The following is a 144,179-nucleotide window of genomic DNA, read 5'->3' on the forward strand; positions in this document are numbered from 1 at the left end:
TTTTCCCACTCTCAAGTAGTTTGATAATCTAACGAGAGTGATGATACAGTTCTTGCTTCCTCTAGAGCCGAGGTTTCCAAACTTTCTTATTGCATACCCACTTCCAGATTTACCGGCTGCCCGTGTACAACTACCAGCATACATTTTATATTTTAACCCCCTTAAATGCCAATTATTATTGTAATGAAAATTAAATCTGCCCTTACACAGGAGAAATTGTGTACCCTTCCAGGGGTACACGTACCACAGTTTGGGAACCCCTGCTCTAGAGTCACTAATACATGAGAAGCATGAAATGGATGATCAGAGGTTAACCCCCCTCCTTCCAATCCATTGCCACAAGGAAGGACCAGACAGTCTAGTTTAGTGCACCCATTTGAGAAAACAGTGACTACGGACCTAGGGCTGAGCACAGAGCTAAAACCACATTTACTGTAGACTGAAAAATCAGGACAGTGGTCATTAAAAGGCATTAAAGTCCAGGTTAAAACTAAAAGGAAAACATGCCTCATGAATAGATATCTAAAGAACCAAAAATTCTTGGCACGCAGTGATGTCTTTTGTCCAAAATAGAACAACTTGGATGCTGAGCTAGGAAACCATTGTACCCATCTCTGTACCTGCTGTACTTTAAAGCTAATTTGTTTTGCTTATGGAGCCCTGTTAAGTGGTGATTAATTATTAGACAGGAAGGAGGTTCTCCCTCTCTCCAATATTGGCTTGCTTAGATAGGAGATGTATTCTAAACTTTATGTAGGTAACAGTTTTTTCTCAGATTATGAGCCAGTCAGTGTTTTACAAAAAAATTGATGCTGAGATTAGTGTAGATGTTTCGAAAGACACAGTCTCACCACACAAGCCACTTATAGTCATTTTATTTGTCTTCATGCCTTTGGGTTCACTACACTTGTTTACAATACAAATACACTATTTGATACAAAATACTCAATGACCATATATTAGTATTTACCTTTGATCATATCCCTGAAGTGCATAGGCCCTTCTCCTTTTACAAACAGTCTTGCATAAGCTACTGTACAGATGAGAGACATACCTAGCGAGGCTGTTACAAAATGAAGAAGCCAGATGCAGACAATTTGGCCACTTCTTGTTGAACGGTGTAAGTTTGGGGCAGGCAATAATATGTGATGTCTTAGCAGTGGTGAAAGGATATTTTATGCCATTCTCTTCTCTGAGTTCTTGTCACCAAGATGGTGGGCTTAGCTATAGGGGCAGCCTTGCAAAATTAAACACATCATGGCATTCAACAGGCTAGCCTTGCCATGCATTGCAAAAATGAGACCATTGCTGAGGCTACACTCACACTGAATCACCTTTAGCAGACACACAGGGGTGGGGAGGGAAGGGAAAGCCTGTGATACTACATTAGGCTGCCTAGCATTGACTGCAGTGGGTTAATGATACACACCATTTTTTAATGACTATATTCTTGAATACCCTGACACAAGGACCTCAGATAAACTGACTTCACTCCCACAGCTTCTCCAGGGAGTGCAACACCACCCTCGTTGCTTCCACGATCAAAGGTGACTGTCTCTTCCTCCTCTGCGAGAGCCTCTTCCAGGCTCCCTGTAACTTCATCTTGCTACTACCTTAACCTGAGTGATCAGGCACGTGAGGAGAAACCAGAGTCCACTGGAAGAAAGGATGTTTGTGGCAGTGGAGAAGACAAATCAGGAATTGTCCTATCCTACCCTGCTCCCAGCAGCAAAAGCCATCACAAGCACAGCAACTATTAGGCCCTACCTAGGCTATAGGGAAACAGCTACTTCATAGCTGCTACTCATGGACCTGGCCGTGTTCAGTAGTCAGGGTTTTCTATGCACTCTTGTCATACTGCAGGCTATGGTTCTGATTATATTTCATGCTGTAGCAAGGAAATAGCTACATGTAGCTAAAGGAAGACATTTATAATGGGTTTGCTAACTAGGCCCATGGCATAGTCAACCCAGACAATGCACACTTTCCACCACCCACTGCAAAAATATTATTCACCATACAATCTAAACACAATGCAAGAATTTTTTGGTTTTTAATCAGCCGATATCAGTTTGTACCCTTTTTTCCCTATCAAATACCACCCCCCGCCAAAAACAAAACAAAAAAAACCCAACCTCCCCCCCCACCCCCAATGGGCTTGTTTCATTACTGGGACAAAAATTTGTTTTAGATTCTGGTTTAACTATAAAATAACTTCATTGTGTTCAGTGGAATTACAATAATAGCAGAACTAGGTTTATGAATCTTGAATCTCTTCTGCTCCACTAAGGGAAACAATAATAACCAGAAAAGGCACCTTTTAAGGACCTTTCACTGATAATCAGTACAAGACAGTCGCAAAACAAAAGCACTAGGGGGTGGTGCCTTACCCTGCTGCCGGTCTGCTTAATGCAGACCAGCTCTTGTGCTTTCACTTGAAAGAGACAAGCCTTCAAATACAAGCAGCTGTTTTGTTTCCTTTCCTGCTCTGCCCCATAGCTTGGCCTGTCTTCAGGCAAGAACTTCATATTCATGTCTCACTGCATCTCTTATTTTTTATTCCTTATCTGCAATGATTCCTGCAGCTCATTCTATGAACCATGGCAGTGACGATTGAAGCCTTCAGTCTGTTACATCAAGTGTAGCAGGGTTATTACCACAGCTTCTTTCAACCCTTTGAACAAGGCTACTATTGTTTAAAATTTGAAATGACTAGGCAATGAGCAATACTGGAGTGTTAAGTGCTATTTTATTCCTAGAGCAAACTGACAGCAGCCACAGAAACCTTCCTTTATGTCCCATGGATCTACTTGTCTTATAACTGCACCTATGTCATCCATAGGGGACAAGCTTACGTAAGTAATAGTCTTGAGAGCAAGTAGTCAGCTGTTTTTTGGGGCTACAGGTATGGAGTAGGGGGAAGAATATGGATCTGAAAGTTCTAAGCGAGGGCTCGGAGATGATTGCGAGTGCCTACGATGCTGGGCTTCAGGGTGGTGTAGGGATCACTGGTGGTGGAACAATTAGTCTGTGGCTGAGATCTGTTGTGCTAGGAATAAGCCCAAAGTAGATTCTCTGAACTCCAGGGGCACCTATGCATGTGCTGCACATCTGCTCTGATTAACGGAGTCTGCTGGTGCGTGCTAATTAATGTGCTCAAGCAATCGCATCTATTCAGAATCCCTAAGCTTCAAAATGGCAGTAGGGGCTCTTGAACTAAAGCTTGTCAAATGAGCTTTAGTTCAAGCGCCCCGCCACTGTTTTGAAGTGCAGGATGCTGAATACACATGGTGCTGTGGGCGCTTTAATTAGAGCAGCTCTTGGAGCTCCTTCCCCATCACCCTGGAGCATGTGTATAGATGGCTCGGGAGGAGTTGAAGAGTGGGTTTGAATCTACATTCAGACTTCCTCCTTCTGGTTCCATTTCTGCACTGGATCCAAAACCAAAAAGCACTTACTTGGTTACAGTTTGAATGCGTCTGAAGCACTGCAAGGTGGCAGAATTTACATGAGAAGGCTTGAATCTACCGTTTGGGATGATGTTACTCAAGAACAGCTTGCTCAATGCCATTCAGCCACAATTCTAGACCTAGCTCTTCAACAAACCAGTTCTTTCCAGATCTGAACACCTCTTCCTAAGCCCAAAGCGCTTCATACACAAGAGTGCTGAGAACATTTCTTTAAAAAAACAACCACCCAAAGGTTTTGGATGTACTCTTCCCCACTGTGGAAGTTTTCATGGAAAAAAAATCCTAGAAATATATATATATTTTTAAAACCGAGTAGACAAAAATACCTTCTGAGAATGTGAATTTGAGTCCACCAATTTCAACTCAGCAGGACATGCTAATCATTTAAAACATGGTAATAAAAGCTTTTAAGTCATCCATCTCTTTCTGTTTTCCTTGTGAGCATGGCACACCTAACTGAACTTGTATATACACACAGAGATACACAAACACGCACACCACAAATAAGAGTACAGAAATTAGTCTACATCCCTGCTATTGTCATGAATGGGGAGGAAATTGATGCTGTGACTTGCATATCTTCCTTTGCTCATAGCTAGGGGTCTTGCAGTTTTTGTGGAAAGATGGCCAGGAAATATCGCATTGGCTGTTTTTTCCTGCAAAATCAACCTAATCCCCCCGCCCCCCATAGCTTATTATTCATATAATGCGCTGTTTTAAAATGTCCCATGCTTACGCAATACAAAAACAATGTAACAATCTTGGCAGCCATAGATCATGTGATTGAGAGTTACTGTCTGCTCATGACGTAGACTATGTGAAGGTGCCAGTCAGTAAAGTGAAAAGATTTCAGCACCACCTTTTACAAAATTAAATGCAATGCCAATACCCCTCCACCAATCAGCAATGAGGGGTGGGGCTGCTGGGAAATACCCGTGAAATTGGTTCTTTGTGCTGCAACCAAGCTGTGAAAATTATTTTATCTCGCGGCAAGTTAAGTAGACCCCTACTCATAGCCTAGAGGCTTTTTTCAAAATGTTCCTGTTACCAAAAGTAATAGGAAAACTCAATATCTGGGGAATCTGAAGAGGGAGCAGGCCCTGTGGATGTTGTCTATAGGATCCTAGGATCTGTTAGTCCTAGGCTAGTGGGAATGTTTTAGTGTCTGCAAGTGAATCACTTGCTAGTGGCTGGTCCATGAAAAGGACTGTAAGCTGTAACACTGGCACAGCTTGTAGATTATCGTTTCAGCTCAAGTAAAAGAGGATGTGAGGTCTAGGCCTCGTTACATCCATGAAATCTGTACAGCTGTGATATATATACCATACCAGCAGCAGGTGATCAAGAAGACCTAAGCAACCACCAAATTATTATATTGTATAGTATAAACCTGCTCAACATAGAGTATAAATCTAATTTTAAAAAGATGTGGCATAATTTCAACATAAACTTCCACAAACTTTTAGTGCCATATTCCACCAGGAGGGGAGGAAGAGGAGAGTGGTGGAGGAGAGTTTAATCCTACTTCTAGTTCGGCGACGATGGCCTAGACCATCCTTATCAAATATGGTTCTTCATTTTTGAGGCCCCAAAACCAAACTGGATGTTCTGGCTTGTTTCATTTTTGAAGAAAGGGGACTCACCTCACTGCCTGGATCCAGAACCAAAATTTGAACTGCTCCTTTATGGTGATAGATCAGGAAACCAGTCCCACATCTTCCCTGTTGTTTGCTGCTGCTCAATAGACCCACTTCTATGGAAATAGACAGCCACTTATTTTTTAGACAGCAATGCTGCATAAACAGCCCCTTGTGAGTACACTGTAAATTATTAATGCACATCTTTACACATGAATTCATTTCCTATGCCTATATTTGACAATACACTTACTGGGATATATTTCATGCATAAGGTGTTCAAAATGCATCAGTGGAGCTTTGTGTTTTAAATTATCATACAAATACTGTGTTATGGAAACAAGAGTTGTAACCCCTTGGAATACAAATGGTATCTGGAATCCAGATTGGGACACAACATCCTATCTTCGGCCTTTATTTTAGTTTAGGGTATTTTAAACCTTTGAGCAGTACTGGTGACTTCTCATTGTCAGGCCTTGTTACACATCTCTCTCAACTAAGCCTGACCCATTCAAATTCCACTGAACAACAAATTCTTGTAGAAAAAGGTGCTCTGATTTTTTTGGATGGAAGGAATTTTAAATGGCCAGTACCTTATAAGTTTTGGGTTCTGGAAAAAAAAATTGCCAACTTTTTTTTTGCATTTCATCCCTTTCCCTTATAATTAAGCTAGCTTCCCACCTCCCTTACAAACAAACCATCCAGTATGGCTGGCAACTTTCCTCTGCCTTGCCAGTGATACTGCAAATACTGCATATTCAGGGACTTTTGAAGACTGTGCTCTAGCTGTAATGCAACTTGGGAATGTACTGTTGTGTTCCCATCCAGAGTTGCTTTGTCCAATTTGTTTCAAATGAGTGACGCTTGTCCCAGCCCTCCTCGCATCTCTGCCATCTGGAGGAGATTTCCAAACGTCCCATTCCATAGCAATTACCAGTCTGGCAAGCAAAGCTCCAAACATGAAACACTCAAGCAGTGAGTCATGACTTTACATTTAAGCAGAGCACACACAATTGAGAAGAAGCTCACGGGAAAGGGCACGACAACAATCATGCGAATGAGTTGATGCAACTGAAAGCTGGGCCTTGCAGTGAACATTTATTATCCGTTCTCCTTGGTTTTTTTTTGTAGCTTGGGCTCTTGTGATTTGAAGCCCCTTGGTTTATTGGAAAACACGGCTTCCAAAGGTGGCACTTTAGAGCCAGTTGGCACAATATGGGAAGTAACACTGTCTGCTCTTTTGCTTGCAGTGTGTGGGTAACACGGATAACCTCTTCAAGGCTCACAGGCCGTGTGGGATGAAAGTCAAGAGCTCTGGGGTGCTCTCAAGGCCCTTGATGGGCTACATGACCCTTGTTTCTAAGGACAGAGTCCTCGTAGTTGCTAGCACAAGGCGGTGCTGATGCCTCCAAGGGCAAGTCCTGCTGTTGGTATCCATAGTTGACATTCCCACAGGGGAAGTGGCGGAGCCTAAAGAGAGGCACTTCCTTAATACTAGCTGTTAGTGAGGATGGTTCTAAGAGCAGGGAGGAGCCTGGTAGCCTGCCAGTCACCACACTGGGCCCCACTGTACAGTTTCCTTCATGCCCCAAATTCTCCCTCTCAGACACCTCTTTCTCCAGCAAGGAATTATTTTTGATGCCCGTCTTCCCTGCAAACCAGGAGCCATAGGTTGGATTCCAGAGGTTGGTGGGCTTGTTTCGGGACCCTCTGCCTTTGTGAAGCTCAGAAGCTGGGTTGGACTGTGTATAGGCCACACTGATATGGCCCCCTTCCAGGCCTGGGCGCACTTTAGCAGGGATGGGTGGCTCAGAGGCTGCCACCTTCAGCAAAGGCTTTCCAGGAGCAACAGTGGCGGGCAGAGGGGGTGGAGAAGGCAGGGCCTGCTTGTCATCCTTCCTTTCTTGGCGTGGGGAGACCAGCAGAGGAGGGATTCCTTCAGGGTCTTCTGGGCGCATTGGGACTTTTTCCTCCTCCTCTATGCATGGGCCATATTCCACAGGCAAAGCAGTGTTGATGACATCAGGGTCCTGCAGGAGAGAACAATCAAACTGGTACCACTACTGATGTTCGAGCATTGCTATCATTCTGCAATCATGCAGGATGGGGTGCCTCTCCAGACTCCAAACTTTTTATACAAGGGGCATCTATGAAATACAGCTAGCTCTGGAGCGGAACATGACAGTTATATTATACAATAGTTTAGAGCAAAAGCGAGGAAGAATTTTGGAGTCAAGCTGGAACTGGAAGGAGAACATTGGGATGAAATATAGATTCCAAAACAAAGCACTCTTATAGATCAAACATTGGGATCAAATATAGATTCCAAAACTCAGAGCACTCTTTGGTATTGCTGAATCAGTCACAGCTATGGAAACACAGGAACATGGTGGTGCAGGAGAAGGTGAGGTCAGGGGTTATACAGGGCAACACTTGAAGAAGCACCTCAGTTACTTTGGACCTGAGGGGCCTCAAAGGGTCTAGGTCCCCCAAGCCTTTTGGGTGCTTTTGCAAACGTTCCACAGAGAGCTGTCTCATGGCTAGAAACTGGTCGACTGCTGACGGGCAATGCTGGACATTTTGGATTTAACACCTCCTACCCTAAGAACTAAAAATGCATCTGAAATATGAAGAGGTTAAGCCTGTTAATCATCCCTAATTTACAGATGGGGGAAATGAAGCCTGGAGAAGGAAAATGGGGTGAACAAGGCCTCTCAGCCAGTCTGTATCCAAGTTGGCAATGGAATAATCCCCTAGCTGATTCATTTGCTACATCATGCTGTCTCAACTGGGCCAGTTGGGCTAATCAGTTGTGTCCTACATGGGATGGTAAAGAAGACGCAGTCCTGGAGAGTTCACCCAATCTCTCCCTCCTCCGCCTGACTAGCACCCCAGCTGCAATAGTCCAAAGTTGGCTGGTCCTAATGGCATCAAATGCCTGAGATAAGGAAATTCAGCTGAATCTAGAGAGAAAATCCTCAGAGGTTAAGGGGGTCTGCTAAAACTGGCATTCTGGGTGGGGACCACCTCAGGTCAGTACTTGCTAGACTGAAGAGAGGCTGTTATCTGGCTATGCCTGTGCAACAGTCAGAGAAACAAAGAACACAAGTGCAAGAAAACATCTGATGGATTGATTCAGGCCTCTGGCCTCCTGGAAAACTCTAAGCAGAAGCAGCAGTCACAGAGCTGCTACTCCTCTTGGCCTGTGGCAGGGCATGTGTATAGTCAGTGAGAACCCCTCCCTCTTTGGCCAGGGAGATGCAGACATATGTATTTGAAGGGCAGGCAGGATCCAGCACCTCCCAGTTTACTGCTCGACACTGATTTCAGTCTAACACAATGCACATCTTCGCAGCCTAGTGCAGTGCTACCTTCTAAGTGCCCTGCACTCTGGTTTGCTCAGACTGTTTCTTTGGTGGGAGGTTCCTCTTCCCCTTTCTGCCTTTTATCAAATGAAGGAAGAAATGAACACTGATACCTGAGTGCAGTATTCAATCCTCTCCAATATTATGGCAAAATTTGGTCGATCTTCAGGCTGGTGCTGCCAGCACTGGGTCATGATACGATACCTACAAGAACAGCCAGACAGAAGATGAGGAGTGGCAGGAAGGAAAAAGGCAGATCACTTTGGTCAATAAAGACCATCACTTCACTGCAACCCAGAGATGATCAGGGCCCACCAGCCAACCAAGTATTCAGTATGCTGCAGTGGCCAATTAGAAATCCATTCCCATGCAGGTTCAAGTGGGAAGCCCTGTACCCACCCCGCTGTCTGCGTGCAGATACCAATGTAGGTAAAAAGCCAGATATGTCTGTATGTGCTGCTGTTGGAGACATGCCATGAAGATTCACACAACTGATGAAAAACAAAAAAAATCTTCCCTTAGGTGGATTAGGGGGTCAATCTAAGGCTGTAGCTATTTCCATCTAATTCCTGCCTCCCTTCTCACCCATTCTGAACACTCTGTTTGCAACTGAGGAAAAACCCCGTTGTGCAAAGGGGTCTTCTAGCCAGGAAGAACAGGCAACAAATACCTTGCCCAGACCTTTTGTTCTCCTATGCATCAGTTGTATGTTCCATCTGAACAAGGATGATCCCACCCTGCCATCACTGATCATCAGACAGGCTGTTCAGATGGAGGCAGGCTTCTATACCCTGCCAGCATACACTATCCTTTGGGAGCTGGTGAGGGAAGTGTTACCTTGGGAAACTAAACTGTACAGTGCAATTCTAATGACAATAATAGCAGGCTTATACTGCCTGCTACCTTTTGCTTCGAAGTCTCTCAAAGACTCAGTCTATTGGACTGATTTTCAAAGGCACCAAGGACCTACAGCTCCCTCTGATTTCCAGTGAATTTTCAGGTGCCTAAGTGCACGTAAAAGGCAGGCCATACTACAGAGGTACCATTGCAATGCAACCCCCAGTGAGGGTGGAATCCAGCAACAAAATAACCTATCTATCTGAAACTATACAGGGAGTCTCTGCAGGCATGCTTCGATATAATAATCAGCGCAAAAGTTGCCTTCTAAAAAAGCCCACAAGGCATCTTTGATAGAGATAAATGGCTTGGAGTTTCTGCTTTACACCAAATCTGAAGGATAAAATACTGACCTAACTTAACTCATGACCCATACTAAGTACTCCCAAAGGGCACTGACTGACAACCGAAAAGAAAAAGTCTTACACTTGATTTCACAAAGAAAAGGTTCATTAGGATATTCAGTAACTACATGATAATAAAGTCAATAATTTTCTGACCAGAGCAAAGAATTCAAAACACAGAATGAATTATACTTATTGTATTTCTTAAAGTCTCGTACACAGGGCCAGGGCAATTTTTGGGTGGATCCATTCTTCCTCCATTTGTTACGAACTCAAGTACCTCCTGGTTACTTTTGCTAGGATAGGGCATGTATCCAAGAGAGAATATTTCCCACAGCAATACCCCAAAAGACCTGGATACAGAATGAAAAGACAGAAGGATAAGGATACGTGCAAAAATTAGTGTAATTAGAGGGCTATGAACTTAAATTCAGTAAAATCAGTATTGCTTTGTGCAACCCACAATCAGTCAACCTCTGGAATTCAATGCTGAAGAATACTGGAAAAAGCAGCTAGGTTAAAAGGAAAAAATAGGTTATTTTATGAATATCTATGACATTGATTGTTAAGTAAGCCAGGACTGTGATAAAGGTAATTAAATCTGATGCTTCTGACTGCGGGTCAGCTGATGAGTAGTCAAGTAATCACTGCAGGAAGTAATAATCACTCCACCCTCGTATCCAGTTGAACAGCGCAGGGAGGAATTGTGTACCTTTGAGCTCTCAAGTATCAGCCACTGCTGGAGGTAGGCAAGTGAGTCTTAGTAGACCCAGTACCTCAAGCCCTTTATAAGAATCCCTGCAGTCCTAAATAAACAGTGGCTCATTATGTGTTTGTAAGGATGACATGAGTGAGCCCCTTGCTGGGTCTGGATCCTAAATATTGCAGGAAACTGGAATAAGAACGTTCCCCTGATTACATCATAATTCTTCATCTGGAGTGTGGAGTGGCCTTGGCAGGACCCTCTGAGGCAGTAATCTGGCTGGTGGCTTGGAAAATGACAGCTGTTTGAAAGTTGCAGCTGCTGTGTGATTGGGAACAGAATACAGCAGTCCAGACTCAGCCCTCTGGCACTGACAGCAAATAATCCTGCTGCATTCTTAGGACTCAACGTGACCCATCAGCTGGGAAATGGGCTCTTGCTCACTCCAAACTCCAGGAATGGAGCTGGTGTTTGTCAATACTGATAGCTTCACAATCTCCTCCTCCCTCCCAATCACACTGTCTTGCACTCCTGGCTTCCTGACTCACATTTGCTTAAGCATCTCTTTCCCATCCCTCAGAAGTCCAGCTTTTTCAACAGTGGCTTCTCACTCCCTGACACAGGTGGCTGTCAGCCAGGGTAAATATAGGGTGCAACACAAACAGCTTCAGTGACTGCTTAAGACTTTGCACTTTTGGTCAAACCCTTCCCAGCCCCTTGCTGACTCTGGTTTGCAAGCCAGCCCCATTTCCTTCTCTCTCCTCTGGCATGAGGAAAGTCGTTGCTTACCCAACAATGTACAATCATTCTGCTGGTACCAGAAGTACAGGTCCTTCTGCTGAAAGGTGCCTGGCTCTGACTGATATCAGCCTCCTTTCATGAGTAGAGACCTGGCACCTTCCTTTCAGTTAATAACCGATATGGCATTTTAACCACACCCACCGCACCCCTCCAAAGAGAACGCCTTCGATTTGCAAGTGGATAGCGAATAATTGGTACAACAGCTAAGAAGAAAAAGGCCCACCATGTGTCTGTTTTTGATGTAAATACTCCTTCCATAAAAGCCTCTGGCGGCATCCACTTGACTGGCAGCATTGCACAGCCTCCCTTTCGATAATAGCTGGCCCTGCAGAGGAAAGATAAAAGCGGACAGTCAGCCAAGGATTCAGAATGAAAATGGCCTTAATGTAGTACTTTTCCAATCAAAGGATTATAGTTAGCAGCCTGGGGCTTGGCTCATTTGGTAATGGGCTTAAATGGGGGCTTTTCTTAAAGACGAGCAGCATGGCAGGGATGATGCAGAAGAGATCTTTCTGTATTCATAGACACAGATGCTACAGGCTGCATGCTTTCCTCACTCTGTGCATAGGTAAACCTTACCCATAAGGACAGTCCCACTGACTTACATCCCCTCAAAACCGATAAAAGCCTGCAATAAACAAATCCACTCGACTGACCAATTAGCAACAAAATGCTCCAGAGGAGAGGAATGAACAGGTCTTTGCTGTTGCAGTTGGTTGAAAAGAAAGGTGCCCAGACATTATGGTGACAGGGACATCAACGGTAAGTAATGATCCCTTTGTCAACTGAAAGTGAAGCCCATCAATATCTAAGCTCTGACAGTGGCAGGCACAGACTGCTGCCCTATCAGATCTCAAGCTAAGCAGAGCTGGGCCGGCTAGGCACTTCCACAGGAGAGCCCCAACTCTCTGCAAGAAGTTGCGCTGCTGAGCCAGTAAGTGGCATTTGGGCTTTGGGAGTCATAATGGAGCCTATTCTGCAGCCTAATGGTAGGAGGTGCTGTGCTGCTGAAAGGCCTGCCTTGCAGATGAGCTGTCTACTTGAGGTCCTGACCATTTGTGGTCATTAAAGATTTCCTGACCCTTCTTGCAAGTCATTTATTCTAGTGGCTTGGCTAAATTCCAGTTTGCGTAATTACATTCTCCTGACCCTTCCCCCACCTCTTTTATATGCAGTACATTGAAAAGACTTGGGACACAAAATGAAAGACACAGGGTGAGTGCCAAAGAGGAAGGAGATTAAACTCAGCATGATTTGGGGTCATAGAACAAAAGGGCAGATTCATGGTTTACACCACTTCGTGGTCAGAAAGCAAAGGGAAGAACTTAGGGACAGACTGCAAGAGAAGGGAGAAGGGAGAGGACCAGGGAGTAGCCTTCAAAGCACTGTCAAATCAGCACCTAGAAGCAAATTCTAAACACAGCATCGGGGCCATAGGGAAATCATTCCTGCAGTATTTCTTTTACATGGACTACAGCATGCGATGATGCTTTACCAGGCAAAATACCTCCCCCACTCTGGTAAGTTTGTGTCTCATAGCACGCTGGACTCAGTTCTGTTACCTGTATATGTCTCGGGCCATTCCAAAGTCTCCAATTTTAGCTACTCTCCCAGCCCCTTGGCAAGTAAGGAGACAGTTCCTGGCAGCAATATCCCTGCAACACAGAGGGAGAAAAAGAAAAGGAAAGGGGAGAAAGAAAAGATAATAATCATTTAACCTTTCAGCTATTTTGCAAAACCAAAGGACATCACAAGAATAAAGTTGGCCTAATTTGCTGGCAGAGGTGTGAACACCCACAAACCCCAGAGTAGTCAAGACGGGTGAATAACAAACCCCAGTTTATTTATTTTCTTTTTTTATAGAAACTCTTCAGGTACTTGCATATTGCTATCTGTAATCATTCTTTAAGACCTTTCATCTGTGCAGATGATTTCCTCACCACAACAATGGGCCATCTGCAAACACCCCTTCCTCATGAGAGCTGTCAAAACTGTAGAAATTTGGAAGCAAAAGATTTGACTTGGACAATTAATCTCTTCCAACTACCTGCTGCCTTAGGTCATAAGCTCCTGCCTCTGGGCCTAATATGTCTTTGTTGTACATGTCACAGGCAAATAGAGCAGCTGTTACTCTGTGGAGAATGCTCAAATCTGCCTTTCAGAAGGTAGATGTGCACCTGAACCAAAGCTTGCATCTATGTCTTCCCTTTTCTAATGGGCTGAACTATCCTCCCCTGACTATCCTGGACTCAGGGGTGGTTGCAGCAATGTGACTTAGTCTCATGTCTGTCAGAATAAGTAAGCCTGGTAAACTGACCTCAGAAGAGTGAACTAAAAAAAATGGCAAGGAGTTCATGGTGCTCTTGCAGTGCCAAGCAGCTCTGCTCCATGTGACAGCTGGACTTTTCCAGTGATGCTATGGTTGCCACAAGCATTCCCATGTACATAGAGTGGTGAAAGATAAAGTGCAGATAAAGGAAGATCAGGATCATCTCTGTGTCCCATAATGCCTCTGTCCTTGTAGCTGGATAGACCACAGATGTAGCTAACAGCTATGCTGAAACGTGCTAGATACTACCTAACTATATTAGGTACTATCTAACTGCCTCCCTAAACCAGAATTTCTCCTCATATACAAAAGGAGCTAGGAAGGTGTAAAGAATGTGACAGATACCTGTAACTACTTCTCTGAATACAATTTGTAACCATGTGTTTGTACATTATGGGGGAAGAGGTTAAAATGGAGTACTGCATCCAATTCCAATTCTGGGTGCCACAATTCAAGAAGGATGTGAAGAAGCTTGAGAGAGTCCAGAGGAGGGCCATGTGCATGATCAGAGGGCAAGAGAACAGGCCTTATGAAGAGAGGCTGAGAGCCATGGGACTCTTCAGCCTGGAAAAGTGCAGGCTCAGGGGGGACCTGGTGACTGTCTATAAGTACATAAGGGGTGTGCATCAGGATCTGGGGGAACATCTGTTCACCAGAGCACCCCATGGGATAACAAGGACCAACGGCCATAAATTCTTCCATGACCATTTTAGGCTGGACATAAGGAAAAACTTCTTTACTGTCCGAGCCCCCAAGACCTGGAACAGACTCCTCCAGAAGTGGTGCAGGCACCTACTCTGGACTCATTCAAGAAACATTTGGATGTTTATCTTGCTGGGATCCTGTGACCCCTGCTGACTTCCTGCCCCTGGGGCAGGGGCCTGGACTTGATGATCTTCAAGGTCCCTTCCAGCCCTAATGTCAATGAAATCTATGTCTATGAAAATGGAGCCCAGCCTGGCCACCACCCCCACGTGGATCCCCAGAGGACCTGGAACCGCACAGGGGAGACCTGCCCTGCTCTGGGAAGTGCTAGAAAAGAGGTAGCACAGGGGTCGGCAATCCCTGACATGCATGCCACAGCATGGCATGCCAGGCCATTTCGCTCGGCATGCCACATCCAGCCTGGGCTCTGGGCAGCTGCTGCCAGCCATGGAGCCCGGGCTACTCACAGTGGGCAGCCAGGAGGCTGCAAGCCCTGCTGCAACCAGCCTGGGCTCCGTGGCAGGCAGCAGCTGCCCACAGCCTGGGCCAACTGTGGCAGGTAGCTGGGAGGCCGCAAACAGCTTTGCTGGGGTCTAAAGCACTGGCTCTGTGGCAGTGGCAGCTGAATGTGCGCCTCAGGACAAATGGCAGGGAAGGAACTGGGAAGACTACAGAGGAAAAAGACTCTCACTGGTTGCTAAAGAAGCACCAAAGCAAGGACCTGTGGGCACTGGAGAACTTCCTGTGGCTTTGATGGAGCTTCCTCTGCCCTGTGCCAGCTGGCTGGTTGCTTGCACCATCCCCTTCCTTCATTTTCTTTACCTCAGCTCTGACTCCACATCTGCTCCTCTTATCTACTTCTTCCCTGTCCTCAGCTTCTTCCTTTCAGTGTCTCCTTTTCCTCTCCTTTCCATTATGTGATCCCTCCCTAAGTAAATCTTCCTCTTTCTCCTCCAAATCATGGACTTAATATGAAGCTTGCTGCCATCATACTGTGCTCTCTGCCTGTCTTGTCTGTTTTGATTGTAAGTTCTTGGGGATGGGTCACGTTGCCCATGAGCAGCACCTTTCATGATGGGGCCTTGTCCCTAGCTTGCCTAACACTGTCATAATAAACATGATTAACAACAAGGATGTGTGGTTTGCTCTATAAAAAATTTAGTGTTAATTCAGCAGAGAGGAGCACAGAGATGACTAACTGATTGCTAGTACTTACTAATCAATGGGAGATAAGTCATCAATGTAATGCCATCACAAGAAAGGGGATGTATTTTTGGCTGCATCAGCAGGAGCACTGGGCATATGCAATGGGAGGGGAGGCAAGTACTACTGTACTTGGTACTGGTTAGGTAGACCTCACCTTGAATATTACACTGGGCTCCACATTTTAAGAAAGATATGGAAAAGTAAGAGAGGGTCAAGACGCAAGGAACAAAAATGATATAGGGTTGAAGGGAAGCTGTACGAGGAGAGGTTGAGAGCACTAAGCATGTTTAGCTCGGTGAAAAAGAGATTAAGGTGGAGGCCATGACAACAGTTTTCAAATATTTGAAAGGTTGCCACAAAGAAGAGGGAGAACAACTGTTTTCCCTTGAAGAGAAGGCACGAAAAGAAACAGTTGTTTTAAATTGTGGCAAAATAGATTTAGATTAGACCTCTCAGGAAAACAATGAGCTTCTCATTACTGTTAAAATAATGAGCTAGCAGAATGGACTGCCCAGGGACGCTGTGGTATCTTTAAGTGGACACCAGACTGCCACTGGGAGCAGGGGAGGATACAATGAAGAGCTGATACAGAAGCAGAGATTGCAGAAAGTACCATCTGCCAGCCTAACTCTGGTGATGAGTAGATCTAGGCACAAGCATGACAAATGTCAACTTGCAAAAACAGACAAAGATCTACTGTATTTTCCCACTGGTAGAAGTCACCAAAGAAAGTCTGAAGCAGGGGCCAAACTCAATTGGACTGGCTGAGGGCTCATGCCTAGTGACCAGGGGTGCTGGACCTGGGGACTCAGTCTAAAAGTAGGGGTTAAGTGAGGGATTCCCCCCTTACAGAAGCATAGGTATGGGCCTTCTTGCTTAGAAGGGCAGCCCACAAGGAACAAGGGTCAAAGGCACAGCTCACCCCTGGAAATGTAACAGGGAAGATTAGAATTAATCCTCTTGGAAAGAGAAATCCTGGTGCTGAGGAGTCCTTTAAATAAATCCTTTTTGGAAAAGGTGGAGAGAATACTAATGGGCATGCCAGATCTCTGAGGCCTACATGGAAACAACTCCTGGCGAGAAGAGGTACAGGGCTGATGTCTTTACAGCCTTGCCTGATTCTCTGGACAGAACTGGCTACATCTCAAACATCGTTCGGATTGTGTAAGGCTGTCTGCAGTCTCGTGGTACCATTCACAGCACTGTATCTGAAAAGAATCCTACTTTAATCTGCACGTCTGGGGAGAAGACAGAAGAAAAAAAACCCAAGGCAATAATTTGGAGAGAAGAGCAGCAAACTACTGTAACAAGTGGAGTCTCTGTTAAGAGTTTCAAGGAGTTGGGCTTTTATGTCACATCCTTTGAAAGCACCTCATTGCTGGAATGAAATAGGGCATAAACATACTGATGGAAAGCATTACTTTTGCGCATATGACATTATGCACCCACTCCTGGAAAGGCCAATAATGAAAGGTCCTAAAAGCAAATGGTCTTACTCACCTGTGAATGAAATGGTTTTCTTCCAGATACTGACAGCCACAAGCAATATCACGAGCCACATGTAGCAAGTCCAGCATGCAAAGGGAAGAGGGCTGGGTCTGTCAAAAGACAAGAAGAAAGGTATGGTTAGGAACAGGACCATCACGTGGCTTGTCTTCTCTAGTTACCACCAAGCCAGGAAATCAGTTGAGTCACCACTGGGTTAGGAGGAACTTGGATCAAATACTAAACACACATATAAATATGATGAAAAATACCTCAGACCTATCTTTTATCTGGCACATACGGTTCCTTTCCAGGTAGGTTAAGAAAAGAAGATACTGGCACCTAATTACACAGAATCAGTAGCTCTAACATCCTATTGCCACAGAACACCTAATTAAGGCTTCACAGGGAACAGGACCTTTCCTATAGTCTCCTTCGCTGCTTTGTGCAGATTAATTTCAGATGGGCTTCCATCACTTCCCCTGGGAGGTGAGTCCAGTGTTATAATGTTGCAGTGATATTTAACCTGACTTTGACTTCACTCAGTTTCATCCTACTCTTCTACTGAATAATCCTGATAGCTGAAGCCATCCTCTGATATGCCCATTACCAACCATAATATCTGAGTGCCTAAGTCCCATCATGGTGTTAACCCCTACACATATGTGAAAGGTGTCATCATTCACTCCCTTAGTTATTTGGCTAAACCAGGCCTATTACATTCTACTGTTCTTTCGGGTTCCTCATGCAGGCTTTTCATGTATGAGTGCAGGAAGCAGACATCTTGTCTGGGGAAGGAAAGGGAGGATGTATTTGTACAGAGCTAGATGATATATTTGGAGAACAAGCATTGCTTATACGGGACATGGCTTGTGGGCAGGAATGCTAGCACTCTGTATGCTGATCATGGGGCTCATCTACATGGCACCTACTTAAGAGAGGGATCTTGACAACTCTTCCCCTTTGCCCTGCCCTTCTCCCACATCCTCAGGTACTGTTCCTTCAGCAGCAGGGACTCTAGATTCCTCTATCACTACCCTGTCACTGCTCTACATCCAGGTTATGCTATTCCTATTTCGCTCCTGCTCTAAATCACAATGGAATTTGGCCTAACCAACTAACTGGAACTGGGGGCAAGGCCCAAGCTCCAGTGCCTATTGCAGTACATGCAGCTGAATGGAAAAGTATAAGCACTAGCTCACTCAATCAAGGTCTTAATTCATCCTGGAAAGGTTGGGGAAAACCCAATTTTAAGGTGCCTTTGAATATATTACCAAAGAATTGCCAATCACCCAGTGTCACCTGTTGCCTAAGATGGGTCTTGGGCTTATCTGCACTGCACCTCATGCAAAAAAAAGCAGAATGGACAAGACGTATCTGTACACTGTCCTGATGTCACTATAAGGTGCTGACAGAAGTGAAGTTTTGTCACGTGACTGGCTACTAAAAGTGCTCTACAGCTGTCCGCTAACAGAAGTGCATGGCTGCAGAGTGCTTTAAAAAGTGCCTGATTGTACAACAAATGAACCTGCATTACATGAGGGTTCAGATGAAGGTGCAGCAAAGCAGAGCACCTTCATTAACTTCTGTTAGTGTATGCCGGGAGCATGGCTGGGCTGACGCAGCCCAACCCCGCTCCTGGCACTGTGTTCAGAATGGGAGGGGGGGAAAGAGGGGAGGGAGTTCCCTCTGGGATTTGCCCAGTCTGCACTGGAGGGTGGGACAGGTGGATTGGAGCCCCCACCATTTGCCCTCCCCTCCCAGAGCAGGCTGGGCAAACCCCAAAACATACCTCCCTCCCCTGCCTTTTCCCCCTCCCATTCCAAGACAGCACAGGAGTTGGGAGAGGTGGGGTAGGGCTAGGGGAGAGAGGCTGGATCAGCTCCAAAGTGGAGCCCAATCCCCCATCCTCCCAACTCAACAGCAAAAGACTGTTGGGTTGGAAGGGGCAGCTTAACTCATGAAGCTAGAGCGCCACAGGGAGCTGCATGTCTGTCAGCAGCCACAGACACAGCAAATCTAACATGCATGGGCATTACAGACATGTTCTAACACAGGAAAAAAGTGTGAGTTTTTTTTTTATTTTGCTTTGTTTTGCAGTGTCAGTTGCAGAAGCTTTTGCATGAGAAAAATTTTTGTGGGGAAGAATCTTTTTCAGTCTCACTGTCCCAATTAGCAAGTGATCCACCAGAACTGAGCTTATGGGTGAAATGATTGAAACCAAAAGGGATGCTGACAGTTAACCCTCTTTTCTTAGGGATGAGAGCAGGGGTTTCTACAATCCATCCATCCCTTCTCCCTCTAATCAAGATTCAGAACAAAGGAGCCAACTCCAGAGACGCAGTGAATAAAAAAACGTCTAATTCTTCAGGGTTGATCCACTGGGCTGAACTGAGCTAAGATGCAAAGCTGGTAAAAAGAGGAAGACACAAGCTGTTTCAAACTGCAAAGCTTTTTCTTCCTTGGACAGACTCCTTCGACTTTTTATTTTGGCTACATGGAAACAGATGTGACTTCTCAACCAAGGACAATTTTGGCTGAGTAATTTGTTAGAAAGACAAACTTTTCAGATCCATTTTGTCCAGGGAGCAGCCTTGAGACATTAGGCAATTCACTTTACGGCTTTTTTTTCAGCTTTTGCTATCTAGATGAATGGACAAAGTCAGCTGGAAACTTCATGGTCAGTGTTTTGAGTGAAGGGCACACTCGAAGCACGAAGGGAACATCTCCCCTAGATGGGTCAACCCTGCTAAAGGTGACACAAAACTAACTATTGTTCAGTATGATTACTGTGATCTCTGCAACATGCTGGAAAATACAAAGGAAGGGAAATTGCTACTTATCTTCCAAAGCCATCCTTTGATTGAGCCTTTTCTCACAAAGAAAAGCAAACAGAGAATTTTGAGCTCCACAGAAAGGGGAACTGTGCAATTTGCTAACACATCAAGGTTGCCATTGCAAGGATCTGAGTAGTTAAATACCTCCGACTCAGTCAAGATTGTCTCAGTGCAGAGGAGGAAGGTAACACTCTAAAATAGACAGGGCTCTGTACTAGAGATGAGGCAGAACAAATGCTCCAGGGCCAAGCACCTGTGAACTTTGGAGAGGGTTTGGTGCTGAAGCTTGTGGCTTCACCCTGATCTTAATGGGCCAGCTAGTGCTATGCTGTTTTCCCCCAGGTGATTATTTGCACCATAAATGTGAGGTTATATTTCTTATTCAGAAAGTAGAAGAATCATCATTTTTCCAGCACAGTTGAATGCTTCCTTTATATGTATGTAGTGCCTGGACATGATGGGGATAGGTGAGCTATGACGAAATTAAGGGGAGGTAGGGAAAGAGGGTTAGGAATACAAAGCAAAAGGAATAAGGAGGAGAGGTAACAGTAGTACAAGAATGGCAACAATATGGGGCAGGCCTGTAATATGCAGAACAGGCATACTATGGTGTCTGCCAAGGCTGATTTCTCTTTATAATTCATCTACCTCCAGAAGCAAAGCTCCACCCTCTCCAACTCCTCAGTAGGATTCCTTGCTTTTTCAAACAGTCTTGCCTGGCTGAGCCTGAATGGGTTTGTGAAACCAGAAGTCCATATAACCAACAATGGTCCCTGAGTGCCACGCCAATCCCCTTCCTCTGCTCAATATGCTGCTCTGCTCTCCACTTCCAGCCCTCTTTGCTGCCCTGCTCTGTGCTTCCTGCCCTGTGCTCCCTGCCCAACTGCTGCTCTGCTTTCTGCCCTATTTATCTACTGTTGTGTTCCCTGCTCCCTCCAGGATCTGCCGCATGCCGCACACAGAGGCTGTCCATGCTACTTGTGGCACGTGTGCCATAGGTTGGCCACCCCTGACACAGACAAACTTTCCAAAGCCCTCTGTGGTCCCTCACCTGGGTGTTTATTGCCTGCTTGAACTTGACGCTTGCTGTCAGAGAGGCTGAACAAAGCTGCAGTTGATATGGGGAGATGAAAGTCCTGACATGTGAAGTATTTTTTGTAAGTGGCAGAAGGGCAAAGAAAGAAGAAACCCTGAAATCAGAGAGCAGCAGTGATTCCATCTTGTGATGATACAGGGTATTTTATGATCAGAAGTGACTGGCTTATTTTACTGCAAGAACCAGGTCAGAATGCTTGTAGTTCAGGGCTAATGTACTTGGTGTCTTCTCTACAAGGCTAGTCATTACTGCTTTGGCTTGTCTCTCTCATTTAATGAGCTGAAACAAACATACCACCAGGCAGCAGAAGTGACTGCAACCCCAAAGTGTCTGCTTCATCTTAACAACATTATATTAACAACTTTTTACAGAAGCAGGACACTGGCTACCGTGGTTCCCCTACTTTATCTGTGACAGGTTAGGGTGCTCTATTTTGTGTCAGGGTTGACAGTAGTTTTACTAAGAGGTTAGATTATGAATTCGTATGGGATGGTTTGGCTAGGGATGATCCTGGCTCAAGCTGGGGGCTGGACTAGATGACCCCTGTGGTCTCTTTCAGCCCTACTTCTCCATGATCTGTCAAGCAGCACCTCCAGCAGGCAGGTGGAGCACTGGCTCCATACTGCATCAGAGGCCCTGCTGTTTTACTAACACCACTTTCCATGGTATTAAGTGGAGAACAGGCCTCTCATCATAACATTCAAGATCTGGATTTAGCCTCATATCTGACCTTTCTCAGATATTAGACCCTGCTTAGTCTTGGACACTAGACAGGATCACAGCAAAAAATGCTGCTAAAAAAAAGAGCAACCCCCATTTGCAATCTAGAGATCACTTGCATGGGTATGGACTGCAAGACCTCAAGTTCTGGATACTGTATTTGAATCTGTAGCACAATCAATAGCCCACTGGCGATGCATAGGGGTTGCATGTGCACCCTCTGAGATTGGCAGTGCTCCCCCTGCAAAAAGCACCACTGACGCTGTTGGCAGTGCCTGTGGGTGGTCGCCGCTCGCCACCCTGCCCTCCCTCACCGCTGACACTGCCGGTGGCATCTGCAGGTGGTCCCTGATTGCCCCTGGCTGCTGCCTACATTGCTGACGGTGTCTGTAGGTGGTCACTGACCCCTGGTAAGCGCTTGCCACCCTCCCCCCTGCCACCAACACCACCATGGCCGCCTCTGGGAGCTCCCCGCTCAGCCTGCCCCTGCCACCGACACCGCTGAGGCTGCCTGTGGGAGCCCCCTGCTCACACCCATCATGCCCCCGCTGCCAACACTGCTGCTGCCTGCAGGCAGTCGCCGTGCCTCCCCAGGCTCTGGGGGCATGTGACTTTCATGCAGTAGTTATTTTCAATTCAGACTAAGACTTAAAAGAGGTGTCATGTAGACACACTAGGCATGTCAGGCTATGTTTGGTCAGCCTGAAAGCTGGAAAGCAAAGAAGAAATACAGGGATATTCTGTATCTAGTAGCCTCATTGAAGAAATTCTTTGATCTGTGTCACAGCCAAGTCCTTTCTCTTCTTTAATTCAAGGGGCATCATGGGCTCTGGGCTTTCATGCAGGGCCAGAAGATACAGACAAGCTGCCAAATTTGGCTCTGCTGTCAGCGTGCTGTTCTGACCTGCTGCTTGGGACTGGACTCTAATCTCTTTTGTTTAAATACCAATTACCCTTAGCAGGAGATATCAATTTCTCAGGCCTTTTCAGTTATTCATGGTACAACATGTCCTGGTAACCCTGATGTCCCTGGGAAAGGCTCCAAGGGTATAGGGCATTCTAAGTGAAGAGCCAGGTTCTCTTGCTCTATAATGCAGGGTCAGAATCTCCTCTTCCTTACACCAGGTTTATGGTGTGACCATACAGACACAATGGTGTTGCTCCTGATTTACACCACTGCATGCAAGGGGAGAATCTCAACTCAGCTCACCATTTTCCTTCTTCCTGAGTGGGCAGAAGATTTAACCTTATTTTTCCCAACTTCTTCTTCAGACCACCACTTAATCTGCTCCTTTCCCAGAAACAACCCAATGGCTCCATGACTTATTCAGATGCCATCCCAAGTATGTTTTGTTCTTTATTGTTGCTGTTTCCAGTACTTTAAAAAGGGATAAAACCCAGTGGAAGAATTCTGGGTGAAACCACGAACTCTTGCCACACCAGCCACTGAACTGAGATCTAGGGGCCTTGTTGCATGGGACACTTAGCACATATTTTATATAGATCACAGTAAGCACTACTATGAGTTGGAACTTGTTCTGACTGTCGGAGATCAGAGCAGTGCCGGCAGCTGCTTTCTGACCCCCCCCACCGGAGCAGTAAAACTTTTACCTGACAGGCGGGTAGTGATGGATGGGGTGAAATTAACCAGGCACAGACGTGTGTTGGTTACAGGAGATTGTTTACTTACATCGCCCAGATAGTGACGTGAGACGCAGACTGAGCCTTTGTTTCTGTTACAGTTGCTCTGGTTACAGCGATTATAATCAAGCATATGGTTTCAGGTTACAGCTAACGATGACGGACGTGGCGCCGGGAATGAGCTATCGTGCCCACAGGGCTTTGATATGTCAAGATTTACGGTGACGGGGAGTATTGACAGCTCATCAGACCGTCAATTTACTCTGGTGATGGACTCAGGTCTCTCCTCAGAGATTTCTCTGGGGTTCTCCGCCTTGGGCGGAAACTGCTAAACTATTTATAGACAGACGTGTCTGACGGAGATACCCAATGATGAACCGTTATGTGGAATCTTTAATTTTCTGGCAAGCAGCAGTTCTTTGTACTCTCAGGTTGCTATCAGGTTACAAGGTAGTGGGTTAGGTTTTCTGCCTGTTACGTATGAGGTTATGATGAGGGGTTTACGCTTGTTTCTTGACCAATTGCAGGGATTTATGGCAGGGCTATCCCCTTTCACCCTGACCAGTCTTAAGTTTTGTTTCTTGTTTGTGACATGGGCATAAATTATATACAGCTCTCTGCCAGGATTTTGTTTCAGGAGTTTTTTTGCAAGGATTTCTTTTAACCCTTAGTTGACTACTTGAATGGTATCTCTTGCTAGTGGCATGGGCACTGATTAACTGGGTTGTGACACTGACCAGTTGCTTACTAACACTTACTACAATCAGGACAGGGCTGGAGCCAGTTTTGTGGTTGACAAACAGCTGCTTGTTGGCCCCAGGCCCTGCACCTCACTGGAGCCAGTGAGGATTGCTCATATTACCTCTATGGAGCAGTCCCACGACAGAAGAACACATGTTAAAGACCTCTGAAGATACTCCTTAGCAGAAAAGTCCTAACTTTGCTATGAGGTGTTGGCATTTAGCATATGTTTTACTGCTTGAACATGTAGACATTGGCATTTTAAGTGCAGTTAACACATCCTTAGTGTAAAAGTAGGACAAAGCCTTTAAACTGTAAACTCTTTGGGAGAGGGACTATCTGTGTGTGTACAGCAGCTTGTACAATAGGGTCCTACCCTATGACTGCAGTTTTGAGGTACAACTAGAATACAAACCCTGCCACCATTGCTTTTCAGTTCCTCCCAGGCTGTATTGGAACTGGCAACTTTTAGCAAGGGGCTGTCATGTGATAAATGTTAGGCACTTAAAAAAAAAAAAAAAAGCAAAAGCAAACCACACAGTTTGCTTATCTTCCCCCTCTCCTCCCAGCTGTACTGTTCCTCCCTGTGGTCAGGCTTCCCTCCTTCTCTGCTCTGTCACCTGGCTTCTTTTTTCCTTGACTCTCCCCCTCCCCCCATATTATCTGATTTGCTTTGTCCCCATCTTCCCTGCATGATTCTCTCCTGGAGCTGTTTGGTACCTCTGGATGTCCGGATGGCTGAAGTTCCTGAGGGTGGCTTCTATTTTCCTCCCCTTATTTAGCAGTGGGCTTTAGGAGCATCAGCTGTGCCAGCTTTCTTAATCCTCAGGGAACTTGCAAATTGGTAGAAACAGCTGGCAACCAGGATGAATATCCCACCCTATGTGACCAGTCATCCTCCTCCTTGCAGGCCACCAGCAAGTGATCTGCAGAATGCATGTGGCCTATGGACTGACCACAGGTGGCAAACCACTACTCTAAAACCTCCAGTCACTCATTAAATAAATGGGTTATCATAGTGGGGAGGCACCGGCACTTGCTCCAGTATCTGGGGTCTTCTCAGTAATTATTAAGTCAGGCAGTATTATTTTTGATGTGACCTTTTTTTTTGGTCTAGTAGCTATTTCTAATAATTGGAAATAGCTTGGCAAATAAGCTGTGGAGAATGGTAAAACAGAATGGTTAGAAAAAGATGGGCTGGCTCGGAGGAGAAAAAAGAGGCTGCAATACTAGCAGAGAGAAATTGGGTCCCCTTCCCTCCCTCTCCCAACTGCTTACCGGTCTGGGCCGTGTCTCCCTTAGGAAGGATTTCAGGTCCCCTCCAGCCATGAGCTCCAGCAGGATGAAGCGGGGCAATGCCTGCAAGCTCACCCCAATACAGCGCACAATGTTCTGGTGGTTGAACTTGCTGCAGAAACAGAGACGCTAAACTAGAGAACAGCTCTGAACAGAGTTACATTAACCATGACCTGTACCTGTATCACCACTGGCAGATCCCATGGCCAACACTGGGACTACAGGCAGCAGCCTTGATTCTCTATTATGTTGTCTTTGTGTTGGTGCAGGAGTAAAGGTTGGAGAGGGAGGCTTTCTATTATCTTTGTGGTCCTCTTTTTTTGGGTCCATTTGGGAGTTGGCACAATCTAGGGACCCTTGGATGCCGAAAACAGGCAGAGTACACTTATTACCCTTTCTTCAGTGCCTCTCTCCCAGCTCCCTGTCCTCCATGCCTGGGGCTGGGAGCAGGAGTGACACACAGTGTTGAATGTTGACATGGGAACTTACTTATGCAGGGGAAATTCTCACAGGTCCTCATTCTTTTTAAGGCCTTTTGGTGCTTTCAGGTCTCTGTGGAATTGAAATTTGGCCCTCTGGGTTCTGTGACTGTGCCACTGACCCACTTTGTGGGCTGCAGAGGGCAATATTGTCAGGTTCATCTATTGATTTTGGCTGTCTAACCTAAGAAACATAGGGTTTGATTTTTCTCATGTGCCAAGATCTAAATGAAGTCAGTGGGAGCAGCAATGATGTTTGAAAACTGTGCTATGAGTGTTTGAATCTAGGCACACTGAATTTGAGGCACTTAAATTCAGTGAAATCTTCTGCCCTTTACATTTCTGTATTTTACATTTCTCAATTTTATCATCAGTAATAAAAACAAATCAAACCTTAAAAGGGGAATAATGCCACATACCACTGTGAAACATTGAGATCTATAAGGGATAAACACACTCAGCAAGTGTATTGTACTGACACTATCCCACGTTATACCTTTCATTCTTTCATGGGCACTGCCATGCCCTTTGCCTACACAAACTCTTGGTTTTATACACACACCTAATAATTAGAGCTTCCATGAGGAAATCCAGCTCATCTTGCTCCGAGCACACCTCTGGCAATGTCTGGAGAAAAAAGTACAAAAAAAGAGGTGAGGGGGAGGGTTACTGCAGGACCTATCTTCCACTGAAAGCACTAACACAATCTGTTGTGATTCATGCCTCCAAACCAAACCAAGCATATTGCTGTTGTTAGACTGGGTTGTGAAACCTGTTGGCAGGCACAGGGGATTTGCTATTAGCCAACTGTCCTTCCAGCAACACCCTGTACTGAGATACTTCACAGAAACAGCCCTAAGTGCAAACAATTAATTGGGTGATGCATCATGCACTGGGGGTGGGCAACAGACTCCACTGGGTAGACCATGATTCAAGGTGAGGACAGATTTCTTCCTGGCCACTGCATTCTGCAGCCATTATGCTGGAAATAAGCATCTGTTCACCAGCTGAAGGTTTTCTCAGAGGGTATAACCCCTTAAGTACTAACATTATAATGGACAGGAAGCCTTTCACTCAGTACTGAATTCTCTTCCTTCAAAGTGAGAAGAATGATGGTGGCTGGGACTGATGGATGTTTGTTCAGCCTTCTCTGGTGAGCAGATGATGGCTATGCAGCAACAACTTCAGGGTGGGGATAGAGTTCAGAGAGCAGATGAGAGGGGATATAGTGGGTTCTCACAGAGGTAGAAATGAGCCCTGGAAGAAAGAGGGCAAAGAAGAGGAGACAACCACCCATTGCCATATGCATGTGGACCACCACTGGGCTGAGCTAAGATGGAGAAGACATGGATGCCCATCACTACATCCACAGATCAGCTCATCATTAACACAAAAACACAGAAGGTTGGCTTCCCACACAGACAAGATGCAAATCACCACAGCTCATTAACAGCTTTTTATACATTTTAACAGCTTGATGGTTATGGAATCAGCTACCCAGGGCCTTCAAGTACTTCCTGATTCTCAGGGCTCATCCTTCCCAGCCGTGTGTGAGTCAGCTTTGCTTACAGGAACATCAGATAGGTGACACTTGACAAAAGAGGCAAACCCATCATGTGGAAATAAGGGGCTGTGTCATGGAATTTCCTAAGTGGGTAAAGTCAACTAAGCTGGATTAATTTCTTGACCAAAAATAAAAAAGAATCTTATTATGGATGAACTTGGTGCCTACTGCAGGAGGAAAGCAGACTTGGTGGTTCGGATAAAGGACTGAGAAGAAGGCAACATATTTCATGGCTAAGGCAGGGACAGTGGTGGTGTCAATACTGAAGATCGGGGTGTGGAAGAGAACTATCTGAGCTACCTTAGGTATCTGTGGCAGCCCAGAGCAGACACATATACCATGCTGAGAAGGGGCCCTACCTTACCTCAGCTAGACTACTTCTGGTACCTTTCTGTGCCCAAGTTTTTCTCACTGCAGCAGTGAGGACAATGACACTTTCTGCCAATTGCAATGGATCTTTACATCTCTGGAGGGAAAGCTCTGTGGAAGAGTAAGGTATTATTATCCGGTCTAAATGACTCTGGGGAAATCATGCCACTCACTTTTGGCTTCCATCTCTAAAACAGGGATAACATGCCCCTCTCTTCCAGCGGTGTTGGGAAACTCAACTGTGTTTATACCACCTCATAAACAGTGGGCACTCACGCATAAACAGTGGGCAAAATGTTACCACCATGATTTTTCACGTGCCACTTACTTTCACAGCCACCTGCAAGGGACTAGGGTCGCTGGGCATCCCAATCACCTGGCCTTCATATACCTCGCCAAAGGCTCCATGGCCCAAACCCCTGGACAAACCAGAAAGACAAAGATATTTTAATGCAGAGCAGGCACATTGCAACACTGTGATGGAATATGCTCATTCATAGCTATGTCAACAATAAGAAATCTCAGAAAAAAAATTCCCAACTGTAAGTATAATAGGACAAGTGAAAAAGCTGCCTAGCAAAGTTGTAGAATCTCCTTCATTGGAGGTTTTTAGGAAGAGGCTCACTTAGTTCCTTCAAGAGTATGTTTGCACTGGTTTTGTGGGACTACAGCCACATATGGAACCAGAGCTTGGTTTATGATCTTGATCTAGTCCTTCCTTAACCCACAATGTATTTAATTGCGAGGGGCAGTTGCTCTCAAAAGTAACAACTCATGGATCCTTACCCACTGAAGCCAATCTACTAGAGTTAAAGTTGGCATTACTATGTAACACACAAAGTACCAGAGTGCTTGCTATTAGTGGCAATGTTTATCGTCGCTTTATAACATAACATTGGGCTAATAAATGTGGGCCTATTGGAGATGGACTTTTTGGGTTACAGCCACACAGTTAATAGTTCCTCATGCATTCAAGAAAGTGAACAAGAGGTTATGCGGTGCAGTGGAAAAATCAGTCTTGAAGCTGTGCAGTAGGTTGAAAGACCTGCCCCACTTACCCCTGCCCCACTTACCCTCCAGTTTCTTCCAACCCTACAGTGCTATGATTCTGATGTATATCAAGAGACTTGAATGCTGACCTGGTTCTAGCCGTGACTCATTTTGTAACTGGGTGAATCACTGAACCACCCTGAGCCTCAAGTTCCCCCATCAATAAAATGGGAATAACAATAGTATGTAAAACACTCTACTCCATGGGCAGACAATTATCTTACGTGAGGGCCGCTTAATGAATTTTGGTGAGCTGTGGAGGGCTGTATGGGTAGCTCTGCCCTTTGACAGTTGTCCCAACCCCTGGTCACCATCTTCAGACTGGAAGTCCCATCCCCTAACCCCTGACCTTTGCCAATGGGAGTCCTTCCCCTCGCCTCCAGGAAATACTCCTTTTGGGAATAGGGGGTTACTATCTTGGAACCAGAAAAAACAAAAACAAAGCATACACGAAAAGTTGAACACCTACTATAACATATTTTAATTTTATTACAAAAAATATTTTTGTTATGATTTGTGTTTGCATTCTGTATACAGAAGTGATTGCATGATAACTTAAAATCAATTCTTAGTTTTGTATATTGTGGGGGGAGAGTGTTTGCGTGTGGTGCGCGCATGGTTTGCGTATGGTATGTGTGGCGTGTGTGTGTGGGGGGGTATGTGTATGTGGTATATGTGGTGTGTGCATTTGTGGTGTGTGTGTGTATGGTGGATGTGTATGGTGGGGTATGGGAGTTTGGGGGGGTTGGAAGGGGGTGCGGCTATGTGTGTGGGTCATATGGTATGCTGGGGGGTTGTGTATATGTGGGGGGTTGTGGGGGTAGGGTGTGGGTATGAGGGAGGTTGGGGGGGTGTGGGGACCCCTTCACACTACCCCCATGGTGCAGCAGCAGGCAGGGTGTGCAGGGCGCAAGTGCCAAGCAGGGCACGGCTCTGGCCAGTGCTGCACATTGCAGCAAGGGGTGCAGCCTCTGTGCGGCTGCCTGTATCGCCGGGGCTTCCCTCCACTCACATGCAGCCCCTGCACTCACCCAACAGGGAGGAAAGCCCCACGTGCTGGAGTCAGGTGCCTTCCTTGCCAGGGCTGTGCAGCACTGGAGAGAAGCCTCAGGTGCTGGAGCCGGCTGTCTTCCCCACAGGGACTGCGCTGCAGGGGAGGGCAGCCCCAGGCAGGGAAGGCAGCTAGCTCCAGAGCCATCCAGATGTGGCTCACAGGCCATATTTTGCCAGCCCCTGCTCTACTCCCTGAATGAAAAGTGCTATGCAAACACACAGACTGGTTACTTTAGATCAGGGGTTGTCAGCCAGAAGTACGCGTATCCCTGGGGGTACTTGAGAAGGCCCTAGGGGGTACATGCAGGTGGGCAGGGATGGAGCGCCGCCACACACTGCTCTGCACTGCCATGCAGGCGCTGCCCGCCCGGACATGGGGGGTGACGGAAGCTTATATGCGGTGGTTACCGCCCATCCGGTCACACGCTACCTCCCCCCCGCACTCAGTGGCCAGGGGTACACTGCTTTGCATCTGGCTGCCTGGGGGTACAATGATTGAAGAAGGTTGAAAACCCTTGTTTTATTTGATAATATATTACAAAAGAAGGCTTTAAGGCTCCTGACAGAAGAATACAGAAAGAAAAGAAATCATACATCCTGTTAATACAGATTCTCTCCTATGTGCTTCACATATAATCTTGTGTCACTGCTTATTCTGGCCTTCAGGCAATTAACTTTAAAGTGATCTGTGCAGTAATAGCCACATCATGTTGTGGGCTCAGGTTTCCAGTACAGTGACATAGTCAAGCAATATAAGGGAATCCCCTTTTATTCACAGATGGATACACTTTAAGTTCCAGCAGTGCAAATCTCCTGCTGATGCTTCTGTCCTTCAACACTGATCCAGAGCACACTTACTCTATGGGCTCATCCCTACACTCACACAGCAGGGGGGCTGAGCCCTTCATGGTGGTCCTTCAAAGACAGAGTTAAGGCACATTCCATGAGGGCTCTGTGGGAAGTCCACATGCTGTACCAATGGTTTTACTCCTGGCCAGGGGAAAAAGTGTTGCTTTCTCTGCTTGTCAGACCACAGTCTAGGAAGTGGAGCCACAATGCAGAGTCAAATCACCCATGGCTTGACTGCAGCTATAAATTACTGCAGAAAATGTCAGCCTGAAACATTGTTCTCTGCAATGCTGACCCACCCTTTGTGAAATAGGGATATAAAACAGATCTCCACGGCTCATAATCTTCTCTTCTTCTCCCCATCAATTCCTAGCTGTCTCCTTTACTCTGTGGCTTGAGTCACATTCAGTGATCCTCTCACAGCTCAAAGACAACATCAAAACACTCTATGTTGTATCAGGAAGTCCTAACTGCTGCTTGGTGAGCTGAAGGCATATTAGACATGATAGCAGAGCACTACTCTGCTCCATCAGAAATCCAGTTAGATACTGGAGCCAGCAATATAATGTGGAATGGATTGGATGCTGTGGACTTCATCTTCAAATAAAAACTCCTGACTATCCCAAGCTCTCCTGCTTCTGAATCTTTTCTTCTTGGCTTTGTACATGAGACAACATGACATAAATGTAGTGTCATATATACCCTCTGGTTGGTGAATAGGGGCATGTCTTTCAGAGACCTGCCCTGCTGCCATCCCAAACTCCCACAGACCACGTAGAATATGGTACGTGGCCTTCCCTGTTGCTGGCTTCTCTAGTTCTAACTCTATGGTCTGGCCTCTCATCACCCACTGGTGCTGTTGCCACTGATGATGTCACTCTCATTGCCAGAAATTCAGTCAGACACTTTTAAAGAACCTTCTGTAAGCTTCATGCCTCCCTGTATTTCCTCAGTTACTATCTGGCATAAAACAGAGGAGAAGCAAGAATTTCTATGGATGACATCTTTTACTGGACCAACTGCAAAGAAGCCATTCCACAGGGGTAATCAAGAGCCTGGAAGGAAGTTGCTGGACTCGCTGGGCTTTAAAACAACAGCTTTTCAATTCCTCTGACAAAGCAGAAGATGAAGGTTGTACCTGTGAAAGGATAAAATAATCCAGCCAAAGTCTAGCCCTACAGTGGTCATGCAGTAACCCTGGAATATCTCCTTAACTGCCATCATGCTTTTGAGAGCTTGAAAATAGGAATGGATATAAGAATGAGTGGGTGCTTCTGTGCATGTGATAGACAGTGCACGCACTGTAAGAGATAGCGTATTTGGGTGCATGATGTGAAGCATGGGGAAGGCAAGTGGATGAGTTTACCTTATGAGGGAGATATTTTTCCGAGGCACCTCTTTGAGGTCACTGATGGAGGTAGTCTTGCCTGCAAAACAATAGTTGGGATTGTAGTCTGTCATAATGGTGGAGGTACGCAGCTTGCTGAGTTTGTATTCAGGACTCTGTAATTCCATTTGCATGGCTTGCAGCTCCTGGTGCTTCCGGCGATACACTAGAAATAGAGTAGAATGAATTAGTGGCACAGATTGCTCTTTGAACATGAAGGTAATCCCCCTCCCCTCCAGTGCAGAATGTCTGTGTTATGAATTCAGTAGAGTCTTCAAAATCCAGTCAATTGAAAAAGTCGAGGCTTTTGGCAGGTCTCTCTCCTTTGACTAAGTACATGCAGGAAATTGGAATTTATTTGATCTCATTTGGTTCAGAAATCAGGCTCAGAACTGGCTCAAGCATAAGACTTTCAGTGTTCCTTGGTTTGAAGGACAGGGTGAAATACACCTATAGTGACCTCTCTGATACAAAATAAACCTGTTTGATCAGAGATGTCTGAACTTCAATGTGTAGATCTAGATCCAACTTCCCCCAAGCTCAAAGGTATTCACATGCAGGGTTTCTGTTCAAATACACCATCCCTATTTCAAGAAGTCCTGAATAGTTTCACTGCATCCCATTGTCACAGTGTTGAGAATGATATTATAAGTAAAGCAAAGCTTCCCTCCAGAGTGAAGCTGTGTAAATAAAAGGACTTCATTTTATGAGACTCCCTCTTGATCCCCTAGCTCTGGACAAAAATAGGAAGGGAATCAAGAGGGAGTGAAAAGAAAGTGTTTACAGTAAATCCACTCATGTAATCAAATGTTTCTAAACCTCAGACATGGTTTGAATTTAGGGGGTGGGGAGCTCTGAGAATCAGTTTTCAAATAAGTTCACCTAGCTTCACATACAAATCATTCACCACAGACAGTCAGGCTGCTAAAGTTACTTTGAAATCATAAATGATACTGAACACAGAAGTTTCCAAAGCAGAGTCCCAATCATGAGTGGGTTAAATCAATAATAGTTTTGCTATTGACTTCCATGGGAGCCAGAATGGCCCCAAAGAGTGTCCATAGTAGGCATCATATCTCCTCTGATAGATAAGTTGCTCAAGAGCAGAGATGGGGTTAACATGCACTAGAAGCATGGATTGAATGGCTTATCATCAGGCTCTTTCAGTTCTTTCCCTTCACCAAAGCTCTTGCTTTGATTTCTCAGATCTGAGCTCATCCCTGAGACAGGAATGATAGGGATGGTCAGAAAGAAATGGGACTATTCTTGTGCTCCATGAAAAGTAATTAGATCTTTTTTTAAAGAGACACTGTCAGGGCATCTAAAATCAGGCATGTGTGTTACTGATAACTCCTGAAATTCTCAAAACTGAAATAAACTGCACAAACCTAATTTACTACTTGCCATTTTTCCTTTGGGTTTTTTTAAACATTTTACCCAGAGAAAAAAGATTGACTAGACACAATCACTGGCTGTCACACACTATAACAATCCTGATGTGTTTGGAGTCATAATGTAGGCAGGTGGATTGTTCATATAAAAAAAATAAAACCTTAATTGAAATTCTATAAAAAAGGCCTGGAATATCTACATCTTACTGCCTCATGATTTGTACCACTGGAATACAGACCAAGGTTTTTCAAACTTGGCTTTCAGAACCTAGACACCTAAATCCATATGATGGGTCATTAAAGTAAAAGAGGCTCAATTCTTTCAAGGTGTTCTGTGCCCACAGCTCTCGTTAAAGTCAGTGAAGGTTGGAAGTTGTGCTCTGATGTTTTTCAACCCCAAACCATTCAGTACATCTCTTTAAAGATGCAGTCATAAGAAATATCACATTGCTGTAGTCAGTCACTGTAGCGACCTTGCAACCAGCTAGTAGAGAGGAAGACTGTCAGTATTTCGATTAAGGTACCTGGCTTCTCCATTTATACCCATACTTGACAGCTGCTGAAATATAAAATAATATACGCTTCAACAAAAAACAAAACAAAACCCTTTCCTTCTTCACTTTTCTTTTAGCGAGGAACAATGTCTTCAAAATTGATCATTTTGGTTAAAAATATTTGTCAAAAACCTCAAAACAACTGAATTCATATTAAAAGAAGATAAAGCTGAAAGCTTGAGTTATAATGCAGTGGTTTGTGGCTCATGTAGGAAGTAGCACATGCTATAACTTTTTGCTGAGCTGAACACATTTTATTTTTGGAGACACTCACCTATCATGATCCCTGAAAAAGCCAGAATGAGGGCAGCAACCAGGGCTGAAGTCACTACAGACAAGACCAAGGAGAGGGGGAGATGAACTCCTGGGCCTGCTGAAAGAGATGCATGAGAGAAAAAAGGGAGTTAGGGATTTAAAAGGCTTGTCCTGATTGTCACCAATTTTTTGCAGTACGTTTTTTCTGCTCCTCCCATTTGCTCCATCTGTCGCTCTTGAGCTGTAGGAGTACCTCTGCCATAAGTGACTCCCAGATTTGTGACCTCCAATGGCTCATTGTTTCACTTTCCTCAATTAAGTTCAAGGCATTAAAACAGATGATTTTCTATCAGGAAATTAACATGTGCACCCGCTCCATATGAAAACAAGGCCATAAAATCAGGGGTGGGGGAAGGTGGGTGTGCGCAGGGGGAAGAATGCTAAATTGCTGGGGGCTGCCATCAATGCTAAGTCACAGCAAAAAAACAGGAGGAGAGCAGCAGTATATCATCAACTAAATGCATCTCATCTCAGGCAGGAGAAAAATAGAGGATGATGCGCATGGAGAACCATACTGTATGGCTACAGGCTCACTTTGGAGCATTTTCCCATCACAGATCAGTCAATTAAAGCTCCTTCAGCATACCCCAGTAAAGAAGTAGCATTATCCCCAGTTTACGGATAGCAGTACTGAAACAAAAAGAGGTTTAGCAACTTTCCCAAGTCAGTGGCAGAGTTGGGAGCAGGGTCTGGGACCTCAGGCGCAGAGTCGATTACTGAGTTGAGATTGCTGGACACAGATACAGAAAGCTAAACACCATACTGGAGCACTGAGGGTGAACAAGGCAAAAGTACACCAACCAGCTTGCCTCTGCTTTGCATTTGGCTCTCCGAATAAATGTCAGACTGGGATTCCCCTTGCTTTTCCCTTGCTGGGCTCCCTCACTCATTATGCAGGTAGATTTTGCCCATCGCAAGCTGCATTTTAAGATTATATCCCCCCCCACTCCCTCTGCCTCAACCCCCTGATTGTTTACAGCTGGCTCTCCAGAGACCTGAGCTCAGGGATGACTAGAAAATTCTGGTTGGCTTTGGCATCAAGCAAGTGAATCTTAGTGAATTGCAGACTGGACCTCCTCACTCTGACCTGGGATAGTCAGAGCCAATATAACTAGAGGAGCTGTTTTTATAGGCATGCATTAGACATCCTGCTCACACATCTTGGTCCCTCAGTACTTCATGGCTGCTAAATGTCCCGTATGTACAGCAGAGGAAAGCACCAGTGATGGCTTGCGGACCCCTGATCACTGCAGCACCATCTTTTGGCTGAAAACTGTCTTCTGTGGTTCATTAGAAACAAAGTATCTTTGCAGCAAATGCCTACAGCAAAGGGGATTGTGATCTGTCAGGATCATCTCTGAAAGACAGGCTACCTTGTGCCACCTTGCAAAGCAAATTAGAGAAGCTTTGATCATGCATAGGGACCTACTTAATCGGAGTTTATCACTGAAACCACAAAATCCAGGATTGTCTGTGAAATCCCATGAAATCAACAAAAAAAATAAAGATAAAAATAAAATGCTGGCTTCTGCAGTGGGAGCCAGTGGTCCTTGCAGCTGGGAGGGGAAGGCGCCAGCTGGTGGGGTGGCACAAAGGGCAGCAAACAAGATTGTCCTGCCTGGGCCTCTCTGCCAATCAGCACTGAGGGGTAGAGCGGCTCAAAGGGCAGCCAGCAATCAAGATAGCGGCCGCCCCCTTGTCCCTCCTCCTTCCCAGGCCTCTCTGCCAATCAGCACCGAGGGGTGTGACCACCATGAAACACCTACAAAATCAGCTCTGCAAGCCATGAGCAGGCCACAAAAAACCCTTTGTCTCACCTTCACCTTACCTATGCAAGAGACACCATCCTCAGCCAAGTCTGTCCCAGGCTCGCAGAAACAAATCACTTTCTGAGTCTCCAGATCAACCCGGCACTCATCCAGCTCACAATGACTGCAGTTCAGATGCAACTTAATATCCACCTCTCCATGCCCCTCTGTCACTAGGGATTGGATGAAAGAAACTGAGTTTACTACTGTAATGATAGTCCCAAGGCTTTACCCAGACTGTGACAAGACTGCTGCCAGATGGGGTGGTGAAGGTGCAAGTACAGAAGAGCCAGGTGCCATACACAGCTGGTGGGATGGCCCCTGCCTGAAGGAGTTTGCTTTGTCCCCTGCTATTGTGACTCCCATTCAGCTTTCTTTGTTGACTGTACCTTGACATTTGCAATAGGGAAGAGGAGATAGTGGGCAGCTGAGCTAGTAGTTTTCATTTAGAAAAAAGACTCCTCTGCTAAGATGGCCTTGTATCCCTTCACAGCAGCCAGTATAGGGCTGCAGTGCAGGGGATCAGCAGGGGGCTGCAGTGCAGGGTACCAGCCAGGCTGGTGTAAAGGTGGATATTCAGCTTGAGTGAATTCCCTCAGTGCAGCAAGATATCTCGCCAGGGCTGTACTGCCTCTATGGTGGCAGAGCAGGTGCTCTGTGGTGGGCTAAGGCCATGGTGGTGCAGTTCTCCACCATCCCTGGTGGTGTAAGACCCCCTGGGGTTATTGGGGGATCAGGGGAACGAACCCCCAATAACCTCAGGTCTTGGGACTTGTATAGCTTAGGCTTCTGCCATTTGGGCTGTGCAAGTAATTGAGTGTTAGGTTCTCTCCCACCATCTATGTCCTCCCCCACCTCCCCACAACCCCCCCCCCCCAACAAAACCAACAGGTTTTGGGTTGAATGGAGTCTTCCTTCCTTATTTTCCTCAAAAATTTGTAATAAAAGCCAAGGAACTGAAGGACCAGGTTTGGAGAACATGGCTGAAGGAGGAGCTTTCTTGCCTTCTCCCAATTGGTCAGAGGTCAGGAAATTCACCCAGTGTGTAGGAAATAAGGTTCAGTTTCCTGCTCTCCTTATGGAGGTGTAAATCTACATGCCTGCTTCCCAGAAGAGTGTCCAAGCCATTAGGCTATAGGGTATGATAGGACAGATGTATGTTCAGTGTCTTTTGCTGATGAGCCTCCATGGAGCAGGAAACTCTTTAAAAAATGCTCTGAGAAAGAGATGGAGACAGAGGGCATGTGTAGACAACACAAGAGACAGAGCGACAGAGGCAGACAGAGACAGCAAATGGCTATCCCCTGGTGGGTAGGATACTCACCTGGGAGGTAAGAGACCTCATTTCCACTCTGTTCCTTGCCTGATTCAGAGTGGAGAGCTCACCTAGTCTTTCACCACACAAGAGCGTGCCCAAACTAATGGGCTACAGGACATTCTGGCACCAGCCTCCCTCAGTGTCTCCTGCTGACACAGTGCCACTTTGTATAAAGTATTTACAATGTCATTATGCCAGAGGGAGAATAATGCTCTAACCTGGTGGTTGGGGTGTTGCCCTGGGAAATCGGATGGGGGGGGGAGGGGGAGTGTTCAGTTGCTACTTCAGTAAATATATAAGTAATTTACTCATGGTAGAACAGCAAACTTGTCCTTGGATAGCCTTTAGCCTTGCATTTAGGATCCTTCCCTAGCAGGCTGTTCAAACCTCCTCCAGCAAAAGGAGGGGACAGGCTCAGGGTTTCCCACCTTCCGGGTACATGATCTGACGCCCTGGCTACTAAGCGAGACAGAGAACATTCAGGTATCTGCTCAGTCTAGCCCTTTAACTACCTTTGCTTTTATTACAAGTTGGTCCAAAAATGAACCCATTCCGGCATTTCCAAACTGATCTGTCATTTTTCATTTTGGACAATACTGTTGGATGATGCTGATTTGAACTCACAAATAGTTTCTGCTGAATTTTTTGATGAATAAATGCATTTCCCAAAATAATGTCATTCAGCTATACTGCCACTACACAAGGGAAATCAAGATCAAGTCACTGAGTCCAGACTAGGAAGGCTGTGCTAATGCAGTTTACTCCATCCCTGAGCATGGGGCAAGCAGTGCATTTCTCTTCTCCACCGTCACCCTGGGTCTGGCCAGGAGCTTTAATGGTGATGGGCTCAGTGAATAAACATTCCTCATAAGTCCACTCTCACCTTGCAACACCAACAGAAGCAGAACCTATAAATCTCAGACCGAGGGCAGAGGCCTTTTAGATTAGGTAGTCCACACTTTGACAAGAGTAGGAGTTTTTCCTCTAGTATACACTTAAAGGCTTTGTCCAGTTCTATTTTAAGCAATTCAATTGAGGAGGCTTGTACTGCCACTTCTCTTGGGAAGACTACCCCCAGATTAACAGATGTCACAGTTAGGGAATGCTTCCTAATTAGCCTCAAGTTTCTTTTCTTCATTCCCTTTCATCTCATTAGTTCTAGTTATTAGACTTTGGTCTATCCTAAACAATATCTAGCCCTCATTTGTGTTCATAACAACATTACGGTACATCTCCTAAGGATCTTAAAGTGTTTTGCAGATGCAACCTACTGAAAACATAAAGGGAACTCATATAACGGACTCCTGACCAACATGAATACCTTTCAGTGCCGGGGTGTATAAGATACCCATTGGATTAATAAAGGACACACCGTCCTCCCCATCCATCTCGGGGTCATTCTCTGCTGCCGCATTGCCACCTACATCAAATCAGAAGGCACCTTAACATACTCTGGCTCATTAGAGCTAAGCTGCAGTTAATTTTTGCAATATGCATGCACATTCATTGTATGAAGCATCCGAATGAGAAAAGGAAATTATTCAGTCCAAATATCCAGCTGGGCAGCTTAATGGATGATGGGAAGGTTTAGTAGATTGTGGTATGGGCTGCCGGCCTTTCACTTCAATAACACGTGGCTCTTAACAAACAGAATTAATCTTTCAGTTCAAGTCCCCAGCAGACCATTGCTCTCTAAGCACAAACATCACCTTTAACCATTCGGATGCTGCGTAAAATAGTCGGACCCTCCTGTGCATTCGTTTGGCCAGCAGGCTGGAAGATGCCAGTGCTTGAGGGCCAGTTCTGCACAGTTGCTGATGAGGATTTGTACTTCACCAGCACAGAGAGTAACAGTCATCTGTTCTCCAGTGTCTCCTTCTCAACCTTTGGCCAGGGTGGTCCACCAGGAATGGGGGACAGAAGGAGTTTGCATGGGAGATGTCCAGGCATGCCTTGGACAATCAGAGGGTCGGTCAGGTAGCATGCATGGACCCCCTGCTTCTCCTCGCCACGCACAATAAAGAGGGGGTTGCTGTCCCCTTTCATCATCCTTGGCGGAGGAGAAAAAGCACAATGCAAAAAACATTCTCCTGTGTGATGCATTCTGTTGGGAAAAAAACTGTTACGCATAACATCATCATCACAGTACATGGGGTCAAGCTAGGTATTCAGGCTAACTGCTTCCCTTTGGGGTTTCCAGTCTACCCTGGCCTTGATTTCAAGCCACTTGGGTTATCGCTAACTATGGGTTAGGACTCAAGACACAGGGTTGCCCAGGAGGGCTTATTAAGGGATTGTGGTGCCTTTCACTGCAGCTTGAAATAAGCTGTGCAGTAGTAACTTGGGGTCACTGACATCTGATGGCTGCCCTGAGGCCTACTGGCCATGGATTAGCAACCTCAGTTAAGTTCATTGTAAACTAAAACCATCACCAAAGTTATTATAATCAGCCTCCTTGTTGGCAGTCTTAGCACTGGGCCCAAGAACTGGACGATGGAGGCTGAGCTTCCTGCCTTGCCTCTAGGGGTTATCCGTCCAGGGATGAGGCATGCTGGCAGTAGGGCAGGGCAGAGGAAGTTTGCATTGCCACTCCGCATGCTGACTCTCCCTTACGTGTATGGCCTGCTTGCCAGCCTCCATGGCAAAGGCTCCCAAGGACAGGTGCAGACAACATGACTGCAAAGCTGATGGCTGATACTTTTTCACCATCCCAACCAAGAGTGAAAGGGCTTGGCTATTTATCACAATTCAAGAACCATGGCAGGATCTTGATGGTGTCATTTCCAGACTGCAAAGCCAAGATTCCAGCTGAAGAACTGACATCTGGCTATTTGCTTAAAAAGCTAAATACCATATATTCACACAGGGCTAGATGCAACACAGCAACATCCTATTAAACAACAGTCATATATAGATATATACCAGTGATAAGAGAATTTCTGATCACTAAAGGAGGGGAAGGGACACCTTGAACAGGAAGCCACTTTACCTATATATCCTCCGCCTCCTCCACCTGAGGAGCACCCCCCTCCACCCCCTCCGAAACCCCCTCTTGTCTCCCACCCCCACTTCTTCGTGGCCTGGGGGCAGGATCTTCCTCCAGTAGCACCTTCCAGCAAGGACTTTCCTGACCACAGGAAGGAAGTGTTATCATTCCAGCCACCTCCACCACCTGCAGTTAAGAGGAAAGAAAACAACCCAGCTATGTTTCTGTTACATCTGGAAAACATATACATCAGCAGAGTGAATACTCATTCAAAATCCCTCAGCAGCAGGTAGACCATCATATAATGCCATTAAAGCTGGAGATGAGAATCAGGATTCCTGGGTTCTATTCAAAGTTCTGCCACTAATGTGCTGCCTGACTTTTTACCACAGGGGCTCTCTGCCTCTTTTCACTTGTCTGCGAAGAGAATAACATGGTAACAAAACCAGGACATAAAATAAGTATTTTCTATGAAAAATGTTGGGATTTTTTTTAGACCATTTCCTGCTTTTCAAGAGAAACTAGACACCAAGCTTTTTTGGTTTTTGAAAGGGAATTTAATTTAATTTTTTTTTCATAAAACCAGAACATTTTTTAAAGAAATGATGTTTTTTCCATGACAAAGATCATTTTTCTTCAAAAAAAAGTTTTGGCTGATAGTGCTTAGCCAGCTCACAGTGCAACGTGTTGTTGCCCTCCATTGGATGTTCAGCTCTGGTTGGCAGATGGGTGACATTTAACGGAGAATACATATGCACTGCACAGTTCATGTGGCTCAGACGCCAAAGGCAGTATAGCACTGATCTCTATGAGGGCCAATTTACCATGCTTCTTGGTCAGAGATAGACTGGGTAGCCCTAAACTGCGCTGGTTTGGGCGGATGTGCCCACACAATCATCTTTATCTGGAGCGGAGGGACTAGGGCTTTGGAAGATTTAATCTGAATCATTTTTGCTGCAAAAAGACTTTGAAATATCTCAGCCTTGTCCTGATGTGGAAATCACCCACATTTTTTGTCCTACGGGAAAACTGCTTACCATAAAGTTCTACAGACAATTCATGCAACAATGCCTTGACCCTCATGGAAGGGCTTGTTCGGTCTTTGGTGTCTTTGGGGTGGGTACATTAAGCTGATGCCTGCCTCAGACAGGGGAAGGCTGTTAAGCAGCTATGCTAGAGGACTGCCAGCACAATTTTCATGAAGTGTCCACTAGAAATTTCATCCCTATGGTGGCTGTAGCTTGGGAGAATCTCACATTTGCCTGGCAAGCATTTTCTGAACAAAGTAAACCTTCCTTACCTGCAGCTCCTGAATTTCCATTCAGACCTGGAACTGAAGAATCATTCTCCAGCCTTTCTGGATGAAACGTGTCTGTTTTGGCCCTGTAAGCCCTGCCACCACCTCCTGCCGCAATTAGCAAGGGAACTGGCTCTCCATTCTCCATCTTAATTGAGAAATGAAGCTGGGGTTTAGGCTGTCAGACATGCAAATAAAAGTTCATCCCACAGGCTAGTTACTGCAAGCCCCCAGGACTGCTCAGCAGTCCAAATTACCATTGCATTATTTATGTATCTGCCTCCTAAAGATTAATGAATGCCCTAGTCCCACTACGTACTGTAATGGAAAACAGCAGACTCAACTGCTTTATGTATTGTACACCCCAGTGCTGATGGCTCTTGTAAAGCATGTAATGTTTTTTTATGATGGAGTGCATTGCTCTATGGTGTGCTGCTCTGTGCAGTAGAGCACAGTGGTGCCAGCAGTCACATATACCATACTGGGCATGCTTGATTGTGCAGATTTACTGTTACATGATGCACGCTGATTTGAAGCATACTGAGAACACCAGAAGCTGTGGTTTCAAATGCATGTTGATAGACTTAGCCAGGCTTTATCACAATATGAGCAACCTGTGATACAGCTCACTGGATTTTAGATACAGGCTGTGCCTACAGCAGACAGAAAAAGTTGATCCCAAATGTTCCACCACAGAATTCAAAGACTACAGCCAGGGTTCTATATAGTCTGCAATTCCACAGCTGCATAAACTGCTGTGGAGTTTGCGCCTGTGGCAGGAATAAGACTCCAAAATTGTGGCTTTCATTTAAAACAAGTAGCATAAGCCCTTACAGTTATGCAGGGAACTTTTTACATGTGAGCAGTGTGAAGTGAAGTGGCCCTGTCTGTATTGGAAGACAGTCTTAGCAAAGCTCTAAGAAGTGTGAACAGCCTCTCATTTCAGTGAGGGGAGCAATTTCTCTCTGAATGCACAGCCATGCACTGTATATATAAGTTTGATCAAAGTTCACTTTAAGGCTCCATTACAGCCTCCAGATGGGAACAGGAATCAGGCCAACAGCACTTTTGTTGTTCCAAGGTGGGATGGAAGGGACTCTTAATAAACAGTGGAGTGCTTTCATAGTGAAGGCTGTAGCAGCATGCACTACATTTATAGAATAACGTATAATGACTGTGCTCCCATACCTTAAATATGTAAGTTGCTCCTCCACCTCCTCCACCTCCTCCAGCCCATTCACTGACACTTTTGTTCACCCGAATCTCTTCTTCAATCACATTATTTTCTCCAATGCAGACTTTCTGTATAACGTGGTTCGTCTGCAGACAGAAGAGCAAATCCAAGTTCAGATTAGGGGGATGGACAAACATACTTTTTACCTAATTCAAAGGGGGATGGGGAGCTGCCAACTGGGAGTAGGAATCAGCTGTTACGATGCAACACTTACCTGTGCACGGTCCTGTAGATAAACATATGAGCGAAATCACCCTAACTTTATCCCTAAATGAAAGGGGTTAAAGTCTTCCTAGGTATCCCTACAGAATCATGCAAATGTAACATCTACCTTGTATCAGTGGATGCGGAAACCTTCCATATCCACCTGTACCTCAGGAGTCTCCATGCTGTTGTACGCACTAAACTAAGCTCATCAGCTACAAAAGCCTCACATTGCTTTCTCCTCAATATTTGCATATGAATTATCCAATCCAGCTTCCAGCAAAATTAATATGAACCAAAAATGACAAAACTATTGGAGGAGAATCCTACCCTTGGCTCTGCTATTGCTATTGGCCAAAGTCATTTGCTTCTTTTTTAACTGAATAATTCTGAAGTGAATTCAGTCAATTTAAAAAAGTGCCCAGCAGACAGCAGACAGCTGCAGGATCTGATATCCTGTATTTAGCCACAGATGAGAGAGGAGCCACCCCATGCCAGCCTTCTTAGCTTTCACCTAGTGTTTCTGGCCCATAGATCTCAGTGGGCTTTACAACAGAAGATACCGCCTGCATTGTACAAATGGAGAAATGGAGACATTTATGGCTGATGTGACTTACAGTGGCAGAGCCAGGAATAAAACCCAAGTTTCCATGTCCAGCGTCCTATTCAGTAGACCATGCTGCTTGTGTGCTTCACTCCTGACTAGAGTATGGCTAGTCCTGGTCTAGTTCATATTCCTGATAGAGTATGTCTATGCTGCATACAAAGACGTGACTGCAGCTCATGTAAACCTAGCTAAGCTAGCTTTAAACCAGCTAGCTCAGGAGCAGTAGCAATGCAGCCATGGGAACACAGCATGGGTTAACCACATCCACAGTTGTCTACTATCCTGAGCAGGTTTTGCAGTCCACATTAAACTCTGTGCTACCACAGCTTGTGTGCTAGAAGAAGTAGGGTAGGCCACTGCCACAGGCAACACGGCAGCCTGTGCTGCCCCATGCACCAGCGATACCCACGACACAGAGCTGCCCTGTTACACCTCTGGCTGGCAGCACCCAGTGTAGCCTGGTCAGGTGCATCTGCAGGGTAGGCAATAGCCTCAGAGTGACAAAGCTTTCATGTCTCATGAAATGTTTGTTCCCTGCCCCCCAGCCCCACCCCACTACTGGTCAGTGCCAAATGCAGAGATGGATCCCCATCTACCATGAGAAAATCCACTAGGGAATCCTCTGAGTCCTGTAACTCATTTCAAACAGACAAATGGATAGTTTCGACTACCGTCCCAATAAACTGATCCTGAGCCAATGACCTGAAAGCAACAAAGCAGTAGTTGGGTGACTACTCATGCAAGCTGTTCACTTTGCTCTTATCTCATTGTCTGACTGAAGTCAATCAGAGCAGCTCAAGTGTTCCAGGGGAGCAGGGTTTAGCTCTGGGTATTTCATTTGGTGCCAATCTGGCCTCTAGCTCATGCTAATTTCATCTGGATGCCCCTTATGTCACTCTCAGTCTCTCTCATTATTTATACTTGGAAGTATCCGTGATTATTATCTGGCAAAGTACAACCCTCCCTCTGTTTCTTCCCCTTCTTCACACACAAGTGTTTTGCTGTGGGAGAAGACCTTGATGTAAACCCCTTCCCAAATTAGAACTGAAGTGTTTTGTTGTTCATAAAATGGACCCTAGAAGTTGCCAACTGTGGACCACCAGGAAAGGACTTGATTTAGAGTTTGGGAGGGAATGATTAATAAAATGATGAAGTTCAATGACCCAGAGAAACCACTAGATTAACAACTGGATTAAAAAAAAAAACAACCCAAACCTTCATGGCAAAGACATAACTGATTACAATCCAATCAAGTAAAAGTCCCTTCCACAAGTCAATGCAATCTCTTTGCCTCAATGAAAGTATTACATTAGCACTCAATAAATTCTCACTAAGATTACCATGACCTGTAATTTAATGAGTCCATATATTATATTGAGCTGGAATGTCTTGATCATAGATGCTAAACGAAAATCTGAGTTAGGACATTTCTCACTCCAAAGGGACTTCATATTAACTGTGTATCGGTGTGTGGGGATTACTCCAATTTTATTATTTTCTCCAATGTTTGGCTCTGAAAAGTCCTCTTTTATTGTCTACACTTTCCTACATTTCCCTGCTTAAGGCAGTAAGGCCTTTTTCTTGCACACTGACTGTGGAACAAGTGACACAGTTAAGAAATCTACGGAATGCTAATGTCTGGTATAAGCCCCACAGTAAAATTTCCTGAGTTACTTTGCCTCCTTAAGGGGCTATCACTGAAAGAAAAGAATATAAAAAATTATATTAGCTACAGCAGCTATTAATAGTGATTATGGAGGTGAGGCCTGTCTTGTAAGCACTTTGTAGTAACGCTTAACAACAGGGAATCTGGATTGATTCAGCAGTAGTTCACTTAACCTCTTCCACACGTGCACAAAGCATAAGGAAATGGGTTTTGTGTGGCAATCAGCATAGGCTTTCAGGGACTTGCATCAAAGATGAGGATCAGGGTGGGGTGAAATGGGGAGAGGGAAACTTCTGTGAGGTCAGAGAGTTTTCCCCCCAAGTTGTTATGCTGGAGAAAGGATGGAGAAGTTGCCCTCCCCTTTCTGCAGAATATCAGAGCTTCTCTGAGAAACTGCACATCCAATGAGATCTGTCACCTTTATTTGTACTGACTGCTTGGTGTCCCCTGTCAGGACTCCTCCTTTGATGGTAAGCCCCTACCACTAATACTGTGCCTATTGTTTGAACCACCAAAGCCAAATTCCCTAAAGTAAAATTACATTAATATGTAAAGATTTCAGTGTCAGAAAAAATTCAAGGAGAAACGAAGGTGGCATCACTTACACTGGGGCAGGCATCTTCTCCTTGCTGTCCTACCAAGATGTACAGGGCATCATCTTTTTGCAGGTCAAAAATCCCCAGCACAGACACACCGTGGGATCTCATCATGGTATTCTTTCCTCCTTTCCCACCAGCTGCTCCATAGCCTGAGATGCTGCAGTGGAAAGAAAGCAAAAGCCTAACACCACCTTGCTTCAAATGGGTGAAAAAGCAAGTAGCTTCTGAAATTTGGCAGAAGAACTACAGGAACTACGAGTAGAAAAGATCTGGTCCTTTCCCTTGCCTACACATGCAATGACAGAGTTTGCTATTATGAATGTCAGCCAGCTATTATTATCCGTATTGTGATAGCACCCAGCTGGGGATCAGGGATGCATTGTAAGTTTTACAGGAATGAATAACAAAAGATGTTATGCTGGGAGTTTAGCTACTTCCAAAGTCTCCTTTGGAAAATAGGATTGATAACTCTAAAGTCCTTTGCTTTGGCATGGAACAGATGCAGCCAGAGTAGGATAGGAACAGTTCAGTTTATCTCCAGGGTGAAAAGAACTGATGGGCAGCTGAGAGAGTTTCTGCCTCCAGGCCCTAGACTATATACCCTCTGAGATCTTGAGAGACAGACAGATAAAAAAATGGAAGAGCAGAGGAACAGGGGCCAAAGACCACTGTTTTCATGAGATTGTCTAGCAGGAGTCTTGAGGAAGCTGATAATGAAATGGTGGCAGATGTCAGGGGCTGCAGGGAAGGCCATACCAGCAGCACCAAGATATGTAAAAAGGCAAGAGGAGCATAGGATAGTGGAGAGATACGGTACTAGCTGAAGGAAGTCCATAGGTGGTTTTAAAACAAGAAAGGCAAAGCCCTCTGATTTTCACTTGGCGTGGAACCCACATCCACACAATGCAGCTCCCTGTTTCTGGCTGGACCCTGCAGGAAAGTTGGTGAGCCTGCAGCCTCAGTGAAGGTGGCAGCAGTTTTCCGCTCAAGCAGCAGAGGCTCACGCCTTCAGAATCAGAAGTCCCAGGTGTGCTTCCCCTGGTTACCACCCACGCAAAGTTTTAGTGTTTCAATTCTATCCCTTGGGGCTGCCTCCTTTTATGCTAAGAAATAATGAGGACCTCCACAGTAGCTGAATATCAGATTAAGCCACGCTTCTCTATGGGAGACAGGTATGAATTATAATCCCCTGTTTACCAGTGGCAAAACTGGGACACAGAGAACCCAGTTTAGATGTGGTGTGAGTGAGAGAGCCTCTACTGACTGCAGTAATATTAAAGCAATTTACCGCAAGGCCGAATTTCAACCCAACACATTTACATGACTTGCTCACGGAGGCAGAGGAAAACAAGCTGGAAAGTCTCGTTCCTGGCACTGACAACTAAGCCAGCCCTTCCTCTATGTACTTCATTTGGGAAGGAGAATTGGCTTCCTTTAATCCCCGTTCCTCCAAGTTTGTGCCTGCGCTTGGCTTAGCACAGCACTGCATGTAAACAGGTTATGAATGATGCTGAACTGCAGCGCACTCGTCGCAGCAGTATCCTGCAGTAGGACTGCTCCCTAAAAGAGCATCTTATTCTGCCTGGGTTCTCATTTTAATGACTAGGGCGTATGCTGGGCTTTGTGGTAGTTTGTATGGAGATGTGACAATGCCAACATGATCATGGTGCACTGTCTCATAAATCATGTTATGTCTCTGGAATGTGATATACATGTCTGTCTTCATAACTAAACCAATCATTCCTCTGTAAGGTTGCAATAGAACTAGACTGAAATGGATAGATACAGTATAGGGACCCTCAAACAGCTGCTGCATGAACTAGGAGCTAATATAGACCCAATTTGCTGTTGCATGCTGTAACAGCTCATGAGAGACACTATCAAGCAAGGCAAGCTGGCAGGGCTAACTGGCTGCAATTAGAAGTTGTATTTTTCAACATTCAGTAGATTTTGCACATAAGGGATAAAATCAGTGAGTGCAAGAGATCCCATTTTTGGTTCATTCGCAAGCTACAGGTGAATGCAAGTGGTATACATAGTGTCCGGGTCACACCCCATTCATCGAAGGAGCTTGCTGCTACTAAAGCACGTAGGTAATTTATTCTTTAATTTATAGCAAGGATCTGCGCACCCATTCAGAGAAATCTATATTACAGGGTTGAATCCTACTAGACAGGCACAGAGTAGAGTGGAGTAGAGTAGACTCACATTCCCTTCCCTTCTTTCAATTTGTTTCTCTCTCATTATCATATCACGATTTGTAGTCATTGAAGAGGAAAGGTTCCTTGGGGGTTGGGATTAGGGCAGAATTTTGGCTCAGGAAAGTGGGGACAGAGAAGTCGTTTTACTTTTTGAAATGCTCTTGACTCCACACTGTAGATGCACACATACTTGACAACTGCCGGGGTAAGTAGCCTTTGGGTCAGAGAAATGCCCCTGAACTTCCACCCGGATACGGCCAAGTTAGAAACATCTAAAAACCATCAGGCTGGAGGAAGTTACAATTTTGTTGGAGGCAGATCATGGGGAGAGAGGGGGCTCTCACCTGTAAGTGTTGGTGGCTGGCACTCTCCAGATCTGGACTCCCTGGAGAATCCCTTCAGCCCCCACAATCACACTGAGGTTGGAGTTCCTGTATGCATTGTTGCACTGGCTCTGAGTGGGTCCGTAGGGTCCGCTGGCACCACACGTCGTGAACAACCAATGATCTGAAACGAGATCATGATCATTCTCTAAAGATGTGAGGGTCCCAATGTTTTCTTCGCTTTCTCCTCATGGAACTGGGGCCAAGAAGAGAATTTGCATGCTATGGTGCTAAGACACAATGGTCAACTTCCCACAACCCTCCTCATCATCCTGGACATCACAGCAATAGCACAGACATAGTTATTTTTCATCTGCAGCTCTCCAAAACCTTCAGCAATTTGAGTCCTGGTTCTCTTTTACTGAGGCACCAGAGGGAGACAATCAACTTACTTAAGGTCACACAACAGGTCGATACCACAAGGAGAGCGAGAGAGATAGAGAGAGAGAACCCTGCTCTCTTGGGTCCCAAACTAATGTTTTCCCCGCCGTGATTAACGTGTGCTCCACTAATGAGCAATTTACCATTCTTCTGTGTTACTAGCAATCATTGAAAAATAGCAAAGACGAGTTTAGATGTTTATTTTAAACAGTGGCATAATTAGGGAGGAGTGATTGAGTTAGGTGCCCCAGATGCTGACTTGTGGGGAGGGAGTGGAGGGAAGGACAGAATAAATGATCAGAGGGCAAGAGAACAGGCCTTATGAAGAGAGGCTGAGAGCCATGGGACTCTTCAGCCTGGAAAAGCACAGGCTCAGGGGGGACCTGGTAGCAGCCTATAAGTACGTCAGGGGTGTGCATCAGGAACTGGGGAAACGCCTGTTCACCAGAGCGCCCAAGGGATGACAAGGCCCAACTGTCACACACTCCTCCAAGACCGTTTTAGGCTGGACACAAGGAAAAATTTCTTTACTGTTCAAGTCCCCAAGGCCTGGAACAGACTACCCAAAGAAGTGGTGAAAGCACCTACTCTGGACTCTTTTAAGAAACATTTGGACGCTTATCTTGCTGGGATCCTTTGACCCCAGCTGACTTCCTGCCCTTGGGGAGGGGACTGGACTCAGTCTTCCAAGGTCCCTTCCAGCCCTAATGTCTATGAAATCTATGACATTTATAAATGGCTGTCTCTGTAGCTGCGTGATTATGTCAACAGCAACAGCAGCAACTGGAAGTCACTGCTGCCCTGCCCTGTGTGTGGCAGCTGCCTTGGATGGCCACCTGTCTCATTATGCCTCTGATTTGAAAAGAACATATGTAGCACCATCACAATGATTAGCATATAAAGGACAACGCTAGATAGTTTTGGATAACTGAGGGGGTTTTCCATGTAATCAGTGCCTAAGAGGCTGTGGCTCAGTGTGCATAGATTTGTAGATCTGTATAGCAGAACCTTGCTAATTTTTGCTTTGGTATTCTGCACATCAAACTACAGCCCCTTCTTACTTTCTGCAAAGAGTCACCATCAGAGACAAGAGTCATACAGCTTCATAACAGGATCAATGCTTTTGCAAAATAAGCTACGGAACATTTGCTGGCATACTATAAAGGACCGCATGCAAGAAAAAGAATGTTATTACTGGCAAATACATGGCCAAACTCCATTTCTGCTGCATGCAGTCTTCATTTCTGTATTGTGTATATTTATTTTCATCTGAATTCACAAAAGCTACCATGTGCCATTAGCAGTCATTATTAAAAACATGACAGATTTAAAATATTTTCTTATGAAAAGCAGTAACTGGTTGATGCAAGTGCCTCAGTTTTCCTCTATTTGGGATAACAATCATCATCAGAGGCATAGTGGGGTATGTCAGCACCCTAGGAGTGGGGGGAAGGAGGTGCTGTGCTGAGTGCTGGGGAGTGGTTGCAGGGCAGAATCTTACCTGCCATGGCCCAGGCTTCCTGCATTTTGGTTGCTGCCATGGCACTGGCCCGGGCTGCTGCAGATGCAGGTGGGCTCCTACACATCTGCTGTAGCAACTCTGTGGCACGGGCTGTCCAGAGGGCCTCTGTTCTGGTGCTCCCTCTAAATCAGTGTCCTGGACTGGTACCCATTCTATGGAAAGACTAAATTCCCTAACATCCATAAAATGATGAGATCTTCAAATAAAACAGGGCAAAAATGACTATTTATTTGGAATATCTCTTTGGGGTTTGATAAGGAAGGGATCATGATACAGTGTGAAAGGTCTCTCTATTAATATAACCCTTGTCAGTGTAAGCATCTGAGCACCTCACACTTCACAGACTTTCTCCTTAGGACATCTGTTTGGGGGCAGGTGAGGTTATCTCTGGTGTGCAAATGAGAAACTGGGTCACAGGATAGAGAAGTGATTTTCAACCAAGGTGCCAGGGCACCCAGGGGTGCCTCAAGATCTTTTGAAGGGTGAAACAAGGTGTAAAGAAATAAACCTGGAGTGAGGAGATGAGTAGAGGCTCAGGCCCTTCCCTGCCTGCAGTGCTCAGTCCCTCTGCAAGGAGGCACACGTTATAATAAGGTGGTTACTTTTTAGAATGGGGAACTGCCCAATTCACAAAAGTTATGGAGAAATGCCTAGAGACTAAAAAGTTTAAAAGCCACTGGGATTACCCAATAAGGGATTACCCAGTGTTTCACAGGAAGTCTGTGAACAAACGAAGAACTGGACTTGGGTTCCTGGGGCTCCAATGCTCTGTCCACCAGACTACCCTTTCTCTAATTAACCAATGGAGCCTGCTCCAAAACCAGCTGCATCCAATGGGAGTTTCGCATTGTTTTTATTGGGTGTTCGATCAGGGCCCTCAAGAAATAAACTATCCTGTTTCCTGGTGATTGACATAATAATTTGGAGTCTGACACCTGGAAAAAAACACCCCAAACCCTTCCTCTTTAAGAAAGCCCTTCCGCTATAAGCAATACTGACAATATGAGTTGCTCTTTCTATTTGCAAAGCTACACCAACACTTCCTCTCAAAAAGCTGTTACTTCAAGCAGAGATTTGACCCTGAAGAAGTGTCAGAGTCGATGAATTCCACGAGGCACTTCACTTGTTATTGAATTTACACAGAAGGTGCTTCGTTGCTGCAGGGATGAAGGGCAGTATAAAATTCTAAGATGGCCAGAGAGATGGCTATGAAACCCTCCCCACAAAGCCATAAAAAAAGCAACAAGAACCATCCAAAAATTTGGACCGGGGGAGGGATAAATATGTGTAGACAGACTGTTCGTTAGCTTCTGTACAATGCTTCAATGCTTCTGATCCTTTAAATACTGATGCTCTTACATCAGAACTATGTTGTGTTCATTAGCTTCATTGCATAAACAAAAAACAGAGAAAAAATAAAACATACGCTAAATAAAATGCTGAGACCCTGTCAGCTGTCAGAGTGACTTAACATTGTAATTTCCCAAAGGGCTAAGCCAGCTGCATAAAAGCATATGTTTAGTAAAACAGGCAGGTGGATGTCTCGGTTTGGAATAATAAGAAACTGTTCTGAAGTCTCTGATGAAAAATCAAATGTGCTCCTGCAGGTAGGAGCAAGTAACCAGCAGAAGAGCTAAAAACTAGAGCAAGGGAGAATTAAAATGGGAAGGTCGAAGGCAATGAAACAATGTCATTTGAGAGAGAGGAAGTCTATAAAATCAAGACGGTTGCGGATAAAGCAAATATGGAACTGTTATTCACCAAGTCCCAGAATACAGAATTAATGGGCACCTACTGAAAGTGACTGGAGACAGGTTTAAAACTAAAAAGGGGAAATCCTTTTTTACATGCTATGTAGGTAACTTGTGGAATGCTGCTACAGGAGGTCATCGAGGCAGCTAGCATAACTGGGTCCAAAAGGGATTAGATAAATTCTTGGAGGACAGGTCCACTAGGAGCTTTTAAACAGAACTATCAGGGATGTATCTTCTGCCATTCTTAAAACAATGAAGGCTGATGTCAGAGGGGGAGTATCAGAGGATGGATCATTTCAGACATACCTCATTCACCTACTTTCCTTCCAAAGCAACTACTACTTGCCATTGTTGGAGGCAGGATATAGGGATAGAAGGACCTTCTGTCTCACCCAGTATGACATTTCCTATGTTCTTATGTGGAGGAATATAGGCATGTTTTAAACTTCCACTAACCAACCTGGTTAGTCAAGAATATCCACCTGACATTAATTCAACTCCTAAATTAGCTAGTTATAGACCATGGCAAAATATACAAGCAACAAGTAATATGGCTACATGTGGGATTCACTGCTCCTACTTCCATTGAAGTCCACAAAAGTTAGACATGCTCTGTGTGGAATCAGGCATTCATCCAAAACACTTACTTAAAGCAATCTGTTACCTTGAAAGACGCACATTGTGGGCCAAATTCCAGTTGCTTTTATACCAGAGAAAAGCTGCAGTAAAATTCCATTGACTTTGGTGGGATTTTCTTTGCCTTTACACTAGTACAATTGACATCTGATTAGGACCTACACCATTCCCACTGTATCTATGACCTGGCAATCGTTACCCAGTGCTAGGACTGACTTATCAGATTTCAGGTTGCAAATTTCCTCCTGTACTGCAAACTGACCTCAGTGTCTAGTAGTTAGGGGCCTAGTTAACTTATAGCAAGACAAAGCCATCTTTGTAGCTTTGTCTTGGGGTGAAAAGCCCATTTCGTGGGCATTTTGCAGTAGCCCTGCCCCTTAGCACTGATTGGTGGAAAAGCCTTGGTGCGGGAAAGGGAGAAGGATGAGGAGGCAGCCTCCACTTGACTGCTGGCTACCTTTTGTTTGGTCCCTCCTCTCAGTGCTGACTGACGAAGAGATCCTGGAGGGGGAGGAGGGAGAAGGGGCAGCTGCTAGCTTGTCTGCTGCCCCCTTTCTGCCACCCTGTCAGCTGGCGCCTTCCCCTCAGCCCACCTGGGAAGGAAAGACTTGATAAAAACTTATTTTTATTAGGTTTATTTTTCACAGATTTTATGGGCAACCCAGGATTTTGTGGTTTCCATGAAATCCACAAAACCATGATTTAGGTAGGTCCCTACTAATAGTTGTATGAGCTTATGTGAACTCAAGTAATTTGTGACATTCCCCTTTCCTTTGTCTCAGTGCTTTCAGGTACTTCCTTTTGTACCTTTCAATTAAACTGTCCTTCTTGTTTACCCTGCTGGATGTGTCATTCAGGCCTGCAATTGGAAAATATCACCAGGTGTTGTCACCTCGTTTTTCCAAGAGCTAGAACTCATACAAGATTCAATAGTTTTACAGTGAATTTAAACCTCTTGAGGTGATATTTCTTTTTACAAAGAAAATTGCATTTTGGAGAGAAGAGGCTGAAGATCATTCAAATGCTATAAAACAAAATAGTAGGTAGGGGGAAATGTGCAAGCATGCACACACAACATAATCTGTGAAATCTAGTCACAGGAACACAAGAGAGTGTCACCCTTTTTGAAAGCTACCCTGTCTGAATGGGTAAAAATAAAAGTGGTGGTAGGGGAGAGGCAGAGACTGGCAGAAACACAGAGATAAAACCCAGTCAAACCAAATGGTACAATTCCTTTAAGACAGTGTAAGAAATTTGTGTGTGTCAAGGCTGTCCAACTATTAAGCAGATGGGGACTGCACACCCTATGGACTGCACTATTGGGGACTGCATGCCCCATGGGCTGTGTCAGTGGGAGTCACAGGCCCATGGACCACAAACCACATGGGACCCCCCCTTCCTGTTGCATCAATGCTTGCTCCTCCCCCCCTTTAGTGAATGCATGTGCAGGCTCCCCACATCCCATTGCTGTACTACATGGCCCCAGCCCCACCCTGAATGCCTGTACCTTTCTGCCTTACACCACCTTCCAGCCCTTAACATCTATGAATCTATGAATCCTTGGGGTGGATGCAGAGCATGGAAGCCAGAAGAGGGAGGGGAATCCTGGAGACTCTGGCTGCTGTTGCTGCTGAAGAGATAGGGGGAGTTGCAGATGGCTGGAAACTGAGGGGCCACAACATAACCCGCTGTGGGCCATATGTGGTCTGTGGGTCACCAGTTGGACATCCCTATTCTATGTGAACTTATAAATGATGCCTGCTCTATATTGCAATGTAGTACCCTACCTCTTGCACTGGGGTGGGGTAGGAAAGTGGCAGACATTAAGGAGCATCATCAATTGAACAAGCTGGTCCAGGCACAACAATGAAATGGCTACAGTTTTCTCCACTTGTCTGAAAGGAGGGGGCTTGAAGCAGTGAAGTCTCCTCAACAGGACAGGAGAAAAGGATGGAAATGATAGAACTAACTTCTAAATCAGAGACACTTAGAATTCAGGGAAAGCAAAGCTTGGATCTCAAAACATGTCCAGGAGTAGAGATCCAGTGCTTTTGGCAGCCACTGACCAAATCCCTCACAATGCTCAAGGGTGGAGAAAAAGGCAGGGAATTATACAAAGGAGGGAGCATCTACATGAGATGCTATGGTGCAGTTGCAATGACCTACTGCACAGTAGCTCATTGCTACCATGCAGTAGCATTGCTAGGCACTAACCATGAGGTGATGATACTACGTAGTAGGAATGAGCTACTGCGCAGTAGCAATGGGGAACAAAACATGTGGCAACGGTACTGTGCAGTAACTCCAGTTACTGTGCAGTCATTTAGTACTTGCTAATGCAAGTACTAAATGGCTGTGCAGTAACAACTGTGCAGTCTGCCACACATGTAGACGTGCCTGGAATGTCATATTTTTGCCTAGACCTGTGTGTCTTTAGGAGAAACATAGACAAATTCTTCTGGAAAGAATTCAGAGGACAGTGCAAGGAAATTATGAAGTTTAAAAAACCCCCTACATGACACATGAGGAAAGGTCGAAACAATTGCATTGTGCGAAGAAGATAAGATTGAGGGGGGACGTGATAATAGTATTTGAATATGTAAAATGCTGTTACAAAGAGGATGGCAATCATTGCTTTCAATGGCCAATGAGAAGGAGGCCACTGAGAGCAGAAAAAAATCAGATTAACCATCAGCAGAGAAGATTTAGATTGGATAGCAGGAAAAAATATTCTTATGATAAGAGTAATGAAGTCCTGGAGCATGGAAGTCGTGGTATCTGCTTTCCCAGAAGAATGTAGGAGCAGGTTAGAACAGGGGTGGGAAATTATTTCGGGTGGAGGATTGCTTACCAAGTTTTGGCAAGCTGTCAAGGGCCACATGGGTAGCCCCTTGACGGGTGTTGTGCCCCCTGGCTGCCATCTTGTGACTGGAGGCTCCACCCCCTAATCCCTGAGCTTTACCACCAGAAGTCCCTTCCCTTGCCCCTGGAAGTACTCCTTTCAGCAAGGGGGTTTGCCATTTTGGAATCAGAAAAATACCAAATTATATTCTAAAAAGTGAACATCTAAAACATTCATTAGTTTGATTTCAAAAAATATTTTTGTCCTAGTTTACATGCATTTGTGTAGTGTACACAGAGGTGACTGTATATAATAGCTTAAAATGAAGTCTTACTCTTATATTTTGTGGGGGGTGGATATAGGTTTGTGGGGGGCTGTGTGGGCATGTGGGGTAGGGGGGAGGGTGTGTCTGTGGTGGGTGGATAGGTGTGGGTGGGGGTGATGGAGCATGTGGGTGTGTGTGTGGATATGTGGGGTGTGGATGGGTATGGGGTTTGTGGGGGATGTGTGTGGCAGGGCAAGGGTGACCGGGGTGTGTGAGGGGGTGTGGGTGTGGGGGTCTGAGTGTATGGCAGTGCGAAGGGGGTGTGGCTGTATGTGTATGGTGGGATGTGCATGTCAGACTCACCATACAAAAACACACACACACACACACACAGTCCCTGCCTACACCCGCACGCACACACATGTGCACACACATATGCCCCCCGGGTATTGGCGTGGCCCCGTGCTCCCACGATGCAGCCAGGAGCCACATGGTGCTGGAGCAGTGTGGAGGTAGGAAAGCAGGGAAATGGCTGGGGGTGGAGAGGGGCTGGGCTGCTTCCTCCAGCTGATGGCTCCCTCTGGGTCCTACTGCCCCTGTCTCCTGTCATCTTTGACAGGCAGCCAGGGGCAGATAAATATTAATTTTCTAAATTTTTTAGGGGCCCTGCAGGCTGGATAGAATAGCTTGGTGGGCCGGATCTGGCCCATATTATGCCTGTCCCTGGGTTAGAAGAACATTGGGCAGGAATCATCTAGGCATACTTGATCCTGGTTCAGAGTAGGAGGATGAACTAAATGACCTACACTTCTAGGATCTCAATCTTTTGAGATGTCTAAAAGAAAAAAGCAACTGGTTTAGAAATCCTACAGTGAGACCTGTCTGCCTTATGTCCTCATGCACTTTTCTTGGGGCCTGGGTAGCTGAACAATGGGGTCCCACTTCTGATAAGAGGTACAGCACCGAGTCTATAGCCATAGAGCTAGTCTGGAAGGTCAGACCCAGACCCAATGCTAGAGCCTGCTCAAACCCAGGCAGCTCAGAAGCACATAGATCGAGGGGCTGGATTCATATACAGCAGCCTGGTGACTGTCCAACAAAGTGAAGCTTAACTAAATCTATGCCTTACTGACACAATAAAACCAATGCAAATTTTAAAATCTTGTTTGATTTTGTTTTATATTGCTTTTGACTCTCCTTGTGCACTGCACTCATGTTGGCCTAGTCACATTCACTCAGTTCTCAGGTACCTGCACAACTGGAAAAGGCTTCCACAGTATCAGCTTCCTGGCGTGGAAATGGCCACACGAGGGGTTGAACATTAATTTGGCTTACAGCAGCATGTGAATATAAAGTGCAATAGCTGTTCCTAGATAATGCCATATGTGGATATTCTTAGTTTGGAATAAGAGTTCCCACACACAAAGTTGTTCCAATTTTGGGTAGACAAGCCCTGGAGGTGATAAAATAATGCTCTGTGTTCAGCTTCTGCATATGCCCAGTATGGAGTGGACGCACCATCACCAGACTCAAGTAAAGCCAAGTGCTTATGTAGTTAATTGAAAAGTATGCTCCCTCTCCTGAGAAATTCATAGATATTGCATCAGTTTCTAAAAAGCTGGAGGCCTGGGGAATGCTAGATCATGAGAATGCTGGACTATTAATCCTGATGATTCTGCCTGATTTGAGGTATGGCATGTAAACATTACCAAAGTTTGCATCTAGATTAACCTTGTATTTTCTTCTCTAAAAAGTAGTTTCCATGAAGCCCATATTAATCTAAAGCCTGTATTAAATGTAGCATTAACCTGAACTCTTAAATAACAACAACAAAACCTACTGTGGCTCTTTTAACACTGCCTAGACTACCTTGAAGGCAATCATTTCTTCTCTCTATACTATCGATTTTTCCCTGACACCAGAAATGACCGCAGCATATCACATGAGCCATTAAAAGATCATACACAAGCCCAGCTTCCACAGCTTGTTGCGTGTCACGGCAGTTAGAGTAACTTAATTTTGAGCACAACGTTGATGTCTGCAGATGACAGTAATGGCACTGAAACAAAACCCTAGAAGCAACTGGGACAAGGGTACAGCTGTTTCTATCTGCACAGAACCTACCTGCTGTCATACAGTACATGGTACCCCTTTCCTCTGCTCTGCTGTGCATGAGAGGAGCTGCATTTTTCACACATCATAACTATCCCATCAGTGGTTGCAAAATTACTTCCCCATACAAATTTTGCAGCACAACAAGTGATTCAGGGGACACAAGTTCAGACATCTTGAGCAGTCTGAACTTCCAGAAATAGCTGAGCAATTAAATTGAAATTCAAGACTCCCCACACCAGAGGCAGTCAAAAAGCACTGTTTACTTTTAAAAATGAAGATTCTCAATTCTAGGATTTTCTGTCATTCACAACAGTCTTGGATCTAATGCCAACTGGGTTCATAAACTGGAAATTTCAATTTAAAGGGAAAAAAGGAAACAGAACTGCCCTGAGAACCAGAGCTACTGCACCGCAGTGAATAATTTATACAATAACTGAATTGATGGAATTCATGTATTTGATGTAAACTTGACTGGTTGTTCATGTTGTTTCTTGACTACTCCTGCCTGCCTTCCCTGGATCCTTAAACTTCTAGGCTCTCTGGCAGCTGTCTGGTGTAATGCCAGGGCACTGGACACAGGAATTTTTTAAAAACCCTCCTTCAGATCTCCTGAAACAGAGTTTTGGGGGACTATTTTTTTCCTGGCAACATAAAAATTGTCCATGGGATGGAAATTTCAGTTCCCACACACTCTACTAGGTAAGCAGAAAACACAGTTGCCCTTCTCACAAAACCATAGATTTATCCATATTTTGGAATTCAATATAAAGCAAGTAATGGAACAAATGCTAATACTTTTAACAGAGTGCATAAGCAGTTTGTGGAACTCATTGCCACAATTTTATTGAGGCCCACAAACCACCCACACTTGCATTAGACAAAGTAAATATTTAAGACTTGTATAGGTTCAGATCATAGGCCAACCATGAACTGAGAAGAAAGAATTGCACCTATTGTCATTTATTTCCATACTTGTCCTTTAGAGGCCACTTTGCCTCATCCTCCAAAACCACTATGGATGGGCAAGTGACATACTGCCATGAACAAACAAAAGAATGAATCTGTGAATCTATTTCTTTGTGAAAATATTAAAAAATTCCATATTACGTTTGACAAAGAAAATGAAACAGATTTTAAAAGAGATTGCTAATACCAATCCTAACTAATGTTTTGCTACCAGTGACACCATAATGCATGGGAGGACAGATCTTTACCTCAGCGCATGAGAGGTTTTTAAGTACAAGCTCCCATTAATTCCAGTGGTTCTTCTATGCTGAAAGCCTCCAGGCAAAATATACTACATTAATTTATAAGAAATGTGTGTAATACTGTTAAAAGAAACTTTTCAGTTTGCTTTGCTTTCGGTTGTTTAATAGCGTCCTGGTAAGTGGTAATGCGAGAACTGTAGCCATTACCTTTTCTAGCATTAAAAGTGTCAAAGGTTAATGTGGGGGAAGAGATGTGAAAGATGGCATTAAAAAAAGCAGCATAGGGCTCCGTTCACATTTATAGGCCTCTCTATCATTAAGCATGTCTAAGTAGTGATATTAATAAAGACGTAAAAAGACCATAAGGATACTCTCTTGTGCATTATGTGGGAGTTAGCAAACCTTACTAGCAATACTGGTACCAGTACAGGAACATCTAAGCTAGGCTAAGAAGAGATCTTGGTCTCATCTGTTTATGTAGTGTCAATCCCTGTTTTGTTTGTCTACCTTTCCATCTTTTTTAAGGAGGAAGGAGAAGGCAGAGAAAGGTCTGCAAATACTTCTGAGTTGAGTGGAAATGACATTAGCAGCAGTGAGGGGTAAACTTCAAATTGCTTCACAAGTTCTTTTTGCAGAAGCATGTGAAGCTTGCATTCCTTTAGTGTTTTTCTGAATTCCTAGGAACAGGCTGTCAGATACATGACTGAATTAGAGCTACCACAAGCAAAACTTGCCACTTGCTGCTTCTGGAATCAGAAACTAACAAAGAAGTGGGAAGAAAATTAGTTAGGATTTAAAAAAAAAACTTCAGAGAAGGGATGGTTGGAGTTTCCAGTGGCTGGAGTTTAGAAAAGATGTCTCTAATTTTATTAGGATTTGTTACCTCTGGGAAAAACCAGGGACCAAGTCAGTATGGCATGGCTGGCTGGCTTGCATGACTATTCCAAATCATTCCATGAAAACCATATTGATTTCTCCAGAATTTAAGTTGTCCTTCATAAAAGAGTAGACAGCTTTAAAACACAGGTCTAAGAGCTGCGAACTTGTGTGATTTATCTCAGTTTGATGGTCAATGCTTTGAAGACTAACAATTCCCATTTAGTTGTGTTGCGTTGGGATTTGGGACTGTGGAGGGAGCCCATATACACTGCCATGAGTTTTTCACCCATGTTCACCTTCACTTTTGCTTTCCAAAGAAAAGCAAGCATGGGGACAAGATGGTGTAAAAGATTTATGCCTACAGAGACGGAGGCCAGTGCTCCACAGCTCATCCCCAAACACCTTTCATCACAGCTCATGTTACTACTCTTGTTGAGTGGAGGGCTGTTCATCCACTGAGTTAACTATGCTTAATATAGAAATACAATTCTGCAGACATCTTTATTACATTATGCCAACAGTTCAGTTAGTATAATTGCATGTGAAGAGCCAACAAATGTAATTTTCTTGTACTTAATACTTGCTCCGTGTTTCCTTTCAGCTCCTTCATCTGATTAACTAACATGACTCAGGGTTCTTCCGAGAAAGAGCCACCTAGTCCGCTAAATAGGATTTTCTCTGTTGCAAAATGAAAAAAGTCCCCCCAAACATCAGATATTGTAGAAAAGACAGAAGCTAAAGGAAGAAGACAATTCAGTCCACAGCAGAAAACTATACATTGGCATTAGCCCAGTGATGAAAATTGGTTTTCACAGTGGCTTATGGACATAAAAATCAATGTGAGACCTGGGGATGGGGGGAAATGGGGAGGGATTAACTTCTACTTGTTTGATGGCCCATTCATAGCATCTGACAAAGTAGGTTGTTGGCTACAGAAGCTCATGCCTTTCTGAACTAGTTGGTCTCTGTGGGCATCTTTACATATGCTCTGAGGTGGGACAGGGGGGTACTTTAATTAGAGTGGCTCTCAGGAGCCTCTCTAATTAAAGTGCCTGCAGTGTCTCATGTATTCAGCATCCTGCACTTTAAAATGGCAGTGGGGGTGCTTTAACTAAAGCTGGTTTGATGACCTTTAGTTAAAGCGCCCTGGCTGCCATTTTGAAGCGCAGGGATGCTGAATACACATGATGCCAAGGCTGCAAGAGTATGCTAATTAGCATGCTCCAGCAGACTCAGCTAATTATTAGCATGCATTGGAGCAGGTGTTGAACACATATAGGTTGAACACATACAGAAATAGGTGTTGAACACATATAGGTATAGGTGCCCTGTGGTTCCACCTTGCCCTACCTTCTGCTTGACTTCAGAGTAACATGGCTAACCATCTCTGTACTTGTTTAATGGTATGCTACTGGTGTCCATATATCTTGGAATTTATAATCTGTGATTTGGACTGGAGGAGACTATTCAGAAGAAGCTGTTTAACTAAAATCAGGATTTAGCCCAGTGATTCTCAACCAAGGTGTTGTGGGATGCAAACACCTTCACATGATTCACAAGATAAATCTAAAGATTTCAAATACAAATCCATGGTATTAAACATTCTGACCTCTTATCTTTCTGAGTTCTGAGAAACAAACACATTGCTCTGCTATTTTTCTGTAGTCAAAAAAAAAGAATGAGAGCTCAAAGCTGGCATTTTCTAAGTGGTGCCTTGAGCCTAAATAGGTTGAGAATCACTGGTTTAGCCATTAGACAAATCTTCTGTATAGACATTTTTATTTTGATTATAGATCAGCTAAAGTATCAATTTTCAAAATAATCCAAAATAAATCTGATTCATGCCAAAATTAGTATCCACACAGCTTTTTGCATGGGTTTAATTTAATCAGTTTTTAAACACCACCACTTACATTTCTGCAACTTCCTCTACAGACAGTTCTCTGTTAGTACCATTCATTCTTCCTACAGTTTTCCCCTTACACATTGCCAAATTCTTGTTTAAAGGCTCTCAGACAAGTGTCATGTCTCAATTAATTAAAATGAACAGCATTTATGCTGCTGTGCAACTAATCCATGTTCCAATCATCCAGTGCTTTGTCTCCCTAAATTGTCCTATTTTTGTATTTAATCTGACAACGCTGCATGGTAGGTTCAAGTCCCCCTTCTGTACAATGTCAAGTGCACAGTCCACACACAACAAATAATTATGACTATGTGAGGCAGGGTAGGGTTTGCATCATGGGCCAGCAAGGCATAGGCAAAATTGCAGGGGGAGGTATCAATGCAGACAACAGCTATGGTCTTAATGAAGTAGCTTCTGGGTCTATGACTCCTCCATCCCAGGGGGTTGAAGTGTTGATTTGCTGTGCACTGGCTTGAGAATAGGGAGGTTGATGCTGATGGTAAATACTATTTTTGCTGAAATTAGCTTCACTGACCATGCATATTATAGGCCAGAGTTACTCTGGATTTACTCTTGTGCAACTAACAGTGATGCCTTTAAGACAGAGCTTTTTTCTTTGTTTGCTAGTTTGGCTGAGAAATCAGAGGCTGAAGTTATACCAACCTGTTGTCTTGCTAGCTGCTACTGCCCCTGATTCCCATCTTGAGCACTGATGTGATGTATTTGGCAATGAGAAAAGTGGCTGCGGGGACATAAGACGGTGTCTGCACCCTGAAGCATTAACCCCCTGGCTGCTGTCTGTGCCCAGAGCAGCAGCATCTACCATATGGAGAGTCAGGGGAGGAGGAGGATGGGAGATTCCTGTCCACCCTCTCTAAGGCCTGAACCTCAATCCCCCCCCTACCTCCATTCTTGGGCTCATCTGCCTCCTTTTTTGCTCCTGCCTCTAGCTAGCATCCAGGGCTTGTGCCTCACTCCTCTACTCCTAGTTATGCTATTGAGGATCCAAATAATAGCTCATGAAATGGACCAAGTCTGACAGGATATGTATTAGGGCTGTGCAAAATTTCAGCAGCCGTTTTGTTTTGGAGGTGTTTCAGCCATTTCGGTGCCTGAAATACTGAATCCAAAATGAAACGGAAGGCTCTGAAACATTTCAGAGATTAAATGAAACCACCCAAAACATTTCGTAAATGTTTCAGGTGTTCTGGCGGTGTCCCTGGGAAGGGTCCAGCATAGCCCTGCAGCCCTCCTTTTAAAGTGCTGGGAGGCTGGGGCCGGGCAGGGGTTGGGACTGGGCAAGGCAGACATAGAGGCTTCTCCTGCGGCTCCCCCCACTGGGGCAGAGGCAGGCACAGCTGGAGGAGCTGCGGGAGAAGCCCCTATGCGTGCTGTCTGAGAGCTGACTGCTCCAGCAGTCACCCAGAGTCTGGCACCGCTCAGCCCCAGCTCCCAGACAGCACGCAGCATCCTGCCGAGCCATGCTGTACCCACGCGATGCAACAGCTGCTCTGTGCGTGGCAAGCTGGGGGGTGATCCCTGCTGGTCCCTCCCCCCCACCGCACAGGGGGGCTCTGCCATGATTGCCCAGAGGCCCTGATCACCGCTGCTGCAGCTGGCGAGTGCAGAGCTTTATAAAAACAAACAAATAGACCCCCCCCAAAAAGCCCCACACTCACCAGCTGCAGCAGCGGTGATTGGGGCCGCTGGGTGCTCATGGCAGAATCCCCCAGTGCAGTGCGTGGCAGTGGGGATTGCCCCCCCATCTGGCACCCGTGCGGTACCTACCCATTGGTTCAGGTGCAGCGTGGCTCGGCAGGGCACTATGCACTGTCTGGGAGCTGGGGATACTGGGGCTGAGCGGTGTCGGACTCCAGCTGACAGGTGGAGCTGCCCCAGCTCCCAGACAGTGTGCGATGCCCTGCTGAGCCACACTGCACCCATACCATGGAGCAGCTGCTGCGCGGGTGCTAGGTGGGGGTGAGGGGTGATCCCTGCTGCCTTTCGCTGCATGGAAGACTCTGCTTCGAGCCCTCAGAGGCCCCACTCACTGCTGCTGTAGCTGGTGAGTGCGAGGCATTTTTTTTTAAAGTGCTGGGGGCTGGGGCTGTGTGGGGGCTGGGGCTGGGTAGGGCTTCTCCTGCAGGTTCCTCTGCTGGGGCAGAGGCAGGCACATCCAGAGGAGCTGAGGGAGAACCTGCACTCGGCTGTGTCTGCATCTCCCTCGCTGATTCAAATCTCCGAATAAGTGCTGAAACTCTGAAACAGATTCAGCCGAATTGAAACAGAACAGTGATCTGAAACACCAAAATGAATCACTGTCCTCTGAAATGAAACATAGCCATTTTGTACAGCCCTAATCTGGTATGAACCTGGCTGTCCCAGAATCCATGGCCACAACAGCCAAATCACAGGTCTTAATCAATTGACTAACTCCATTAGCCAGTAGCAATATCTTTGTGATAGACTAACCTCCTAGAGCAGGGGTTAGCAACATTTTTGGGCAGAGTGCCAAAAACACTTGAAACTTCAACTTGTAAGATGTTGGCATGCCAGAGCCAAACAATGGGAGAGCCACAAGGGGCCCAATCCTTGTTATGGCAGTGCAGCCCTGGTCCCTGAGTTACCTGAGGAGTGCATGCCAAGCAAAAGCAAAGTGACATCACACCATTGAAGAGGGATGTAGACAACCCCAAGAGGGTTCAGAGGAGGGTCACTCATATGGTTAGGAGCCAGCAGGCAAAGTCCTACGAGGAGAGACTGAGGGCCCTGGATCTCTTCAGCCTCTGCAAGAGAAGGCTGAGAAGTGATCTTGTGGCCACCTACAAATCCATCAGGTGGAGGGGGGGAAGCAAGGAATAGGAGATGCTCTTTTCACCGGGCACCCCTTGGAGTAACTAGGAACAATGGCCACAAATGATGGAGAACAGATTTAGGTTAAACATCAGGAAGAACTTCTTTACGGTAAGGGTTGCCAGAATCTGGAATGGCCTTCCAAGGGAGCTGGTGTTCTCCCCTACCTTGGGGGTCTTTAAAAGGAGGCTAGACATGCACCTGGCTGGGGCTGTCTTACCCCAGCGCTCTTTCCTGTGCAGCGCAGGGGGTCAGACTTGATGATCTACTAAGGTCCCTTTGACCCAAACATCTATGAATCTATGTGTGCCAGGGGTTGCCTACCCCTGCCCTACAGGGAGATGGAATGCATGTAGTCAGTATACTACACGTGTCAGCGGGCTGTTGGCATGGATAATTTCTCACACCTTAAATTTTTTTATAATGTTTTTTACAGTGCCGCTACCATCACACCCTTGCCAACCCAATATGTTTGAGGCATTGGAAGGTTCCAGCCATTATAAGCAGGAGCCAGGTTGAAGTGGTGATTCACTGTGCACTGGCTTGAGAATGGATAGGGAGGTAGATACTGATGGTTAATATTACTTTTGCTGAAAGCAGCTTTCCTGACTGTGAACACTGTAGACTAGAGTTACTCTCAATTTACTTTTGTGTAAATGAGAGTGATGCCTTTAAGACAGAGCTTTTTTCTTTGTTGAATGGTTTGGTTCAGAGGTTTGGGGCTGAAGTTATATCATCCTGTTGTCTCACCAGCTGTAGAAACATGGATCTTTGTTTTAATATGATTTGTTAAGAAGGAAATATTACAGTCCGCGATCCATCAAGCAAGCCAAAGATCACATTAGCTGTAATTACTTTTGGCTGGGCTTATATTGATCAGTGCCCTCTTTGGGACTCCAGGGTGGTGCTGATGCTGCTGGTTCACTTTCACCATGGTAAATATGCTCTCATCAAGTTAACAGCTGTGACACGCTAAGCCCGAGGTTTCTTAAATGCATTATTGCAATGCAGGTAGTAATATGATTAAAGCTGGGTGAAATGTAAAGGTCAGAGACCTGGTTCATTGGTAGAACTCTGGGCAACAGATGCTTGCACGTTTATGCAGAGCAATGGCTCAGTGACACAAGGAACTGATGGATTCAACAACTTATTGCATCTCAGAGAACTTTTGGAATAAATTATTCCTATGGAGCCCTTAAAGGAAACTGTAGCAGCTCTCCTTTACTGCAACCTCTGGAGAGGCAGGTAGCAGTGCTGCTATCAGTCCTCCCCTCTCAGCTCTGGGGCAGCTCTTCTCACCAGCACAAAGAAGCAAAAATTGCTCTTCTTCTGAATCCAGAAATTATTTTAAGTCTTAAAAGTTGGAGGACATTTTAAAATGAGCCAGGGATAGTGATGACTTGACGAGGGCAGGAACTAGGAACAGACAAACCACTGAATGACAAGTGACTTGTTCACTTAACACCCTTTCAGAGGCTCAAAGAAGCACAAAAAACTCCCTTCCCTTTACTCATTATTTTTTGTTTCCAGGCACATGTAGAAAATGTAAGATGCAAGAAAAGCAAAAGAAAATCTTATTCTCAAAGTATCTGCAGTCCGGTCAGCTAGATTTAATGACATTCTCCTGCAGAAGCCTCTTATCACTTTTTCTAGTCTAAATTCAAGAGATTAAACTAGCTTGGGATCCAGACCCAGGTCACTTATTCAAACTGAACCCTCTCTCAAGCCTGCTCTGCTCCCCCTGCTTTCACACATCTCCCCCACCTGACTGCCTAGTAGGCCTGCTTGAAGAGGAGGGCTGGAAAGTGCTCTGTGCAATATTTAAGCTCATGGCCTAACAGTAAGAGCACTTCACTGGGAAGTTGGAGATGCAGATTATTCACAGTTCATTCACATACCACATGGAATAAGGCAGAAAATCTGCCTCTGGCCCATCTGTGCCCTATTGCCTGTCTCAAGTGTCCATAATTAGAACCAAGCACAGAAGAGACAAGTAGTGAGCATGTTTCCTGAGAGGTTCCATTTGAGTTTCCCATTTCTTTCCTCTAGGACTCAATCTGCCCATTGCTTGGCTTTCCCCTTGAGCTTCCTGTATGCTACCACAACAAGGCAATAGATAGGGAGAGACAGATTGTGCAGGCAAGTCGTCGACTTATCCCAAAAGAGAGGTATAGGCAAACCTTTAGAAAGGTATCTTTGAAAACTTTGCTCCCCGTGACTTGGCCAATGTCAAACAGGAAACCTGTGACAGAACTAGATCCTGACATCTGATCCTTCCCATCTTGGTTCAGAGCTTTAAGGCCAAGACCATCCTTTGTTCTTACATCTTTCCAATGTGCAATGTTCATTATGGAGAATAGCAACAATACCTTCTGATACCATCTAGTGCTAAGCCTACACTGCAGTCTGCTATGTAATGCAGAGAGCTAGCTTTAACAAGAGGTCCATGCAGGTTTATTTACCCTGCTTCTTCATAGACAGCCCAAGCTTAGTTCAGTGCTGCATTGGCTAGACTGCTTCTGGTGCCTGAGTGAGCTCAAGTTGGAGTTAGCTTGGGTATCTTTACACAACACTATAGTCTGCAGCACAGACATATCCCAAGATTGATTTTCAGCAGCTTTTTGAAGGGAAGAAGGAGGTGATGCAAACAAATTCCAGGGCTTGTTAACATGGTTTATGAGTCATGTACCATCTACGGCCTTGTTTTTACATAAACTGCCATGGAAGCGGGGTTTGCCAGCAAAGGGGTTGCTATTTCACATTGACAGATAAATAACTTGCTGTTAATCACTCTAATTTCCTGTCAGGATAATCAGCTATCCACATAACAGATGATGGAGGCTGAGGCAAGCAAATCCCTCAGAGATGGGAAAGTGTCGCTCCCATGCTCTCAATATCTCCCCTGCTGGTTCCTAGGCAGTGCAGATTCATAGGAGACAAAAAGGTGTGCACAGCAGAGTGAAAGAGTAGATTACAGCAAGGAGTCTGGTGAGATTGGGACTGGAGGGGAGAGAAACTAGGAATGGTTAGGCATGGAAACTAGGGCCGGGAACTTGAGGGTGAAGTGAGACTGAGACTGTGGGCCAGGAAGGGGATAGGGAATTTGTTGCATACGGACACTTGGATCAGGAGAAGGTGAGGGAAATGGAGGATACTGGAAAGTAGTTGACTGAGGGGGGAAGGACACAGACTGAACAAACAGGTAGGTGGAAGGGAGGGGTAGAACCTGCTGAACCAGAAGACTACATCTAGGATCTGATGTGAAGGGAAGCGAGCAGTGGGAGATGGGCAGATCTTACAGAAAACTGGAATCAGGGGGACAGATAGGACTGGCTGGGCAAGGAACCTGGGACTGGATTTTAAACCAGTCTGAGCTGATGACATCCTTAAAGTAGTTTAATGAAATTCAACTCATGGCAAAACAAAGTGAAAATGGTAGTTGGTGCAAATTTAAATAAATTAGGCAGGTGTGATATTAGATTGGACTAAAGTAAGCTATGGGTAGTGAGAGGTAGTTATCCATGCTAGTCTGACCTTAGCAGAAAGCAGGGCACAGTGGCACCTTAGGGACTAACTCATTTAAATGGTATGAGCTTTCATAGGCAACAGCCTATTTCATCAGATGTTTATTTGGACAGAAGGTGTATCCAAATGAAGTAGGCTGTCATCTACAAAAGCTCATGCCTCTGAATGAGTTAATCTCTAAGGTGCCACACTGCCCTGCTGCTACCCAAGTTAACCAGTGATGATCTTTCTTAGATACTTTAGAGTTTGTTTTATTTTCCCCAGTACACAAGATGACAAACATTTTGCCCTTATGAGTCATTGCTCTCCTTTGCTTGCAGAAGAATCCCTCCTGGTTCTTTTATTTTGCAGCTTGCAATCCAAATTAAAGTGGCGTTTAACAACATAACAGGGCCTAATCTCCTCAGATTGGTTTAGTTTGCTACAGGTTTATGAAAGGCTTAGTACAATTTAATTGTCAACAAGCTCTGCTGCATTTCATTGCGCTGAACTGAAGCCTGCAGGATGGAGAAAGCCAAGCATTCTAGACTGACATGCTGCCAGACAGTTCCCTACCTGCGGGGCCAGAGGTGGGAGGAGCGCCGAACGAGAGGTTCTCCAGGATCTTGTGTTCCAGTCCAATCTTTTTCTGGCCACCTCTACTGGTGAGCAGATTGCTTGAGTCTGGAGGGGTATCTTGAGGTGTCTTCTCTCCATTGACTGGAAGACAAAAAGCCGCAGTCTCATTTATGACTGTGCAGGGGCAGTGGGTGGTTCAAAGAAGAGAGGTAAATAACAGCTGGTGGTTGTGCTGTCTGGGCCCAGACTCTGCCCATGGCAGGATTAGAGGGAAAGACAGCCTGCCATTCCATTACTGTTATGGGAATGGAAACAAATGAGGGGAAAAAGAGGAGGGAGAAGGGACGCTAGATGTAACAGCACAGGCAACAAAGATAGTAAGGAGAAATACAGAATGTACAGAAATACCAACAGTGTCTCAGTCTAACACTTAGGTTTATCTGGTAAAGTGCTGTAAAATAACTTTTGTTTACAGGATAGTGGCTATTTTTTATTTTATTTTTTTTAAGAAGAAGATGGAGGTAAGATCCCCTTATATTGGCACATATATGAGGCTGCAAACCTGACTAGAATTGCAGGTGGAACTGACAAGATGCATAGGGCCATATTTCTTGCTGGTGTAAATTAACATAACTCCATTGAAGCCAGTGGGGCTCTACTGATTTCCACTGGATGAGGAATCGCCCTAGAGGTCCTACATCTGCCAAAATGCAGTGCATGGAACTAATGGAGATTTAAGTGGATGCAGCATCACCAACAAAATGAAAGAGAGCAGTCTAATTCTGGGGTAAGAGCAACAGATGAGCAAAATGGCAAATGAGGCAGAAAGTAAATGAGAATTTAACTTTTTTTCAATTTTAATAACCTACAATGGCGCCATCCCAAGCATATATGGGAACAGATCCTTAACAGATGTAAAATAGTAGTATCAATGGAGCAAGACTCATTTATATGGCCTGAGGCTCTGATTCATAATTTATACCTTGAACATGCTTTTTAAAATAGTATTTGAATGCAGTCAGTCAACCAAGTGCTTAGTTCCTGCACTGTATATGTGAAACAATACTCAGTTATTTTATACCCTCCTCCCCCAATTGTTTCAAGCTTCTACTTTATTTTCACAAAATATAAGGGAAAAGGACCTAAATGGGTCTGGGAGACACTGCATTGGGGTTTCTGTTTGATTTCTCTTGCAAGTTTTCTATGCAACTCATAAGAGTAAGGGGAGCCTGCATTACAACTGTTTGCTACATAAGAGTTTTGCAGTGTGTAAATGATTACCCATCTTTTATCTTCATATGAGTGTCCCTGTATAGCACATAGCGGGATCATTTGACCCATTTACAAATTAAATTTCTAGTTATCTTGGTTTACCTCTTTCCACGGCCAAGAGTCCAACTTTTTATTCACATTGGGCACAGACAGACATGGGAAAAAAAATAAAAACAGCACTTTACCAGAAGAGGAATCACATCAGTTTGATCCAGCTTGCCCAATGTCTGTATAGCACGTGTGCTTCAGTGGGTTTTTTTTGGCACTTCTATCTAATAGCTGATTCAAAAAGCCCTGCTGAAGCGTGTGAGCTATACAGATGCTAGGTTTTGAGCTGGGTCAAACTGACGTGATTCCTCTTCTGGGCATGAGCCGTGCTCAGTGCAAGGGTGCACCAAGCTGAAAATAAAGTACTGTTTTGTTTTGTTTTTTCCACGTCTGTTAACAGCCATAATTAACTGTCACAGATAACAAGTCATCTCCTGCAGAACATTATTCAGCCACAAGCCGGCTTCTGAGCCATGTTGCATAGCAGGTGATGCTATCCTTCGAGTAGGCAGTTGATACTCCTCCACAATGTGTGTCAAGGCAATGCCACAGTCTTACCCCATTTCCTAGACCACCCCAGTGATACAATATGTAGTGAGTGAGACTATTTAATCTACGCATAAATAGGATTTCAGAGATTTAACCTTAGCCACCCTCTACTTGTTACGGGTATTGTTCAATCAGTTGGTTAACTGTGCAATTACCTTAAAACCAGCTACATGTGCAAAGGTGCAATCACATGGTAAAAAGCTCCAGCCAGCTATAAAGTTAGATCTCAAAAATGTATACTAACTTGATAGCTGGTTGCTACTGAGCTTTAATTTGCATGTGTAGCAGGGTCTCCCTTGTGGCTGTCAACTGACAGGGCTCCCAGCCACAGGGGTGCACCATGCCCAGCATGAAACCTCTCAGCCCTGGGGATCGTGGCTGCCATGATCCCCAAGGCTCAGGGGTATGTGAAACCTCCAGACCACACGGGGCTCTCAGTCCCAGTTGCACTGCCCATGCAACTGGGAATAAGAGTCCCTGCAACTGATGGGGCTCCTGGTCCTGGGTGCCCCTCATGTCAACTGTGGAACTCTTGGCCCCAGCTGCATGTGATGGAAAGCCGAGACCCAAAGCCCATCTGTTGCAGGGCTCTAGGCCCTGGCTGCTCCTGGCCCCTGCAGCTGGGAGCCCCCTCAGCAAATGGGGCTGTCAGCCATGGGGCGCTGCTTCTTGCCAGTGCAAAGGGAGCCCAGGATTGGGATCCCTCGTATACCAGCAATAAGGTGTGATCCCACAATCACACCTCCTGCCATGCATGTGTGGCATGGCAGGAGGTGTATTTGTGTGGCTCATGCATTAGATCTGATTTGCACTTTTACCTGCATGTGTAGAGGGGACCTTACACTTCTGGGAAGATTTAGAGAAGACTGCAGTGTTCACCTCTGTCCAAACCTCACATCTCACTGATAAAAAGTTGACTTCAGTTGTACTCACTTGTTAGATAACAGTCCAGGCTAAGAGAAACATTGTCAAAAGCAATAATGGCATCAGATTCTTCCTCCCATGAAGTGATGATCTGAAACCAAAACCTGTACAGATTTAAAAAAAAAAGAAAATAAATGATTAAGTTCAGCTAAGTGTACTGGCCTCCAGACTATCAACAAATAAAGGACCTTTAAAAATGGGAATGTTTTACAAGAAAAACCAATGTCACAGCAATGGAAAAATATTGAATCCTATCTGGCAACTTTATTTGGGCACAATGGTGAAAGGGACTGTAGCTATACTGAAATAGATACAAAAGTAAGTGTGCCTTATACTCTTTCTACACGAGCAGAGTCTGAGCACAACGTGAGCATCTTGCCAAAGGTCAAACAGCAAGTTAAAGGCAGAACCACAAAGAGGAACCAGATCTTCTGATGCTCAAAGCAACTTTTGAAAAGTACTGATGTGGCTTCAGAGCCTGCATCTCCTTTTCAGAAATGGAATCATGTTGGAAATCAGTGGGACATAAGTTCCTAAATGACTTAGGTGTTTTTGCAAATTTGACCCTCAATCTGCTGCCGTTGCCACTGGATGACACATACATCCCCTGGGGAAAAACAGAATCCATAACAACCTGCAGGTAAATGACAGAAGTCTGTGCCACTTTATGGAAACTGCAGAACTTTTTATTTTATTGCAGAAGAGGCTGGGGACAGGTTCACAGTAAATCACTTCCATGTTCTTGGCTGGCCTTACAAAGGGAGCTATACCACTGGCTTTTTGCTAGAAGGAAAGATCACTGCAGATTTGTTTTCAATGCTTTTTTGAAGTCAATGGATATAGCAAAAATAATTTGTAATGAATATTTCCAGTTGTACCATAAATAGTTTATGTAATAATTTAGGGTGCTCATGGGCTTCAGTTGGCCTTACAGTCCTAGCTTCACAAGCTCATCTACTCTCTGAAGTCATAATCCTTTCTGTAGCACATGAGGATGATTTCTAAGAGCAACTGACCCTGGTGCCAAATTTAGATACGAGTCTCAAGGGTGTTATCAAGGCCATAGAAATATGGGCCTTTGGGTGGGGGCCAAGCAGCAAACGAACATGAAATTGTTTTAAAAAAAACCAGGGAAAATCTTGAATTACATTTTTTATGGCATTCTGACTCGCTAACCCAACAGAGGTTAAAATCACCTAGGAGCTACTTTAACTTTTGCCAGGAGTCTACAGTTCCTGCTGTCTCTTTTAGACCTGAGCATTTAGCTAAAATTTGGGGCCCTGTGGGTATTTTCATGTGAGTGGAGAAATTGCTGATGGGGTCAGGTTTTTTCAAAAACTGTCTGGTTTTAAAAAGCATAGAAAGTCCAATTTCTCTAACATGAGTAAGAAACAAACATCTGGAGACAAGTTTCTTTGCTTGCTGTCTTCAAGCCCCTTTATAGCTAACGCTCAGCCCAAAAGCATCCTCTGAAGTCCACGCTACCATAAGAACATAGGACTGGAAGGGGCCTCCTAGGCCACTGAGCCCAGTTTCTTGCATTCACAGGCAGTCATTAACACAAGGAAGGACTCTCCTTAATCACCACTTCAACCCCCCCACCCACAACTGCAACAAACCACATCCACAACACCAAAACCACCCTGGACCAGTGCTTCTATGGCTGTGCTTTTTGCTGCCTTCTATTTTTGCCTCCTTTTCAGAGATGGGAACCTTTAGGAAAACCTCCACCCACTTGTGCCTTTGTATTGGGCAGTGATGGGTAACTGTTTTGTGTGGAAACTGTTATTGTTTCACCTAGCAGAAGGAAGCTTAAATGTTTCCTCACATTTATCCAAAATGAAGGGCAGTTTTAACACAAAACAGTTTCGACAAAGTTCAACCCAGTCATGACATTCATCTCAGCTTTGCCCACTGTCCTGATGATAACCAAAATGGTGACACTATACAACCTGTTCTCTGAGAGAAAAGTAATAATGTAACAAATAATCAAGTGTATCATTTGCAATTTACCAGTATGTATTTACTTAACACAGCGGAATTTTTTCACAGCTTCAACCTGAGGCAATTATATTCTCATCCTAATTTGTTTAGAGCTCTGCTCCCTGTACAATTTCCTCTATAACCTGTCATGCAATCATTTTGAATGGAGCAGTAATTTTTCTTTGAAGAACTTGGACTTTTCCTGTACTGAGCCACCATCTTTTGAAGTCCTGTATGTTCCTGTGTCACTTTTGTCCCTTTTCCATAAGCACTGGCATTCTGTTCAGTATGAAAGGAGTTTTGACACGTGGGTAGGTGAAATAGGGAACGTTAGAAGAAGGTTTCTTTTATGTCTGAAATGCTAAGTCACACTCAGTGGACTACTGAAATATCTTTCTTCTCTAATCCAATCTCTGCAATGACTTTATAGCCCAAGAGCAAGCGCATAAAAAAAGCCATGGGAGCAGAAGCAAAGTCCTACAAAACTCTGCACCTCTGTGGCCACATCTACAACTGGTATTACTGTGCAGTAGTGTCACTGCATGGTTTTTTTCTGAAGCTACTGTGCAGTATCAGTGAGTTACTGCACAGTAGCTTATTACTACTGTGCAGTAGTGGCGCATCACATTTAGTGCCCCCCAACACTGCTGCACCGTAGCAACGAACTACAGTGAAGTAGTTCAGTGCTACCGTGCAGTAGCGTCTTGTGTACTACAAAGATAGGAGTAGGGTCTAATCACTTCTGTTCAGCTTCACTTTTCTTTTGGCCATCAACTGTGTGCACAAGGTAAATTCTCTCTCCTTGAAACAACTCCTGTTTCATAGAATCATAGAAAAGGAGGGTTGGAAGGGACCTCAGGAGGTCATGTAGTCCAACCCCCTGCTCAAAGCAGGACCAGCCTCAGCTAGATCATCTCAGCCAGGACTTGAAAACCTCCAAGGATGGAGATTCCACTACCTCTCTAGGGAACTGTTCCAGTGTTTTACTAACCTCCTAGTGAGAAAGTTTTTCCTAATATCCAACCTAAACTTCCCTTGTTGCAACTTGAGACCATTGCTCCTTGTTCTGTCATCTGCCACCACTGAGAGCAGCCCAGCTCCATCCTCTTTTGAATCCCACTTCAGGTAATTGAAGGCTGCTATCAAATCTCCTCTCAGTCTTCTCTTCTCTAGACTAAATAAGCCCAGTTCCCTCAGCCTCTTCTCATAAGTTATGTTCCCTGCAGTCCCTGAACCATTTTTGTTGCCTTCTACTGGACTCTCTCCAACTTGTCCATATCCTTTCCAGGGCCTGTGATCTGGCAACTTCTGCTAGATGTCTGAAGAATGCCTCATCTACCACATCCTCCTCATCCGGTGGCCTACAGCAGATGCTCACCACAACTTCACCCTTGTTGCTCTCCCCTCTAACCTTAACCCAGAGACTTTCAACAGGCCTGTCTATCCCTAGTTTCATACTGGAGCTTTGAGCAATTGTATGGCTCTTTTATGTACAGCCCAACTCCTCTTCTCCCCTGCCTGTCCTTCCTGAACATTTTGTACCCAACCGTGACAACGCTACAGTCATGCGAGTTATCCCACCAAAACCCTGTTATTCCAATCACGTCATAGTTCCTTGACTGTGTGAGAACATTTATTGGGTTTTGATTTCATTTTTGTAGTGTTAGGCTAAACATAAAACTTCCTAAAACACCAGAATGAAAATCATGGCTAACGGTCATCTCTGCAGGAGATGAAATGTTCTCAGGGGCTGGTCTGAACTTGCAGAATGAACTCACCCAAGAATTGAGGACTAGCACAAATCTTTCCACCTTCTTCTCCAAGGCAAAGCATATTTCTGTGACCTTGCCTTTTCTTACACAAATATGCAGTAATACAAAACAATCATAACAATAAATCAAACAAAACCATGAGACCTGAAAAATCAAGATGCTTCATTAGACTTGCAACTCACCAGCTAGGTACAGACATTTGGGGATGTTAGATTACATTAAAAATGCCCCCCTGCATCTTAGTTTGTGTAGATGTGGACCTTACCTTACCCTTATATCCCTAGTTAAGTTGATCTGAACTGTACAGAAGTTCAGGAAGGTTAGATCATATTAAAATGGCTGACCTGATCTAATTTAACCCTACCTCAGAGGTAATCTACCTTAGATCAGGTCCAGCAAGACCCATCTAACTGAACTTGCATACAGTTCCTAGCACAGCCCTGGGGCTGGGAATACCCAGCTGCTGGCCTCAGTCCTGGGGCTACGCTTTTCCCACCCCACTTCCTTGCACTGGGCTATTTTTAGCCCTCCAGGCCTTCGCGTCAGCCCCAGATGGACAATGCCCCTCCACCCCTGTGGACAAGCCTGCTCCCATCCCTCTGAAGTCCTGCATCCTGCTCCTGCTGCCAGTCTTACCAGTGTTCACCGGTGCTAGGGGCCAAGGAAGTAAATGAGTTTGGGGGGAAGGGGCAGGCTGGATGTGGGGGGTTCACCAGAGGGGAGTTGTTTGTCTGGGAATAGAGGGGAGGGGAGTTAGGGGGGCTAAAAATAGCCCCTGATCCTGGGGGAAGGGGAAGAGAGGCCTTCCCATCCTGCCATATCCTTCTGATCTGCCTACCCCTCCCCCCACCCTGACTTACTTCATTTGGACTCCCAGGACCAGTGAATGCCAGTAAAACTGGTTCCAGGAGTGGTTTGCAGGATTGGGGGCAGTTTGGCAGCATTGGGGGAGTGGGAAAAGGGGAGAGGAGTTGTCCAGAGGGGTTGCAGGATTGGATAGTCTCTCCAATCCTGCCAACCCCCAACCCTGGATTTGTTCAAGGCCCTTCTGCTAGCCCCCCTGACCCTGCCAAACCCTCCCAGACCCCAGCAACTTCCCCACAGACCCTGCTAGCCCCCTGACCCCCAAGCCCTTCTGTGTACCCCCACAATGCCTCCAAGTCTCCCCCCCATCCCAACTTACCTTAGATTGACCGGCTATTTTTAACTCGATCTAATTTCTCTGAATGTTTGTATGCACCAGATGTTACTTACACTGCTTAATGTACTGGTATGAGATACAACAGCAATAAGTGATGTATAAGAAGCTGTATGGGACTTAGAATATAAGCTTATGACAGACCATCTGTAAAAGTCCCTGCTCATGTTTAGCATGTACCCCAGTATCATCCAGGTCCAACCAGGGCTGAGAGAGGCACGTCATAAGCCTCTTTCCATTAGCCTAATGTAGCTAATGCATTTCACAAATTGAAAGTAGTCACTTTAAATTGGCCCAGCTCTTGTCCTACTGTGAAAGCAGCCTTTCCCCTCTCCCTTGGATCCACTTTTAATTGCCAATACCCACTTCTAAGCTCCAGTGTGGAAAACCAGACACAGTCTGTTACAGCATCCAGAGTCTGTCTCTGCAGCAATGGACAAGAATACTTTAAAGTGAGTTAAAGAAGTTTTCTATAGCCTGCACCTAATCTGAGGCTGCCATCCTTTTTTCTCAAATATAACTACGGGCAAGGTCCAAGGACTGGCTGACAGCTCTATCAGGTCTTCCTCATATATTTCCTTTATAGTCTATACCACCTCTTCTATTATCAGTAAGTGGTGATGGCTGTTGAATGGATTGGTTTCTTCCTTTTATCAGTCTTCTGCAGAACAACTTCTGATTCCTAGTTAGAAAATCCCAGCCTATTCTTCTCATTTTGGTACAGTGATTAAACAGAGCAGAAGTTTTGGAAGCTCACATCTACCCCCTCCCCCTTTAGTTTTCTTCTATACCACCAGCTCTAACTACAATTAGTAGTTCATATTTTGCCAGTGCCCCCCCCCCTTTTTTTTTTATAATTTGCCACTTGTCGTATCAATTATCAAAAAACCATTGTGCTTCAGATCCATAATCCGGCAAAGATTCCTCCAGCGTCCTTGCTCTCAAAACAGGTTTCAGTCACCCTGGGCTTTCCTTTGCTGGAAGGCTATTACAACATGCACCTTCTATAACTATCCTGCCCCCAGTCAGGGACCTTTTATTCACTAAAAACCTACTGACTGAAAATCATTTACTTCATCTGAACTGTATCTTTAAATGGAATTTATGTGGGTCAGGTATGTAAGACCTCATTCCTGGCATTTATTCCAGTTACCAGACCTAATGAATTCCACACCTATTATTAGTTTAGCTAACACCCTGGCTATCCGGACTTCTTGCTCAGATTCCAGATGTCCAGTGATCAAACTCAGTTTTCCTAGGTCTTAGATAGATGCACATTTTCCAATCACTGTCTTCATTTGAGACCAATTAGGTGGTTCAGTTTTGGATCCCTACTCGCTAGGCTTTTAAACATCTGGTGTAATAACCTATATTTGACCCAGCACCTAGCATTCCTGTGCAATTGACCTTCAATAGCCAAACTGCTGCTATTATTGTTTAACTGCCCAGACTATATAAAAAGTGTGAGGCAAATCCTCTGGATCTCCGGTTGTTGTGGCCCAGTTTCCCTAAATGGGAGGAACACATTTACAAGGCATATGTGAGCCTCTCTTCTGGCAGTCCTTTTTATGGCCCCCTTTTTGGGAAAGCATTAGCATTCAACTGAACTGCTTCCATTCAGTTTTGCACTACTGTCAATTTCCCTTGTCTACAAATCAAATTTCTCATTTTTCTAATCATTCAAAAAAATCAAATGAACAAAATGAGATCCACTTTTTTCCACTGTAAACCTTAAAGAACCATGTGTGATCATTTTTCAACTTCCTTGGTAATTTCTGATACTTGAATCTTTCTTAGAAAATGAATTAGGAAAAGCAACTGTAAAGAATTCCACAACCTCTCAGAAGGTCACTCCACTGGGGGGAAAGCCCAGCTGCAACACTCGATCTGATGCTTTATGTTTGCTGCTCCAGAGAGCTCATCCCCACCTGCAGATCCTCTGTCATCCCTCTCCAGGAATGCGATGCTGCTTTCATTTCTTTTATCAGGCCTTCCATTCTTGTGGCCTTCAGTTTTTCCTTTTGGCCACTAACTTCTGCAAGCACATCTATCTTCAAGAAATATGATGGCTTTCAATTTATCTCCTTGGAAACTGCCTGCCAAAACTGACACCAGTGTTACCCTTTTTTGACCTGAGTGGTCAACACACAGGGTCCTGAATTGTGGGCTGTTTCATACAGGAAAAGAAATTCCCCTTCTTCCCATAATGCATTTCATCCCAAAATGCTCAGAGCCTGATTTTATGCAAGCAATGGTTCACCTGATTTGACTGTATTAATTTGGTTATGTTAATATCTATTGCTCTTTTGGAGAAAATGACTTCACAAGAAAAGTTAATTGGCATTGTTTAAAAACAAAACAAAGATACACCAACCGCATTTTTCAATTATCTTTTTTGCCAGCAGAGCTCTCAGGGGTGGTGAACATAAATGAATCTTCTCTCCGCGATCAGGTCTGTTGATTGACAAACCTAATTTGTTCACCTCATTATTTTAAGAAGCTGGAACAAAAAGCACATGTGTTTGAATGAACAGGCTAAGGGAGCTAAAATGAACTTGAGAGGGGACAGAGAAAAATGCTTTAGAGAAGTCTTTGTAACCAGCATTCTTCCAACAACTGTTCTGCAGGCACCGAGGTGGAGTGTGTTATGAATAGCTAGGCTGAAGGGAGCTACGCCTGGTTAACTGCTGGTTAGAACATGCTCTCTATGGCTTAATACATATGCTGATCAGAAGCCATTCCTAATTTCTCACTGCATGTGTGACCTGCTTTGTACATCTATCTATTCCCTTTCAGCTAAGTACTTTACAGCCATTAATTAAGGCTCAAAATAACCCTGGGAAGTAGGTGGATTAATTTTATAATGGCAAGAGAGACCGTTCAAGACATAAACAGTGGATTCTAGATTGCAACTAGGATTATGAGTAAATTGCACTTGCACTCTCACAGAGCTGTGCAGCACTGATGTACAGACAAATGGATCAATATTCACAGCAATGCAAGGTGGAAGCTAAATGTTGTCCCCATTTCCCAGCTGGCAACACTGAGATGAAGGAAGGTTCAGTGGCTTGCCCCTCAAAAGCTAGTCTGTACAGGGTTAGGCCAAGAGCCAAACTCTCTCTGCTACATCCTGATTTTACCTTTAGATCAGAAATAACTGGGCTTTCTATCTAATATGCACATCTTGGGAGAATGTGTGCATGCATGCACATGGTCATATTATAATATGTGCAGTTTGAACACAAGAATTTTCCTAAATGTTTAAAGACATTTTGGAGTCAATGGAGTCAACTGGAGTAACGTTGGTGAAAGATACACTGAAGTTCTGAGAAGTCTTGTTTGTTCACGGAACAGGTGCCAGTCAGGAACATGCCATGCAAACCTCTTTAAGCACTCCAATAAGCCTTGGAACTAACCTGGAGGGAACACCTGGTATTCAGTCCTGCATCCCATTCAATCTTTGGCTTTTCTTTTGAGGTTGACCAGTAAATTATAGAAAATTAGGTTTGGAAGGGACCTCAGGAGGTCATCTAGTCCAACCCTTTGCTCAAAGCTGGACCATCCCCAACTAGATCATCCCTGCCAAGGCTTTGTTTAGCTGGGCCTTAAAAAACCTCCAAGGATGGAGAGACCACAACCTCTCTGAGTAACCTATTCCAGGGTTTTCTATCCTCCCAGTGAGAAAATTCTTCCTAATATCTAACCTAGACTTCCCTTGCTGCAACTTGAAACCACTTCTCCTTGTTCTGTCATCTACCACCACTGAGAACAGTATAGTTCCATCCTCTTTGTAATCCTGCTTCAGGTAGTTGAGGGCTGTTATTAAATCCCCCCTCAGTCTCCTCTTCTCTAGACTAAATAAGCCCAGTTCCCTCAGCCTCTCCTCAGAAGTCATGCCCCTCAGCCCCCTCACCATTTTTGTTGCCCTCTACTGGCCTCTCTCCAATTTGTCCACACCCTGTCTGTAGCGGGGGGCCCAAAACTGAACACAGTACTCCAGATGTTGCCTCACCACTGCTGAATAGCGAGGAATAATCACTTCCCTTGACCTGCTGGCAACACTTCTACCAATGCAGCCCAGTATGCTATTAGCTTTCTTGGCAACAAGGGCCCACTGTTAGCTCATATTCATCTTATTGTCCACTGTAACCCCCCAAGTCCTTTTCTGCAGAGCTGCTGCCCAGCCAGTCAGCCCCCAGCCTGTACTTGTACCTGGGATTGTTCTGTCCTAAGTGCAGGACTTTGCACTTGTCCTGGTTGAACCTTATGAGATTTTTTTGGGCCCAATCCTCCACTTTGTCTAGGTCACTCTGAATCCTAGCCCAACCCCCAGCATATTTACCACTCCCCCCAGCTTGGTGTCATCTGCAAACTTGCTGAGGGTGCACTCTATGCCATCTTCCAGGTCACTGATCAAGATATTGAACAAAACTGGCTCCAGGACTGACCCCTGGGGCACCCCCACTTGATACTGACTGCCAACTAGACACTGAGCCATTGATACGCGTTGAGCCCAATAATCTAGCCAACTTTGTATCCACCTTACAGTCCATTTATCTAGCCCGTACTTCTTTAGCTTGCTTGTGAGAATGTTGTGGGAGACTCTATCAAAAGCCTTGCTAATGTTAAGGTACACCACATCCACTGGTCTCCCTGCATCCACAGAGCCAGTCGTCTTATCATAGAAGGCAATCAGGTTGTCAGGCATGACTTGCCTTTCATGAATCCATGCTGACTGTTCCTAATCACCTTCTTCTCCTTCAAGTGCTTAGAAATGGATTAATTGAGGATCTGGTCCATGATTTTTTCCAGAGACTCAGGTGAGGCTGACTGGTCTGTAGTTCTCTGGATCCTCCTTTTTCCCTTTCCTAAATATGGGCACTATGTTTGCCCTTTTCCAATCACTCAGGACGTCTCCTGATAGATGGGAGTTTTCAAAGATGATGGCCTGCAGCTCTGCAATCACATCAGCCAACTCCCTCAGGACCCTTGGGTGCATCCCATTTCACCCCATGGCCTTATACACATCCAGCTTTTCTAAATAGTCCCTAACCTGTTCTTTCACCGCTACTGGCTGCTCATCTCCTCCCCAAACTGTGCTGCCTGGTGCAGTAGTCTGGGAGCAGACTGTACTGTGAAGACTGAGGTGAAAAAGGCATTGAGCAGTTTCACCTTTTCTGCATCCTCTGTCACAAGGCTGCCTCCCCCATTCAGTAACGGATTTACACTTTCCCTGATCTTCATCTTGTTACTGACATGTAGAAACCCTTCTTGTTACCCTTCATGTCCTTTGCTAGCTGCAACTCCAATTGTGCTTTGGCCTTCCCGACTTCATCCCTGCATGCCTAAGCAATATTCTTATACTCCTCCCTAGTTGTTTGTCCAAGTTTACACTTCTTATAAGCTCCATTTTTGTGATTAAGTTTACTGAAGAGCTCCCTGCGAAGCCAAGCTGGTCTTCTACCACACTTGCTGGTCTTTCTGAACATTGGGATGGTTTGTTCCTGTGCTCTCAATAAGGCTTCTTTAAAGTATAGCCAGCTCTCCTGGACTCCTCTCTCCCTTAGATTGGCTTCCCAGGGGATCCTACCCAGGAGTTCCCTGAGCAGGTCGAAGTCTGCTTTTCTGAAGTCCAGGGTCCTTACTCTGCTGTTTTCCATTCTTGCTTTCCTTAGGATCCTGAACTCAATCATCTTGTGGTGGCTGCTGACCAAGTTGCTGTCTATTAGTAGGTTCCACACCAATTCTTCCTTGTTTGTGAGCAGCAGGTCAAGACCAGCTCTAAATGCATTTAGAGAAGTGGCTGCTGTGATTAGGACATCTACCAGCTAAGAGCTGGGCAAAGACCTTTTCATTTTACATAGGTGACCCAACAGCTGTTCGAAAGAAGTTTCATGCCAGATTTCAAGTTAACTTTTGCATGGTTATGAAATGCTTATCTGACCCATGGGCCAGATATTCAGTGGTATTCAGGAACCTGCCAGGCAACCCTCTGCCTCCTTAGGCACCTGAGTGCCTTTGAGCATCTGGCCCTTATTGTTTATTGACTTGGGGGCAATCATCTGAGCTGAACCCAAGCTCTGCATCCTTTCAGATTTGCCCTTCACTGCCTCTTAGGTCATGTCCTATCTATCCCTTCCTCCTGCCAATGCATACATGTTCTCATTATGCGAATTCTCAGAGCTGGGCATTGAAGAGCAGGAGGAGATTAAAAGAAACAGAATATTTCTATCATTGATAAATGGACAGAGGGCTCTTATCTAACCTGGTTGTATGGAAAGGGTGGTCAGTGCAGGGAGTTAACATCAGTGGAGTGTGACAGCAGGCAGAAATTAATGGGTAAACTTCACTGATTTCAACTGAGTTGCAGAGATGCAAAAAACAGCAGAATTAGTCCTGTTGTGTTCATCAGACTTCCTGGGTGGCCAATTAGATGATAATCTTGTCTCTATCTGTCTGCAGCTGAAATGCTGAATCCCTTTTCTTTTCCTGTTCTATACCCAGAGCCCTTGAGAAATTTCCTTGTCTCCTAGTAGGGATAATAAACATGAGAGGGATTTGTCCCATTCCACAAGGAGTGACACATCGAACCCCTCCCCCCTCCCCTTAAAATATCAAACATCTCCAGGTACATCATAACTGCTTTTGTTTTATGCTCATCTCATTTCTTTTCACCAACAAACACAGCTTCTGTGCAAACTTTCTCCCTTGAGACAAGCACATCTGCATCAAACAATTCTTCTCTTTCTCTTCCCCAATTTACTGTCACTATTCATTTGGAAATATAATGCGTTTCAAATTCCACAGAAACAAGTTCATTAGTCAGCTAACATTTCAATCATTAGCTTCAGTGGTTTTAGTTTAATGGACTAATTAAGGGAAATTTAATCAAAACTGACGACTGAGATGTCATACAGCAGTGGAAAAAAAGAGAGAGTGAGAGAATGAGCAAGTGAGAGAGAGAGAGAGAGAGAGAGAGAGAGAAATGACTCCTTCCCTTCTACCCATCATCTATCCTCTTTCTGCACAAAAATGGTGCATAGGACCAACATCATTAATCTAGCTCACTAAGGGCCTGATCTAATGCCTGTTGAAGTCAATGAAAAGACTCCTTGAGTTCAGTGGGTGTTGAGAATGAGCCCTAAAGGCAGCAATTATTGGCAGACCGCAAGCCTGCCCAAAGGTTGTAGATTAAAACAATATTGAAGGTGACAATGTTCGCTTTGTACTTTGCAAATAGATATGCTTTGATGAATGGAGGCAGCAGGCTGTGTGTGAAAGAAACGAAACAATACCTCCACCCTCCCGGTCCCCCCCCCCCAAATCAATACTGACAATTTTGCCACGAGTTCTCTGCTTATTAAATCTCAGCAGTACCTGCATATGAATTCCACATGCTGGTCAGACAACTTTATGCTGGTAGGCCAAGCAACATATGAATGGTATGAGGGTCAACAAGAAGGGCTTTAAAGGTTTGAGTTCTGGGAAACATTAGCCTGGTGACAAGTGCTACAACTTCATGGTTTCTATCACAGGCTGCTGCCCTTGCCTTGAATCTTTTTGCCCTCTTTGACTCTAGGGCAACATTTAGAACTTCCTCCTTGGATCTGTAACTCATGGGAAGTGCCAGCTTTACCTCAGAAGTTGCAGATAATCTGCAGGAATATCTGATGACATTCCATGGCAAGGTTGTTCAACTGGTGGCCCACAGGCAACAAGTTGCAGTTCCTGGGCTTCTGCTTGGATACCACTCCCCGAACTGCTCTTGCTGCAACAGCAGCTGGAATCCCCGAGCTCCTCCTCCCTCCTTTGGCTTTTGCTTTCTGTCCTTGCCCCAGGGGATGGGGCAATGCAGAGGAGCAAGGAAGAGGAAGCTGAGGGTGAGCCTGGGCCTGCATGAGCATGGGCATGTGCTGTACTGGGAGTATGGGTCATGGATCACATTGGTGTGGCTCACAGGCATGCAGCCCCCACTGGCATGGTTCCCGGGGCAATTTAGGATCTGGACAACCCTGCCCTGTTCCATGGGATTCTCTGTCTTTCGGAGGCAGGTAGGAAATGTTTCTGTAGGTGGGCCACGAAATGAATTGAAATGTCTCTTTTGGGCAATATCAGCTGAGGTGACTCCAAGTTTAGACTTCATTGAAACTTGAAACCAGACTTGGAAATAAGTACATGTGACAGCTCAAGTATTGCTCAAGTATTGGGTCAAATTAGAAAGGGGCTCAGGAGAAGGAGACCTGATGATGAGAGTCTATTACAGGCCTCCCCACCAAGAAGAGGATTATGACCTGGCATTCTACAGCAAACTGGCCGAAGCAGCCAGTACTAAAGACTTGATTGTCATGGGTGACTTCAACTACCCCGACATCTGTTGGGAAGACCATTCACCCTGCTCCAGCAGATCAATCAACTTCCTGGCAACTATAGATGACTGTTCTTGATATAGGCTGTGGAGAGGCTGACTAGGAGTAAAGTCACTCTGGACTTGGTGCTGGCCAAAGGGGAAGATGAAATAGGAGAACTGAAGATTGGAGGTTCTGTGAGTGACAGCGATCACAATCTGATCAGATTTACCATCCACCAAAAGGCTGGGAACTCTATCAGCAGAACAAAAGTCCTAGACTTCAGATGGGTGGACTTTGGTAAACTCAGGAGTCTAGTTGGAAAGGCCCTTTGCAACCAGCATCTGGACAACTTGGAGCTCAAGAAGGATGGTGCTTCCTCAAGAAGGCTATTCTTATCGCTCAAAAAGATGCCATCCCCATGCAATCAAAAAGAGAGAGAGGGGCCAAGAGACCTTCCTGGCTCAACAGAGACATTAAGGAACTTCTCAAAAAGAAAAAAGAAGCATACATCCAATGGAAAATGAGTTCGGGATCCAGAGAAGAGTATGCTCATGCAGCCAGAACCTTCAGACATGAGACAAGGAAAGCCAAGGCATTCATAAAAGTCAAGCTGGTGGCCAAAATTAAAAATAACAAAAAAGTCCTTCTATAGGTACATAGGGAGCAAGAAAAAAATCAAGCTCCACCCCTGTGGCACCCCTACGGAACACAGAGAGGAAACCTACAGTTGACCCCTGTGAAAAGGCAGAGCTCGTCAACAATTACTTTGCATCAGTATTCCTGAAAGCAGGTGAGAACTGGTCACCAGGCAAGGGGCGCGGAGAATATGGCAATGACAGAGGTCCTCATAAAATCAATCCAGAACAGGTCAAGATACTCTTGGATCAACTGGATGCTTTCAAGTTGGCTGGTCCAGACGACCTTCACCCAAGAGTGCTGAAAGAGCTGGCTGAGCTCCTAGCAGTGCCTCTGGTGAGGCTGTTTGAGGAATCGTGGAACTCAGGAGTTGTCCCTAACAACCGGAACAAGGTGAACGTGGTACCCATCTTTAAGAAGAGAAAGAGGGATGACCTTGCGAACTATAGACTGGTCAGTCTGACTTTGGTCCTGGGGAAGATCTTTGAAAAAATTGTCAAGAAGGATGTCACTCACAAGTTCACATCTGGTGGGGTACTGAGAAGCAACCAGCATGGCTTTGTAGAGGGGAGGTCATACCTAACAAATTTGGTGTCCTTTTATGACCATGTAACTAATCACCTGGACATGGGACAGGAGGTGGATGCCATCTACCCAGATTTCAGCAAAGCCTTTGATACTGTGTCCCATGAAATCTTCTCAGTTAAGTTGGAGAGTACTGGCCAAGACCAGGCTACAGTGAGGTGGGTTGGGAACTGGCTCAGCAGCCGATCCCAACGAGTCTTAATTGTTGGGGTGGCCTCATCCTGGAAGGCTGCCTCCAGTGGCATACCCCAGGGATCAGCGCTTGGGCCCATGCTCTTTAATATCTTTATTAATTACTTGGACAAGGGAATGAAAGTGCAATGATTAAATTTGCAGATGATACCAAACTGTGGGGACAAGCGGGCACATCAAAGGACAGGTCAAGGATTCAGGAAGACCTTGGCAGGCTGGTCCTATGGGCTGAACAAAACCAGATGAGGTTCAACAGGAATAAATGCCAGGTCCTTCATCTGGGAAGGATGAACCCTCACCATATCTATACGATGGGTGGTGGTCCACTTGCTGGCACTGCATCTGAAAGGGACCTAGGGGTGACAATCGACCAGAAGATGAACCTGAGCCACAAGTATGATGAAGTTGCCAACAGATCAAACAGAACTCTGGCGTGCATCAGCAGATGTGTTGCCAACAGATCTAGAGAGGTGCTCCTCCCACTCTGTTCAGCATTGGTGAGGCTACAGCAGGAGTACTGAATCCAGTTCTGGGCACCACACTTCAAGAAGGATGTGGACAAGCTCGAAAGGGTGCAGAGAAGGGCCACCCTCATGATCAAGCACCTGGGGGACAGGCCCTATGAGGAGAGACTTTGGGATCTGGGACCATTCAGCCTGAGCAAAAGAAGGCTGAGAGGTGACTTGATAGATGCCTACAAATATGTCAACGGAGTACACCAGGACCTCGGTGAACAACTTTTCAGAAAAGCACCCCCCGGGAAGATGCAGACCAATGGACACAAGCTAGTCAAGGAAAAGTTTCAGCTGGACAGATGGAAAAACTTACAAAATACAAAATATTTAGGTTAGTCAAGATTATAAAAGCCTAGGAATTGCAGAAGGATTTATTTAAATTAGCACTCAGGTCCCAGTTGAACAGAGCAAGTTTTCTTTTCTGTACGGGTCACTAGAATCTAGAACACACTTCCAGCAGAGGTGGTGCAGTCGCTATCTCTGGCAGCCTTTAAGAGGATACTGGACAAACCTTGCTGAGCTCATTTGAGCCCAATTACCTCCTGCTCATGGCAGGGGACTGGACTTAATGATCTTATAGGTCCCTTCTGGTCCCTTTTTTTTGATTCTATGTGTGGCGGCGAAGCGCCCCCACAGGCGAGCGAGGGGGAGCAAAGGGAACCCACAGACCCCAGACCCCGAGAGCAAGCCCCCAGAAGGGCATACGCACCGTCAGAGGGGCAGCGGGAGGAAGAGCCGCATCCGCGGCCGCAGCCGCGCGAGCCGCCATTACGCCGGCTCTGGCAACAGCTGTTCCCCACGCGGCGAACAGCTGAGCCAATCCCAGTGGCCGGAGCGGCCGCGGCGGGAGGATTTAAGAACGCCAGCAGAACAGGGAACGCGCGGGAGCCAGGGAGAGAGAGTACGGGTGTGCTGCCTGTGCCGCAGGCTCTCGCACGGGGCAGCGAGGACCCCGTCTGCGGGTCTCAAACAGGCAGCGTAGGCAGGAGCGGGAAGCCTGCTGCCGGCAGCCAAGTGAGAGGCAGCCAGAGAGTGCACGCCGAGGCACTCTCTCAGCGTCCTGAAGCGGCAAACGCACAGGAGGCAGGGGAGCGCCCTGCGGACGGGAGGAGAGGGGAGACAGCGGAGGCCCCGGGAGGGGGCTGGCACCAGGGGAAGCACCCACCAGCTCCCCCTGGTGCGGAGGAGTATTATCTTTAAGGAAGGAGAAACCCCTCTTAGCAGGAGGGAGGACGACTGGAACTGGTCAGGGGCCATCATACTGGGCCTGGCAACATCTGGACAACATCGCCCAGCGGTTGGTGTGTGGACGGGGTGTAGGGGAGGCGGAGCCCCGTGGATCATCGCGTCCCGTAACCGTGAGTAACACCGTCTATCGGGAGGTCCCACCCAGGATAAAGATCTCTACTGGAGACCCCTCTGAACATAACCGATTACATCCAAGTCGTGGCAGGCGAGTTGAGGGGAGGGGCCACACCCCGATAGGCCAGGCGGAGCGAGGCACGGGCTCCACACTATGATTGTAATGATAATTCAGAGGGAAGCCATTCCAGGCCATGATGCATGTACAGCTTTAGTTTGTTTCTTTGGATGGAAAGATAACATCTGGATAAAGGGCAGAACTGCCCCAAAGAAAAGTAAGATTTGGATTTGGGATTTTGGTACAGCCTGTCTACCAAAAAATGCCCACCCATGAAGACTAAATCTGGCTCTTAAATTCCTCTTAAGTTTAGGATCTTTGAATCAAAAGCTTCATTTTGGTATTGATTTTAAACCTACTGTCTTGTTTCTCTTAACTCTGATTGAGAATTAAGCCCAATTTTGAGGCTTATCAATAAGCAGAACATGCAGTGGAACAGCTATGCCAACATAGTTATAGTAGTCTATATTAGGGTTGCATATTTGACCGGTCAATTAAAGTTTGGTCAATTGACTGGTCAAATATTTGTCAAAAATTGTAAAAAATTGCCAATAGGTCCAAGTAATACAGAGAAAAATCACAACTTTTCCATTAAGAAATGTGTCAAGAAACAATAAAAATCATATTTCTGTCAAGAAAACTATAAAAAAAATGTATTTTTTTGATAAAAGTGCTATAATCTTTGACCAGTCAAAAATATCTAGTCAATTGACAATATTTGACCAGTCAATTGAGTAGCTTGCCAACTCTAGTCTATGTATAACTATAACTATGCCAGGAATTTCCCGCTTGTAAGCAAACCACTTCCATCACCTATGCTTGGAGCCGACTTCCATGTATTTTTATTGGCTTCTGTATAAAACAGTTCTGGCCTTATTTGGGGACAAGCAGAGACCATTTCCTCTGGAGCTGAGTGGAGGAAGCATGTGTCTCTATTAATTCCCTACAGCTCCCTCTCTTTAATGACAACTTTGACCCCCAACTGATCTTTTATTTCTGGTTCACAGGCACAGTGCAGGTAACCCCCAGCCAGGTTCATGCAGCTGTCTTTGTGCAATTATCCTGGAATAGCTCATTATCATTACAATAAAAAAATACATTAAAGTTAAGGATGACCGGCAAAAGCAAATGTAAATGCCTCCATCCACACAGAGTGATGCAGAGAGCCCATATATATGGATATTTTTTCTTATATGTGAATGTATTTTCCTGAAGAACAAGGGTTGTCTCTGGCTCAAATATTTATTACTTAACCTGCACAGACTATACATAAAATAGATTTTGGGCACTGACTGACAAGATACACACCTGGTTTGAATAAAATGGTTTGGAGAAACAGGGAGTTCAGCTTAGCTAGAGACAGGACTTTTCATTTCCAAAGTTGCCTATGAGCCACTAAGAATGCTATTTGGATTTAAAGATGTTGCTAATTGGGGTAGTGCTGTCAGGAATAAACATGCACACACGCACATGCATGCATGCATACACGCACACACACACGCACACATGTCAGCTATCACAGAGACTGCTTATATGCCTACCATCATAGTATCCAGCCTGTCCTCAATAATTACATTTTAGATGTAGAGCATCAGGGCAAGTGAAGAGCACTGCAAACCAGAATTGCAGTCAGTTCATATTAGAAAATGAGCTTCTCTCCCAAAGAAAGAACTGTAATATATCTTTAAAAAAATGCATCTATTTCCTGGGCAGCAGGGTTGTCTCATCAAATGGGATCTGTGTAGTATTTCCTTTAGCAATAATAGCGAGGGAGGGCTTGACAGCAGAAAGCCAAAATAGTTAGACAGCTACTAGCTAGAATGATGGAAAGAGATTCAGGCGCATGTGAGGTAGTAACATTTTCACGGCAGAGCAGAAAGGTATCTGTGTGTCTCAGTTTATTTGAAGAACCTCTGCTCCACCAGAGAGGGTGGACAAGAAGCTTCAACAGCTCCCAGGTGATTTGGTATAAGATAAGATAGGCTTTTCAGAGTGTAGTGTCTGTAGTGGTGAGGACATTTCTTCTAGAGTCCATTCTCCTCAAGAAAGTGACGCTCCTTCCAATGCAAAAGAGCTTCTCTGAAGCACAAACCAGGTCAGCTTGAATGGTCCATGAGATCCGAGGGGGGATTCTCAGAAAAGACAGGGCAGGTCTTTACCCTTCACTCATGGAAGCAAAGTGGCCTGATCAAGGAGATGTTGCCTAGCTTGCATTCTAGCCTCCCTGAAGTTTGTGGCTAGCAGGGAAGGATGATAAATTATGGGTCTCATTTGCAAGGGAGACTGGGTTAGTGGTGCATCTGCTGTGCTGCTCTGTTCCTCACCGTGTACATCTGAAGTTGAAATGTGCTGGGCACCTAAGAGGCTGTACAGGACAGTGAAAATGTTTGACACCAGAAGCTGATTGACAGTGAAAGTGGCACGACCTTGTCACAAGAAAAATTATGGGTTTTCCTATTTGTCTTGATACAACTGATTTTTTTAAAAAAGAAAATAAAAAAAGATCTCAGACACCACAACATTTAGGTCACTTTTATTTGTCTGGGTTTGAAGCCTTTAAGAGTGCATTGTAGCCACATTTTCCAGCTTGTCTCCACAACTTTGAGGCTCAGAAGTAAAAGGACCTTAAGTAAAAAGCTGAGATTCTCACTTAATTGCCATCCTTGAGAAGTTGAGGTCTCAAGTAAAACAAATAGCACAAGCCCTAGTGAAATGGTCATGGTCATGTACGACATCTTTGGCACTCTACAATTTCTCTGCACATCAGCTTGTCCCTTCTAAATTCTGGGAGAGACAGTCCATCACCCCAAACCTGAAAGCCCTGACTTTTAATCATTTAACCTCACTAGTGGCTTCCTGCTGTATAAGCTGAGCCTAAACTCTGAATCTCTACTGTCAATCTTAGATGGTTAAGTCTAGATAGGATATCTGTGGCTTGAGTCCATGCCTAACTTTCACAAAGTACCTTGAACTCTCTGCAAAGGGAAAAATCCTATTTGTTTGCCTTTAAAGGTAATAAGAATGGTGATATGCCTCAGCCCCTGCTAGTTTCATGCTACATTAGGCCATTAATGGAAAACAATTTACTTTTTTTCCCTCTGCCCCATCACTTTTATCCTTCTGAAGAAAATGTGGGGTCAGCAGAGGCTGTGGCACTGATCTTTACAACAAAAGGAACAGTCAGTGCGATTTAATTAAATCTGAGTGGTGGGTGACGGTGGAACGGCAAATAATTTCAGTTACATGAAAAGAAGAGCATCTATGCGGGACTATTGAGGGTCCCCGTTCTGGAGCGCCTACTTTTGGAGAAGCCTGAGACTGTAGCCTTTCTGCCTCTCTCTCTTCCTCAGGGCTCCAGTGATTTTCTTTGTGGGTAACTGCCTCTCCAGGTAGGCCACGTTTATGTGCTCACCTTTTCTAGGATAACAGAGGCTCTTAGTCTAAGCCCAGAAAGACACCATTAATCCCAAAGAATCCCAGCGGTAATGGGCTTCTTTCATTGCCTCAAAACCAGATCATGGGCTCAAATCAAACATGAACCCAGTCAATCAAAGGGCTCTGACATACCATAAAGAGGTCCAAGCCTGAGCCAGGTTCTTGCACTGCATAGTAGTAACTTGGCCAGTTTCCTTCCTAATCTGCCCCTAATTGCTGGGCTCTCTCACATCAGTCTAATATTCTACTCAAGTGTATCAGGTGTGGCTAACTGAGCAGCTTTGGCTAGCTCCAGCTAGCGAATCTAGATATCAAGAAGGCACGCTGCTATATTACAGGGATATATAGTGCTTCTCTCTGCAGCAAAGTGAGTGCTATCATTACTAAGAAGAAATGCAAACCTCTAGTTTTGCATTTCTTTTTATCTCAGACCAACACGGCTGCTAAATACATCCCTGAATCATCATTACTAGGAATTCTATAGCTTTTGAGGAATCTGAAATGAACCCCTAGTCTAAAGGTTACAGGCAGTTAATACTAGTCCTAAATTTAGGTTTAGCAACTCAACCCCCCCCCCCCCCAAACAAAAAACAAAACAAAACCCCCAAAAACCCAAACCTGATGAAAGGATCCAAATAAAAGGCCCACATTTAAAGATCTATTTCCATTTTTTGTTCCCCTTTTCACTGGAATCAATTTGAACTAAACATAAACAAATAAACACTACATCTCCCTGCACTGTCTGGAGCCCAAAGATTTTAGCATTATACTAATGCTGAAGGACCAGGAAGTGAAAATGACTAGAAACTCACAATAAGCAATAGTCAAAATGAGAGGCCTAGATCTATTTGTCCCATCAGAGACATGCAAAAGGCAGACAAGTCATAAATAATCAAAAGTTTATCGGGTTTTAAATAGACTCACTTTTTAATAATATAAAGGTATAGTTACTAATACAGGATATCATATAATTATTTTTAAATGAAGAGTCTCCTTTATAAAGTGGAAGAGCATTTGTGAAAGTTAGTAGTGCACTGCATGTATTTTCTCCACTTCCTTGTGAAGGAAAGTAAAGCAAGGGAGGATGGTTAATATAGTGACTACAGAAAGAAGGAAATAGGGATTTTCTCTGTTCAGCACCTGTTATAAACTTGTAGGTTTAAACAAAGTACTTTTAGGGGTTTTACCCTTTCGCTCAGTTAAGGACAATTAGCTGAAATAACAACCCAAGAAGCTTTTGCCAGAAGCTGTTCTGTTGTTTTTAACCACAGCTGCCCGATAGCATGTCCTTCACTGGGACCTCCATTTCCTTTTCTCATACTCACAAGAAAGGAATCAGAGATTTGGGAAATACGTGTCAGCTCCTCCAGACCACAGCCCCATTCTGCTTGAATTTTTCTGCCAGAGCTCCTTTCAGCATGAGTGGAGATGCTGAACTTCGGAGCAGCCCATGAAGCTAAACCTTTACTTTAGTGACTAGCACCGTGGTTGTTAGTCTCAGATAGATTCTGCCTTAAAATGTAAATACACCAGATGACATGTGGAACAAAGCAAGCATTATTATTCCTATTTTACTAAAAACGGTTAAGGCCAAGTTTCTCTTCTACCTTTAAGATGCCAAAATAGCACTTACAAGCTGTGTCTACATGTGCACTTTAATGTAGCATTAGCCTATTTAAATATGCGTTAAAGCATCACAAAAAACCTGTGTGGTTTTGCTAATGCACATTAAAATAGGTTAATGTGCCTTTTCCTAGTACCTCACGATGGAGGGCACTTTATATGTGCTTTAGGGGTGGGGGGCAGCACTTTAAGTACAGCAGCTCCAACAGCCACTCTAATTAAAGTGCTGCAGTGTCTCATGTATCAGGGTCCCCACGCTTCAAAATGGAGGCAGAAGCATGTGAACTAAAGCTTATTCAACAAGCTTTAGTTCAGCACCTCTGCCACCATTTGAATCATGGGGGCGCTGATATACAAGATGTGGGAGGCTGCTGAAGTGTGGTAATTGCCACGCTCCAGCAGACTCAATTAACTGAATCCGCTCTGACCCATTGGAATTACAGCACATTGGAGCAGCCTCCGCACTAGTGTACAGGCACCCGGAGGTACTAAATGTAATGTGCGTTAGCAAAAGTGCATTAATGAACATGTAGACATGCCTACAGATTCCTAACAGTCATGTAAGGTTGATTCTGTTCCCTGAAAAACTGCTACTGTGTCTATTTTCATAATCTGCCTTTATCAGCATGCCTTAAGATGTCAGGAGGGAGAAAGTAGACCATCTGTCCAGTAGCTGAGCTGTTAGGACACCTGCTCAGGAAGTGGGAGACCTTGGTTCTAAGCCTCCATCATCCTGAGGAGGTTTGAACCCACACCTTCAACTTCTAGGAATGTATGTAGCCACTCTGCAGCGCTGACTACATTCTCTATCCATCCTGTTACACTGGGCCAGGGGGACACAGTCAAAGAATCATGCACCTAGAAGGAGGGAGAATTTCTTTTCTTGATAGTTTGAGACAGCTTAGGCATTGAGGAAATATCTGGATCCAAGGACAGAAGTGATCTCATTTTGTGGATGTTTCCCAAATTCTTTTTGCAGATGCTTTAAGCCAAACTTGAAATTTCTTGGCTAAACAGTTTGAGTCAACATCTTGCCCCTGCTGAGATCTCATACCTTTGAGCAGTTTTTAGGGCCTGTTATTTCTTTGTATGAAGGACTTTCTATGAGGCTTTCCAAACACATTGTGGGACCCTTACATCTCCCGCAGAAAAGATATGAAAAACTGTTCTATGCGGTCAAAGAGTTAGGGGTTGATAACCTGCTTAAAGTGACCATACTTCCTGCAGGAGAGTTGTCCATGTCACACGTACTGTTCAGCAGAGGTGACACACAAAGATAGGAACTAGTTACAGAGATTCAGGCAGAAAATCCCCCTAGCCAAGATGTAAGCGATGTGCTTACTACAAAAATTCTCCCTACAGGCTCCTTAAAAGCACAGCACAGTTCAGGAGTTCATAAACTAGGGGTCTCATGCATTTGCCCAGACACCCTAAGAAGCAGGCTTCAGTTGCTGGCAAAGATGGGACTTGCACAAATTTCTGTACTCTTTGCAAGGCTCATAGAAAACCTGCTCTTTCCTAGACAATACATACTCAGTTTGAACTAAATCAGCTTTAAAATGGATTTTAATTAAAGCAGCACAACTTCTTTGGTGAGACAAGGCCACAGGTCTTCTAAGGGCTTAGACAGGCACTGCATTTGTCCCATCATGTCAGCTGTTTTAGTGTGATAAAAAGCAGCTGGCCATACAATCAGGCTATTTGTCATATTAAAAAAATGGCCAATCTGTCCCCAAAATGGTGAATCCACAACAAAGAAGTTTATTTTATACTGTCTGTCTGCCTTTCTGGGACAAATTTAACATGTGGTTAGGTCTGAGAGACTCCCACTATCCCACAGTCCTCTGCTCCCTGACTCCCTCCCCTTCAAGGGGGAAGGAAAGCAGTTGGCTTCCCTGACAGCTTGCTCAGGGCAGAGCTGTCATAGGCCCTGCAGGAAGGGCTTCAGGGAGCCCTGTCCTGGTTGCTGCTTGGAGGCAACAGGTTAGGGCTGTAGTGGCAGTGGGGGCTTGCAAGGTAGCAACAGTCTCTGGTCTCTGACTGATGCAATGGGCTCCAATATGAGGCTGCCTGTAAGCAGATAACTTTAAAGGGCTTGCAGGCATCCTGAGACTGGAAATGCCCGTCACATCCATCAATTGTTGCCACAGGCAAGCCTGTCAAATGAGCTTGTCTTGTTCACTGAAAGGCTCCCCTGGAGGCAAAGGGACCTAAACAGCAGGCCTTTATCACCCTCTGGTTGGAGAACATGACTATGTGGCAACTTTGTCATGCAACCTTTGTAGCACTGCAAAAATAACATGTGGCAAAGGCCTAAGATCCACCAAAACTTTGAATCCTCTTCTTTGGTCTTCTAAACCTAATCTCAACCCTCCAGGTCCTCCCCTCCCCTCCTCTCCTCAATGGGCATGACAGCCTTCCCCTGTAAACAAGTGGGATTACAATGTGTTTAGCACTTCATAGCAAACGCTCAGCTCTCTGCTGGAACCCCCGAGTTTGGTTTCATAATGACAATTGCTGGACCTGGTTCCTAGTCTCAAAGTGCCCTTTCTCATTCTGCTACAAGGGAAAGTTTGAAGGGCGCGCGCATATGCGCGTGCACGCGCGCACACACACACACACACACACACACACACACACACACACACACACACACACACACATGGATACAGGTACAGATTACATCAAGCATGAAACATTTCCCTGGCAACCCAAATAAATAATAATTCACACAAATAATAATGGCAAAACACAATCTTTTTCAAAAGAAAACACAGCTAAGAAGAAATGAAATAATGAGGCATTTCAACTGAAGCATCGCTGGTGCTTGAACAAAAGGCTAACGCTGGCGCCAGCAAAATAATGATGCATCCAATGTTGAAGCATGGGTCATAGCCCTCTATATTTGCAATCCATATACTTTCCTAAGAGCCAGTAAGATAATAACCAGGGGAGTATGTCTTTTGTTGTAACTTCTCACAAGGTAACCTGTCCTTTTAATGTAATCCATTATTCCTAGGGTGCAGTACCTCAGAAAGACCAAAGGCATCAATCCTGACTACATGGACAGCTGATGATCTTGTTTCTTAAAGTCTGGGGCAGTGGAAGGTTACTGTTTTGCCTATGTTTCCACTATAAGAAGCATGAATAGCAGTGTGCATGGGAAATAAAAGTAAGCAACAAAACACAGAGCTACTCCTTGAAGGTGATCAGCAGTCACCTATTATTCAAAAGTACTCTGCAGCTTAGATGATGTCACTGTTGGACCTTTAATGTTATAACAATCACTTGGCTAGAGAACCACTAAATGAAAATTAAGCCAAGTTGACACTGCTGCTGTGAATGATATAATCTTTGAGTATGGGCTGACTGGAGTTTGGGGTAAGGTTTTTACAATTTCCAGGAACATCCATGACCTAATTTTATGGTCGTTCCATTCATGTTGGGCTAAATCACACCTCTAGATCCAAACATGCTCAGAACTTTGAAGACTTGAAAAGCCAGAACAAAAGTGAATTATGTAGCTTTTAATTCAAAGTTTTCATTCCTTATACAAAATGTATAGTATCTTTCATCTGAGAGTATACACTTGCTTCATACACAATCATGAACATGAAGCATTCTTCTATTCAGCTGAGGGAACCAAGACATAGAATGTTTAAATAATGTGCTCCTAACCACCCAGTGATCAGCGTCAGAGCCTAGAATGGAGCCCCAAAGTCCTGACTTCTTCTGTGCTGCTCTAATATCTCCATTTTGGATATTTCCTACCTACAACACAACATTCCAAAAGGAGTCAAAGTATCTCTTTCTCCTCAGAGTTGAATACTCCCTCTCCAAGAATGCTCAGGGCAATTTTGGATGCTAAGCAGTCAGTAATGAAGTGATTGCTCATTGGGAAGGCAGCAAATAGTAAGGAACAAGATAAGAAGTTCTTACCTGTCTGAAACATCTGGGAGAGCTAAGACCATCCACTGCCAGATTCCGAAGCCTTCGTTGTTTGTAAAGTGCCAGAACGTCCTACTCTGTTCTTTCCCTGTTTTGTTCTCAACAAGAACCAGGGAAATGTTTCCAAGAAAGGAGCCATGGATGAGCCATGACATTCGAAGCTACAAAGAAGAGAGCAAGAAATTAACTAGTGGGTGAATGATCCACATACAAAGGAAATGCCCAATTCTGTTCTTTTGATTCCTTCTTTCACCTTAACAAGTGTTTCTTCCTAACACTCCCATCCTCTTAGGGTAGTCTGAAGTGTTGTTGTAGCTGTGATAGTCCAAAAAATATGCCAGAAGCAATATTTTGTTTCCCAAAGCTTGTCTAATATCTCTCCCAAGTATACAACTGGTTCAATAAAGGACATCACCTAAAACTCTCTTTAGTTCTCAGGATAGTGGTAGTTTCTCAATATTTGGAGCAATACTATTATACTCAAATATAAACACAGGTTTTTGGTGTGATGCAGCAGTTAACCTACAGACAATTCATGTACCGTTAGCATATCCAATTTTCATTTATATGAATATCTTGTCCATACATATAAGTTTTATACCATTTTAAATATACTGGCATAATTAAAACAGCAAAACCTACCCTGAAGTGGATGCAATTATACCACATGGGCTAAGGGAAATAAGCCATATCAGTAATTAAACTCCTTATACTGTATAACTGAGTTTCCGCTCAGGCTTACTGGCAGAATGATGTCAGCAAAAAATTACACTGAAATAGTTATGCGAATAAAACTATTTAAGTGTAGACCAAGCATAAGCCTTCTCTACACGTCTACTCTGCAACTGGCAGTTTGAAGTGCCCTTAAAAAGGGTGAAAAACTATATCTACTTTAAGGCTCCTTTGCTTCAGAAAAGTGGTGCAAAGTTTGTTGTTCCAATGAGAATCAGGTATTTTGTGCTCATCTATTGCATACTAGAGTATACAGGGGTATTGGCCATTTTTCAGCATGGGGACACTAATACATGAGACTCTGGAGTCTGCCGGAGTGCTGTGATTACAGTGCATCAGAGCAGCATCGCTGCACATGTGTAGGCACCCAGGGTTTTAAAGCTAGATCTACTATAGAACATTTTCTTGGTACAGCAGAGTTAGTGAAAGTCAGTGTCTTCTTGTGTAAATAGTCAACTGCATACTGGGTATTAGTAAAAGGAGTGTTGCTTGCAAGCCAAGGGATTCCTTTTGTGATATTTTTAAATACCCTACTGTTATTCTGATAAGAAAGTACTTTTTCCTGTAAAACTTATGTCACTTGGGAAACCAGGATACATACGCATTTTATATATAATACATATATAGGTACTAAGTATGTGCTACTAAATATTATATATAAAATGACAAAAGTACATATATAGGTACCTTAGCATATACAATGTTATATTTATTAGAGGCGCACCGATATATCGGTCAATATTGTATCAATACCAATAAAAGGACAATTAACATTATTGGCAATTGGCTTTTTTTGGCCCATGTGGCTGATAATGTCACCAATAAATGCTGTGTGCATGTGCACAGCCACAGCATGCATGCAGCCAGAAATGCAGCCCAGCAGCTTGGAGAGCAGCGTCTGGCTGGTAAATATGTGGGGGGGAACAGGTGTGGGGGAGGGAAGGAGCATGGTGGCGACAGATCAAGGCCCCTACAATGAGGGAGGGAATGGGGTTAGGGCAGGGGCTGGGCCAGGTGCTGCCCAGCTGAGGAGGGACGTGGGATGGAGCCATGGGCAGTTTGTCTGACAGGTGCAGGGGTGGCTCCCACCACTTTGCACACCCCCAGGAGAGGCATGGGGGACATTTGCCTCTTGTATATGTGTCGGGGGTGAGGGCGGGCTGCTTGCTGTGGGCTTGAGGCTGTGCCGGCCTGTTCCTGGGGGGGGGGGGCTGAGCTGGGGCTGTGTTTGGGGTGGGCGGGGGTGGGAAAGCAGTGGCAGTGCTGGGAGGGGGGAATACAGTGAATTTTGGGGTGGCTCTAGTGCCCCCCTGTAGTCACCCTTCCCAGTGTTGCCACCGTCCACCCTTTCCCTGCCCACCCTGAGTGCAGCCCCGACCCAGCCCCCGTGCTGGGAAGAGGCTGACGCAGCCTCTGGCCCCAAGCCTGCAGCCCACCCTCACCCTGCACACAAATCAGGGGGGAACATGCCCCCCATGCCACCCACAGGGGTGCATGCAGCAGTGGGAAACACCCCCCCCCATGCACCCCCAGGTGAGCCATCTGCAGCTCAGGCCCCGCAAACTCCACCATAATTCAAACCCTGGGCATGGGGTTTGTGGGGCCCATATGTGGGATGTGTGTGGATATGTCTGCATGTGGGGGTGTGTGGGTATGTGTGGATATAGGTGGGTATGGGGGGTTTGTGGGGATGGATATGGGGTTTGTGGGGGGCTGTGGGGTATGTGGAGGGGAGGGTGGCTGGGTGTGGGTGTATGTGGTGGGGTGTGCATGCAGAGCAGAGGTGCACAGCTGAGTGTGTGGGGGGGGGTATGAGGGAGGCTTTGAATTTATGGTGGGGTATGCATGGGAGCTGCCTGCACACCCCCCTGAGCTAGTCAGCAACCGCCCCCACCCCACAACAGCCTGAAGCCCATGCGCCCTGAGGCATCTCCCCGCCATTGCCAACAGTGCACAGCCCCAGCCTGCCCCACACCTGCTTTACACTACCCAGCTGTTCTGCATCCTGCCGTCCCTAGGCATGTAGTGGGGCTCTGACGCTGGACTGCCTTTCTAGACAGCCCATGTGGTGGCGGCTCCTTCTAGCTGCTGCCGCAGCTGGCCCCAGCCTCAAGGACCTATGCACACAGCCCTGACCTGGTGGGCCTTGTGCTTGCTCTGGACTCACCCACCCAAGCTCAGCTGCTGCAGCAGGAGTGGTAGCTGGGCATTAAATTGCTTGGCATGGGAGAAAAGCCAGCTCCTTCCCCTCTCTACTGCCAGGTGCTTCCTACTGCAGCCACCTGCAGCCCCTGCTGCACTAGGCTGCCCTGTGTCTGTGCTGTCACCACTGCCTGGGCTACCCAGCACCTGCTCTGCATTGTCACCACTGCCCCACTGGGCAGCCCAGAGGTTGTGCTGATGACGGTGGAGATTCAGGGCAGCTCAGTGTGGTGCAGGCTCCAGGTGGCTGCAGCAGGAAGTGCCTGGGGGCACGGGGAGGGAGGTGAAAGGAAGGGGCTGTTGTTCCCCCACACCAAGCAACAGTTTCTGCCTGGCTGCCACCACTGCTGCTGCTCATCCCAGAAAGGTAAGTCTGGAACAAGCACGGGGAGCACTGGGCTGGTCCCTGCTGGTACTGTGGGGTAGGGGCCAGTGGTGGGGCAGCCAGAAGGAGCCACCACTGCCTGGCCTGCCTAGAAATGCAGTCCAGCTGTGGAGGTGCCACAGCCCCATTGTGTGCCCAGGGGACAGCAGGATGTGCCATGGCCAGGTGGTGCCTGGGCCAAACGGGACCAAGGGACCTGCTGTGGGCTGGACAAAGCCCCTTCATGCACCACATCCAGCCCACAGGCTGTATTTTGACCACCACTGGTATGCACATTCATTAATATGCGTTTGCTAATACTCATTAAATTTGGTACCTCCACTGTGAGGTACTAGAAAAAGGCACATTAGCCTATTTTAATGCACATTAACAAAAGCAAACTTTTTTGTGACACTTTAATGTGCATTAAAATAGGCTAATGTGCATTAAAGTGCATGTGTAGATATGCTCACACACTCATAAGCCAAGGCCAAACCATGGGGCAAACTCAGACTGGGAGATACAAAAATGTATCAGGTCAATGTGATTTTGACCATACTACACACATGTGTATATGTATGTATGTATGTGTATACACACACATTGTTTATTATGCATACACACATATCAATTATTTATTTGTTGCATTAACTGAACACATTTTTCGTAGGATCATTTTCTTCTACACTAGGAGGGGCTGTTGGAAGAACTATATCACCAAACATTTTCTAGTGTAGACAAGCCTTTGTAGTCTGATGAGTATGTAGGTGTTTTATGATCAGGAAATAAATCAGGGCTTGATCACTTAGAAGGTGGGACTGAGTACGCAGCAAATCTGCAGATGACACCAAGGAGGGTAGAGCTCCAGACACATTAGAGAACAGGATTAGGATTCAGAATGATCTTGATAAATTGGAAAATGGTCCAAAATTAATCCAATGAAATTTAATAAGGACAACTGCAAGGTCCTGCACCTGGGATGGGACAATGAAATGCACTAGTACAGACTGGGGAACAACTGGCAACATAGTGAGAATCTGGGGGTTATAGTGGACCACTAACTGAATATGAATCTACAGTGTCCTCTGGCTGTGAAAAAAGCCAGTTGCACACCAAGTAGTGGTAATAGGAGTGTCACCTGCAGGTCAAGGGAATTGATTCTTCCATTCTGAGTTCAATTCCAGTCCTACTTCTTTATAACTCTGTGATGCTAACACAAAATTGCATTGATATGATACATTTTTATATCTCCCAGTCTGAGCTTGTCCCATAGTTTGGCCTTAGCTTCTGAGCCAAGAACCTGGTGGTTCACCAGAAGCCTGGAAAAATACCATTGACTTCCATGGTCTCCAATACCTAATACATGCCATTGAGTATATGTATGCATGTATATATGTATGTACATATATATTCATACATGGAGTTTAAAACATGTAGTTTTCATTTAAGTCCTGTTTTTATGCACTTGTTCATGGTTATAAAAGAAGTTCAATACTTGTATGATCTATAATAGCAAGGATCACTCTCCCTTTAAACGCAGCTTAATAGATACAAGTTAAAACTGACAGCTTTTTCAGTAATGAACTCTTTTATATTCAGGCAGCAGCAGAGACAAGTGGAGAATGGCTGCAACACCAGGGTATCTCAAACAATCACATCCTCTACTCCCAGATATTCCTTTAAAAAATTAATTTTCCCCTCCCTCTCTCCAGGTTTTTATAGACTTTCCTGTTATGACCCACCAATATTGGGCTGTTTATTAATTAAAATGTGGTATAAAGCTCAGTCTCAAGCATTTGGGTTAGTTCAAATGTAACAAAGTCCCTCTGTGGTCCTTTATCCCTATGTATAAAATTACTTTCCAGAGCTTTCTCATTTTAGAGCTCATTCTTTCTCATTGTCAGGAATGAAATATAAACCTTTGCAATTTAGGCTGGTCTCAAAATCTCTGAGATATGAATATTGCCTTCTAATTTGTTTGGGAATGGGGGTGGAGGTAGGGGGGGGGAAACCGCTGCGCTTATAAAAAGCAGGACTAGAAAAAAATATTACATGCAGGGACTGAATTTATGCAGCCTTTTCACTAATGGGCAAATGTGAGGGCACTGAAGGAATGAGTTTATTGAGGCTACACTAATGATGGATTTTTGGACACATAAGAGTATTCAGATCACAGGGTCCTGATTCAACACACACTAAAAAAAGTCCTCTTTATTTTTCAGTGCCTCAAATCCAGCAAATAATTAGGGAGCTTAGTTATTACTCTTATATTTTACAGGGTAATACCATTAGTTTGCTGTCTGATTTGATGATATACTACATCTGCTTCAATGCTTAAGGGCAAAAGTTATTCAACTATATTTTATTTTTCTTCTCACTTTATGACAAGGTTCTCTACTCTCAAGCTAGATGCATAGTTTGTGACTGTTTGACACCCTTTTGGTCCGAATCATTATATGTAAGCAGTGTCAGTCATGGGAATGGGGAGGGTGGAAGAGGTAATGCTGTAATTCACCCTCTGCTCATAATCCCAGAAAGACTGGAATGGAATTATGAACACTGCCAGTATTCAAATTGTCAGCATTACAGTTCAGAGTCGACACCTTTTTAGATAAATAGAGCAGATCGCACCCTTTTTAGATATGCTATTCAGGCAGCTTATCTTCAGAGCTAGGGAGATAGCAGTGCAGTAGACTAAAATGGGGAAGCTTTCTGTTTGAAAGCATAGGTACTAAAAATGTAGGACTGATTCTTCTAGTTCTTAATTTTAAACCAGGATAAGCCCACTTATTTTTCCAGAGTTGCTCCTGACTTACACCAGTGTGAGTTAAAGGAGAATCTGGATCTTACTGTGATTCTTAAATAAAACATATATTGTGCTCCCAAAGAGCCAGAGAAGTGACGTTACACCACATCATAGGGTACTGACTATATAGGTCCTTGCAAGTAGAACTCTGGGCCCACTTCTGCAGCCTGGTTCCACGGGAAGCTTGCTGTAGTACCATGGATTCTGTAGCAATAAGAGGAGTATGCCATCATTGGCCTTGCATGTACCAGCTTGCTGATGCCATCATCTGTAGAAAGCAGGGGTAGTCACATAAGCAGTTTCTCCTCTTTGGTAGATTAGCCCTAAATCTGAGATGATTCGCAAGGGTGTGAAGTCACAAAATGATGTGACAATTGCAGGTGGTCTGCCATCAAGACAGTGCCTGTTATAGGACTCCACAAATTACCACTGAGAGTATTTATTGTTTGCATTATGGTAATGTCCAGGGGCCCCTGTCAAGGATCAGGACTCCTCATGTAAATCACTTATGCAGATAAGGACAGAGTCTCTACTCAAAAGAGCTTGTGGTCAAGGATTCTTATAACGTGTGATAAGTGGATGAAACAGAAAAGTGGGGATGAGGAGAGGAGTGGAGGGGTAGTGGTAGGAGAAAGCAGAGGCAAGTTGACCATGCTTTTACATACTAGGCAGGGGTGCTGGCCTGCAGTAACGTAACTAAGGATGGGGGACCAGGGTTCAAGAATGGCTGCCATCACCACTCCTGGTCCATCTGCCACTGCTGCCACCCAGGGTGCAGAACCTGCTGGTTATGCCGCTGTCAGCCTGCCAACTGTCCAGCCAGATTTTGAGATCTCTGCAGCAAAGCAAACAGGAAGCATTTCTTGATTTGGTGGGTACATTGTTGGTCGGGGTCTCACTGTCTGCTTCAGGGAGGCTCAGGAGAAGAGGCATTGTTGGCGTGAAGTTGTAGGAGCCCTGTTACCTGCCCATCTAGTGAAATAGTTTCCTTTTGTCTGCTGAATCTTGATGGCAGGTGGGTGATCCCAGTCAGAGAGGCTGCAAAGTACCTGACACATCATCAGGTTAGTTTTTCGATTTTTAAAAGTACTTAATGGTAATGATTGCTTTCCTCTATGGGGTACTGGATTGGTTTTCAGAGCGAGATATAAACCATTTCCCTCTTGGCCCAACATGACTGGATCTTCTGCACTGACATTTTGTGCATAGAATTTGAAACAGAATTGACAAACCTTTACAGTAAACCAAGATACTTACCCTGTAATGGGGAAATCAGCTGCTGTTACTACTATGTAAGTCAACATGTGAAGCATCTTTATGATGCTAAGTTCAATTCCACTGCAAAGCACCTTGTAAGATTTTGAGCGTGGACTAATGAAGCCATTTCCTCAAGCTAATCTGACTACATTTCTTCAGCATCTGATGTGCAAAGTCTTGACTGGCTCACCTCATTGGAAGAGGAGCCCTTAGATCCTTGGCATGTCATGGAGACCTGCCAGGTAATAAGCAATGGTATCTGGAGCTTCTGAAGTGATAAAAATCGAGTCTTTGACAGTAACAAATGTATGGTGCCAGAGTAAAAGCTGAAGCAGTCAGTGAATTGGAATGGATGTCTTTGCACACATGTCAGCTGTTTGAAGGAAAGGAGTAGCTGGCATCAGATGTGGGAGATAAGCTGATTGGCGAAGTGCAATATGCAGACTGTTATGAACTGGCTCTGAGTGAATCGACTGGCACAGTGACTAAATGGGCATTTTTGGCTGTGATTTGTATGGTTTCTAAGCTTCACAGCAGGGCATTCCAGGTTCTCGCACACCTGCTGATGTGAACTGGAGCAGATAATGAACTGGATACCCTAGTCAAGTCTTCCGAATGAGGCTGGCACTCATTTTACAAGTATGGCATCACTGGTGGCAGATGGTGCCACATGCGTGATGAGCTCTGAAAATAGAGTGGTGGCACATTTTGAAAGGCCTGAATCTGGATTCTTAGTGGCTTATTCCTACATTATCCTTCAAATGGTCCCCTGTGTGTGCTGGATTGGCAGAAGAATATTCAGAACCCAAGAACACCATTAAGAAATTAATTAACCATTGCAGGTCAACATTGGCTCTTGCTGCCTTATTTTGTGGGTTTTGGACCTAGTAGTCAAGGCTGATAAGCTGCTTCTAGGCAGCCTCACCAATCTGGTAAATAACATGTTTGAAAATAATTTGGGGGAATTAAAAGAAGAGCAGGTCCACAGCTAAGATACAGTACATTAAGGCCAAAATTGGGTAGGATTGATGACTGTGCCACATTGCAAACACCAGCTGACCTGCCAGAAGGATGTCATCAGATACTCAACAAGAGACTAAGGAGAACATCAAAATAGGCAAGGCTGAGACTCACCAGCACAGATAGTTGAGAAACTGGAGAAAATAAAGGTGTATAACAAAGACAGCTAGAACCAAAAGTGGCCCTAAAAAACAGAAAGAAGTCAGCCTATGTCTCTCTCTCCAACAGAATGAGTTTTAAATGATAGCTCTCCTCTAACCCTGTTCCACTGTATGAAAGAGATGGCTTGTGAAACATCAGTATGGCTTTCTGAAAGGCAGGTGGAGGCTTTTTTAATGTCTATGATCTTTAGTGAAGGCACTCAACACTTGCTATCCTGTCCAGATTAGCTGCTGATTTTTGTAATACGTGGGTTTGTGTTTTACTATTATGGTAACTCTGTTACCATTGGGATTTTTTTGAAGGCCTGGAAACACATAGTTGTCTTCAGATATGAATGTACTCACTCAGATAACTGGAAGCAGCATACCAAGGGGATTGAGAAAAAACTCTGGTACATGAAGTTTCATAGAATAGTCTTATAGAAGCAGAAATTGAAACTACACATGGGAACACATTCAGTCCAAGATTAGCTGGCGTATGGCAGAGACATTTCTACAAGCCAAATTTGCTTTGTGCTTTAGAAGCATGAAAATAAAGTCCATGTCTAGTTACCTCCTTGATTTGCCTCGCGATTGCTGCTGAGAAACAACTTTTGACCTACCCGAGCCCAGCAGTAAGGCAGTGTTGGCAGTTCAAAGATGTCCTGAGTATGAACCCCAGGGCTGCTCTCAGGCTGCCTGCCTCTGGGGTGCCTGTGCAGGACCACTTGAAGCTACATACATGGCCCAACCACCAGACTTGGGTACATCTGGAGTGGGAGTGAATGGGTAGGTCTTGTTTCTCAGTGGTAGTCCCAGGCTCAGCAGGGAGGCAGTGCAGACTGGGCCAAAGAATGTGCTCACCATGTTCAGGTATTTAAAAAAAGAATCTCTCTGAATCACAAAGGACTTGGACAACATTTTTTAAGATCACACACTTGTATGGAACTCAGAAATGCTGGGGGCATATCTCCATGTTATATTTTTCATGCTCACAAATGTTCTGAATGAATGTTACTACCAGGTGCCCTTCTAAGTTGTTTAAAGCTCCAGAAGCATGAGAGAAAGAGAAGAATGCTCTACAGGTGTGAGTAGGGGTTAGGAGGGGATACTTCCAATACAGATGCTTTGGTACATTCCAAAGGACTTCCCAGGATTTATTGACATGTTTAAAAAAAAAAGAAAAGTTTGTTAAAAGTGAATATAGAAGGAACTGGATTGATGGCCATGGGGAACAGAGCTGTCTGTGTGTCCTTGGGCCAGGGAGAAAATGTGTGTAAAGGTGCAAGTTTCTTCTGTACCATGTTCCACCAACACATGGCTGTTCTCTTCTAGGTAGGCCAGGTTGGGGTCTACCCGGAGAGGAAGGGATTTCCAAAACAAACAAAAAAATAAAAACCCACCACATACAAGTTTGTTTTATCTTCCCACCCTCATTACCCAGTTTTCTTTTGGCTTTTAGCTAGTAGCAGAAGTGACAAGCAGAAGTGAACTAAAAGTACCATGGGAAGTTTGCCCTTGGTGTCCTTCAGTGCAGTTTTACTATATCAAAAGGTTTGATTCAGAATCAAATGTGTAACTAAACTAAGCAGGATGACACCACGCATTCTGTGGCAGCTTCTTGTATGTATCCGAGTTACAGCTACTTATCGTACTTAAATGAGCTTCCAGCGCTATCCACTCTGCATGGCTGACAAAGCAGTGGGAGAGCAGTGAGGCATCTGTAGGCATATGTGGGATCAGCTGGTCTGAAAGTGGGCATTTTCTGGGACTGATCTTGCCTCTTGCATTATGAATAAATGTGACAGTGAAATTCAGGTCCAGTCCTGCTGTGACATGCCAGGTGGAGCTGTCAGGACCGACAGGTAGAAAAGCAATCTTTTAACGCTTGAACTTAAGCCAGTTCAATTGAGAAGTGACTGAGAGGGAATTAAATACAGAGCAGCATGATGTTATTTTCACAACCACTTTCCAACTCATAACCCCATTATGAGGAAGTTCGTTTGCACCTACTCGAAGAATAAATGGAAGAAAAGCCTCATTCACTCTGTGTGTTGAGCTGAGAAGTAGGATTAAATTATTCCGATCACAGACAGATTGTTCCAGTAAGATGGAATTTGAAGCCGCGAGGGCCCTATCGAGAACAGAGGTTTTTATACTATATAAAAAGGCAAGAGACAAAAACCCTTGCCAAACTCCTTCACTCTTTATTACCAACAGCTGCAATGCTGGATGTGTCTGGATGCCTTTTAAGTGCCAAGGGGAGTGACGGAGGTGGGACGGCATGTGAGCAGATGAAATAGATGGCAGCTTCCCCCTGATGGCAAGTTTAATTATTTGCACTGTCGCATGCATAAGGAAAAAAACGCATATTGGGAGCTGTTTCAGCCAGCTTCCTGTGGCAGGCGGATTATGGAGAACACACACCCTTTCTGGTCCATGGCACAATGAGGTCTTAAAATATTCAGGTCCTGTGTGTCTTTGTTGAAGAAGGGAAAGCAAGTTAGAAGGAGTTTCCTAAAGGAGGAGTGTGTGAATGCAGCAAGAGAACAAAATAGCACATATTCTCCTGCATGAAATGAGATGCTCAGCAGAGGGATAGTAGATCAAACCTTAAAAGAACCATCCCTTCCCTTTTATGTTATGCCTTCCTCTGGGGCCTCTCAGCATGTTCCATGATTTTTCTTTTCCTGTGATCACTTGATTAGGGATAGTCTTCATTTTGCAATGCTAAGTGCACAACAAGAAAAGAATGATCTGCATATTAAAAAATGAGGTGTGATTTTGGGTGCCCAGTTTGCCATATCTTACAGGCAGCTGATTTTTCATAAATTCCCAATCCGTGCCCAGGAAAATGTTAACAGGAGCTGAGATTGTCTAGTCTCTGATGCAGCTGTGGCAACTGCACTTGTAATTTCTAGGTCTGAAGTTCTGAGAAATGAGCTGCCCCAAATCATTAGTATTTGATGAAAATTTAGAATAATAAAAAAACCCCCCAAAACAAACCAAGAACAGTATGCCAAACTCTGTCAAATCTGATTGGTCATGTAGTTTTCTCACCTGCATTGATGAACTCTACTTGTCTCAAGAAGTCTACAGGCTAACAAGAGGTAAGGCGCTCCTGGATCTGGTACTGGCCAAAGGGTTTGATCTGGTGAGTGACCTGAGAGACAAAGGGAAGCTGGGAGACAGTGATAATGAGTTGATCACTTTCTCTATCCATCGCAAAGCTGGCAAATCAGTCAGCAGTGCAGAAATCCTTGATTTTAGGAAAGCCGACTTCCATAAGCTCAGGAAGTTGGTTGCTGAGGCCCTGAGAAACCAGGATCTAACAGTGAGGGGAGTCCATGATGGGTGGTCACTCCTTAAGGATGTTATCCTTAAAGCACAAGGGAAGTCCATCCCAGCACGTAGGAAAGGTAGCAAAAGGGCTGGGCGTCCCCCGTGTCTAAACAGAGGACTCCTGGACCTCATGTGTCTGAAAAGAGAAGCCTACAAGTGTTGGAAGTCAGGTAACATCACCAAGAAGGATTATTTGGCACTGGCCCACACTTGCAGGGAGCAAACTAGGAAAGCCAAGGCCGAAACTGAACTCAAATTGGCTACGGAAATCAAGAACAACAAAAAGTCCTTCTTCAGATATGTGGGTAGTCAGAAGTAAAACAAGGGCATCATTGGACCCTTGACAAACCAAATGGGGCAGCTGACAACAAACACCCAGGAAAAAGCTAACCTCCTTAATGATTACTTTGCATTGGTCTTCCACCAGCCCAAGGGGATCACCCTGCCTAGCAAGATGGACGATTGCCAGGGCATGGGTGAACTCACACCCATCACTGGTGAAGATCTCTTGAGGGGACACCTTGAGAGACTAGACACCCATAAATCAGCTGGCCCAGATGGAATGCACCCAAGAGTGCTAAAAGAACTGGCAAACATCACAGCATGGCTATTGGTGAGGATATTTGAGAACTTGTGGTGCTCAGGTGAGGTTCCTGACGATTGGAAGAGGGCCAGTATGGTACCCATCTTCAAGAAAGGGAGTAAAGAAGATCCAGGGAACTAGAGGCCAATCAGATTGACCTCAAATCCCTGGAAAGATATTGGAAAAATCATCAAAGAAACCATTATCAGCAGGCTAATGGAATGCAACATCCTGAAGGATAACCAACACAGCTTTGTTGCAGGTAGGTCTTGCCTGACCAACCTCATTTCTTTCTATGACCAGGTGACGCATTACTGGAAAAGGAGAAGAGGTTGACATCATCTACTTGGACTTCAAAAAAGCCTTTGATTTGGTCTCCCATGAAGTCCTCATGATTAAACTGGAGAACTGTGGCCTTGACAACCTCACTGTTCAATGGCTTGGGAACTGGCTCTGTGGTCAGACCCAGAGTGATAGATGATGGAACCATGTCAATGTGGTGCATGGTGACCAGTGGCATCCCCCAGGGCTCCACACTTGGACCAGTACTTTTTAACATATTTATAAATGATCTGGATGCAGGTATGAGAAGTGGACTGGCTAAATTCACTGATGACACCAAACTATGGGGAAAGTGCGGTCATGCTAGAAGATAGGCTCGTGATTCAGGCCCACCTGGACAGGCTTGCAAGGTGGGTGGATCAAAACCTGATGTCATTCAACACTGAAAAATTCAAGGTGCTCCACCTTGGGAAAAAAATTCACATTATACTTATAGGTTTGTTAGTGCTACACTTGCTAGCACCACAACCGAAAGGGACTTGGCAGTTTTGACTGACCACAAGATGAACATGAGCCACCAATGAGATACCACAGCCAGCAAAGCAAACAAACCCCTGGCTTGCATCTATCAATGCATCTCAAGCAAAATCCAGGAAGTCATCTTCCCACTGTACTTGGTCCTGGTGAGGTTGCAGCTGGAGTACTGCATCCAGTTCTGGGCTCTGCACTTTAGGAAGGAGGTGGAGAAGCTTGAGAGAGTCCAGAGGAGAGCCACGTGCACGATCAGAGGACAAAAGAACAAGTCTTATGAGGAAACACTGAGGGACTTGGGACTCTTCAGCCTGGAAAAGCAAAGGCTCAGGGAGGACTTGGTGGTGGCCTATAAGTATAAGGGGTGTGCACCAGGAACCGGGAGAACATCTGTTCACCAGGGCACCCCAAGGGAAGACAAGGTTTAATGGTCACAAACTGCAGGAAGATCATTTTAGGCTGGACATAAGAAAACACTTCTTTACCATTCGAGTCCTCAGAGTCTGGAATAGGCCCCCCTCTCCCCCCCCGCAGAAGCAGTGCAAGCACCTACTCTGAACACCTTTAAGACACACTTGGATGCTTATCTTGCTGGGATCATTTGACCCTAACAGACTCCTGCCCCTTGGGTGGGGGGCTTGGACCTGATGATCTTGTGAGGTTTCTTCCAGCCCTAATGTCTATGAAATCTATGAAATGTTCCAGGGCATTGGACACAGATTAAAAAATGCGTGTTTATTTTGTGAACTGCTGGTGCTAGACCACATATGATTTACTCAGCAACACCAATTAAATCCATAAGATTGGACACAATGCTCCAAGTGAAACCCCACCAGTGCTCAATAGAGTGGAAGAATCACTTCCTGTGACTTAGATATGATGCTTCTGTTCATGCCACCCAGAAAGCTCTTGGCTTCTCTTCTCAGTACTGAATAATCTCAGTTCTTCCTAAGTGTCCTTGTAAATCATGTTTCCTAGACTGCTAATCATTCCTTTTGTCCTTTGCTGGACTCTTTCTAATTTATCCACATCTTTCTTGAATTGGGGGGGGCCCAAAACTGGATACAGTACTCCACATGAGGCCTCACCAGGGCTGAACAGCAGAATAATCACTTCCCTTGACTTGCAAGTGAAACTTATGAGCACCTATACATGTGCCAGATGTCTGCTCCGACACGTGGAACAGACTAACCAGTCATTCCCTAATTTATATCTGTGTATTTGACTATTGTATCCTATGAACATAACTTTGCATTTGTCCTTACAGAATTTCATTCAATTAAGTTCAGCCCATTTATTCCAGTTTAGCAAAGTCATTTTGAATTTCTAATCCTACCCTCTAGAGTGCCTGTTACAAGCCAATACTTTATGTCATCTACAAGTTTAGTAAGTATGCAACCTTCCAAGGCATGTGTATCTTTGCTATTGCCTGTAAAGGGAATGCTGTTGGTTGCTACTATTGGTATAAGACAATTCTCTATCTTTCCCCTCTCCCTTTGCTACTTAGGCTGCCAAACCCATGGTATGGCCCTTTGTCACTATATTTACAGAGTTCTGGCTGATCGATGCATTAACATAGATGCCCAATTATGATGATCATTAATACAAAACTCATCTCACCAGCTTACATTTACAGTATAAACCAGACAGTCTTCATTTTACATACACAGATTCTGTTTCGGCTGTGCACTGTAACAGGGCACCTGGATCTTGTGCCTGTACGTGGGTCCCCAAAATGGGCACCTATCCTCACGTGCCAGTCTGAGCCACCAAGCATGTCAGTGGCTTTGTTTGAAAACTGAGCTGGGTCACTTGAGAGTTCGGAAAGTGTTAAAGGAGAAAGAGGAGAATTCAGGACTTGCCTCACAGGGGGAGTTTCTAATTGGAGCTGGAAACACAGCGCTGGTCACGACGGTTGTTTCTGCTGCAAGTGCCTCGCTGGTGTTCAGCAAAAGCGCGCAGCCTACAGAAAAGGCAAACAGAGAAAAGAACATGCTGTCATGAACCACCTCTAGGTGTAGGGTCTGTAAAAGCCTCCCTGGAACTTTCCTCTAGTGATCCTACTCATTCCGACTGTCTGCATTACTGGGCCATTATTACAGGAGAATTGCATACAGCAAAAGGTATTTTTCAATTGACTTTGGTTGCAGTTAATGCAGCTTCACATTCCTTAGGGACCTACTCAGAAAATGTATGTAAGCAATCTGATTACCTTCTTCACACACAGTACTTTTCTCTTTATTTGTGACATGAGGATTCATTTTCTTTGCTGGATCCATAAGAAAATGCTTATTTAAAAAAAACAATTTACATAACTCTTTCTGCTGGCAGAATGGCAGGTTAATAACAATAAAGTTCAACGCCTCTCTGTTCATCTAGGCTGAAAGGCCATTCATAACAAGGGCTGCAGGGAGGGGGGGAAGTGAGGGGGTGGGGAGGAGGGGCTGTCTATGATGCCTGCTACTTCTAGGATCGAGGAAGTAGAGAAAAATGGGAAGGGAGATTCATTCCTACGCAGATATGGGGAGGCCTGGGGTTGTGGGGCTGAGCAGTGGGCCCACTCTGCTGCAAACTCCCCCTAGGTTGGCTTTGCTGCCCCTGTCATGAGGCTGGATAGCTGTGAAAGCAGGATGTTACTGAACTGTGTTGGACTGTGGTAGACTGAACTCCAATTCTGCTGCAACTGTCCAGCCTGGACTTGAATTAAATTCACCACTACATGATAGATCAGTGGGTTTCAACCATTTTAGACTCAAGGCAATCCTCAGAAAATGCCAGGTCTCCATTTTCACATTTTTTTTTCACTACAAAAATGACAGGCAATTCTTCTGTTGCAAATAATTCATGAAGTCCACAATAGGGCAGAATTATATGATAATGCTATGAATCTCTATTTGAAATTTCTGGGTTTATCTTGTGAATTGTGTGTACACTTAACAGTGCTAACACCTACCTGTGCTAACACTGAGTGGCACCCTGTGGCACTCTTGAGGGGATCTCAAGGTACACCTGGGTACCACAAACACCCTGGATGAGAATCACTGGGATAGATAAGAACATAAGAACTGCCATTTACTGGGTCAGACCCTAGGTCCATCTTGCACAGTATCCTATGTCACACAGGCTAGGGACAGAAGTTACACATAAACTGGTTTAAGTGATCAGAAACTGATTTAAACCTGTAACAGAACAGAAGTTCAGTGCACATAAACCACTTTCAAAATGGCTGAAACTGACTTAAGATAAACCTGGTTGAATGTAGTGTCAGACTTAACTGATTTGGGTCAAACTGGTTTAGGTAACTTCTGTCCCAGACCCCTTCCTGGTTCAGGTTAAATCAGAGTCCCCCATCATCCCAGAATGCTTTTCAGCCCTGGGCTGGGCTGTGCTGTCTGCTACAGAGAACAGGGCTGGCCCCAACCCTCTCCTCCCTAGCCAGAGCATTATCACCGCTCCACCTTGCTGAGAAGGGAGGTGGGGGATTGCATGCAGAGCAGTGTCTGCCTGGCTTATCCCTGCACCCCCCTCCCCACCCCACTGCTCAAGCAGGGATTCCCCTCTCCCACAGCATGAACCCCAGGGTACAGACCCTAGCCAGCAACTGGTCACAGCCACCCCCATGCTAGTTAATGCTGAGAGGTATCTGTGTGTGTGTGTCTCCAATTTCACTGGGACAAAGGCAGACAGAACAGTGTCTGCTTAAGACTTTTGGGACCTAATCAACAGGTAAGCTGGTAGTGTCCTTCCGTTCCTTCCTTGGAAAAAGCTGTTTAAGAAGAGCTTGATCTAATAAGAGAAACATTTGTTTTCTTGATGGGCTGATAAACTTTGTGTTATCAACTCTGCTGGCTCCCTTGCCTGTCAGTTTGCTGCAGACAGTATGAAGAAGCAGGGAGAAGGAGATTGAAAAGCTCAGTATCATTAACAGATGCATGCACTCCACACAAGCAGTCCTCCCTCTCCACCCTCCCTTTGCGTCAGAGTGCTAGCTGTGCCCTGGGGTCTGGTAACACTTCGTGCCCCTTCAGCAGTGAGCAAGGAAAAGCTGGGCAAGGGCTGCTTCTCCCTCCCACTCCAGGCACACCCCAGCTGGGGACTGTGCAGGTTGGGGTGGAGGTTTAAACCCCTTCCTAATCGGAGCGCTCTGCCAGGGCCTGGCCACGTCCCCCTCAGCTCAGCATTGTGGAAGGGAAGGGAAGGCTGCTCCAGTGCCCCCTGGCTTCTAGCCTGAGCCACTGCAGGCATAAGCCTGTGTTTCTTGATTCAAAAGTTAATGTCTATCCAACTGCAAATCGGTTCAAGCTCTGCAAGTTAGACTAGCCTGCAAAGATTGAATCAATTCAGGCTCGGGCTTGTTGAATGTCTGTCCCTAGCTTGAACAGTGGTAATGAGTGGATGTTGAAAGGAAGAATGGATTGGTTATGAACAGGGTTTTGGTTTTTTTTCCACTGTACTGTTCTTCCCCTACTTGCAGCCTCCAGGATTTAAGGTCTAGGAAGTTCTAGTTCAGAGGCTGTATCCCTAACTCCCATGCTCAGTAGCTACTGATGCACCTTTCCTCCTAGAATTTGTTCAGTCCCTTTTGAGTTGCTGGGTGTTGTTCAATCCTTTTTTGAATCTGGCTGAACTGTTATCTTCCATAACATCTGGTGGCAATCAGTTCCACACTTCAATTACACACCATGTGTGAAAAAGAACATCCTTTTGTTAGTTTTAAACTTACTACTAGGGCTGCGAGAAGGTTCAGGTGGTGATTCGATTTGAAGGAGATTCGGCCTGATTCGGTGGCCGAATCTCTGAATCTGAATCGAATCAGGGGCCAATTCAAAGGTCCGAATCGATTCAAAGCTCTCTGGATCTTCAGAAAAGATTTGGGTAGCTTTGATGATTTGGGCAGTCCCCAGTGGCTGCAGCAGAGAGCTGTAGCTGACTCCGAGCTGGTAAGTATTAGGGGTGAGGAACAGGGGAACTGGAGGAGAGGGGGGCTGGGGGAGGGGACCATAGGGGGACCCCTGCCAGCCCCCCTGGCCCTCCCCACTCCCTGAGCCCCTCAATGGCTGCCTCACCTGCCCCAGCTCGGTACTTAAAAAAAAAAGCCCCGCTGCTCACCAGGTGCTGCCGGGCAGGGGGGAGTGGGGGGTGATCCCCACTGCCCCCCACTACCCCATGCTGCTTGGGGGGCTCTGCCATGAGCCCAGGGGCTCCCCGCTGCTCCCCCAACCCTGCCATGGGTGCCCTGCCTGTGCCAGCTCTGGCCCTTTAAGGAAAAAAGCAAACAAGAAAACCCCCAGGACTCACTGCTCCTGCAGTGGCCTCGGGGCTTTGGGGGCTCGTGCAGAACCCCCCATGTGGTGTGAGGCAGTGAGGATCGCCCCCCACTGGCAGGAATGGTGAGTCTAGGGTTTTTGTTTTTGTTTTCTTAAAGGGCCAGAGCTGGCGAAGCACCAGTGGGGGGGGGCTGGGGGAGGGGTCAGGGGGCTCATGCAGAGCCCCCCACGCAGCATGGGGCAATGGGGATCGCCCACAACCCAGCAGTGGATCGGGGCTTTTCTTTTTCCAAGTGCCAGGAGGTGGGGCGGGCGGGGCAGCCATTGCTAGGCTGGGAGAGTGGGTGGAGCATGGGCCTGGCCTGGCTGATTCAGAGATTTGGAGATTCAGCAGCCAAATATCTGAATCAGATTTGGCCGAATCGAATCGGGATAGCGATCTGAATATCCAAATCAAATCACTGTCCCCGAATCGGCCGAATCCAAATCCGAAGCAAATACTAGCCACTTTGCACAGGCCTAATTTCATTTTATGACCCCTAGATAAATCATGAAGTGGTACATTTTTTTGTCAGTTACCCACTGTGCCCTTTCATGATCTTCCCTTCCTTCCTTCCCTTTGGCTCAATTTCTCTTTGTTCTGCAATATTGTTGGTCAGACCATCTGCTGGCATAAATCAGTGTAGCTCCACTGCAGTCCATGAATCTCCACCAATTTACACCTGTGGAGCAGCTGACCCTTGCTGCCTCACTATGTATCATTTAACTTTGTAAACATTCTTGGGATACAGTGTTTATGGCAGATGCAGTGCTCTATTATTGCTGTATTCCTTTAGCTGCTCTGCACTTAAGCAATAAATGTCTCATCTGATTTATGTTACTGTATTAGGGAAAACATTCTTGGAAGCAGGTAGTCTGCCATATTTCAGCCCCGTGGTAGTTCAGTGCCTGAGACATAAACTGTTTAAAAACCAGGGGTTTGTACAAGAAAAGTTGGTGGGGCTATCAGGGATTAGGAGGGGCAGAGGGTCAGGACAGAGTGTGCATGAAGGAATGGAATATGAAATGATGGGGCTAAAAGGGAACTGAGCGGTGGGAAGGAAAGCAAGGAATAGCCAGGGGCAAAAGGGAGCAGAGTCAGGATCTGCACAAAGAGAAGAGGCAATTCAGAAGGGTGAAGGATCCATCTTAGAGGAAAGGAGGGCTTAGCTGTACCGATGGCTGACTATGAAGTAATGTGTGAAAACAAGGCACCTGTGACTTCTTGGCTGAACACTGAAAAAGTACCCCCACCTGCCCATATTGAGACTGCTGTGTCCCATACCTTCTAGTGAAGGAAAGCGGCTGTACTCCGGGTTCCCAATCTGCCATGGAGGAATGTGAGAAGCAGAAGAGCTCTGTGTCCAGCCACAGTCGCCTTCTTCAAATGAACAGTAAAAACTGGAAGGAAGTTTTTCTGTGGAGAGAGAGTCCAGAAAAGCCACAAAGAAGATGGTTAGTGGATTTCTGGGCACAGGAAGAAAGCAAGAAGAGAATGTTTACCCCGAGTGATTCTGGGGCATGCTGCTTCCCATAGCCCTCGGGCCTCTTGGCATTAAGCATCCATCATGTTGCGGGTAAGAAGACAGGAGGAGGAAAGAAAAAAGGTTAACATACTTAAAAGTGGGACTGTCTCCTTAATAAGAGGACAAATCTGCACACTAGACATTATAGGGCAGGGGCTGGCAACTATTTTGGGCAGAGGGCCGCTTACTGAGTTTTGGCAAGCCACTGAGGGCTGCATCACAGGCAGCCAGGGGCAGATAAATAATAATTTTCTAAATTTTTTAGGGGCCCTGCGGGCCAGATAGAATGGCCTCGCAGGCCACATCTGGCCCATGGGCCGCATTTTGCCCACCCCTGTTATAGGGTCTCCTATGTGGTTGGTCTCTACATCTTCCAGGATCTACCCTTGGCCAAGTTTTCCAAACTTCAGGCCCCGCAGCCCAATCTAGGAAGCAAAAATTACCATCAGTGAAAGACATTTTAACATGCTGTCTCTCTCCTTTTATTGAGGCCTGTGCAGTCTGGTGAATCACACTGGCTGCTGGAATTCAGGTTCTACTTTCACTCCTGCCATGTACTACCCTGTGACCTCATGCAAATTGTGGTACTTTTTGGGCCTCTGTTTCTGCATTTGCAGAAGTGGATAATGACACCTCCTTGCCTTTTAAGACACTCCATGAGACAGGTGGATGCAAAGAGAATATTTGATTTTTAATCATACTTGCAGTTTGGAAGCTCACTCATTCTGATACTAGCTTGGGATTTTATATAGGTTCCTGTGCCCCAGGCACTGAGACTTAAGTGTTCATTGGTTTCCTTTGAGCATATGAATCAAAATAGGAACCACATTTTAGCTGAGTCCCCTCCCTTTACAAAACTGTGAAATGCTTTCTCTGTTCTCATTCCTATTCATTTTCTAACCTTCTCTCTTTGTATTGCTCCCTTCAGCTCCTTCCAGTTCTTGTGATAAAGCACATGCACTCAGGCTGTCCCAGATTGGAGAAGTCTCTATCCTGCACTATCCAAGTACCTTCTCTTAAAAATCTACTTATTCCAGCAATCTTTTACCTACTCTTAGTCCTGTTTATAAGCCACAGACAGAAATGCAGCTCCCTTGTCTTACACATGGCACTTTACAGAAAGTGCCACGAGTTAGACCAGTCCTCCCGACCCAACAGATGTTAGCTGTTTGGTCAGGTAGGATGGGTGATCAGCTCTAATTTGGAGCCAATCCATCGAAAGAGGCTGCATCTCTGCAGCATCAGTTCCCTAGCCCTGCCCCCCTCCAAGCTCCGGTGCTCTCTCAGGATTCATAGATTCATAGATTGTAGAGTCGGAAGGGACCACAATGGATCATCATGTCCGACCTCCTGCCCCTGGCAGGAAAGATGACCGAGGTCAGATGACCCCAGCCAGGTGACTATCTAGCCTCTTCTTGAAGACCTCCAAGCTAGGTGATAGCACCACCTCTCTTGGAAGCCCATTCCAGATCCTGGCCACTCTTACTGTGAAAAGTTTCCTTCTAATATCTAACCTAAATCCACTCTCAACTAGTTTACACCCATTATTCCTAGTCACTCCCTGGGGCGCCTTAGTAAGCAAAGCGTCCCCTACTCCCTGTTGACCTCCCCTAATAAATTTATAGGTAGCCACAAGATCTCCCCATAGCCATCTCTTGTGAAGGCTGAAGAGATTCAGGTCTCTCAACCTCCCCCCGTAGGGTCTATCACCAAGGCCACTAATCATGCGAGTGGCCCTCCTCTGGACCCTCTCGAGATTCTCTGCGTCCCTCTTGAAGTGTGGCGCCCAAAACTGGACACAGTACTCCAACTGCAGCCTGACCAGTGCCGCATAGAGTGGGAGCATCTCCTCCTTTGATCTATTAGTCATGCACCTGCTAATGCATGACAAGGTGCAATTGGCCTTGTTGATGGCCAAGTTACACTGCTGGCTCATGTTCATCTTGGAGTCAGTTATGACTCCAAGATCCCTCTCTGCCTCCAAGCTGCTGAGAAGGACACTCCCCAACCTATAGGTGTGCTGGGGATTCCTCCTTCCCAGGTGGAGTACCTTACATTTATCTTTATTAAATTGTATCCTATTTCTCTCTGCCCATTGATCCAACCTGTCCAGGTTGGCCTGAATCTGTTCCCTGCCCTCCAGTGTACTAGCTCTGCCCCATAACTTGGTATCATCAGTGAACTTGGAGAGGATGGGAGGCAGGAGAAGACAGGGAAGGGAGGTATATTCTGGAGTTTTCCCAGCCACGCTGGAGTGGGAGGGCAGACACCTGGGGGGCAGGGGGCAAACTTCCTCTAGTCCCTTTCCCACTCCCATTCTGAAGACAGTGCCAGCAGCTGGAATGAGTTGCATCAGCTCATCCCTGTTCCCAGTATATTCAAACAGAATTTATTGAGGGCGCTCCATTTTGGAGCATCTTCATCTGTACCCTCAGGCAATTAAGGTGATCACTTTTAAAGCGCTCTGCACTTGTGTTTGGTCATGGCTATTGAGCACTTCCAGGGGCCAGACCAGGTGAAAACTGTCACTTCTGTCTGCACCTATAGTTTTCTTACTTTACCTGTTTCATGGATTTACCCTGGGGGTTATCTTAACATGGGATCTTAACATAATTGTCCAGGAAGGACAATGCTATTTATTGGTTACTATCACTAGTAACCAGGAATCATGGTTTTCTCTGTTTAAAAAATTGCAAATTCTCTGATCAAAACCCCAAAATCCATGTTTTTTCCGTGATTAAAATGAAACACCATTATATATATATATATATAGGTATTAGTTGAACACAATGTTTTATTGATATAGTTACAATTTTAAAGCAATTTGGAAACCTTCCAGTGCCTCAATCAATATAATAAAATAAATTCTAAATACCTATACATTTTGGCATTTGATTTTGGGTTTTATCATAGAAAATCAGAGCTGCCCCAGCCCCCTTCACTCACCAGGACACAGATCCAGCTGTGGCTGTCCCGCCCCCCCCCCCACACACTTTGTGGCACTGAGCAACCCTGATATGCTGGTGCCCTGCCCATGCCATTGCCCCTCACTCCAAACCAACAGCCCCCTGGCTTTCCCTCAGGACTGATGGAGGCTAAATACAAAAAAACAGTTTGAAACACTCTCATACTATAGTCCTGAAGATGATATAACTACATTAAACAGATGCATCATGGAGCTCAGGAGTGTCAAAATCAACTAGCCCCATAGATCAGATCAGGCCCACAGACCAGCCCTGCGTGCCAGATCCAGCGCACAGGACTGGTTCAATATAGGCTCTGCATGCAGTATAAGACCCAGACTGGCCCTGTGCGCTGCATGCAGCATATGCCAGTCCTGGCCCTGCATGCAGAGCACAGTGCACAGGGCTGGTTCGGGGCCTGGTCTGTGGACCCAATCCAGAGTGGCCCTGGTATGGTTCTACAACCCTGTCCTGTGTAGGCAGCACCCCAACTCCAAACAACATTTCTCTGATAAGTCTCACCAAGTCACCCAGCCTTTCTACAGACCCAGATTCCAGATGTTCCCCCTTCATCAACATGGACCATGTCAGTGCTGGACCAAGCACCACAAATTATAACACCTGGGGTTCATTCACCTTTTGTTCCACCAACATCCTATATGCTGTAAGCATCTTACAGTGCTCCTCTGCTATCTACATGGGCCAGATGGAACCATATGTAAAAAAAATGAATGAATGCCAATCCAACACGAATGGATGCCAATTCCAGAAACATACAAAAGCCTGTGGCAGAACACTTGGACCTCCCTGAATGTTCTGTCATGGATTTGGAGTATCTGTCCTTAAATGAAAAAAAATTAAAACCCAACTTGAATATGAAATTGTAGAGCAAGAAATCATCCACAGATCAGTGGATGGACATCAGTGGAAATCTCAGTCCTATGGCTTCCATGACCTAAATTGGCTGTTAACTAACTTGTTCATCTCAATGGACCCAATCAACACATTTATTCCCTCTTAGCAGTGTTTTTCCACCCCCATCCCTCCTATATATAATTTTTTTTTCTACCAGTCCATTCACTGCATTTCATGAAGTAGGCTGTTGCCTGTGAAAGCTCATTCCTCTCTGAAACAGTTTGCCTTTAAGCTGCTACCCTGCCCCACCTTCTGCCTAACTTCAGACTAACACAACTAACTACTGTCCTTCTTCAGTTCCAGAAGCATTTTACAAAGCAGAGAATTTCAGGGGTGGGGAAAAAGATCTATCTTCATAAATACCATACAGGCAGCTGGTATATAAGAGGGAAATCAGACATGACACTGTGACTCTTTTTTGGCAGTTGATTAAACAATGATCATAGGTTATTTTTTTGCCCACCCAACACTCATCTCCACTCCAACCTCTAGAGCTTCAGTTTCTATAGCCCACTGATCTTTCTGTTGAAAGATGTCCAGTTAGCAACAATTGTGATGACAGTGTCTGTAATGGGAACATCTGACCTTCAAGAAACCTAATTAGGGAGCACAACAAATTTCACATAGCCATGTGTCTGCGGGTTTAATGCAGGGTAAATTGAACAAAACCCCAGCAATTAATTAAAGGCTGTTTTAAGGTTTTGCATTTTATGGTCTCCAGATTCATTCAGTCTGCCTTTCAGTTTTGGGCTGGTAAGCCAAGAGAAGCTCTCTTGTGTCCCACCCCTCTATAAAACTTAGCTCCATTTCATTGCTCAGCCCTAGGTTGGAATTTGAAGAAAATAACGAAAACAAATGTACCCTGAATACCCATGGAAATAGCACAACTTTGTGTGCAACTGAATTCATTTTACTGTCCTGTGATAGCTAGGATGGTGTAAGCAATTTACAGCAGTAGGGGGGGAACATCTAAGCAGCAAACTCTACCTGGAGGTCAGAAAAAAATGCAGCTAAGCTCACTGTACATATAGAAACACAGATGTATAAAAAGCTATTTCTTTCACAGTACATTTCTTTTTACCTCCACAGATACACCTTTATGCATTTCTGGTTGTCCTGTATTCTGGATGCACTGTATTCCTCACTGCTGTTCTTTAATGCTGCATATACACAGAAAAGCTATGACATGCATTTATTGCAACTCCAGGAAAAGCTTTTAAGCTAGAGATAGTCTGTCAAAGCACATTGCCCCGGTTCTTTGAATTTATATGCAGCAGGATCTCATTAGCATTACGCAGACTACTAGGGCTTTATGTACTGCACAAAGGAAGAAAACCTTTCTGAACTGAAGAGGCAATATCCAGACTCATGGTTCTCCCTTCTAAATTTCCTATCCAGGCAAGCTTCCCTTGACCACAGGGAGATTTCTGCCTGAGTCGGGAAGGCAGGAGTTACTAGGGTTGGTGAAACCTGATATAATTGACAGCATTATTAGTGACAGATCAATAACAAAATGTTCAGACCCGGAGAGACCAGAGTACTGCCCACTGGGAATGAGGGACACAGACAAAAGAGAATTCAGAAGACACACCATAGACAGTTTCCAGAAATACTTTGAGGGAGCAGAAACCACGCTGGACCCTTTCCACAAAGGAAGGCGGTAGAGACGGTGATGACTTGATCCTTCACCAGACACTGTCAGACCTTCAGAATAGTTTAGGTTCAGTTTGAAAGCTAGGTAAAGATTTATGAGTTTCCATTTTTAGTTCACATATCCTGCCCTTGAAACACTGGGGAAACTTAAATACCGGAACAACTTGCAGAGGGGTAGAGTGTATTTTCAATTGCTCAAAGACTTTGAATCAAAACTGGCTATCTTTGGAAAAGATCTGTTGCAGATCAATCAGACGTTATGGGCTTGTTGAAGGAATTATTGGGTAAATTTATATGGCCAGTGTTATTCAAAAGGGTCAAACTCAATGATCGTAAAGATCTCTTCTCGCCTTAAGATCTATGGCTTTTTACTGGATATAGTAGGAAGTTTCAGATCATGGAGCAGAGTATCATCTAAGTGTGCTAATCCTTAACACTCTGCAGCTCTCCAAGTTTATGTTTTTCATTGCCACCCTTATTCTGCCAAAACAAGGTCTGCCAAGGTCTATCAAAAATAAAGTACAAATAAGGGACCACCAATGTCAGCACACTAAATAAAGGGTTTTTTTTTGCAGTGTCAGCTGGCACCTTTGAGATCAGAACTGATGGTGGTTAGCATGGATCCTAGTTTTATCTGATAAAAAAAAATCCCCAGTTTCTGGATTAACCCCCCCATGCACATTTTTCCATGATTAAAATGAAACCCTACTCTCTCTCTCTCTCTCTTTCTCTCTCTCTCTATATGTGCGTGTGTCATTTTCTTCAAATATATGTATATATATATAGAGAGAGAGAGAGAGAGAGAGTAGGGTTTCATTTTAATCATAGAAAAATGTGGATTTTGGGTTACTTTTTTTATTTGAAAATTGGGGGACTTTTTTTAATCAGTGAAAACCAGGACCCCTGGTGATTAGAATTCTCTGCTGTATTTCCTGCTTTCAGCTGAGAGATGGGGAGAATGGTAAGCAACACAACAAAGATTAAACAAGATAGGAAGGGAGAAGGTACTGCATGGTAGGTAACAAGTCACTTCATCATTTTAACGATGGGTAACTTCAGTTGAGTCATAGCCAACCCCAAAGTACAGATGAATCAGTTGTTCTCCTCACACATTTTCAGCTGGGTAGAGAACTAGTCCCTGTAGAACTTGCTCATGTTCTGAATGAAACACACCAACTCATTTAGAGTCTAGATACCATGAACACTCATCCCCCAACAGGCACATATGCACACTCCTTTCACCCACACACTGAGTGGAGCTTGAGTCATTCACATAATTGGTGATCTAAGTTGCATGTCTTGGTTTCTCCTATTGATGCTGCTCCCCTGTGCAAAAAATACTTAAATATGCATTGAATGAGAGTGAACAAGGGAGGGAGAGAATGACGCTAGCCTAGTGGCTAGGGTCATGACTTCATGTAATGACACCCGTATTTTATACACAGGGGAATAGTATCAGCTGGAAAGCATGAAATCAATGACGTTTCCAATTTGCAATAGAGGAAATCACTTTACACACTTTTCCTGATCTGTTAAATCTGTGCATCTTACCCTAAGCCACTACTGGTTGGAATCTAAGTCTGTTTCTGTCTCTTTGAAGGGGCTTCTTTTCCCTCATTATAAATCAAATTATTTCTTTCTTCAGCGGTAAACTTATTCTAATGGCTCTACAAAGACTAATTGGCTGTATGCAGAAAAATCACTGTGATATTTTCATTGACCAGTAGTAAGTCAAAGGTGTTAACCAAAAGTAGTCTTTAAGGTAAATTTTGCAGCTAAAGAACAAAACAAAAAGGTTGGGGACGGTGGAAGTGGGGAGCGAAAGAAAAGATGCAAAGTCTGAATGTCCAAAACAAATAGTAGGAAAAAACAGCCTCTCATAAAGCTGATAAAAAGATAACTACTGGGTTAAAGATGGCTTTAAAGACCCCTCTGCCCCATTTTCTAGCATGGCTACAGCTTGACAGCTTTTTTGTGTATGTGGCAGCAAAGCCTTGAGAGGGAAGGGGCAGAGGGGGAGTAACCCCCTGCAAATCTGATTCATTTTTTGCCATGGTTGAAAAAAGCTGATGAAAATGTCTAAGTTGTTCAGGACTAAACGAGAACCCAATTGCTGAACGATTAGGTATTTTGTGTAGTGAGTTGACAGATAGACATATTTGATGTCTAAAATATTTGACCATTTCTGTTCTGTGAAGGAAAACTTATGCCAACACAACTCAGTATAGCATACTAATGGGGTGGCTTTACAATAGCAGAGAATTTAATCAGAATTGAACAGGCTTGCAAAAAGCAGCATGCAACCCCACGCTCAAGACTAGAAACTCACAGCTCTCATTACATCTTATAAACTGAAGAGGACTGGACCCCATCATTGCTGCATTGCAGGACTCCTAAAAAACAGAGGTTTCTGAAATAAATGACTCAAAGGAGCATGGTGTTACACAAGATACTGTCTTCGGATGAGTTGCAAAACTAACAATCTAACTAACTGCGATCACAAAACCCTGGAATGATGCTTCTCTATAGCTAGAGGGTGTCAGTCCCAGCTAAGTTCTGTTAATTATGTTTTGTTTTCTCTGTATTTCTGTTGGACATGGTGGGACAAAAATCTTTGTTGTCATAGCTCCACTGACTGCAAGGAAGTTCCACCTGCAGAGAACCAGGTCCAATATCCTTCCTTTTCTGCTTCAGATTTTTGTGTAGTGTTCCTGCGCACTGCTCAGCAACTGCTGTGTTTAATCCTGCAAATGGCTACATTTCAACAGTAGGCGAGGTTCCATAAACAGAGCATGTATTTCATGTCAGTGCAAGAAGGGGACTGCCTTATTTGCCAGTTGGCCCAGTATTGGGTGTAGTCCAACAGCTCCCTCCTCCCCTCGGCCAGCTGGTGTGTGCATGCTGTGACTGGCAAGAGATGCTAGCCAGAGGTGCATCCTAGCTTTTCAAAACCACAGTAAGCAGACTCCTGTAGGCCTTCCCTGCATAGGGAGAATGGTTTTTGAATCATAATCACAGCTGATACAGCTCTGCTTCCCACTCTGTTCTGCTCCCACCACTTAAGGCAGGATTTCACTTGCAGTGTGCATCCATGCACAGCAGATGTAGACATGACATACATTTATTGATGAGCCCTTTTATTGGGCTGGGTAAATAATATACTTCCCTAGTGAAATGAAGTGAAATGCAGTTGGTGGTAAAAAGAACCCTACTAATTGTCACCATTTATTAAATGTTTTTAATTAAACCTAGAGTGCAATAAAAAAAAAACACATTAAGTTTCCTTAAAAGCTCTGCTTGCAGGTTTTTAGGCAAAAATTGAGAATTATAAATGAGATTTTTTTTAAATGGCATTTTAATTGTAATGCAATGTCTAAGAGACGGAATCACAGGGCTCAAGGGCTCAGTCAGTATTTCTGACTCAAATCTGCTCCAGTTCATCCCTGATGCAACACTGCTACCATGAAGGTGTGTTTGTTGCAACCTGCTCTGGGATTGCTCATTAACTTCTCCTGAGGTGGAAATAATCATTGATTTGACTACATGACGTTTGATGGCCTGTGGTCCCTGAATGATGTTAAAGTCAAGGCGCAATGGTATTTGATGCAGGATCCCAACAACTGCACTTCCTGCCATGCCACACATGAGGTGCAATTGTAGGATCCCACATCAGATCACGTAAAGTCATATTGCTGGTCGGTGCAGGGAAGATCCCAGGCTCCTTCTGGGAAGTAGCAAGCTTAGCTCCCAGCTGCAGCAGTGCACCATGCACTCCTGCATCTGGGAGCTCTGTCTGCTGATGGGGACTTTCAGCCAGGGGAACACATTATATGCTCCCACAGCTGGGAGCCCCATCAGCTAACTGGGACTCCCAGCCAAAGAAGCATATGCCCTCATCAGCTGGCCAGTTTTCCAACCTCAGGAGTCCAGGATGCACTGCTGTGGCTGGAAGCACCAATCAGCTGAGGGGCTTCCCAGGTTCTGTAGCACATGACAGGCTCCTGCATGCTCCAGAGGCTGGGCACTAGCCACACATTCAATTAAAGATGTGATAAAAACCAGCCATGGTTATTACACATCTTGTGTTATAACTTTGTGGCTTATTCTTTGTTTTATCACACCACTAATTGATTGAACATGTAGCCAGGTCACTAAAGGTGTGATTAACCAGTTAATCACAACTGAAGCATAACATCTGTCAGGGGCCTACAAGACCTATTTTGGATGGTTGCCGTTCAGGTCCCAGTTACTCATACCTTCATATAAAAATATGACACCACTCATTCTGACCAGACCATTTGCTGGTGACAGACACCAAAGGTGGAATGCTTCCTGTGTGCCCATGTTACTCCTAGGCCAGGTCTACATTTCAGGAGTATTTTACTGCCATAATGAAAGACAAAGTATTTCAAGGGTGGATATGGCAGCTTGTTTGGAATGGTTGGTTCCAGCAACCCCCCCAGCAAAAGAAGCTACTCTAACAAAATCAGTTTTGCTGGCATTGCTGCACCTACACCAGGGGCTTTCACCAGCACAGTTACTTCAGCCAGGGATCATGCCCCTTCACACCCTTTGGTGGACAGAGCTATGCCACCAAATCCTGTAGTGTAGATCTGGCAGCTCATCAATATCCACACTGAAGTACAGTTTTAAGGCAGCACCAGACAGGCTGCTACAATTTGGTATCCTTAGTGTACCTATTCAATGGATAACCAGAAGCCTCCAATCACCTGGGCTGCCAATCTTAGTACCTTTCATTGGCACCGTATTCACTATAAATGTCTAAGAAGCATGAACATCAAATAGATCTGATGCATAACACTGAAGCCTTTTTAAGGACTTTCCTCATGAACGCATAGCAAAGTTCTGATTCAACAGACAACTGGTCAAAATAATCCACATTACCCTACACTCCTGATAAGGAGTTTGGGACAAAGCAGTAAGAGCTTCTAGGGCACTGATCACAGGTTTTCCATAAGACCTAGCGCATACCAGTGCAGGGATAACTTTAGATGTTCATAGCCAGCCCAAGGTAGATATCCAGAGAGATCAAATGAGCACTACCAGGTTTCCAAATCTTTCAGTTCCCTATGATGGGGAAGCAAATGGCTCCTGTTTTCTAGAAGGGAGGAGGAAGGACAAAACTGAGATTTCAGTTTACTTACTGCAAATGTCTCCCTCATCCTCTCCCTCTGTGCAGTCCCTGATGAAATCACATGCTTGCCTCAGTTTGATCACTGTTCCATTCCAGCAACTGAAGAAGCCTTCAAGGACCATTTTGGAAGCAGGGGGAGATCCTAGAAAAAAGGAAAACACAGACAAGTTCAGAGTGCCGCATCACCTTTGCCCCCAGACCCCTGGCTGCAAAACCTCCTGTGATTCCAACCATATGGTTACAGAATGCTGGAAGACAGAAATAAGGACCCAGTTCGATCACTTGATGTCCAAGTGCAAAGTTGCTCCCTTAAGGGTGTGTGGTCATGACAAGCATTAGCAGATCTGCCATCATTCACTATTCCAATCCAAGTCATCACATTTCTTTTCATTTATCCTAATGCCACATAGCCCATATGAATTATTAGAGTTAAACTTCACTAGACAGTTTCAGTGTTTTGCATTGGAAGGCAGAGCTGAACCCTTTCAAGAAAGGCTGAATTACCACAGTCTACTCCGCTGCATTACTGAAGAAAGTGGTATGTCAAATGACATACAATTTAGGGTTTTAATCGAATGTGAATTTACTGCTAGCCTGAAAGTCTTGCAAATTGATGTGCTTTCTCCGTTAACTCGGGAACAGCTTGGAGCACAAGCAACAACACAAGCTTCCTGTACACCTTCCTGCCAATATGTCTTGCCTTTGACTTGGAGCCATCACACCCCTAAGAGTGAGAAGTTGGTTGGGACCTATAGCCTGATCATAGCTATTTATTTATTTGCAGATTGCCAACAAAGAGGCCACAAATGCTGTTGAAATCACTGCCTCATTTTGTTTGGGTGAAGAAGCTTTGAAACACCAATAGTTTTGAGTGAGCTTTCACCTAAAGAGGATTCAAGCACATAACCTGGTGCTGAAAGGCAAATTCTGCTTCATCCCTCCTCTCCTCTGACAATATACGTTTTGATCTGGGGGGGAGGGGTGTGTGAAAAGGAGGGGATGTACTAGCCACCATACAGAGGAACAGAAAATAAGGCTGGACTAGCAATGCTAGGCTAATATATAAAGCATAGGTTTGAAAGATTTTAGTTCCTGTATAGCGTACACTCTACTTAGCTAATGCATAAAATGATTCTAAACAAATATAACAAGTAGCTTAGTCCAAGTTTTGTCCCGCTCTCAAGTCAATGGCAATAATAACATTAACTGAATCATTTATAGGATCTTCCAACCTGAAGGGCCCAGGAAGCCATACCGACCTTGGATCAAATTCCACTTTTATTTACTAGCTCTCAGGGGTACCTCCAAAACAGCACAGTTATTAGTATTTGTAGAGCTATTTTGGAGGTGGAACTCTGTTAACGTCCCATGGAATTTATCTGGATATACACAGGTGCAAAGGAGCAGAATTTGGCCTGGCACGTCTGGATTCACTTCATGCACAGCTCAAAAGAAGCAACCTAGTGGGGTGTGACGGGGAGTCAGAAGATCAGGGTTCTGCTCCTGTTCTGCCACTAACCTGCAGTGTGTGGGACACCGACGAGGAAGTAACTGCCCCTCTCTGACCTTCAGCTTCCTCCTCTGCCAAAAGGCAATAATGATTCTGACCTTCCTTTGTCAAATGCATCAGCATCTATGGCTAGAATGTGCTATTTATCAGCTAAGTATGATTATTCTGGTGGGTGATGAAGCAGCTCTTTCATGGCACACAGCAACACTGCACCATGACTTTCAGAAGAGAGAAAAACTTCTTGCAAAGTGACAAGGAGAACTGAGGTTGGCAGAGCACTTGTTTACCAAAGTTAGAATTGGGCTGGGGTCAACACTTCAACCCTGGCAAGCACGCAGAGAGCTCTCTGAGTACAAGCGGTCACAACCTGAGTGCTAAATCTCATCCAAAATAAAGCACCCTGTAGCATCAGAGTACCCCTACGAACCATGCTGCAGCACTGGCTCAGTACTAATTCAGAATGAAAAACATCTTCTGCTGAGTTTCTTCTTCTGCAGCACCTACCTTTTATCGGTCATTTGGGTTTTTTGTTTCTCTCTTTTTTTTTTTTTTTTTTTTGAGGGAGAGAAGGAAGTATGGGTCCAAGCACTGACTATCTGTAAGATATGTAGCATGTGTATCAAAGCTGACAACCTCACTGCCCTGGCTGGCATAGCAAAAACACAGCATGCCTACTGGGGCTCACTAGCAAGGAAATTTATTGCTTATTGCATCATTTATGCAGTGCACTACATTTCTGCAGCTTTTATAAAAGCAGATTCAGACACTATTTGGGAGCTCATTTTTTGGAATCTAAACATAGAATCCAAAGCACAGGCCTTCAGCTCATAGTAACACAGTGAAGGAGAAAGGGGGGCAACCGGGATACTAGCTCCAGGTGCCACATTAGGGAAGGCTACAAAAATAACAGCAGCCACACTGCAGACCCAGCCACCTCCACTGCCAGTGCCATCAGGAGCACAGGCACCGATGGCTACCTCATGCACCAATGCTGCTCAGGGCAGTGCAGAGCATGCCAGGTATACCTCTGTGGGCTTCTAAAGAAATGCAAAGCTGTAGCTTATGCTCTGCGGGGCTGAAGAGGGCACTCCCATTTTCTGACCTCATATGTACCAGGAGCTGAGCTAGACCTGGATATTTTTCTGGAAGGGGAAGCTGGAGGACAGAAGGGTTAAGTGATTTAACTGAGTCAGTTCCGGTATGGTGAAACAATGGCAGAGAATCCAAGCTCCCTGACATCTCTAACCCACTCCACGGTTAAACAAAAAAAAAAAGACTACCTCGGCTTTAGTGACTGCATCACTAAATGGTCAGCTCCATGCATTCAGATCACATCCTGAATGCTACTACCTGAGAGTTGAAATCACTTCCTAGCTACCACTTGTGAGCTGAAATCCAGTCTGAAAATAAAGTAAGAGGTACTTAACCTCAAAAACAGCCCTATTCAATGAGTAATTATAGGTAATTATAATAAGCAATTATATGTTAAAGAGGAGCAAATCATGGCTTGTTCTGTGCCCTGCTTCCTAGGCACAGGAGAAAACAGGTAGAACACTCAATTCAAAGCACACAGAGGTAATGTGCAAAGGTTACAGATATTTGATGGCTCCAAGAACCAAGAACTGTTGAAATGAGTGTGCTGTACCTCTGCACACAGGTAACAGCTCAGATTCTGGTTTGGGATATTACTGCCACTTTGACAATGTCAATAGCCATTGTGGCACATGACCAGCAAACTGTCAAGTGAACAGGACAGTCAACAGATCACACCTAGCTTAGATCAGGAGACACCAACATGTGTTATATCTGACAGGTGTTTTAAAGGCCTGGTGACATGGACTCATAGATCTGTCTTGTTCCTGGCAGACAGGTCCACATATGACCATTGCTTTCTATAGTAATCAGTAGAGGGACAGAAAATGGACTTCTTACTCTTGGTGTTGGCCAGTACTCTGGAGTTGGGGGAATGTATAGGTTATGTTTGTACCACTTTCTCCCCTTGTCTACTAGATAGCCACATGTTAAATAGAGTGATAGGCTTCTTGCAAGTCTCCTGGGGACCTGTCCCCTTCATTTTGCCTTGAGCAAACATACTATGTGTCAAAACTAGATTATTGTTTTTACAATACATGCCTTTGTTAGACCACACTGACTACTTTAGTAACAATTAAGCCTGAGAAGCCCTATGGCTTATATTACCCTGGAAGTCAGACTGAATGATCGCAAAGGTCCTTTCCATAATACCTATGAAACTGTAAGTTTATAGACCAATTTTCCTGCTTTCCTTCTTTTTCATCTTCCTGCTGCCTACTCAACATCCAAGGTCCTTTCTGTACGACTATGCCTTGCAGACCTGCCCTTCAGTAATGACTCGACCAAAGCCCATCTCCACTGTGAATTCCCCATTACAGCAACTCCTACCCCTTTCATATAATAAAGGGAAACTGAACCCAAAGGCTCTTGGCAGAACAAACCCAATGTCTTTTGTCTGCCTGACTCATCCATGCTTGCTAAACAGCACAGCTACATCATGTTCCCTGGTACTACAGAGAGTTGGAAATCACTTGTGATTCAATTAGATGTGTGCTTGATACTTTTATTTATATTGCCTGCCAAAACTAAAAATTAATGAAGCGTGCAGCAAAACAACCACTATTTCTTTTCAAGCTCTTTTTATGGCACAAATCAATTCAGGAGATAAAAAATACACACCAAAGCTTTTTAATAAAAGACCCCTGCTCCTAAGCAGGGTGCTCTGTGTTATTGTCAGCTCATATTTTTTGATTGCCTCAGAGCAATTCTGGCTTGCAGCATACAGGCCATGTGCTGCCCTTGTCAGGGTCAAGGCATTGCGATACAGGAGAACTCCAGAGGAAGAAGCAAGCCCTGTGGCTGAGGGCTGATCACTAACCATCTTGGCAGGCTCCTCAGGGAGGGAGCATCTGAAGGGCATCAAGGAGATTTTCCCCTGCAAAACATTACCTTCTACCCTCCACCTCCGAGGTGCAGAATCTGAAGGCTATAGGCTACCACAGACAGGTTTGACCCTTCCTATTTCTGAAATTGTATTTGTTCTGGGATAAACCATTTTATCCTGGGGCAAAGTGCAATTGTTCAGACATCCATGTCCACTGTCCTAGGACAAATCCTTAAAAGGGTCTCAGAAAAAGAAGTACTAAAATTTTATCTCAGGATATCACAAAGTGCAGTTATCCTGGGATTGCATAATTTAACCAACGGCAGAAAAGTGGCAGTACGTTCAGCTGCTCACTAAACCCATATTAGAAGGGTGATGTGTATATGTCAATCCTAGGATGTTTTTGTTCTATGACAAACACACATGGGACAAACACAATGTCTTTTTCTAGTCTGAATCAAGACTTTTCAGACTGCACAAGGTCAGCAGAGTGGAGGCAAGAAAGTCCATACAAAAACTAAGATACGACAGGAAGTGACTCTGGTGACCCAGTAGGTGGTATGCTTCCCTTTAGGGCTAGGAACAAAAGTTACATGTAAACTGGTTTAGGTAATCAGAAACTGGTTTAAAACTATCACAGAACAGAGGTTCAGTGTACATAAACCAGTTTCAAAATGGCTGAACCTGTTTTAAGATAAATCTGGTTGAATGTAATACCAGACCTAACTGATTTGGGTCAAACCAGTTTATGAAACTTTTGTCTCAGACCCCTTCTTGGTATAAGCTAAATCACAGTCCCACCAGCACCCCAGAATACTTTCCAGTCCTGGGCTGGCCTGTGCGGTCTGTTCCATCAGAGGAGGGCTGGAAGGAGGGGGTGAGGAGGAGGCAGGGACTGCTCCCCCCAGGCAAACCCAGGCTGGGGTCTGAGGCCAGGGTGGTGGGTTAAACCCCCTTCTCCCAAGTACAGAGCTGCCCTGCCCTGCTAAACTTACTGAAAGTTACTGCTGGCTGTGACTGTGGACTACAGATCCCAGAGGCATCTGGAAGCAGGATGAGCAACCTCGCAGAGTCCTGCTGATGTGATTCTGGACTGCAAATCCCAGAGACCTTGGGTGCAGCAGGAAGAGGGAGTGAATACACAGCCCATGCTGACTACATGCCAGAGAGCTGTGCTGTAGTACCCTCCGGCTTCTGGCCTGAGCCACTGCAGGCCTGTGGCTGCATTTCCTGAATCAAAAGTAAATGTGCGTCCAGTTGTTTCTTAATTTAATCTCTGAAGTGCTGGCCAGTTTCTATCATTTTGCATCTCTGAATGCCCCATGGTTTAATTTAAATGAGGCATTTGTAGCAACTAGGACACTTTGTGCATTGCCTTATCTTATCTCTTACAGAATATGGTTCTGATCTTTTAAAAAGTGTTCTGCCCCAGCAGTGGCTGCATTTCAAGGGCACGTGTTTTGGGTAGCTTTTGCAAAATGCTTTCAGTTTCCTCAACACAAGAATGAATTACTACTCTTAATCTAACCAAGCATCCAGAGCATCTTCCTTCAGGCATCTTTGCTGAGACCCAAGAGCACCTTGGCCTCTAAGGTCAACTGCACACAGCATTTTAAAATCATTAGTCTCAATCAAACCTCAAGTAATTCTCTAAGCTTATCCTGTGAAAGCACGGACTGCATTTATCTGCTCATTTATCTCCACTGACATGGAGCATGAATTAGGTCAGATTTGCATTAGATGGGCATATGCATGGATGGTAACATAGGTCAGAGAACACAAATAGTAGAACTGCAGCTGGGTGAGTTATTGGTCATAGTGTCGCTGGATGAATTATTTCCTTCTTGTGTTTGTTGATTCAGGGCATGCACATGGGGAAGGGAAGTGGTGGGGAGGGGAGGGCAAACTGGACAACAGAGAAGATTGGGGAATTAAAAAGAAAAAAAGCTTACAGAATGCCATCCACAAACAAATGATCGTCTTAATGGTCTGTTTGTTTAAATGCAGGCATCTGTATTCAAGTTTGGGGCAATTCATTCATTTTTAATTAAAGTGATTTATTTTATATTAAACATAGACATTTAATTTGGCTTTTCATTTTTTAGCCTCAAACACCTCGAGCTCAGGTGAGCCCTGGGTGACAATGCCTGCTGAGCCAAGCGATCTCAACTTAACACATAAGATGGCAGCTGGAGGAAGGAAAACGAATGAAATCAAATAGGCATCAAAGGAAAATTTGTTGGAGACATCCTTTATATTTACAGCAGTGTTTATGTAGCCAGTGGCATCCATAAATTATACTAGTCATTAAGCTGTTCCATGGCTGACTTGGAGCTTTATAGATTATTATTTAAACAGCAACATTAAACAAATGGCATTCTGAGCTCTAACTTGAAAGGAGAAGCAAATGATGATGTTGGGGCCCAGTGCAGGCTGTAATGCACAGGATGGGGCTCTAAACACATTCGTATCACAGCTGCCAGACTGGGGATACAAGCAATATGGTTTGCACTCCTCTCTGCTCTGAGATGTGGCACAATTTTTGTGCAGTAAGGTTAGCAGATAAGATTCCACTGACTCCAGTGAGGCAGTTTACAGCCCAATCTCCCTGTTCAGGCATAGGACCAAATCTAAGAGGCATTCACTGACCAATGGGACAACCAGCCAGTGCCCAGTCCAGTTTCCCTGTTGGTGGAGAGAGAGAGCAATAGGTGGTCATTTTTTTTGCCTGTTTTCTGTTTGTTGCCCAATCCCCTGCCTTGTATGGCCCATGAGAGTGAAAAAGGAGGTGCTGCAGGTTCTACAGACATTTATGAATATGTCCTGTAGCCTGCAGATCCCAGGCTGTTGAGGCTGCAGAATAATCCAAGGGTAGCATAATCATACATTCATGTCTATGAGATCCACAGAAAATTGCACGCCATAAAATCCTGCTGCCATTAAAGCCTTTTTGGGCCAGCACATCCATGCAGATGAGTCCCGCCAAGAGTATAGAACAGCATCTGAGAGCTAATGAGATGTGCAGATACTTAGTCCCTCTGAAAGGCCAGGTTCTAGTCCACCTATAGGGTCCCCAAGTGTGATTCTATTCTACCCTGTTCAAGCCTCTGAAAAATCAATTAAGGGAGCTATTTTAGTAAGAACCACCATCTTACCTTTAAGATAAAGTCATAAAAAAGCAGCAAGGAGGAGCAGGACCTGCCCTTCTCTTGTATTAAGTGTTTTTTGGGGACATGAGCAGGACAAAATAGGTGTATAAATCCACTTATAGCCCTAATAGCTCTTAGTGTAGTACAAAAATATGAGAAAAGTTTTCAAGGATTGAATGAGTACAAGCACAGTACTGAGTTTTACACCTGCTATCCAAGGATGAAGTTACACCTTCCCCTTAGACAATACTAAATCTGTGGAATGTTAAACGGTGTAAAAGTTGGAACGAGCTGTGAACAGTTGCAGGGTAAAGATTAATGCCATTTCTTGCCTCCAAGGAACTTACTTGCCACTGGAAGACTGACAAGCAGGGGCATGGCTAGGAGCCAGGACACTTGCGCTCTATCCTTGCTGAGAGGGAGGCGAAATGGGGAGTAGTGCATCCTGGGATGCTGGTGGACTACAAATTGCTAGTTTTATCTCCAGAGAGCTGACTGAAGTTATCCTAACATAAGCTAGGTAGTACAGGCCGGAGTTAATGCTTGTCTGAAGTGGCATAACTGTGAAACTCTCAGAGGGCACTTAGTATGAGTTAATGAACGTTAACGTGTGGATGCTTGTGTTTTAAGTGTCCTTAGTGTGTTATAAATGTAACATTGGTTGGTCTAATAAAAGATATCAAATTCACCCAAGGAACCTTGTCTGCCTATATCCTTAGACCAACACGGCTACAACCTAAACCCCTGCATAAATGTAACATGTAACTTCAGCTCACGCTCTATCCTGTGGGCACCTAAGCCTTGGCTTCAGTGAGAGCAGAACTGGCTCCAGTATTTGCCACTGCTTTAATTCAAAGTCCCAACTATGGTTCTCCATGATCCAATTTCATTTTGCCTGGATACTACTTTTTTGTTGATGTGGCTTCAACCTGGGAAGCTTGTTTGGGAAGCTCTACTTGGTAAACTCCCTGCCTCCTTCCCCTCTCCCACTCTCCCCTCCCCCCCCCCACCAGCACAAACACCCTTCCCAAATGAAAACAGATATTTGCACATTATTTAATTAACAAGTCGTAGGAAATATTTCATAACAGGCTGGCTTTGCAGTTCTAATTCATTTCTCCTCAGCGTAGGCACATCTCTAAAGAGACTGCTGGGTTTTGAAGCCTATAATCCTGTAATTAAAAGTGAAACTCTCCTTGATGTTCCTTGTCTCTCAGGAGAATTCATCACTGGCTTCTCAATTTTGTTTGCTCCTCTCTCTGTCAATGTCCACAGATCTTGGCATCAGAAGTGTTTTAAAATACAGAACACAGGGATTTAATACTGGCATTAAACAGAGAGACACCCCTGTTCAGAGCCTTGAGTAAACTGTGAGTCATGGCTTTTCCATTCTTTTATCCACTGACTGCAGTAACTTCTGGTGGCTGGGGGCAGCCCATACGCCATGGCAGGTTTGAGGCATGGGAAACCCTAACCCTGGTCAAGCAAAACATAAGATACCCTTTTGCACAGACACACTTCTTCTGACACGACAGAAGAATGACTCAGAATGGCAAAAAGAAAAGGAAGGGAAAGTGAAGACATAGTGGAACATAGGAAAGAATGGATCTAGGAAATTAGGACAGTGTGGGCACTCACAGATGTGCAGGTTCCCACTGTAACTCGTGGTGCTTCACAGAAAGCACCATGAGTTACAGCAGCTCCCCGACCCAACAGACATTTGCTGTTTGGTTGGGGAGGGGAGGGGGAGGAATCAAGCTCCATTTTGGAGCCAATCCAGTGAAGAGAGACTGCCTACTCACCACCTCTAGCACAGGCTGGGCAAACCCCAGCCTGCAGCCTCCTCCCCTCCCCCCCACTTCTCTCCCTCCCATCCTGCAGACAGCACCAGGGGCAGGGCTAGTCTGAATCAGTCCAGCCCTGCTCCTGCACAGAGACTGACAGAAGTTAATGAAGGTGGTCCACTTTGGAGCACCTTCATCTGAACTTTCACGTCATGAGGGTTAATTTGCTGTGCAAATGGGCACTTTTGAAGTGCTTTGCAGCCATGCTCTTCTGTCAGGGCATGGCTGAAGGACACTTTCAGGGGGCCAATTGCATGATAAAATGTCACTTCTGTCAGTGTCCTGTGAGAGAAAGAAGGTGATAATGCTACTATCACCCACACCCAACACCGCCATCAAATTGAATGGCATAGTGTAGGATACAGAATAGAGGGGAAGAACAGAAGATGGGAGGACAAGAGGCAGGAGATGTGGAGAAGGAGGGATAGACTGGCACAAGAGTCTATGACCCCTAAAGAACATAACTCTGCAGAACCAAGGATTGAACCCATTATGCCCCAGTCTCAGTATTCATTTACTATCTAGCCAATAGCTGTGAAAGCAAAGCACATGTCTCTAGCTTAGAGGCGGGCAGTTATTTCAGGTGGAGGGCCACTTACTGAGTTTTGGCAAGCTGTCGAGCAGCCCTGCACCTTGACAGGTATCCTGCCCCCTGGTTGCCATCTTCGGACCAGGAGTCCTGCCTTTAACCTCTGACCTTTGCCACTGGTAGTCCCTCCCCTTGCCTGTGGAAGTACTCCTTTGGGGAAAGGGTTTGCCATCTTAGGGAGAAAAAACCCCTCAAATCACATACTAAAAATCAAACACCCATAATAATATATTTTAATTAAAAAAATATATTTTTGTCCTCATTTGTGTGAGTTTGTGCTGTATATGCAGAAGTGATTGCATAATAGCTCAAAATGCAGTCTTACTCTTGTAGAGTGTGTGAGGTATGCAGGGGTGTGAGGGGATACGGGTGGGTGGGTATGGGTGTTTGTGGGGATGTGTGCGTGTGGGTATGGTATTGTGGGTATGGATGTGGGTATGGGAGCCACGTAGTACAGAATGGCTGGCCAGTGTGTGGGCAGGCAAGTGGGGAAAGCGGCAGGGGCAAGAGGGGAGTGCAAGCACGCAGGAGCATGGGGCCTGCATCAATGTCCTAGGGCCAGTGCCAGTGGGGTCCAGAGCGGGGTGGTAGGAGTGGGGGGGAGGGGTTGGTAGGGGTCTACAGAGCTGGGCTGGGCTGGGCTGGGCTGCGCCAGCAGGGAGAAGGGGGAGCCAGCTCCATAGAGCCCTAGTCGGGTGGGACCCTGTGCTCCTACCACCCTGCTCTGGGCCCCACTGGTGCTGGCTCCAGGACACCAGCACTGGCCCCGTGCTCCTGCCCGACTGCCACTGGCTCCTGTGCACCTGCTTGCTCCCATTGCCCCTGCCCCACGGTACAGATGGGGACCAGCACTCAGCCCTGAACCTGCGTGCCCAATGCTCGTCCGTCTAGGCTGAGCAGCGGCGGTGGGCAACAAACTGCTGCTCAGCACAGGAGGGAGAATGAGAGTTGGAGGGGAAGCAGCCACTTCCCTCTGCACCGAGCAGCAGTTTCTGCCCAACTTCTGCTGAGCCCCGATGGGTGAGCCTGGAGCCAACACGGGGCCCAGGCTCAGCAGCAGTGGCAGGGAACAAACTGCTGCTCAATGTGGGTGAAAAGCAGCCACTCCCCCTCCTGCACCACTTCCCTCCCCCACCCCCTCGCACTGGCCATATTTTGCTCACCCCTGCTCTAGCCTCTCCTAGCATCAGGTTTACATAGAAGACATCAGTTTCCTATTGGTACCAGTAATAGAGGACTGGGCTGTGGATCTAAAGGTCCTAATATTTCTGTTGACCTATCATGGAATTTTTACTTTTGCAATTCTTCCATTAAAAGACAACAATGAATAACTAATTCCAAACCCCCATACCCTCTCACCAAAAAAAAAAACTTCCAGTGTGAAAAGAGAACATGAATGCTGTAAAGTCATGCCTTCAAAAAATTAGAAAAAGCCAAAGTGAGAAATGCAGCAGTAATTTAGACCCTTCATACATACACATGTGGATATAATCTCTAACAACATGATCATTTACCATTTTTTCTATTGAATTCCTGCTTTATTCAGTGACGGGATGGAGCTGCTGAGGGAAGAACTCAGAGCTTGAAGTGAAGGGGCTGTAAGACACTTGCCTCAGTTGCTGCAGAAATTGGAAGATGTGCTGGAAAATGCAGGAAGTACAAGAGAAAGTCTCATTGTTAAAAACTTGTCCTAGGGAACTGCAGCTCCTCCCAAAGAGTTCCTTTGAGATCCTGGGCAGATCACATAAGCCAAAATTTTCTACAGGTAGCAACTGTGTTGCTCATTTTCTGGGGCCCAACTTGAAACCCAGGGGTCTGATTTGGAGGAAAGCTGAGCACTCACAGCTGCAGAAGAAATCAATAAGATAACTGTTTTGAACACAGAAAGTTGTATAAAAATGCTTTGAAAAAATCAGACCGTATGTTTCTCTCACTAGGCATCCAGAGGTAGCTGACACTTGACAATTTGCGTTTTAATCTGTGTGTCACTTCCTCATGTGAAAGATGTGGATATGACCATCACCTGGCTTTAATGGGGGTGTTGAGAAGATAACCTCATTAGTATTTTTAAAGAACCAAGGCAGCATGATAAGAGAATCATAGAAAAGACCAAGCAGAAATTAACTGCTCTGTTTTTAAAGCAGTGCTTGAAAAATCTGGGGTATATAATTCATGGGGCCATATATATTGAATAATGAGGATAAAAAGGAACTATTGAATAACCCTCTATCAGTGGGCACCATCTATCCTGTATACACTGAATGTCCCAATGGAACATTTATATGTGATCATGTTGTTGAAAACTATATCTTTAGAGATGGATGGAACGTTCCAACATTTCAAAATCTGTTTTTATTGCAAGTTAGAATAAAATGTTGAAAATTCAAATTTGCTCATAGATTGGAAATTTAAAAAAGAATCCATTTGGTAAACATTGACTCAAAAGGTTTCAATAAAGTTGAATTAGTATAATATGTAGCAAAACATGAAATACTGACATTATCAAAATAAGATCTTTGAAATGATTCACTGGCATTTTTCCATTGACATTTTTGTCAAAATAGGCACATTCATACTAGACTTTGATTTAGACAAAAAGGCATTGTCTAACAGAAAATTATTCTATTGATTTTTTTCAAACAGTCCTAACCAAAATGTGTATGCACATTTTCTTACTTCTGAATGGCTGACCTTACAAAATTGATGTTCTTTTCAGGTAGTTTTCCTGCTTGTATAACTACATGTGACTTACTTAATATTTTAATAAAGATCTGTATTATAAAAGTAGGCTTATTTCACACTTTCCCCTTTTCAGTTAGACAAGTTGGCTGGTGGGCTAATATTTATTTTCACTATTCTTCAGAAAATAAGTAATTGTTGGGTAAGAAATTATCTGAGAATGTTTTTCCCCATTAATCTTCCACAAAAAAATAGTTTTTTTTTTATTGTTTTAATGGCAGCTCCCTCTAAAATATGTCTTTTTCTTTTCTTTAAGCAGTGAACAATGACAGCACCGCATTGGAGAATTACAGTATAATCAAGAAGCAAATCTCAGCAGTTGTAAAAGACAGCACTGCAAAGAAAGCAAAGAAGCTCCTGCAGCATGTATAAGTAACCATTCCTTCATGTGCACCTATGCCGTTTACAGCTATGGGGATACTAAGTCTCATCCTACACTCCTGTTGAAATTTGATGGGTGCATCATTGCTGGTCCCCTTTCAAATCACCCCTAGGGCTTCCTCAGATCTTTTAATTCTTCACCTCCCCAGCACTACCAAGATTATATTTTTCCTGCCAGATATCTACATTGATGAACAAAGCTAAAAACTAGTGATAGGAACACAGGAAATGCCAAAAAAATCTCAGTAACACCCCTCCCAAACCCCACAATGGCAGTATCCTATCTACATCAGTGGTCAGTACCAGGTCTTTCATCCGAAGGCACGAGACCCTAATAAAGACCAATTATGGAACATCCTGCCATCAAAAAATGGAACTTGGTCTTAAATATAAATCTCTCCACCTGCAATTATAGGATGGGATATTCAGATTCAGATCCCCAGCTCACCCTTGCTGCAGGCTGATTTGCATTTCAGGGAAGCACTAGTATCTGGTTCCCTTTTTTCTGCTGAATTGCTGGAACTCAACAAATTAAAACCAACACCTCAATACCACGCATTAAATAATTCAAAACTGTCCTAGATCACAGAGCCCTATATTATATAGAAACATGTATTTCATAAGGGTTGAAGAAAGCACATTTGGGGGAATTTTTCCAAAATACAAGCCTTAGAAGATTGGCCCAATTTTCACTAACTCCCTTGTTAGTGACTAAGTGCAGGCTTGGCTGGGAAATGGAGTAGCAAGTGATGTTGCTGTTAAGAACTGTTGGGGACTGGGCAAAACTAGGGAAAGGAAGCTAGCCTATCAACACCCTCAGCTAGGTCTCCCTTTAAGGCAGGGGTGCTCAACCTCCAGATCATGGGCCAAATGTGGCTGGACTGGCACCAGGTTGCTCCCCTGCCCCCATGGCTGGATGGGGCCCTGCTAGATCCAGCCTATGGAGGGATTGGGTACTGCCCATGTGGCCCACTGGCCAAAAAAGCTGAGCACACCACTGCTTTAAGGAATGCAATGAGTCAAATTTGTGGACCCAGTTTCAACTGCCCTCTAAAATGGAGCTGCTAGTCAGTGCTAAAGGGCCTCCAGCAAAAGCGAAGCAAAATCGTATGTGAACACTGGCCATTAGGAAGAGGAATGGCATTGGTCACAAGTACTAGGCTTGCTTCTGGGAGGATTTATATCAGTTGATGCAGGCTATCCAGTTTGGAGCTCTCTAGACGGAAGAAGAAATCACTGCAGCGTACAACCCTGCTTCCATGCACCAGAGAACATTGATGCCATCAGTGGACATCGCTCACGAGTTACTACACTTCCACTTGAAGGCAATGAAGCCTGGCGTGCCTTACTGCTCTGCTGCTAACCCAAGGCAGGAGCAGCTTTTTGCTTTTCTGTGTCATGTTGTGCTTCTAGGGCTTACTTTGCCTGAAATCTCCCTACAAGCAAAGCTGCTGAAAGTCAGTGACCCTGGATATCAAAGAAAGCCCAGAAGAAGGGCCCCCTCTCCTGCCTGTGCACTTAGCCAGAGGCCTGCTCTAAACTAACTTCCCATGGAGGACATGCAGATCTGGAATGTTTTCAGGAAAACACAGATGTTGGCCAAGGAAAGGGGCAATTGCTTCTGTGTAATTATAGAATAAAGTGTCTAGTAGTGCCTACCCTGGCTAAGCAACAGATAACCTAATAGCATAAGGGTTACCTGACAGCATGAAAGCACACTGGGGCTGGAGACAAATAAATGAGAGTACTTAATTTCCAACGTTATTTCTAACATTTGTAGTGCCTTGGTATCTCTAGTAAGTAAAGAAGCCTAAGAGAAATTTTGAAAAGTAGGAGTATTATAATACTGAGGAAAAGGAAAATTTAGGCTGAACTTCAGAAATATTCCTCAAGAGAAAGATAAGTTAGTTCAGGGCTGTTACCCATCAGTTCTGTGTTCTTGGGGAACCCTGGCACAGGCTGCAGCCTGTCTGACTCACAAAGGACTCACCCCCTCTCTGTCTCTGCCTGAACAAGAACTGAAAAGACAAGGAAGATGCAGTGGGAGACGCACCTAAACCCCTACAGACAAGGGTGATAAGGGTGAAGCTACTCCCCTGGTCTCATTTGCATCTGAGATGGAACCAGATGACAACTCATTTACATGGGAGATGGGACAGGCATGCACTTTTATTAGCATTCAGGGTGGAGAACAGAGATTCCAAAGCAAGGACTGCATTGAATTCTGGGATTGAAAAAGCAGAGAAGCACTGCATGATGGGGAATCCTTGCTCCAAATACTAATCAACCCACATCTACACACACCCAGCTCAGGGTTTATCAGACCAATTCTAGTAATGACTCCTCTATTGGTATCCAAAACACTGAATCTGCCTGTCTGTATTGTGAGCTCCCTCAGAGTAATGCCACCCATAGCCAGGAGTGATCAGTTCCTATTATCCAGCATACGAGCTGTTGTTTACCCATAAACAAACCCAGTGTTCTCCCTTGAGCCATTGTTGGTTCTCTACAGAAACCCCTACCCAAGCTCAAGTTTCTGCCCTGGTGCTTGGATCCAAAAGCTGCACCAATTCCATTCCTTTTCTGCCTGGAATCCCTTTATCAATCGTGCTGAGGATTCTGCCTGTCTGCAAGCTCCAACAAACACCTGGGAACCTCGAATGGTTCAAGCTTCGCTCAGTGGAGAGACCCCAACTCTCTCTCCCTCTGACTCCAGGAACATGACTTTTATTCTTTTACTCAAGGCACACCTTTCTAAGCCTGACTTTTGCTTTCTTAGTCCAGGAACAGCTTT

The 144,179-nt window shown here is 44.9% G+C and overlaps 2 protein-coding genes across 3 annotated transcripts in view; both read right to left on the reverse strand.

Annotated features, from left to right (window-relative positions):
* Positions 1-858: 858 nt before the first annotated feature.
* ALK (ALK receptor tyrosine kinase) lies at positions 859-97,636 on the reverse strand. The gene is made up of 21 exons (XM_059724229.1): positions 97,471-97,636; positions 71,834-71,928; positions 69,029-69,172; positions 48,549-48,711; positions 46,010-46,160; positions 42,882-43,013; positions 41,697-41,841; positions 40,400-40,582; positions 38,732-38,839; positions 36,113-36,265; positions 34,244-34,342; positions 32,004-32,190; positions 28,014-28,104; positions 26,315-26,379; positions 25,256-25,385; positions 16,958-17,055; positions 12,780-12,872; positions 11,441-11,542; positions 9,932-10,066; positions 8,586-8,676; positions 859-7,137 (listed from the first exon to the last, which is right to left on the reverse strand). Exons 1-21 carry the CDS (start codon positions 97,632-97,634, stop codon positions 6,433-6,435), a joined length of 3,234 nt encoding a protein of 1,077 aa, XP_059580212.1. The 5' UTR covers positions 97,635-97,636; the 3' UTR covers positions 859-6,432.
* Positions 97,637-111,473: 13,837 nt separating this feature from the next.
* The window catches only part of LOC102573864 (ALK receptor tyrosine kinase), a 438,013-nt gene continuing 405,307 nt past the window's right edge, over positions 111,474-144,179 (reverse strand). For both annotated transcript variants that reach the window (XM_059717199.1, XM_059717197.1), the window contains 3 exons: positions 128,267-128,398; positions 117,330-117,461; positions 111,474-112,701 (listed from right to left, as the gene is read on the reverse strand). In XM_059717199.1, coding sequence (XP_059573182.1) covers positions 112,547-112,701; positions 117,330-117,461; positions 128,267-128,398 — 419 coding nt within the window. In that variant the 3' untranslated portion in view covers positions 111,474-112,546. The remainder of the gene's footprint in view (positions 112,702-117,329; positions 117,462-128,266; positions 128,399-144,179) is intronic.

Source organism: Alligator mississippiensis, chromosome 1 (assembly GCF_030867095.1).
Source record: "Alligator mississippiensis isolate rAllMis1 chromosome 1, rAllMis1, whole genome shotgun sequence".
Lineage (NCBI taxonomy): Eukaryota > Metazoa > Chordata > Crocodylia > Alligatoridae > Alligator > Alligator mississippiensis.

What these genes read in the sequence shown, in the direction of transcription:
- ALK (XM_059724229.1), bottom strand. Translation starts at nt 97,634, where the DNA reads ATGTCATGGCTCATCCATGGCTCCTTTCTTGGAAACATTTCCCTGGTT. An exon ending in TGGAAATTCAGGAGCTGCAG is followed by an intron (nt 40,583 to 41,696) that starts GTAAGGAAGGTT and finishes TCTTAACTGCAG; the next exon opens with GTGGTGGAGGTGGCTGGAAT. An exon ending in ATGGAAGCTCTAATTATTAG is followed by an intron (nt 25,386 to 26,314) that starts GTGTGTGTATAA and finishes CTGTTTCTGCAG; the next exon opens with CAAGTTCAACCACCAGAACA.